A 124,529-nucleotide genomic window follows, 5' to 3' on the forward strand; every position below is an offset into this window, starting at 1 on the left:
TAAAACTACATCAGATTTTCACACAAGTCCTAAAAGTAGATAAAGAGAACCCAGTTAAACAAATGAGACAAAAATATTATACTTGGTCATTTATTTATTGAGGAAAATGATCCAATATTACATATCTGTGAGTGGCAAAAGTATGTGAACCTTTGCTTTCAGTATCTGGTGTGACCCCCTTGTGCAGCAATAACTGCAACCAAACATTTCCGGTAACTGTTGATCAGTCCTGCACACCGGCTTGGAGGAATTTTAGCCCATTCCTCCGTACAGAACAGCTTCAACTCTGGGATGTTGGTGGGTTTCCTCACATGAACTGCTTGCTTCAGGTCCTTCCACAACATTTCGATTGTATTAAGGTCAGGACTTTGACTTGGCCATTCAAAAACATTCACTTTATTCTTCTTTAACCATTCTTTGGTAGAACAACTTGTGTGCTTAGGGTCGTTGTCTTGCTGTATGACCCACCTTCTCTTGAGATTCAGTTCCTGGACAGATGTCCTGACAGTTTCCTTTAGAATTCACTGGTATAATTCAGAATTCATTGCTCCATCAATGATGGCAAGCCGTCCTGGCCCAGATGCACCAAAACAGGCCCAAACCATGATACTACCACCACCATGTTTCACAGATGGGATAAGGTTCTTATGCTGGAATGCAGTGTTTGTCTTTCTCCAAACATAACGCTTCTCATTTAAACCAAAAAGTTCTATTTTGGTCTCATCCATCCACAAAACATTTTTCTAATAGCCTTCTGGCTTGTCCACGTGATCTTTAGCAAACTGCAGACGAGCAGCAATGTTCTTTTTGGAGAGCAGTGGCTTTCTCCTTGCAACCCTGCCATACACACCATTGTTGTTCAGTGTTCTCCTCATGGTGGACTCATGAACATTAGTCAATGTGAGAGAGGCCTTCAGTTGCTTAGAAGTTACCCTGGGGTCCTTTGTGATCTCGCCGACTATTACACGCCTTGCTCTTAGAGTGATCTTTGTTGGTCGACCACTCCTGGGGAGGGTAACAATGGTCTTGAATTTCCTCCATTTGTACACAATCTGTCTGACTGTGGATTAGTGGAGTCCAAACTCTTTAGAGATGGTTTTGTAACTTTTTCCAGCCTGAAGAGCATCAACAACGCTTTTTCTGAGGTCCTCAGAAATCTCCTTTGTTTGTGCCATGATACACTTCCACAAACATGTGTTGTGAAGATCAGACTTTGATAGATCCCTGTTCTTTAAATAAAACAGGGTGCCCACTCACACCTGATTGTCATCCCATTGATTGAAAACAGCTTACTCTGATTTCACCTTCAAATTAACTGCTAATCCTAGAGGTTCACATACTTTTGCCACTCACAGATATGTAATATTGGATCATTTTCCTCAATAAATAAATGACCAAGTATAATATTTTTGTCTCATTTGTTTAACTGGGTTCTCTTTATCTACTTTTAGGACTTGTGTGAAAATCTGATGTTGTTTTAGGTCATATTTATGCAGAAATATAGAAAATTCTAAAGGGTTCACAAACTTTCAAGCACCACTGTATATACACACTAATGCAATTCAAACAATTAGAATATTGTGAAAGTTCATTTTTTCATAATTTATTTTAAAAAAGGTAAACTTTCACATATTCCCCATTCATTTCATGTAAAGTGAAATATGTCAAGCCTTTTTGTATTAATTTTGATGATTATGGCTTATAGCTCATGAAAATCTGAAATCCATTATCTCAGAATATTAGAATATTTCCTAAGATCAATCAAAAAATGATTTACTTTTGAAAAGTATGTCCATTTATACATTCAATACTTGGTTGGGGATCCTTTACCACGAATTACTGCATCAATGCAGCATGGCATGGAGGCGATCAGCCTGTGGCACTGCTGAGGTGTTACTGAAGCCCAGGTTGCTTTCAGCTCGTCTGTATTTTTGGGTAAGGTGTTTCTCATCTTCGTCTTGACAATAGCCCATAGATTCTCTCTGGGGTTCAGGTCAAGTGAGTTGGCTGGCCAGTCAAGCACAGTAACAGCATAGGTAGCAAACCATTTGGTCATAGTTTTTGCCCTGTGGGCAGGTGCTCAGTCCTGCTGGAAAAGGAAATCAGTATCTCCATAAAGCTTGTCAGCAGATGGGAAGCATGAATCGCTCTAAAATCTCCTGGTAGATGGCTGCATTGACTTTGTACTTGATAAAACACAGTGGACCAACAGGAGCAGATGACATGGTAGCCCAAATCATCACAGACTGCGCAAAGTGCACACTGGACTTCAAACACCTTGGATTGTGTGCCTCTCCAGTCTCTAGGACCTTGATTTCCAAATGAAATGCAAAATTTACTTTCATCTGAAAAGAGGACTTTGGACCACTGAGCAACAGTCCAGTTCTTTCTGTCCTTGGCCCTGGTAAGATGCTTCTGACCTTGTCATGGGTTCAGGAGTGACTTGATATCAGGAATGTGACAGTTGTAACCCCTTTCCTGAAGACATCTGTTCATAGTGGCTCTTGATGCACTGACACCAGCCTCAGTCCACTCCTTGTGACGTTCTCCCAAGTTCTTGAATTGACTTTTCTTGACAATCCTCTCAAGGCTGCAGTCATCCCTATTGCTTGTGCACCTTTTCCAGCCAGCCTTTTCAGCAATGATCTTCTGTGGTTTACTCTCCTTGTGCAGGGTGTTGATGATCGTCTTCTGGATGACTGTCAGGTCAGCAGTCTTCCCCATGATTGTGGTTGTGTGTACTGAATTAGACAGAGATACACCGTATTTATACTGTTTTACTCAAACTCAAAACGAACTACTCTAATATTTTGAGATTTTTTTTTGCGCTGTAGGCCATAATTATCAAAATTAAAATAGAAAAATGCTTGAAACATTTTAGTTTACATGTAATGAGTCGAGAATGTATTAAATTTTTACTTTCTTAAACAACTGATGGAAAATATTGAACTTTTTCATGATATTCTAATCGTTTGAGATACACTTGTGTGTTCGTGTGTGTGTGTGTTAGAGCTGAGCATCTGTATATGGCTTTTGACCAGAAATGGTCTTTACATTTTAATTACTGACATGAAAGGAAAAGAAAACACATCAATGAATTAATCTGCTCAAGTAGGAGCACAACATACTTACGGCACGGTGGTGTAGTGGTTAGCACGGTTGTCATGAGACTGAAGCTTGTGAAAAGTTAATTTCATCTCAAGCCACTTTATCCTGTTCTACAGGGTCGCAGGCAAGCTGGAGCCTATCCCAGCTGACTACGGGCGAAAGGCAGGGTACACCCTGGACAAGTCGCCAGGTCATCACAGGGCTGACACAGAGACACAGACAACCATTCACACTCACATTCACACCTACGGTCAATTTAGAGTCACCAGTTAACCTAACCTGCATGTCTTTGGACTGTGGGGGAAACCGGAGCACCCGGAGGAAACCCACGCAGACACAGGGAGAACATGCAAACTCCGCACAGAAAGGCCCTCGCCGGCCACGGGGCTCGAACCCAGACCTTCTTGCTTTGAGGCGACAGCGCTAACCACTACACCACCGTGCCGCCGCAATATATTATTATTATGTGAAAAGTTATTCTGGATAAATTTGATGTCCCACAAATCGAAAATAACCACTAAACACTAACTGCATATACAGCTTTCCCATCCTGTGTCCTTTCCACTTCAGTGAATTGACTTTTCAGACCTGTTCATAATTGTAGATTGGTCTGACTGTTGCTTTAGTTGAGAAAACGGAAGGGGTTTTTTTTTTTTTTTTTTTATGATGGCCAAAGCAACAGGTCAAAAAAAGGTAAATGCTAAACCAGAAATGCAACTAGGTAACAAATTAAAGGTAAAATCTGAATAAATGCTCAGATGCTTTGAGGCATCTGCATCCACTTCAAGAGAAGTCACTGAAAATAAATCAAAAGTTCTTCTGACTGATCACTGTGATCTGATGGGAGTAGTCTCTTCCAGGATGACTATGCCCCCATCCACAGGGCATGAAAGAGCGCTCTTCACCACAATCATCAAAACACAATCTGGGGAAAATACATTTTATAAGAATGGTGTTTAGCGCTCCAGTACACTTCCAGCATATTGCAGAATCTGTGCTAATTTCAGGCTTTTGGGGTTTTTTTGTCACGTCTGTCCATCCATCCATAACCGTTTATCCTGTGCAGGGTCATGGGCAAGCTGGAGCCTATCCCAGCTGACTACGGGCGAAAGGCGGGGTACACCCTGGACAAGTCACCAGGTCATCACAGGGCTGACACATAGACACAGACAACCATTCACACTCACATTCACACCTACGGTCAATTTAGAGCCACTAATTAACCTAACCTGTATATCTTTGGACTGTGAGGGAAACCGGAGCACCCGGAGGAAACCCACGCGGACACGGGGAGAACATGCAAACTCCACACAGAAAGGCCCCCGTCGGCCACTGGGCTCGAACCCAGAACCTTCTTGCTGTGCGGCAACAGTGCTAAACATTACACCACCGTGCCGCCTCTTCACATGTCTGTGCTCTAATAAAAAAAGTAGTCTCATATCTGAAAGGCTATCTGGACTGTTCAGATGAAGAGCACTGCTACTGACTGAAGCATTCTTGAGTGTTCTACAACATATTTATTGACTGCCCTTATCATGGCCTTTATATAAGCAGATTTCAAGTAAGCAGGTTTCTGTTAAGAATTTCTCTGGCAATCACACCTACACTACAGATTAGTTATATAGGGTTGGGGGGAAAAATGCAAAGCTTTTCCTTCAGTAATATCATCCAGGACATGTCAAGACATCAGGACAAAAACTAAGGACATTATTTAATCAAATGCAGACTGAGTGAAGTGATAAAGTGGTTCAGCTCAGTCTAACTCCGGTCATACAGCTCTAGAGTTTGTCATTTCATCATCCTCTTCACGACTACAGTGATCTGAACAGTACTAACCGTAATCTGCATATAGATTTATAACTCAGCTTTGAAGCTTGCTTGGTTAGAAGCCCGCTGTCAAAGTAACAGGCCGTGGGGTCGAGACAAAAGGCGAACAGAGTGATTGAAACGCGAGGCGTGTGAGTTATGGCAGCGCTGTTGTGTTGTTTCAAGGAACCCCAGGGAGGGGCTATGACATTGAAGACGGGTTAAGTCCTGTTTTACATTCAAGTGGCAGGCCCCAGTTCATTAGTGTGAGGATCATTCCCTCCTGACGACTAAAGGAATTGCATACTAAAGAAGTAGAGTTGTTGGGTAGAAAAGGCGAACGACGTGTCACTGTGCGCGCGTGCGTTTGCGCATACAATAGCCAGTGCCAGTGAATTCCTTTAGAAGAACATCCTCTTCGCTCACCCTGTGACAATACACAGCTGTCTTAATCAATAGGGTAAAGATGTCTTTGCTGTGCTTTTGTCTTCCTTTTGTCCTTTCAAAGTGAGCCTTAATTTCTCTTTTCATGAGACGCTCAGGTTTTACTGGGCTCCAGCTGCAGCCCCTCGTCTTTTATGAACTCCAGTCAGGTACAGCTGGGAGTGTGAGGTCTGGCCAGAGCGTGTGTTTGGGTGCTTTGCCCTTTAGCCATGTGGAGGCCCCCGCAGACACTCTGCATGTCAAACAGAGCTGCGCAGTCAGATGCAGCCAAGGGAGGGGTGGAAAGAGAGAGGGAGATATAAGAAGACAAGGCTGCAGGCCCAATGCTGCACTGAGACACTCCCAGAATCAGTAACGAACCAACTGCACCAAAAGCAAGAAGTGAGACTTACAGGAGTCTTAAAATGAGAAAGAAGCAAGACGTGCAGAGGATTGAGATGTTGCTTATGTGCTTAATTGAAGTCTGGTAAGCAGAAATGAGGCTACGGTAACACTACACATCATAGCGTGATAGGGTTCAGAAGATCTCAACAGCATCTTAGAGATGAGGTTTACAGCGTTGTCTTTGCCAAGCAAAGAGGAGTTTCACCATTGTCTTAAAAAAAAAAATGAAAATGCTTGTGAGGTCGCAGTGGTGTGACGATCAACACCGGATATCTCTGGGTAGGCTGAAGGAGAAAAGGAAGCAGAGAATTTGCGTAAGGCCAAGGCTCAATCCTTAATACTTTCGTATGAAACAACCCATCAACAAGGTTTTCTCTCATCCTAACCATCGGTCATTTCCACTTTAACATGTCATCAGAAATGATGAGACAATCACTTGCTCTGTTCACTCTATAGTCTCATTTATGTACATATTCATAGCCTCATTATGTACAGCAAATAGCACTGAAGGTCATGCATCAACAGTTTGTAATCCCATGATAACCACAACACCCCCACCACACACACACTGTCATTTAGTAACCTGGTGTTTAAAAATAAGAACTGAATTCTTTTATTCTTTTACATTCTGCTGTGAATGAACTGTTCCACAAAAGTCACAGAAAGTTTTCTTCAGTGATCGATGGTGAAGTGAAGAATCAATAACTAAGAACTGTTCACTGCTCTGTCTATGAACTTTCTCTACATGACCAGCAAAATAAATAAATACATAAACACACAGACCTGTTTCAGAAACAATAGAACAACAGATCGGGCACACAAACATGCAGTCGGACACAGAGGTTAATCATCATCTAGTGACAAATGTCAAAATATCAGACAATTATTTAACCGTGAGGAACTCTCGGCATCACGGTGTACATGCCAGCAGGAACGTTTTTACACATTTCGCTACTTGCAGTATTAGATATTCTTAACTCGTGCAGGAGTCTTAAAGTGCCATTCCACCATTGGATGTATTTTTTGGCATAAAATACAATATATTTTATGACATGACTAGACAGAGAAATCTTTTAGCTTCAAAATGATATATCAAACAATTTTTTGACAGCGACAAGTATATTAATTTTGCGACCAAAGTCACCTACCCTTTTAATTTCCGCGCGGTAGTGAAACGTGATGTCATCGGCAGGTTCCCCTTCTTGTGTACCACGTCACGTGGCACAGATTATCAGCAATGGCGGATAGAACGCGATTGTCAGCTTCGGAAAAGAAGCGAAGGAAAATAGCAAGTGATGCCCAAAGGAGACGGTCGATGGTGAATATCGGCACAGCAATCGACAAGTGGAAATCGCGTTCTATCCGCCATTGCTGATAATCTGTGCCACGTGACGTGGTACACAAGAAGGGGAACCTGCCGATGACATCATGTTTCACTACCGCGCGGAAATTAAAAGGGTAGGTGACTTTGGTCGCAAAATTAATATACTTGTCGTTGTCAAAAAATTGTGTTTGATATATCATTTTGAAGCTAAAAGATTTCTCTGTCTAGTCATGTTGTCATAAAATATATTGTATTTTATGCCAAAAAAAAAATACATCCAATGGTGGAATGGCACTTTAATATAATAATAGCAAGCTGTCTAAAATGCTTGAGTTAAATATCTATTTAAAGCTATTTTTATATCTGACTGAACTTGGCATGGTTTTGTTGCGTGTAACCACACAAGTAAACAACTTAACAGTTTGTAAAAATGTTAATTTACAAAGACTTTGGATCAAGAGAACATCCTTAAAATGACCACTGATGTTTACTGAGCAGCAGGACGTACACCAACCATCAACAAAATGGAAAAAGTGTGATTTAATATGATCTCTACAACATGCACTAGAGAACATTAAGTAAACATACTCTGGAGTAAACCATACACATGGTCTGCAGTAAGTGTTACTAGGCCAAAAAAAAGACTTAAAACTCTACTGTCCTTCCAGCATCAAGGCAATAAAGCTACTTACACAAAGTGCACAGACTGACTGTAAAAGAAAGGAGGTACAACATTGTGGTCATGTATTATATACAAAGATTGATTCGAAGCCCACGCTCAGAAAGAACCAGCAAAAGGTCCGACCACTGTATTTTGTCAGAGCAGGTTGTCTCACCTCCATTAATATAGAGCTAATTTAATTAAATACATTCAGCTCAGAGGAATTAAATTAACAGATTGAAAGAGAGTATAAATGTATAGGCAAGCGTCAAACACGAGGTCAACTTCACCTGAAACTGGCTGCTTAAACACCACAATAGAGCTTTGGATTGAAACAGTAGCGTTTCATTTCTCTCCATCGGTGTTGTGTTTTAATGACGTTATAAGAAGTTAATTAAAACACTCAGGAGAAGTACAGTCAAAGCAAGATACATTAACGAAAGCTTGCACACACACAATAAATCTGAATAAAACTCTAGATGTCTCCATCCCCATAAACCGATGCTTACTTGGATATCCCTTTATAAAAACTTTGTTTTTCCTGAAAAGGAAAATCCTGAATCAAACTTAAGATTCAATTCCAATTCCACTGAAAGACGACCCAACGTTTATAACCTCATCTACTGATGAAAACACCATTACTTCCACATTGTGAAGAATGATTTACATTCAAGCTTCCAACAGTAAATGAGTTCTCACTTGATCAGCATCATTCATGTTAGTCCCTGTCTCACCACTTGAGGAGGGGGAAAAAAAAAAAAAAAAACCACTCAATCACGGCTTTCAGACATGAGCTTCATCTCTTCACTTGACTGATCTCCGTTCAGGTCAACATCGGTGGGGAAATAATCATTGATTAATCCAGTCAGTCCTGTAGCCTAAATTATTTTTTATTGTGTTAAATGTGAAGGCGCGTTGATCTTTTGATGCAAGAGGATCACAACATAACACTACGATCAGACTCCTGTCCATTTCACCATGGTATATAGCTATAGAACAACTTGATCAAATCGTGCTATTCACTGTGTCAGGAATATTCACTGCGTCACCTCACACTTAGCTAGCAAGGTTTCAGAATTTATTTGATCTTTATGCAGGATGACAATTCACCACCAGTTTGTTAAACTGACTTTATCGGGTATGACCTGATCTTTGCAAAAAAAGAGACAAAACGTCAAGACAAGGTTATAAAGACGCCTAAATAAAAATCAGTGTCATTTTGGTAAAAATATATTGCTTTCTTAAATTAGAGATCTCATCTCATCATCTGTAGCCGCTTTATCCTGGTCTACAAGGTCGCAGGCAAGCTGGAGCCCATCCCAGCTGACTACGGGCGAAAGGCGGGGTACACCCTGGACAAGTCACCAGGTCATCACAGGGCTGACACAGACACAGACAACCATTCACACTCACATTCACACCTACGGTCAATTTAGAGTCACCAGTTAACCTAACCTGCATGTCTCTGGACTGTGGGGGAAACCGGAGCATCCGGAGGAAACCCACGCGGACACAGGGAGAACATGCAAACTCCACACAGAAAGGCCCTCGCCAGCCACGGGGCTCGAACCCGGACCTTCTTGCTGTGAGGTGACAGCGCTAACCACTACACCACCGTGCCGCCTAAATTAGAGATATTAAAATATATTACTGGCAGATAAGACAATTTTGGTCACAAGCCAATTTTTTTTTTTTTAAATCATTTTGGTTGTTTTTGAAAATAAATCTGGAAAAATTTACTCAGAGATACCGCTTTACTTCCAAACCGTAAAGGCCAGACAGCAACAATAAAAATTCTACAGACTAAAGCAGGCAGCTGTGCGTGCATATACGTATATATCATCTCATTATCTCTAGCCGCTTTATCCTTCTACAGGGTCGCAGGCAAGCTGGAGCCTATCCCAGCTGACTACGGGCGAAAGGCGGGGTACACCCTGGACAAGTCGCCAGGTCATCACAGGGCCGACACATAGACACAGACAACCATTCACACTCACATTCACACCTACGGTCAATTTAGAGTCACCAGTTAACCTAACCTGCATGTCTTTGGACTGTGGGGGAAACCGGAGCACCCGGAGGAAACCCACGCAGAGAACATGCAAACTCCGCACAGAAAGGCCCTCGCCAGCCCCAGGGCTCGAACCCAGGACCTTCTTGCTGTGAGGCGACAGCGCTAACCACTACACCACCGTGCCGCCCATATTTTATTTATATATATATATATATATATATATAAATAAAATGGGGGGGGGGGTTGTCGTCCCTAAAAGGTTCCCCCCCCTTTTTCTTTTTGACAGTTACATGTTCTGAAAGGGAGACACTGTTTTATATAAAACATGAGTTTCTGCAGACAAACAAGCCAGGAAACCTTCAGGGATCTAGATTTAACCTTATTTTCCCCCCAGAGAGAGTGTCTGAGAGTGTGTGTATATTTTTATATTTATATATATATATATATATATATATATATATATATATATATATATATATAAAATAAATAAACCACCACCAGTGCTTACTTCTTATAAGGAAATCCTTTGTCATTGTAATACACCTTTCCTGAGTTGCAGAAACACTGGGTACTTTTAGCATTAATTCTAGCACTCCAACAAATCTAATAGACTTCAAACGACAGTAATGGAAGACGTGCAAATGTTTTGAATCTCAAGTTCTTTTAAAGCTGCTGTCTGTAATTTTAAGTGTTTCTATACACACGACCATGCAATGTATCTGGTTAGTTTCTTCACATCAGGCTTCAATCTACATCTCTTCAGCACAGATATTAGCTCCGCCTCCTGAGACGGGCACCGTCAGTGCCACACCTTTTCCTTAAAAGGCAACTCGCAAAGTATACACTGAACACATGGGTGGGATCAGACAAGGGGAAGCTGGAAGCCTCGTCAGCGTTATCACTAACTGCAATACCTAATATAGACCGTAGAGGGCTCTAAAAATTACAAACTGCCCCTTTAAAAGGTAGGCCGCCTCTCATCCAAACCCTGCAGAAAACCTAGAGCTTTTTTTTTTTAATTTAAACCAATTCAGCAACTGGAACTACAATGAAATGATGGAACATTTCTTTAAGTGGAATATTTCCTGATATGTTTTAAGTGCTTCAAATAGATAGAAAAAACACCTTACAATATTTATATACACTCACACGTACACACAATTTATCCATACTGAAAGAATAGAGGACTCATGACCTTGATCCTTGTACACGAAGACCAGGACAAAGACCAGTTTATAGTATAACCACCAAAACATCCCCATCCTCTCCAACACAAAAATAAACTCTATTGCCACTTAAGTTATGTTTTGTCTTTCGATATTTATGTTCAGGACCAAAACTCTGATCCTAGTACAGATATCCAGAGTGTAGGAGTCTCTTCATTATTTCTCCTGGCCTCCCTCACTTGCGTGGCCTCCGTCTCGCCGAGCCTTACATTCTGCACACTCGCCTCCATCGTCACCACCTTCCTCCTCCTCGTCCTCATCGTGGATGATTTCTACCTCGAGGCGGCCGATGTAGAGAGACACAGCACACAGCCAGAAGAGGGCAGCGCTGGACACCACGGCTGTGTGGAGCAGCACGGAAGGCAGAGAGAGCAGCAAGAGTCTCCTCAGAGAAAGCAAACTGGCTACGTAGGACCCTCCGCCGAATGACACGCACACTCCACCCAGGATGAAAAATACTTAAAAAAAAAAAAAAAAGCATATAATAAAAGCTACAAAATTACTGATATAATGCTTTAGGAGAAAGAAGCAAGCAATATAATTACATAAACTGAAAATCTTTTTTAGGACCCAGCCCTGTTAGATTTTTAAATATTTACAGCTACTCATGTGAAGGACACTCAATGTTTCAACGTGATTTATGAAAAAAATTATAATTGTTGGTATGAAGCAGCTTTCTATAAAGACATTTATTTAACAGTTATGGAAGGAGTCTCCAGTGTCAGCACTTTGCAACACTCAGCAAGTTTTCCTCAGACACTCAGTAAGTAAAGAGACAGGCTTTTCATTTCCTCTATAACATCACAAGCTGTATTTCTTGTCTTATTAACTTCAAGGGAGAGATAGAAAAATTTAACAGTAGAAGAGAAAAGGAAATAAGAGGAAAGCGGGAACTAATAAGGAATCTGTACCATATCCTGCTTCTCTTCCTACATCACTCTGCACAAAGGCAATAACTCCGATCCCAGTGGCAAGCAAACCATTTCGGAACCATGACAGGAATCCTGAAACACACACACACACACACACACACACAAAATGCCCTTAACAGTGCACACTACTCCAATGGCTAATTTTTTTGAGGTGAGACAAAGCTAAAACAACTGGACTAAAGAACAAATTAATAATAATAATAATAATAATAGGGCGGCATGGTGGTGTAGTGGTTAGCGCTGTCGCCTCACAGCAAGAAGGTCCGGGTTCGAGCCCCGTGCCCGGCGAGGGCCTTTCTGTGTGGAGTTTGCATGTTCTCCCCGTGTCCGCGTGGGTTTCCTCCGGGTGCTCCGGTTTCCCCCACAGTCCAAAGACATGCAGGTTAGGTTAACTGGTGACTCTAAATTGAGCGTAGGTGTGAATGTGAGTGTGAATGGTTGTCTGTGTCTATGTGTCAGCCCTGTGATGACCTGGCGACTTGTCCAGGGTGTACCCCGCCTTTCGCCCGTAGTCAGCTGGGATAGGCTCCAGCTTGCCTGCGACCCTGTAGAACAGGATAAAGCGGCTACAGATAATGAGATGAGATAATAATAATAATAATAATAATAATAAAAAAACACCAACACTGAAAAAATTAAAGCAGAGGCCTTCTGCTCACTGTATTTGAGATTAGCACTAATCAAGATTTTTTTTTCCCCCCTGTTGCAGTTATAATATGCTGTTAGAGTAAACGTTGTGGTTTTGGATAGAGAATTTCCACATTGGAAGCCTGTTTAAAAATAAATAAAATAAATAAATAAAATCCACAACCAATCAAGCAGAATAATGTTGAGAAACAGCACGTGTCACATGTACACTTAAGCACAGACTTAAAGCTAGACAGCCTTCTGATTTCATAAAAATCAGTGAAATTTAGTTCCCTCTGAAGTTCGGTCATGGCGATGCGTTTATTTCTGTAATATCTCGGGGGAAACCATTCTGTGGCTGGGAAGTTATTTAATTTGAGGGGATTCCCTAGCAAATAACGTGCATGAAATTGCTCGCTTCGTGCAGTCAAGTAGACAGAGGAAGTCCGTGTGCACATGCACAGGTTTACCTTGGCTGTGCACTGACGGTTACATCATTCTGTTGCTAAACGAACAGCTGATCACACCGAGGTGCTCGCTGACCGCCGATATTTATTAGTTTGGTCCTGCGTTTCCTTTCCTCCGCAACATAACGTCTTTTTTCGCTTTCTGTTACTGTAGTCAGTCTTTCACGTTTCATTCGCACACTCACGTCCTCCATTTTTCTCTCCCGTTTCAAATTTGTATCCCATAATGCCTTGCACAAACGGGGAAAGCCCACCACATGATGCATAACGCAGTAGCTTGTATTGCATCAAGGTGAAGCAAGAAAAAGGGGGGGGAAAAAAAGCAGCAGAGAATTTAGTACCACGTGGCCCTAAATTCATTAATTGTTCAATTTTTTTAAAAAAATAATAAAATTAGAAGTCTGTGATTTGAATTCAGTAGTTTCCAGTCCATTAAACAAAAATAATTGGTGTCAGGGAAAATTCTTATGACCCAAATTTAAAAATCTGAAAGGCAGTCTGCATTTAACCCATCTGAAGCCGTGAAAACACACAAGTGAGTAATGAGCACACACACGTACGGTATATACCCAAAGCAATGGGCAGCTATGCTACAGTGCCTGGGGAACAGTTGGGGATTTAGGTGCCTTGCTCAAGGGCGCTTCAGCCCAAGGCTGCCCCATGTTAACCTAACCGCATGTCTTTGGACTGTGGGGGAAACCAGAGCACCCAGAGGAAACCCACGCAGACACGGGGAGAACATGCAAACTCCACACAGAAAGGGCCCCATCAGCCGCTGGACTCGAACCTAGAACTTTCTTGCTATGAGGTGACAGTGCAAACCACTACACCGTCGTGCCGTCCTTATAGACGACTTGTAGGCTTATATCTAACAGCAGGCAAAACACCAAAACCAGGGTCCACAAACTAGTTCAACTGCTGATCCAGTCAGTAGAAAAGCAGATTAAAACTGACAGGAGTCTGAGGACATGGGTGGAATCTTTACATGGCAGGACTGGTGCATAACCAAGTATCAAGCACAATTTAAAAAAATAAATAAATAAAAAAGGCAAATTAAGAATATTTCATTTGTTGATGCACTTAACATTACAAGGTGTACGGTTAATATAAATATTCGTTATGAGACTGATCAGCGCTCGTGTTCGACAGGCAAAGATCACTCACCTGTTTCATGTGACTTCCTCAGCATCTGTCAAAAATCATAGTGAAGAAAAAGAAGTTAGACAAGTGCAATCCAGGTATTAAAGAGGAGTGCGTTAGTGAAGTTTACCATGACAAACACAGCTTCCTCACGACTGTACACATTTTTGTTCTCCATGAAACAGATGACACACATTCACCTCTATTTACACTTTGCCCCTTTTATAAGTGCCTTTGGGAGTTTATAGTAACACACCTTTTAAATTTTAGGCAAGTTACATACATTTCAGTAATAAATTCCCCCCCCCCCAAAAAAACATGCCTTCAAACCTACGAGCCCATGTTCCTCCAAATATCTAAAGTAACATACGCACACATCTGACTCAGACTGCTCCTGGGTGACACGGTGGCCACCTCAAGGCTCCCATTTTCATCCTAACCTCAGGTTACTGTGCGTGTGGAATTTTTCATGCTCTCCCAGTATCCATGTTTCATCCAGCTTTTTCCAGTTTCTTCACAAAAACATGCCAGTGGGTGGATTGGCTAAAGTTTGTGCTTGGATGTGAAAATAAATTAAAAAAAAAAAAAAATATATATATATATATATATAGGGCGGCACGGTGGTGTAGTGGTTAGCGCTGTCGCCTCACAGCAAGAAGGTCCGGGTTCGAGCCCCGGGGCCGGCGAGGGCCTTTCTGTGTGGAGTTTGCATGTTCTCCCCGTGTCCGCGTGGGTTTCCTCCGGGTGCTCCGGTTTCCCCCACAGTCCAAAGACATGCAGGTTAGGTTAACTGGTGACTCTAAATTGACTGTAGGTGTGAATGTGAATGGTTGTCTGTGTCTATGTGTCAGCCCTGTGATGACCTGGCGACTTGTCCAGGGTGTACCCCGCCTTTCGCCCGTAGTCAGCTGGGATAGGCTCCAGCTTGCCTGCGACCCTGTAGAACAGGATAAAGCGGCTAGAGATAATGATATATATATATATATATATGACCCTGTAGAAGGATAAAGCGGCTAGAGATAATGATATATATATATATATATATATATATATATATATATATATATATTGCTCTGTAACAAACTACTGTCCAATTCAGAGTTTGTCCACGGCTCACATCAAATACACAGGCTCTGCTCCACCATGAAAAAAGCATTTACTGAAGATAAAATCAATCATAATATTGCCACTTACTTACATGGATTCTGGTTGCTGAATATGAATGCAACCAGAGTCTAAATAAAGACAAATGTATAAAACAAGGCATGATAGTATACCAAGTTTAATGCATATGAACGAGGAGGATTTTAATTAATGTACCAATCAATAAATAAATACACAAGACTAGTCATGAGTTTGTACATGCCTACTCATTCATAGGTTTTTCTGTATTTTGACCATTTTCTAGATTGTAGAACAATACTGAAGACATCAAAACTATTAAGGAGCATATCTGGAATTATGTGGCAAACAAAACTAGTTTAGATTTTACAAAGTAGCCACCGTTTACACACTATAGAGATCTTGCAGTCACGTGACCGGAAAGTACACAACCGCCATCTTGTCAGTCAAAAACACCACTGAATACTGCTGCACTCGTGTACAGAATGGATCAATTTCAACCAACAGACTACACGGCTCATTTTTCTAATGAACAGATAACTAGCTATATGTCTAAAATAAACGATCTACAGATTTGTGACCCTTATGGCTTACCGGACGGAGTTTTCACGACCGGATTTTGAACTGCCAGCGGAATACCCGGACGTGTATAATTACCTCATTAACTTTCCCTCGCTGTTCAGTGGTGAAGCACTGCGTGCTTATAAATCTCTGGACAGTTTTCTTTACAGAAATTCAGGATTTGTCAGCGACTCAGATGTGGCATCTTGTAAACAAGAATCCTCATTGGATGGGTAAGTCACTTAAGTATTGAGTATAGCACTGACCAGCCGATTATAGAATAGAATAAGGTAATTCCAGCTGTAATTCCAAATCGTCCGTCTTGTTTACATGGATCTGGCGTTGGAGAGGTAGAGGCTTAGCAGTGGAGATTTGAGTGGCTGTTTTCTGAGCTTAGTCAACAGGCCGGCTCTGCCTGCAGCCTCGCTTTTGCTTCCGCTCCCGGCGCCGCCTCCTTCGCTTTGCTTCCGATAACAATCCACGGAGACCCCGCTGGTCTCGCTATCTCGTCCGGAATGTTTTTTTTTTTTCTCGTCCGGAATGTTGTGCATGCGATGGAAATCGCTACAAACCGTCATTTTCTGCTGGAAACCAATGTCCAGTAAGTCCATACGGTTGTAGTGGATATTGAAGTCCGGTACAGACGAACAACACGCAAAAATACACACAAAAAACATAAAAAAACGTGCACAGGTAGGGAGAGCTTGTAGCCGCAGCCGTTGTAGTAGAACTGTATATAGTAGGGTTTTCCAGAAGAAAAGGTAGAAGTAGAACTAGAAGTAGAAGGCGGAATATGGCGTTTGACCGACAAGATGGCATATGTCACAATCTGGATCGGCTGTGAAGTCACATGCAAGTGCTCCATTGGCATTATCTGAAGAAGGCTTTGTCACAATTGTGAAATTCATTCTCTCCATTTACCCATCTGAAGCAGTGAACACAGGCACACAAGTGAGTGCACGCACACATACCCAGAACAGTGGGCAGCCATATTACAATGCTGGAAGAGCAGTTAGGGATTAGGTACCTTGCTCAAGGGCACTTCAGCCCAAGGCCACCCCATGTTAACCTAACCACGTCTTTGGATTGTAGGGGAAACCCATGCAGACACAGGGAGAACATGCAAACTCCATACAGAAAGGCCCTTGCCAGCCACTGGGCTCGAACCCAGAACCTTTTGCTAATCGCAACACCACCGTGCCACCCATTGTGGGTGGCACAGTGGTGTAGTGGTTAGCACGGTCACCTCACAGCAAGAAGGTTCCGCGTTCGAACCCAGCGGCTGGCGAGGGCCTTTCTGTGTGGAGTCTGCGTGGCTTTCCCCCACAATCCAAAGACATGCAGTTAGGTTGACGTGGGGTGGCCTTGAGCAAGGTACCTGACCCCTGACTGCTCCCCGGGCGCTCTGGTGCGGCTGCCCACTGCTCTGAGTGTGTGCGTGTGTTCGCTGCTTCAGATGGGTTAAATTTCACTGTGCTTGAAGTGTGCATGTGACAAATAAAGGTTTCTTCTTAACCAGCTTCATGAGGCAGTCACCTGGAATGCTTTTCAATTAACAGGTGCCTTGCCAAAAGTTCATTAGTGCAATTTCTTGCCTTCTTAATGTATTTGAGATCAAACAGTAAATAATAATAATAATAATAATAAAAGATACAGTAAATATCCCTGTAACACAACTGTAGTAATCCGTTATGTCAAGAACCGCTCAGCTAAGTAAAGAGGAACGACATTCATCATTACTTTAAGACATGAAGTAACTTAATTGATAAAAATAAATTAAAACTAGTGAATTAGAAGGGGTGTCCAAACTTTTGACTGATACGGTAGATTGGTATCACAAACACGCAGGTGTATAGACTCCTTCGCAGTAAACGTCATTCATACGCAAGAGGAAATTGCGCGTGCAGCCTGGACCCAAAAAAGACTCAGCGATGCCTAGTTGTTGTGTTGTCGGGTGTCAGAATCGTAGCAGTGATGGGGTTAAAATGTTCAGAATTCCAGCAGGATCTCACCCATTCCAAAAAAATCGCCGACGTCTATGGCTACAAGCCATCAAACGTGTAGACTGGGATGAAAGCACCATCAAAAATGCGTGGGTTTGCAGCGCCCACTTCATCACAGGTAAGATCAGGCTATTTATTAAATCTTTTTTATTCTTTCTAGTCTTCGTTTATTGATGTAGCAAAATACTTTGGTAACGTTTGTCTGATTAGCTGGGTCATAGTTACACAATGTAATGAATATTGTTAGCATGTTAACTTAGCTTTGCATGCAGTTTTGTTTGTAGGAGAGGTCTCGCTTGACTCAAGCAGTCCAGATTTTGTGCCATCGTTATTTGTGTATGCCGAAAATCACAATTTTAAAGCAAGGATGGAAAGGTAAAATTCTGTGCCCTCACTCTAAATGCCAACTTACGCTGACCGCTCTAACCTAGCTCCCGCCCCGTTCAGTTTCATTTCTGCTCTCTGCCTCTCGCTTTTTACGCAGCTCTGATTTCTCTTAGCTGCACTCTTTACACTATCATTCCTTTCATGCCATTACCTCCTGCAAATTGCTGTTTAGTGTTGGTATTTGCTGTTGTAGCTAAAGCCACATTGCCATCACATCACTGGCATAATTTGATTAAAACAAAATGAATATGAATGTCCCATTGTTAATCAACTTGTACATGCCCGCACATAATCATATGCGTCTAAAGACTTGTAGGTAGGGCTGTGCGATATATCGAATATACTCGATATAATCGCAAAAATTCTGTGTGTGATACATAAAATTATTATATCGTAACTATCGAGTATTTTATGGTCATCTTATGACTTGCGTTTGTTTCGTGTTTGTTTAAAACTTTTTCCGGTGGTTTTCTCCCTGTCCCTCAGGCAGTAACGTGAGAGGCTGCCTAAGAGTAAAGAAAACAATAACGTCACGCACTCGCCAACCAATCCCGGGCGACATCTCGGTGCTGAAAGGAACTTCCGGGAAGATTTTCTAGTTTCGGTTGTGTTGCCAGATTGGGCGGTTTTAAGTGCATTTTGGCGGGTTTTGAACATATTTTGAGCTGGAAAACGTCAGCAGTATCTGGCAACACTGCCGGCGGGAAGATTTCCTGGTTCCGGTTTACAGCGCTGACTCAGTTCGTGCAATCGCTGGTGCTGCGTAGGCTACCATGTAAGCTCTGGCAATTTCAGCGACAAATTACTTCCTAAAAGAACTAGTAAGGGGTCAGTCAACTGGCATTTTTTGGATATCGCGAGGAGGGCGTGGAACAGCAAATGCCAGTTTGTAAAGTGTGCAAAAAAAAAACCTGTCATCACAAAAGGCAGCAGCACTACAAATATGTTCCATCACCTGAAACTCACCCGGTACAGTATGAAGAGTCTCTTAGGCCAAGTTTACATTAGACTGTATCTGTCTCGTTTTCTTCGCGGATGCACTGTCCGTTTACATTAAACCGCCTGGAAACGCCGGGAAACGGGAATCCGCCAGCGTCCACGTATTCAATCCAGATCGTGTCTGGTCCGGTGCTGTGTAAACATTGAGAATACGCGGATACGCTGTGCTGAGCTCTAGCTGGCGTCGTCATTGGACAACGTCACTGTGACATCCACCTTCCTGATTCGCTGGCGTTGGTCATGTGACGCGACTGCTGAAAAACGGCGCGGACTTCCGCCTTGTATCACCTTTCATTAAAGAGTATAAAAGTATGAAAATACTGCAAATACTGATGCAAATACTGCCCATTGTGTAGTTATGATGGTCTTTAGGCTTGCCATCCTTCCACTTGCAAGTGGTAAGTGACTTGCGCACAGAGGCTCAGTCCCGAATCACTGCTCGTGCGCTTCACTCGCGCGCTCTGTGAGCTGCACAGGGCCGGAGTGCGCACCCTCCAGAGGGCACTCGCTGTTCAGGGCGGAGTGATTTGGAGCGCAGCCGCTGAGGAGGAAGCGATGAGCCGCACTGACACATTTCAACTTACGTGCCGAATTAGTCATGTGATTAGCGTATCCGTGTATTGGCGTTGCTGTGTGCACGCGAATCGTGCATTGGCGTTGCTGTGTGCACGCTAATCGTTTTTAAAAACGTTAATCTGATGATCTGCTGATACGGTCTAATGTAAACCCCACCTTAAACTCCTAACTACTTGCCCACAAGCTAAAACCCCCCACAAGCTAAACAAACGACCATAGCGGCCTCGTTCTCCAAAGCCACCCCATATGAGAAAACGAGTCAGAGATGGAGAGCTATAACGGATGCAATCACTAACATCATTGCCGAAGACATGATCCCAATTAGTATAGTGGAAAAACCAGGCTTCCAAAAATTACTAAACACTCTCGATCCCAAATATGAGTTGCCTGGTCACAGACATTTTACAGAGAAGGCAATACCGGAATTCTACACATCTGAGAGGCAGAGCCAGAAAACATTCAGTTCAAAAGTGTGCAAAGAGAAAAATTATGTTTTGCAGATCACTCTCTTCTCTCCCTCAATCTCTCTCTCTATTGTGAATGTTCCAGTGGTTCTCAGTAGTCAGGTTAATAGCTTGGAGATCTATTTTTTAAAATAATTTAATGAAAGAGCACTTTTCTTATTTAGGCTAAATGTCTTTCTCAGTGTTGAGCTTGCACTTTATTGGTTTGAGCTCTGAGCAGCTCTGTATTGTATTGCCCCTTTGTTGCAATTTTCAAGATTGTTTTTGCAGTTTGTGCCACATCTTTGTTGAATAAAAATAGTCTTATTTCAATTCGTGATTAATCACTAACATGAAAATTTAAAATGTGTTGTTGAAAACCACCTGTAAAGTTAACCAAGAATGTTATTTAATCTGCAGGGATTGTAGTGAAAACAGTAGAGTAAAAGTTAGATTTCATGGGGTCCTTTAGAGGAGATTTAAATACATCGAGATATATATCGTATATCGTGAAATGGAGAAAATGTATCGGGATATTCATTTTTTCCCATATCGCACAGCCCTACTTGTAGGCACGAAGTTTTTCGTGGGTGTACACTAAAGTCTTGTCAATAAGGTACGAGTATATATCTGGCCATTGTATAGAGTGCTTCGAGATCAGCGCGAATCCGGCGGCGGCCATATTGGAAGTCAAACGTCGCTGTGTCAGTGCATTGTTGTTGCTCAGCGAAGCAAAATGCCGAATACGTGTGTCATTGTTGGCTGTAGTAGCCGGGGGAAAAGGGTGGCAAAAGCTTCCACAGACTCCCTAAAGTCGTGACAAACTCCGGGAATTGCAGCACAGGAGAAAAGCGAGCGGAGGAGACGACAGTGGCTGGCTGCCATTAACCGCTCAAATTTAGGACAACTTGACTGTATCCGGATTTGTTCTGATCACTTTGTGACCGGTAGGTTAAATTGTCTTGAATTTCATAGTTACTAAAATAAATGTGATATAAACTATTATCTTTTCTATGTACTTTCAGCAATGATTAATGGATATATTCGTCACATTAGGTAGCTTATGTCTACTGCAGTGCATTGTTGCATCAAATGGCATTTAAGATCAAGGCCTAGTAATGTTTAATGTACACATGCTGTTAGTGCAAGTTACATACTAGGCCTACATTTTATTCACTGACTAAAATAATTGATAATTATGCGGCAACAAGCTGGGGTCAGCTTTCCATTCCTTCTCACTAACAGTGTATGGATCTACATTCCCAATGAAACGTACCTTCTCAGCATAACGCTCCCATGCCTGCTTATCCAAACTATCACAGTAGTGCTCCATCACTTCAGATGTCTAAATTCTTAAAAAATCCAAGCTTCTAAGCCCTCTAACGCGGAAACGAATCGGTGAATGTGTACTCTATGATGTGTACTCTTGCTGCGTTCATGTGCTATGGGAAGATGATATTTTCCAGTTGGGAAGTGGTATTTACCAGTGTGTTGTGTTCACATGCTTTTGTTGTTGTTGACAAATTAAAAGATGGTGGACCAGATTCAAGTTAGCAATAGTTAGTTAGCTATCGTTAGCAATAGCGTCAGCTCTGGATAGGTAAAAACAAACCATAACACATTTTTAAAGGAAACGGATTTCTAACGTATTATTAACTACACTTGTTAATGACACAACATTGCATAGACACAAAAAACTACCCACTAGTAAAAAAAAAAAAAAACTTTAGTAGCGTACAATGCTTAACATTCAAGTGTCTTGTACCACTCGCCGCCATGTTGAAAAGGTTAAAGTTCATCTCATCTCGGCAACTCGTGTATCAAAATTTTCTACGAGTTGCCCAGTGGAAAATACCACAAGAGGGGGCGTTCATGTGTGCTTCCCATGTCGGCGTTTGGTATTTACCATAATTCCCATAGCACATGAAAGCAGCATCTATGCGCGCTCTGGAGCGAGTGACTTCCAAGATGGCCGCGCCGACGGCATGGTTACTATTTTTAGCATCATCTCGGGGCACTCTATACCAGGGAACTTACTAACATCGTCTGTCCACTCTTTAATTAAATACGGATCCGGTAGGCGATGTCCACTTATTAGAGTTAGCTTATTTATGTAGCATTCTCGATCTTGTAACGACAGTTGTTTTGCATAATCTGACAGCTCATAATGCCGGTCTATGGGCACATGCTACTCTACTAGCAGTAGAAGTCCCAGAGAGGGGCCATTTGGCCTTTTTACCTAGAAAACCCACAAGAGGGCCAATTGGCCCCGAGTCCCTCCTGTGGACACTCATTTTGTTATGGAAATGTTGGCCCCAAGTCCCTCCTGTGGACACTCATTTTGTTATGGAAATGTGGCTGTTATGGCCCTTTTCCACTACCCTTTTTCAGCTCACTTCAGCCCGACACGGCTCGCGTTTCGACTACCAAAAACCAGCACGACTCGGCCCGCTTCAGCCCTGCTTAGCCCCTAAAACTCGCACCGTTTTGGAGTGGGGCTGAAGCGAGCCAAAGCGAGCCGAGTGGGGCTGGGGGCGTGAGCAGACACTCCCCTGTGCACTGATTGGTGAGGAGGAGTGTCCTCACATGCCCACACACGCCCCGCGAGCGCGCTGGGATCTGTAAACACCGCAAACCCGGAAGGAGAATAATTACGAATTACGAGAATTTCTGAAGCCTTATGCGCCTCGCCTCATCTATACGCTCTTGCCAGTATCTGTTGGCGTTGTCGGTGACAACAAGCCACAGCACCAAGACCAGCAACACTAACGACTCCATGTCCTCCATGTTTATTGTTTACTATTCGGGTCGTGAGACTACCGCTTAAAAGATCACTGATGTCACTGTTTGCGCTGCTTAACGACATCACCTGACGTCCACCCACTTTCGCTAACTCCACCCAATGTGTCCACCCACTTCCAGCCAGCACGGTTCAGCGCGGTTGTAGTCGAAATGCAACTCCAACAGCCCCACTCAGCTCGACTCAGCACGGCACGGCTCAGCCGCGTTTGTAGTGGAAAAGCGGCATTAGTGTGAGTCTGAATCCACCTGAAGGTTGATGTCTTCTCCATCCGAGTCGCAAGGGTTTGCTCCATCCAGGATCATTTCCAATGCCTGTTGAATGTTGAATCTCTGCATCTTCGTTCCTTGGAGAGGAGCTTCTTTCACCACAAAATTCTTGAGGGAACTGAAGCGATAGTCCCTGTGCACTGAGGTATTTATCCATCAAACAATTGTCTGGTTGCAGTCACATGAGTCGTTATGGTCACATGGGACATTCACATGTTCACATTTTAGAATAGAATGTGTTTTTATTCCTCATTCTCACATTCACACAGAAGTAGCCAACATGACTTCACCACTGAAGTGTGAAGTGTGTGAAGTGTGACCCCCTCACCCCACACACTGCCACTAACAGCCTCATTACCATAACAAAATGAGTGATTAGTGTATTAGGGAAATGCGGTCGGGCCAAATGGCCCCTATGTGGGTCTTCTAGGTAGACAGAAAAATGCTGGGACTTCTAGTGCTAGATAGAGTGTGTCAAAACTGTAGCCATCATTACTACTGGCAACCATAAGACCTGCACTATTTTGACACAATTAATACAGGAGTGCAGCACAGACTGTGAAACCGGAAGTTGGTCACCAAACGCCTCCAGCCGGTGGAAAAAAAAAAAAAACAGGAGTCAATACGGAATTTTACAACCGTTTTTCATCTTACAGATACAAGAAGTAAAAATAATGACTTAATGTGAAACTGAATGTAAACTCGTGCAGTTTATTTATTATTCATGTATAAACTGCATATACCAGCGCATCCGCCTTGTCCAGTTCAGTCAGGTATTGTTGTTGTTGTTGTTGTTCCACAGCTCGTGTTTTCCCCCACGCTCCTTTCTCCGTCATCCAGCGGCTCGGTGCTCGGTGGATCCGCCGCCCGAGACCCAACACATACCGCGGGCTGGTGAGCCTCATGAGCGGAGACACACTCCGGTACAACCGGCCACACGACCACCATCTCAGAGACGCCATAACTGCGCAGCGCGCCACCTCTGACCTTCCTGCCTTCCAACGACTCCGTTCAAGAGGCGCGTCAGGAAGTCTGTGTAACACACCGGAAATACCCACAGCGCCATCTACAGGACCGGGGTTCAGGAAATACAATATAAACAAACTATACAGTTAGGTCCATAAATACACTGACAGTCAATGAAAATGTCCAGGTGACATTTATGAAAATAATTTTATTCATAAGCTATGAAATCATGTACTAGAAGCTTACAGATCAATATACTGACATTTAACTCGAGATGAATAAACAAAAAATCACAATTGTTGTGAGCTTTGATAATGTACAGTCCGAACAAAATGGATAATTGGAAAGTTGCAGCTTCAGTACCGAGTATTGTCCCCACCAACAGCAATACAAGCCGTCAGTCTGCGACGCATACTGCGTATCAAACGGTGAATCCTGTCTTGTGGAATGGCCTGCCACTCCTCTTGAAGAGCCTGGATCAGTTGACCTCAGTTCATGGGACGAGGAACACAGTTCTGGATCTGAACACCAAGGTGATCCCATAAATGCTCAATGGGATTGAGATCAGGTGAATACGCAGGCCATGGCAGGGTTTGGACATTCAATCGACGCCCAACTTCTGAAAAACTTAGGCCGGCTTGCACCATGCCGAGGGCCCGCCATCTGTCATCTGGATTTAACCGTGGCATCTTGGACATAAGGAATACAAAAGTTGGCTTTTTCATGGCCTTAATAAAGGCTATCCAACCCATCCTTTCAACCGTGTACAAATTTTTGTTTTTCTCCAAAACAGCACTTTGAGCTGATTCCTAAAGACCACTCCCTGAAGACTATTGAAAAATGTTTGGATTGAGGAGAACTCATTAATGACTTCTGTGCACGCTATTCAATAGAAACATCTCAAAACAAACATTTCCCCAACTCCGTATTGCATAATATGTTGAATTATTGACCTGGACTTTTTCATTGACTGCCAGTGTATTTGGACAGAGGCAACATTTTTCTAATTTTGGTTCTGTACATTACCACAATGAATTTTGAACAAAACAATTCAGATGCAGTTGAAGTTCAGACTTTCAGCTTTAATTCAGTGGGTTGAACAAAATGATTGCATAAAAATGTGAGGAACTAAAGCATTTTTTAAACACAATCCCTTCATTTCAGGGGCTCAAAAGTAATTGGACAAATTAAATAATTGTAAATAAAATGTTCATTTCTAATACTTGGTTGAAAAACCTTTGTTGGCAATGACTGCCTGAAGTCTTGAACTCATGGACATCACCAGACGCTGTGTTTCCTCCTTTTTAATGCTCTGCCAGGCCTTTACTGCAGCGGTTTTCAGTTGCTGTTTGTTTGTGGGCCTTTCTGTCTGAAGTTTAGTCTTTAACAAGTGAAATGCATGCTCAATTGGGTTCAGATCAGGTGACTGACTTGGCCATTCAAGAATATTCCACTTCTTTGCTTTAATAAACTCCTGGGTTGCTTTGGCTTTATGTTTTGGGTCATTGTCCATCTGTATTATGAAATGCCGACCAATCAGTTTGGCTGCATTTGGCTGGATTTGAGCACACAGTACGTCTCTGAATACCTCAGAATTCATCCGGCTGCTTCTGTCCTGTGTCACATCATCAATAAACACTAGTGACCCAGTGCCACTGGCAGCCATGCATGCCCAAGCCATCACACTGCCTCCGCCGTGTTTTACAGATGATGTGGTATGCTTTGGATCATGAGCTGTACCACGCCTTCGCCATACTTTTTTCTTTCCATCATTCTGGTAGAGGTTGATCTTGGTTTCATCTGTCCAAAGAATGTTCTTCCAGAACTGTGCTGGCTTTTTTAGATGTTTTTTTAGCAAAGTCCAATCTAGCCTTTTTATTCTTGAGGCTTATGAGTGGTTTGCACTGTGCAGTGAACCCTCTGTATTTACTTTCATGCAGTCTTCTCTTTATGGTAGATTTGGATATTGATACGCCTACCTCCTGGAGAGTGTTGTTCACTTGGTTGGCTGTTGTGAAGGGGTTTCTCTTCACCACGGAAATTATTCTGTGATCATCCACCACTGTTGTCTTCTGTGGGCGTCCAGGTCTTTTTGCATTGATGAGTTCACCAGTGCTTTCTTTCTTTCTCAGGATGTACCAAACTGTAGATTTTGCCACTCCTAATATTGTAGCAATTTCTCGGATGAGTTTTTTCCTGTTTTCGCAGCTTAAGGATGGCTTGTTTCACCTGCATGGAGAGCTCCTTTGACCGCATGTTTTCTTCACAGCAAAATCTTCCAAATGCAAGCACCACACCTCAAATCAACTCCAGGCCTTTTATCTGCTTAATTGAGAATGACATAACGAGGGAATTGCCCACACCTGCCCATGAAATAGCCTTTGAGTCAATTGTCCAATTACTTTTGGTCCCTTTAAAAACAGGGTGGCACATGTTAAGGAGCTGAAACTCCTAAACCCTTCATCCAATTTTAATGTGGATACCCTCAAATGAAAGCTGAAAGTCTGGACTTTATGTCCATGTCCATTATATAACTATAACTTGAATATATTTCAGTAAACAGGTAAAAAAATAAAATTTGTGTCAGTGTCCAAATATATATGGACCTAACTGTATATCTATATTGCCAAAAGTATTTGCTCACCCATCCAAATTATCGGAATCAGGTGTTCCAATCACTTCCATGGCCACAGGTGTATAAAATCAAGCACCTCGGCATGCAGACTGTTTTTACAGTTTGGAGCTGGCCCCTTCCTCTTCCAACATGACTGTGCACCAGTGCACAAAGCAAGGTCCATAAAGACATGGATGACAGAGTCTGGTGTGGATGAACTTGACTGGACTGCACAGAGTCCTGACCTCAACCCGATAGAACACCTTTGGGATGAATTAGAGCGGAGACTGAGAGCCAGGCCTTCTCGTCCAACATCAGTGTGTGACCTCACAAATGCGCTTCTGGAAGAATGGTCAAAAATTGTGGACAGCCTTCCCAGAAGAGTTGAAGCTGTTCTAGCTGCAAAGGGTGGACCGACGTCATATTGAACCCTATGGATTAGGAATGGGATGTCACTTAAGCTCATATGTGAGTCAAGGCAGATGAGCAAATACTTTTGGCAATATAGTGTAATATCTCGTCTCGTCTGGTCTCAGGCAAGCTGGAGCCTATCCCAGCTGACTACGGGCGAGAGGCGGGGTACACCCTGGACAAGTCACCAGGTCATCACAGGGCTGACACATAGACACAGACAACCATTCACATTATCTATTTGGAATTTCATTTCGCATCATGTATTCTCAAATTTAGGCGGCCTTAATTTCCTGCTGCTCTGCAATTACAGCATTGCAAAAATACCACTGAAACTTTCTCACTTCCATCAACAGGTTCTTCTTGCATGGACATTGATTTACAAACACAGTTTCTCTCCACAGAGTTGCTTCATTTAGAATAACCCTAATATTGTTTATAAAAACAAAACACTATTTTTGGATAAATGGTTTAACAACGGAATTGTTATGGTTAGTCAATTGTTCAAAAAAGATGGGTTGCTGTATAATTATTCTGAATTTCTTATGAGATATAATATACCAGGGCGGCACGGTGGTGTAGTGGTTAGCACTGTCGCCTCACAGCAAGAAGGTCCTGGGTTTGAGCCCCGGGGCCGGCGAGGGCCCTACTGTGTGGAGTTTGCATGTTCTCCCCGTGTCCGCGTGGGTTTCCTCCGGGTGCTCCGGTTTCCCCCACAGTCCAAAGACATGCAGGTTAGGTTAACTGGTGACTCTAAATTGACCGCAAGTGCGAATGGTTGTCTTTTTTTTTTTTACCGCCTCCTCCGCCATCTTTCTTATAATTATCTTTTTTTTTCTTTATTACGTACAATTAAACAGAGCTAAATCAAGAGCAAAATACAGATATGAACAAGACATTCAAGTGTGAGATATATATATATTTTTTTTTTCCATCAAAACTTACAGTGGTGCTTGAAAGTTTGTGAACCCTTTAGAATTTTCTATATTTCTGCATAAATATGGCCTAAAACATCATCAGATTTTCACACAAGTCCTAAAAGTAGATAAAGAGAACCCAGTTAAACAAATGAGACAAAAATATTATACTTGGTCATTTATTTATTGAGGAAAATGATCCAATATTACATATCTGTGAGTGGCAAAAGTATGTGAACCTTTGCTTTCAGTATCTGGTGTGACCCCCTTGTGCAGCAATAACTGCAACTAAACGTTTCCGGTAACTGTTGATCAGTCCTGCACACCGGCTTGGAGGAATTTTAGCCCATTCCTCCATACAGAACAGCTTCAACTCTGGGATGGTGGTGGGTTTCCTCACATGAACTACTCGCTTCAGGTCCTTCCACAACATTTCCATTGGATTAAGGTCAGGACTTTGACTTGGCCATTCCAAAACATTAACTTTACTCTTCTTTAACCATTCTTTGGCAGAACGACTTGTGTGCTTAGGGTTGTTGTCTTGCTGCATGACCCACCTTCTCTTGAGATCCAGTTCATGGACAGATGTCCTGACATTTTCCTTTAGAATTCACTGGTATAATTCAGAATTCATTGTTCCATCAATGATGGCAAGCTGTCCTGGCCCAGATGCACCAAAACAGGCCCAAACCATGATACTACCACCACCATGTTTCACAGATGGGATAAGGTTCTTATGCTGGAATGCAGTGTTTTCCTTTCTCCAAACATAACACTTCTCATTTAACCAAAAAGTCCTATTTTGGTCTCATCCGTCCACAAAACATTTTTCCAATAGCCTTCTGGCTTGTCGATGTGATCTTTAGCAAACTGCAGAAGAGCAGCAATGTTCTTTTTGGAGAGCAGTGGCTTTCTCCTTGCAACCCTGCCATGCATACCATTGTTGTTCAGTGTTCTCCTGATGGTGGACTCATGAACATTAACATTAGCCAATGTGAGAGAGGCCTTCAGTTGCTTAAAAGTTACCCTGGGGTCCTTTGTGACCTCGCCGACTATTACACGCCTTGCTCTTGGAGTGATCTTTGTTGGTCGACCACTCCTGGGGAGGGTAACAATGGTCTTGAATTTCCTCCATTTGTACACAATCTGTCTGACTGTGGATTGGTGGAGTCCAAACTCTTTAGAGATGGTTTTGTAACCTTTTCCAGCCTGATGAGCATCAACAACACTTTTTCTGAGGTCCTCAGAAATCTCCTTTGTTCGTGCCATGATACACTTCCATAAACATGTGTTGTGAAGATCAGACTTTGATAGATCCCTGTTCTTTAAATAAAACAGGGTGCCCACTCACACCTGATTGTCATCCCATTGATTGAAAACACCCGACTCTAATTTCACCTTCAAATTAACTGTTAATCCTAGAGGTTCACATACTTTTGCCACTCACAGATGTATAATATTGGATCATTTTCCTCAATAAATAAATGACCAAGTATAATATTTTTGTCTCATTTGTTTAACTGGGTTCTCTTTATCTACTTTTAGGACTTGTGTGAAAATCTGATGATGTTTTAGGTCATATTTATGCAGAAATATAGAAAATTCTAAAGGGTTCACAAACTTTCAAGCATCACTGTAAGTTTTGATGGAAAAAAATATATAAAAGTTTTGATGAAAAAAATCTCTCTCTCTCTCTCTCTCTCTCTCTCTCTCACACACACACACACACACACACACACACATATATAAAGTTTTGATGAAAAAAATGTTTTGATGAAAAAATAAAAATAGCTATATATATACATTTTTTTTTTCACCAAAACTTTTATTTAATGAAGGCTAAGCACAAGCTGTCAGGGTTTGTTTTTTTCAGGTTACTGGATTTCACATAATATATTTTTCATCAGCTTTCATACTGCTTCAGTATTCAGAGCTAAACTGCTTATTATTCATATAAATCATTTATTTTTATTCTTTTCTTCCAAATCCATTAACTACATATCATTAGGTCGACATTTGACATGGATTTCTCTTTATATTTCAAATCATAAGTTTGTTTCCTAAAAAAATGCAGATGTAGTTTCATCAGACTTTGTTGATTAATTTTGGCCTTCAAATAGGACCAATGATGTGTTTTATTTAATATATATTTACTTAGGGGCTGGCACGGTGGTGTAGTGGTTAGCGCTGTCGCCTCACAGCAAGAAGGTCCTGGGTTCGAGCCCCAGGGCCGGCGAGGGCCTTTCTGTGCGGAGTTTGCATGTTCTCCCCGTGTCCGCGTGGGTTTCCTCCGGGTGCTCCGGTTTCCCCCACAGTCCAAAGACATGCAGGTTAGGTTAACTGGTGACTCTAAATTGACCGTAGGTGTGAATGTGAGTGTGAATGGTTGTCTGTGTCTATGTGTCAGCCCTGTGATGACCTGGCGACTTGTCCAGGGTGTACCCCGCCTTTCGCCCATAGTCAGCTGGGATAGGCTCCAGCTTGCCTGCGACCCTGTAGAAGGATAAAGCGGTTAGAGATGATGAGATATATTTACTTATACTGACTGAGCAAAGGATTGAAATCTTATCTACATTCAAGGTGATTTTTTTTAACTTGTTTTGAGCTTTAAACTCATGCAATTCAAATTTTTTTTATTTTAATGGACACCAAGACCCACTGTCCACTGTAATGGACAATAATATTGACATTGGACCATGTTATTAGAATTTTAATTTTAGTGCATCATTTAAATTTGTTCTAAATATATATTTGAATGTTTAAAAGAAAAAAGTTTGTCCATAGTCTTCCTCTTTGGTTTGAGTTGCCATGCTGTATTCCAGTGTGCTGGATTTAGTCATTAGCTTCAGTAGGATGGATCATGATGCTATTTGTTTGCTTGTTAAATGTCCATTCTGATGGAAAACAGGTTTTGAATGGGTTTATGTCTTTCAAAACAACCTTTTTAAATAGTATGCACACTCACCATCATGTCAATAGGAACACCAGTTCAATCAGGCAAACATATGGCAGCAGCTCAATGTATGAAATCATGCAGAAACAGGTCAAGAGTTTTAGTTAATATTCACATCAAACATCAGAATGGGGTAGATGTGATCTCTGTGGTTGTCGGTTCCAGTCTGACTGGTTTGAGTATTTCAGAAAGTCCTGATCACCTGGGATTTTCAGGTGTTCCTATTAAAGTGGACGGTGAGTGTATGATACCATTCTAAGGGACACAGAACTTGCAGAAGTTTCAAAATTCATCAAGTTGTAATTAAACAGTATATCCACATGGTGGCGGTGTTTACCAGGTAAACAAATGAACACTGGCAAATAACTTTACAGTTGTGCAGAACCATATGCAGGAGCTTAACACGTTTAGGGGGGATTTCTATAGATATTTTCTGGTAAATAAACCAATCATGGAATAATACATGGTTAATACATGAATGGATGACTCAAGACAGCAAGACAGTTTTGTTTTAAATCAAAGTAAGAAGATCAGACCAAAAATCCTCCCTGTGGTACTCCACAAAATGTAAACTTATTTAAACATTTATCCATTCATCTTTTGCATTTTATTAGCCAAAAGTTATTTCAAGTATAAATCCATACTTTTTCCCCAAGGGATATTATCGTAGGCAACATCCATGCCAATGACACTACATAAGTCATGATCAAATTCAGATATTTAATTATTAGCACAGCAGCTATTTCCTCAGTCTTTGATTTCACGTTATTATACATTATTAATGGTCACTATTAGGCCAGTCTGCTTTCCCTGCACATTGTTCAGCATTTTATCTGCTACGATGTGATAATATCTCAAAGTAAACCTAACAAAATTAATAAACAATCAGCAAATTCCCAAAAGTATCATGTTTACTCAACATTGTAAAGAACCTTTTTTTTTTTAAAAATCAATGCCTATTTCTTTGAAAAATCATTCATGTCTGTTTTCCTTTGGTGACAAAGTTTTAGATCCTAAAAGCTTGAGGCCAGAAAAGTGTACAACACCCATGATTCACAGAGGACTACTGGGTAAAATAGATTTCTCTTCAGTTGTAGTCGTAAATATATCAAGACTCAACAGAAAGAAATGTTTATTCTGCAGTGGTTTTTGTTCACTTATGACCAATTAAATTTTGACGAAGCATTTAGCCTCTCTCACTTTAAAAAGTATTTTTCTCTATATATCAATTCACGGGGGCGGCACAGTGGTGTAGTGGTTAGCGCTGTCGCCTCACAGCAAGAAGGTCCGGGTTCGAGCCCCGTGGCCGGCGAGGGCCTTTCTGTGTGGAGTTTGCATGTTCTCCCTGTGTCCGCGTGGGTTTCTTCCGGGTGCTCCGGTTTCCCCCACAGTCCAAAGACATGCAGGTTAGGTTAACTGGTGACTCTAAATTGACCGTAGGTGTGAATGTGAGTGTGAATGGTTGTCTGTGTCTATGTGTCAGCCCTGTGATGACCTGGCGACTTGTCCAGGGTGTACCCCGCCTTTCACCTGTAGTCAGCTGGGATAGGCTCCAGCTTGCCTGTGACCCTGTAGAACAGGATAAAGCGGCTAGAGATAATGAGATGAGATATCAATTCACATATTATAATATACAGTTCATTTACAAACCTGGCTAATTCAAGTGGAGATGTATTAAACCATACTGTAATTTTAAAACCGTTTGTCTCCCAAACCCAAAATCTCTGTTGTAAGATGATCAGTACCTATTAAGAATGATATTACACAGGAATTTCCTGTGTGTGTGGATAGATAGATAGATAGATAGATAGATAGATAGATAGATAGATAGATAGATTCTATACTGAATTTTCTGTTAGATTTTTTGATTAAACAATAATGAAATTATCTCATTATCTGTAGCCGCTTTATCCTGTTCTACAGGGTCGCAGGCAAGCTGGAGCCTATCCCAGCTGACTACGGGCGAAAGGCGGGGTACACCCTGGACAAGTCGCCAGGTCGTCACAGGGCTGACACATAGACACAGACAACCATTCACATCTACGGTCAATTTAGAGTCACCAGTTAACCTAACCTGCATGTCTTTGGACTGTGGGGGAAACCGGAGCACCCGGAGGAAACCCACGCGGACACGGGGAGAACATGCAAACTCCACACAGAAAGGCCCTCGCCGGCCCCGGGGCTCAAACCCAGGACCTTCTTGCTGTGAGGCGACAGCGCTAACCACTACACCACCGTGCCCCACCAATGAAATTATATTTCAACAAATATTTCAATGCAAGTATTTTAATTGTCTTTAAAGTAAAATAACTATTTGAATTAACATCAAGAGACTAGATTGTTTTATTAAGTATGCTAATTTATGTGTATTTAATTATATGAAGCATGTACATTTTGAGGGGAAAAACAATTTCTCTCTGGTGTCTTGCCTTGAATCAGACACTGGTTTTGACCTTTTTTTGTACAGGGAGTACTCTCTCTCTCTCTCTCTCTATTTATTTAGAGTATAGACCAATCCAAAAATCACTAGTGATGCTTTATCACTGTTTCGGTATTGATTGTTCAGGTCATCCCCAGGTCACATTATTATCTGCACACTACATTTGACCCTGGATAAGGAAACACACAGATAAGGTAGTGGCTATTTTGGAGCAATATGTGTTTACATGTTGGTTGTTTTGTGTTACTGTTAACCTTTATATCTGTTTGTGAGATGCTGTATCTGTGCATGCTTAAAAAACATGATCGTGTGTGTGTGTGTGAGAGAGAGAGTTTGTTTGTTTGTTTGTTTATTTGTTTTTTAGGTAAGTGTGTGGCTCCTTCCTGCCCGCCTCTCTGTACTGGAGCCCTTTGTCTCTGCTTCTTGGCGCTCTTAGGCCACCACTTCTGACCTACCTGATGGTCCTTTGGCGTGAGGAGTGCAGGAAGTCAGGGAGTCATGGGAAAACAGCAAGTGTGTGTGTGCGCGCGTGTGTGAAGGAAAAGAATACACATCTTTGATGTGTAAAACTATGTAACTCCCAAGTTTTATTCCACATTGTCACGCCACAATGCAGGCCAATCACAGAGCACACAATGTATAATGTTTAGGTTCTTCTTTCTGTGGGTCAGTATTCTTATGCAAACAATTCCAAAAGAGACCGAAAAAAAACTTCTCAGACTTTTAAAACTTTCTTTATTATGGCCCTGATTGTGCTCATTTATTTTGATATACATTATACAATCACTGTTGCTCATTCTCTAAAGTCCAGAATGAACTGTTTTCTCTTAATCACAGCCAACTTGAGTTTGAGATCATGCAAACAGAACAACCTTTGTCCCATTACAGTGAAATTCTGTTTTTGCATGTCCCAGCTTGTTAGGAAGATGGGGTCTGTTGTGGTACAGCGGTATTCGGTTATTTAGCACAAAAGTCTTAGCACAAATCTAAAGTCTTTTAGCACAAATTATAAAGTCTCTTAGCACAACTCTATGTTCTTTAGCACAACTCTGGATTATGGTCACAATAATAATAATAATAATGCAGCACGGTGGTGTAGTGGTTAGCGCTGTCGCCTCACAGCAAGAAGGTCCGGGTTCAAGCCCCGGGGCCAGCGAGGGCCTTTCTGTGTGGAGTTTGCATGTTCTCCCCGTGTCCGCGTGGGTTTCCTCCGGGTGCTCCGGTTTCCCCCACAGTCCAAAGACATGCAGGTTAGGTTAACTGGTGACTCTAAATTGACCGTAGGTGTGAATGTGAGTGTGAATGGTTGTCTGTGTCTATGTGTCAGCCCTGTGATGACCTGGCGACTTGTCCAGGGTGTACCCCGCCTTTCGCCCGTAGTCAGCTGGGATAGGCTCCAGCTTGCCTGCGACCCTGTAGAACAGGATAAAGCGGCTAGAGATAATGAGATGAGATGAGATGAGATGAGATATATGAAGGGGTTTATTATGATTGCTTAGGGACTGGAAGCCGGAATTTCTGCTGCTGTCCATGTTAACGATCAGTTGTTGATCCCTGAAACGTGGACTGAAAATCCGATTCTTTGGTGTCTTTGGATATTTGTAGTTAAGCCATAACAAACCTTGAATTGTGGACACCTTCATAGATAACTTCAGTCACTTCTGATCATATCACAAATTCAACTGACTGTCAATAATTATGTGTTTGCCAAATTAATTAACCGGGGGATTATGTCTCTTGCCCTGCTTGACAACATTTGTTTTGCCGACTAAGAGCAGAATCTATTCCTAAAAACTTACTCAAATGATTAAAAGTCCATTTGATATCACACATTACTGTTTTTATATGTATTTCACTAATAAATACATATGGCGGCACGGTGGTGTAGTGGTTAGCGCTGTCGCCTCACAGCAAGAAGGTTCTGGGTTCGAGCCCCGTGGCCGGCGAGGGCCTTTCTGTGTGGAGTTTGCATGTTCTCCCCGTGTCCGCGTGGGTTTCCTCCGGGTGCTCCGGTTTCCCCCACAGTCCAAAGACATGTGGTTAGGTTAATATGGGACGGCCTTGGGCTGAGATGCCCTTGAGCGAGGCACCTAACTCCCAACTGATCCCTGGGCGCTGTTAGCATGGCTGCTCACTGCTCTGTGTGCGCTCATTGCTCACGTGTGTGTTCACTGCTTCTGATGGGTTAAATGCAGAGAGGAATTTCACACATGTGTGTGATGAATAAAGTTGTTGTTCTTCTTCTTATAAAGCTGCAAAATCTTTAACTGAAAAAAGACCAATTTCAATGAGAAAAATGAGAATCATGTCTCCTTAGTAACCAACAGTTGCGATATGTGAACAAACGAAAGAAACTTCCAGTAACGTCTCCTAGAACGAATGGCACTTAAATAAAAGTGCAATATAAATTTTCAGGAATGACAACCAAATTGAATGTATCAAGTATTTATAATACGTCAATCATGAAGCAAGAAGATGAAGAAGAAGAGATTACGCTAAGATGTAAGGATTGTTTGATCATCAAGACAAGTCTCAAAGCTGTGGTGAACAGGGAAATTCACTTTGTTGCAGCGTGTTTATATTTGATTTCAATATTTCTTTTTTTGTTCAGTGCTATCAGCCGCTAAAAAATGTTATCTCATCTCATTATCTCTAGCTGCTTTATCCTGTTCTACAGGGTCGCAGGCAAGCTGGAGCCTATCCCAGCTGACTACGGGCGAAAGGCGGGGTACACCCTGGACAAGTCGCCAGGTCATCACAGGGCTGACACATAGACACAGACAACCATTCACACTCACATTCACACCTACGGTCAATTTAGAGTCACCAGTTAACCTAACCTGCATGTCTTTGGACTGTGGGGGAAACCGGAGCACCCGGAGGAAACCCACGCGGACACGGGGAGAACATGCAAACTCCACACAGAAAGGCCCTCGCCGGCCCCGGGGCTCGAACCCAGGACCTTTTTGCTGTGAGGCGACAGCGCTAACCACTACACCACCATGCCGCCCACACTAAATTATCAAATCAATAAATCACAAGCACTCATTTGTAGATTGTGCAAAAAACCACAGTGCACAGATTACAGACATTTTGCACAAGTCGATCAGATCTTGCACTTTATTTGAATAATAATAAAGTCTATTGTGTTTTTGCGTCATTCTTTAAACCTGTCGTTGAAAAAACACTGGGATAGATGGCAAAAATTTTCACCTCTCTAATCCTATTGTTTTCTTTTAATTGAGCACTCGGTGAACAGAAATGGATGTATATACTATGATATCCATCATAGTGTAGAAATAAGTGTTCTTGGATTTTGTGCTAAAGAACTTAGAGTTGTGCTAAGAGACTTTAGAACTTGTGTGAAAAGACTTTTGAGCTAAATAACCATAAACCAGTCCAGCACCCTGCAGCAGATAGGGTTAAGGGCCTTGCAGAGGCAGTTTGGCAGTACTGAAGCTTGAACCCCAATCTTCTAGACAGAGCCAGAGCCTTAAAGGGGAACTGAAGTCATTTTTAAACTTGCTTTATTTCTTAGTTAACATGTAATTCAATTACGTTTTCGGTTTTATTAACCTTATATCATGACTCGTTTTGGCATATTACATTACACTTATCAGCCTTTTCGGGTTTTAGGCATGTTGAATGTAGTTCGTTTGGTCCACGGCAGGCATCACTTATCCGTGTGATCTTCACGAGGTTTGTGCGAGACTTCAAACGTGAAGTGTCAGTGCCGCCATTTTGAAAACTGTTTACACAGCGGCCAGATCGCCATATCATCCCATCTCATTATCTCTAGCCGCTTTATCCTGTTCTACAGGGTCGCAGGCAAGCTGGAGCCTATCCCAGCTGACTACGGGCAAAAGGCGGGGTACACCCTGGACAAGTCGCCAGGTCATCACAGGGCTGACACATAGACACAGACAACCATTCACACTCACATTCACACCTACGCTCAATTTAGAGTCACCAGTTAACCTAACCTGCATGTCTTTGGACTGTGGGGGAAACCGGAGCACCCGGAGGAAACCCACACGGACACGGGGAGAACATGCAAACTCTGCGCAGAAAGGTCCTCGCCGGCCACAGGGCTCAAACCTTCTTGCTGTGAGGCGACAGCGCTAACCACTACACCACCGTGCCGCCCCCAGATCGCCATATCATTCCAATTTAGATTAATTTTGAAATTTGCCAGCTTCATCAGTGATGGAGTGTCAGTCCTGCACACTGTGGCGCGCGCACCTGAAGGGGTGCCTCGGGCTGCGCGCGCCGTGAACAAGGTGCACCTGAGCTCAATTAAGGAGCTATGAGTTTCCCTATTTAAGGACTGTGCTGATGCATTTGCATTACAAAGTATTACGATACGTAGGTACGCATTACCGAGCCTTTCTACCCGTTTTCTTGATTTCCTGTTTCACAATCCTTGTGCCCGTTTCTTGTTCTTGTCCTTGCTTAGCCTTTGATGTACTGTTTGCGCCTCGACTGACCGTTTTGCCTGTATTCTCGTTTTTGATCTAGCCTGCCGTTTTGGATTGTTCGCCTGTATATATATTCTGCACTTCATTAAACTGTATACTTCCGCACATACATCCGCCTCCCTCGCGTACGTGACATGGAGATTATTCCATACAACTTCAAACCAATGTGGAGTAGAGAAGAGTTGGAAAGACAACAGGATAAGGACAAGTCTTTCGCGCTGGTATTTACTGTACGTCATTATTGTCGCACAATTAAAACGTGCAGATCAGGCGGCTGCTGGGTTTTCAAAATAATAAATACATGCATGTATTTTTATGATAAATACATATTATACTGAGCGCATTTCCCACATAATCCTCACTAAGGTTTCGGACAGCACTACAAAATGGCGTCCGTACTATATAGTGAGGAGTGATTTCGGACACTGAAAACGTCCGGCTTGATTACATCAGCATTCGAAAGAGGGCGCGCGCATCTTTTGACAACGTTGGCAGATGTTGGTCACTTTGATTTCCGCTGTATGTTTTACTTCCGTCCTACGATGTCTCGCACAGGCCTCAGCGAATCTCGTTCACCGCCATTGCTTTGACATATGGACTGATATATTACAGAGCATATTTCAAACACTCCTAACTTGCTAGAGAAATGCATTCCTACATATTCTAAAATGAGAAATCGAATTTTGCTAATAAAAAAATTTGCCTTCAGTTCCCCTTTAAACCCTGAGCCACTGTACTAACAAGTCGATTCTCCAAGCTGATCCTCTTCTGACTGAGCCATCTCGGCTGAAAGAAAACCAGGATCATGTTTGACAGTAAAAGTGTGAAATTTCAGCCTACAATCTTTTATTAATGTGGATATTGGAGCAGTAGGGATGGTGTGGAGGGAAGAGGCGGATGTTGAAGGACGTTTGTGGGTGTTGTAAGTGACCACATGGGGTTTATTCTTGTTTTAAGAACAGCTTGTGACTGCAGTCGTAACACGTCATTAGCTGCTCTCTTCCTTTCCCTCTTTAACTTCTCTCCAGTTTCTCAGGGTCTGCACATACCCTTGCTCTTTCTTAATCATCATAGCGCTGGTGTATTAGGGGAAAAAACATGGATATTATACTAATTCAACACAATCAACTGTAAGGTCTATTGAATGTTATGAACATTATAACATTACTGAAGCCACTGCTGATTTGCAGAGTGTGCTGTTTTTATCCAGCCTACGTGTTCACCCGGTCCTTCTCATGCATATTCAACATGTTTGAGGGCAACGTTGAATAACATCCCAGTTAAAATCTGGGAAAGTACCTCGAGTGAACAGGCAAAGCCAACACACACACAGTCAGCACGATGAAGGACCAGGAAATTTCCACTCAATCCGGTGCTCAGAGCGGATAAGGAAAAACACTTCCTGTTTGTTGACACATTCCAGAAGCCGAACCTCCTGCTGCACACTGTGCGTCTTTCTGCGAATCAACATTCAAATCCAAACTGCTGGAGTACGGAGCCAAATGATATTGTTACTGCTCAGCTACCTATACACTGTCCTGTAGCCATAACAACTGTGCAAAACTTTTCAAAACACTCACACTGATAAAAGAAATATTGTTCACTCAGTCCAAAGACTTTTCATTTACATCTTCTCAGTTCCTTCCCATTTCCTTCTCCAAGACACGATTTGACATGGTTTCTTTTTTTATCAATAGGAATGAGATTTTATCACTTTTTTTTCACATTTGGACCAAAAAAAAATTGCTCCTGAAAAACAATCAGTGGATTGTCTCACTCTGATGAAAACACTAGCTCTTAAATTCCTCAGGTTTTATCTCAAGTTCATCTCGTCTATGCCTATCATCTGAAAAAATGAGGTAAACAACACTACATGGGCAGCACGGTGGTGTAGTGGTTAGCGCTGTCGCCTCACAGCAAGAAGGTCCTGGGTTCGAGCCCCGGGGCCGGCGAGGGCCTTTCTGTGTGGAGTTTGCATGTTCTCCCCGTGTCCGCGTGGGTTTCCTCCGGGTGCTCCGGTTTCCCCCACAGTCCAAAGACATGCAGGTTAGGTTAACTGGTGACTCTAAATTGAGCGTAGGTGTGAATGTGAGTGTGAATGGTTGTCTGTGTCTATGTGTCAGCCCTGTGATGACCTGGCGACTTGTCCAGGGTGTACCCCGCCTTTCGCCCGTAGTCAGCTGGGGTAGGCTCCAGCTTGCCTGCGACCCTGTAGAACAGGATAAAGCGGCTAGAGATAATGAGATGAGATGAGACTACACTACATTTGAACAGATTTCATTCCTGTCACCAGCTCCTCTAACCCAAGTCTTCACTGAATAAAAATGAATATGAATTATGTCGAATCATCTTTTTTTTCTAAGTTGTAGTCCATCTTTTGGCTCAGAATGTCCCATTCATCTTATTTTGAAATTTCTGCTAGTACATTATACTCCTTCGAGCATTGTTCATTCAATTTCTTCTGTCTGAATATGAACTTCTTTTGCTCAAACTCGTAAACCGTCAATTAAAAAGAAACAAAACTTTCAGCAATCTGTTAGTGTCGAGTAAAATTTTCCTCTTTATATAAAATCATGCAATCGTGAACGTTTGTCTTTTTAAAAATAAATGTTCAGGTTAAAGCACTGGCGCTCATAAAGGGATTTAAGAGAACATTTAGAGCAGAGTTCTCTAAAGAGACGTTTATCTTCAGTAAGGTTTAAGTACTTTTTTTTTTAGAAAGGTTAACAATGGAAATGCTTCCTCTTTCAGAATTCTTGCAAATGAATGCCCACTTATACAGTAAACAGATTTCCTTATTCACACATGCATTCATGATTTACAAAAAAAAAAAAACAGAACAAAAAAACCCACCTGTTTAAATGAAATCAAAATTGTTGAAGCACTGTGACAGTTTTAAACAGCATCGTACAATATAAGGCACAGAAGTTATAATGTACAAAATCAGACGTTTTAATTAAATACTGCAAACTGAGAAAAAAATTAAGCAAATACTTTTTTGTTGTGTATTATTTTAAAATTGTATATTGCATTTTACTCATCATTTTCAACAGCAATCATATTTGAAGATGACATTATCTACAATAAAGTGCTTTGTTAATGATTTCTCTTACCATCTGATGAACACAGTAAAGCCCACTCCCTCTCCCACACCATCATAATGAGTATAGTTTTGCAATATGATCCAATTCAGGATTAAGAAGAATTCACTTTATTCCTCCAGATAATAACCATAGTTATTTTACCCCCCCCCCCCCCCCCCCCCCCCTTCCTCACAATGACACTCAATTTCTTCACCTGGAACCTTCTTTTTAAATGTCCATAACAGGAATGTGATTTATTTTATAGTGATAATGATACAATGCATATGAGCCATTCCACCGAATCGGTGCCATTTCCGTCCCTAGAAAATTATATGTATAAATGCTCATAAAAATGTACTTTAAAATACATTTCCTTATTACGCAGAATGTCCTGCACATTGATCTGATTTCAAATTTAAGATATATAATTGTAAGGATTAATAAAAACTACCTAAAACACTGAAAAATAGCATGTGTTACCTGTCCCCGCACTTTAACTTTATACTTAACTATGAAATATTATGATTAAAATCCTTCAGGAACAGTATTTCTTTTGCACTGTTGTGTGACTCCATATCCTATCCATGGTTTAAATATATTTTTTCATAAGAAATCCACAATATCTTAGTTAAAATACACATTTTAGTCGTGTCCCTGGGTTTTCACTCAGTCGTGTTACCCAAACATATTACCCCATCTGACAAATTTGGAACATTACATAAATCACATGCTCAACAGGAAGTTACATCAGTTGTGTCTTCTGAAGGCCATGGGAAGACCAAAAGTTAGTTCTCTCATTAATTTTCCTGTATATTTGATTTTTTAACTTTTGACTGATAAGGTCAATGTCAACACACTGTCCTGTTACTTAAATTATTTCTTAGATGATATTTATTTTAAAAATACAGATTTTTGGTAAATCACTAGAATGTGCCAAGTGTGGTCATGCTATTAGCGATGACGCCATGTGGCTTAATTCCATGTATTAGCTAATCCTAGGCTAAAAACTCAGTCCTGTTACTCATATAAAGAGTATGCAGCCATCTTTGACTTCCAAACCTTGTAAAAAAAAATAAATAACGTAGCCTGAGGTTGACCAATACACATTTTGAATAGTTTAATATATGTGTGTTATTATAATGTGTTGAAAAGATATAACAAATTAAGTTTAATTTGGGAGTGACACAACAAGCAAATGGCACCCATTCGGTGGAATGTCCCATATGCACTATAGGTGAAAGACTAAACCTGTTTGATCATGGGACCCTGTTTTTTTTTTTTTAAGTTTACGATACTAAAATCAAATCACAAAGACTGTATCGTGGGACCTGTTTCAGTTTGTTCTCTCATTTTCTCACTTGGACTCCAGTGATTATGCAGGAAAAAATCTCCAGTTAGAAAAAGACCATTTTTGGTCTGTTATTACCATTGTACTGTTTCAGTATGATTACAATTTGCCTGTAATTCCATTGATTTTGCATTTTGGGAAATGTAAGCTTTAAACAGACAGACTACCCTAGATGAAGACGTACTCCGTGGTCTGAGTTAGTTGTTTGACTCATTTAATAAGAGATTGTCAGCTCCCTATTTTTAAAGGTGACTCGGTCAAGTGCATCGCCATTAAAAGAGTTTTAAAATCATGCTCGAACACTTCACTTTGTCTGTGCTTTCTAAAAAGAGAAGGCTGTTTAGTTTAGAAAAACGTTGCCGGCGTAGCCATGAAATCATAGTTAACATTCTCACTATAAAACACATCCACACACGTAGAAATCAGTCAGTGAACCCTGTATTGACCCTCCTGCTGTACAGCCTTAAATATGTTCTGCAGATTATACACCAGTGTGGATCAGACAAGACATGTCTGAGTGTGAAGGCTAATCCTCTATGCTGAGGAACTGACCAAGCTTGGTACCAGCAGTCATAAGGTTCTGGAGTGTAAAGTTCCACTGTGTTATTTGGGTGTAGTTCAGCAGGGGACAAGAACCCTGCTCAACATGACCACTGCTCGACTTCACTTATGATATGGTCAGGACCGCATCGGCCAGTCACTTATCACTTCCTCTTCTCCTTCCAAACCCAAACAGTCTGAACCAGACTACTGAAATGGGTATCTTCTCCAACAGTATGTGCTCATTAATATAAGGGGCAAAGAGAATCTGATTTATTACTATTCCAAAAAAAAAAAACCACAACAGATAAGGGCAAAAGTACAGTAGTGATCATTTTGTAATACATTTTGGCAATTTTATTCGTGTAATATTCTCAAGTTTGAGCTTTTCAGTAGGTGCCAAGCTGATTCTGACTGAAAGAGTCACTGCGCCTCCATTCAGTAGACGTCTTCGGCGTGTAATCAGCCTGAACCTTTCCTCATCCAACGTTTCCATCCACACTTGTTCAGTCTCAGGCCAACAGGAGGAGGGAGTTTTTTTTTTTTTTTCCCGGTATTGGCTTTCCTGCTTGTCCTGCTCCTTGCATCTTCCCATGAAAACAGTTGCTCAGATAGCAGCATGGGGAGGCACATGCATGGAAAGACACACTGGGATGCCTGAGCTGATGAGGACTTATTTATTTTCTTCTCGACTGACCGGCACTTCAATCCCCTTCTGTCCCATAGCTGGAAAGGGAAGAGACATGAATATGGTTAGCACAGCAAAAAGAAAAACTGATTGTGTGCCGAGGGTCTGGAACTTTCTAGTGGAAGTTTAAAAAAAAAAAAAATTGTTCCTGAACTCTCTGAATCGGATCGACACTTCCTGGCTGAGTTTCTGGTTTGCATTTCCACCATAGAGCAGGTATGGGTAAAAATACATACATATAAAAATAGTTGCAATACATTTTATTTTTAATAAAAAATTAGTTCAACAAACAGATCACATCAAAGTTTTCATCTTTTCGATGCTTCTACACTATGCACTTGGAGCTTCAACTGAAGGCATCTACACACATACTCATAGGTGACGACAGCTTATTCAATCTTGCTCGCCTTCGCTCGAAGGCCAAATTGGGCCAAGTGGTCATTCGAGAACTTCTCTTTGCTGAAAACGCAGCTCTTGTTGCGGACACTGAAGACCATCTTTAGCACCTTAATCAATTTTCAAACACTTGTAAGGAGTTCAGCCTAGAAATCAGCCTGAAGACAACCAAAGTCTTAAGGCAGGACACTGTATCTCCACCACATATTCTTGTGGATGGTCAAACACTAAAATCAGTGGATTCCTTTATCCATCTCGGGGCCACTGAAACAGCAAACCTGGCCCTAGACGCTGAGATTAGTAACAGGATCTCTAAGACATTCGCAGCTATGTCGCATCTAAAGAAGAGAGTATGGGATAACAGCAAATTAACTTCTAATACCAAGGTCATCGTGTACAACGCCTGCGTCCTGAGTACTCTCCTACACGGTAGTGACTCCTGGGCTTCACACCAAGAGAAGAGACTAAACTCATTTCACCTACTTTGTTGCCACCGCATCCTCGGAATATCATGGACAGTCAGAGTTACCAACACAGCAGTGATTCACAGCATCTACAGCATTCTGGCCGAGAGGCGTCTATGCTGGTTGGGTCACCTGCACCACATGGACGATGGGAGAATCCCAAATGACCTGCTGGATGGTCAACTTGTCCACGGGGCTCACTCAGTGGGTCGCTCTCGTCTTCGTTTCAAGGACGTGTGTAAGCAAGGTCTGAAATCATGTGGCATAAATCCTGACAGCTGGTACCAAATTGCAAACAATCACCTGTCCTGGAAGGCTAAATTGTTATCAGGAGTGGCCGTGCTGGAGGAACAACACGTTACAGACACTGAGGCTTGCCGAGAAAGAAGAAACAAACAAACAAAAACAAAAACAGGGCAACTGCTCCAGTGATATCTTCTTTCTTGTGTCCAAACTGCGGCAGAGAGCGTCATGCTGCCATCGGCCTACACAGCCATCAAAAGGCCTGTCCTTGCTGAAGGTCTAAACCCTCCTTGTCTGACAAGACCATGGGGCTCACACACATCAAAGTTCCTGTCAGCGGTTATGGCAGTAAACACTAAACACTGGTGTTAAAAGCATTTCCAAATAGATAGGGTTTAAAATAAATGATGCAGACTGTGTAACAGATGATGACACTTCAGGATTCGGCAAAAATGCAGCAACATGGAGAAAGACTGAATTCATTAGTGCTTTTGCTTTGCTGTATTTCTTTTATGAAATGCACTTTATTACTTGTTTATTAGATAAATACAGGCCTATCTTTAAAATTCTAAGTAGATTTAGTTGTTTGTGAAATCTGATTAAATCAGCAATGTTCAGTTTTGCTCTGCAGAAAAAAGAAATACCTACTATGCAGCAAGAAAAAGACATTTTATAACTAATATTGATATTAAAGACCAGGCAATATTTATTTCCAGTCTTAAACTGTCCAGATTCATTGAGCCTATGCCTCCTGTAGTCTCATACCCCTTTTTCACCAAAGCAGTTCCAGGGCTGGTTCGGGGCCAGTGCTTAGTTTGGAACCGGGTTTTCTGTTTCCACTGACAAAGAACTGGCTCTGGGGCCAGAAAAAACAGTTCCAGGCTAGCACCAACTCTCTGCTGGGCCACAGGAAAGAACCGCTTACGTCAGCCGGGGGGGTTGTTAAGACCAACAACAATAACAAGACCGCGGAAGATCGCCATTTTTAAGCGACGAGAAGCAGCAGCTGTACAAACGCGAAGTCATCCATTATTATTGTTGTTGCTGCTGCTTCTTCCGTGTTTTTTTTGCTTCGATATTCGCGCCAAGGTTTATGCAAACGTAGCGACGTAACTGACGTATACAGCGACGTAATGACGTGGCTTCCCTTAGCACCGTGAGCTATGGAAAAGCAAACTGGTTCTCAGCTGGCTCGCAAGTTGAACGAGTTGTGTACCAGCACCAGCACTGGAACTGAACCAGCCCTGGAACTGATTTGGTGGGGTATCAGAGTCCTGTTCTTGGCTGACAGGAGTGAAACCTGGTGTGGCCTTCTGCTGCTGTAGTCCATTCACCTCAAGGTTCAGCATGCTGGGCATTCAGAGATGCTTTCCAACTCACCATAGTCGTACAGAGTGGTTATATGGACAGTTGAAAGGTCACACTTGGAAGACGCTCTGGACACTTACAGTAATGCTTTTATGGCTGAAGACTACAGTCGACTTGCTAACTTTAGAACTGCAGTTGTCATGAACAGTTTTGCACTCAAGTTTCCATCAAAGAAGAGTTTATAACATCAACGAAACACACTTCATGTTAAAACTGTTCATGTTATAGTCATGTTGTCTGTTGTTGCCCAAATGAGGATGGGTTCCCTTCTGAGTCTGGTTCCTCTCAAGGTTTTTTCCTCATGTCGTCTGAGGGATTTTTTCCTTGCCACTGTCGTAGTCTTGCTGTCAGCTCAAACCCATCTGGCCATTCGGCTCTGATCTCTCTCAACACCACCACAGAACTGCTGCTCACTGGATGCTTTTTGTTTTTCGCACCATTCTGTATAAACCCTAGGAGAGTGTTGTGTGTGAAAACCCCAGCAGATCAGTAGCTTTTGAAATACTCAAACCAGTCCATCTGGGACAGACAACCATGCCACACATCATCACAGAGATCACACTTTTTCCCCCATTCTGATGTCTGAAGTGAACATTAAGTGAAACTCTGAAGACCTGTATCTGCATGGTGTTACGCATTGTGTTGCTGTTACATGATTGGCTGTTTGGATAACTGTATAATGAAACAGCTATTAGTATACAGTGGTGCTTGAAAGTTAGTGAACCCTTTAGAATTTTCTATATTTCTGCATAAATATGACCTGAAACATCATCAGATTTTCACACAAGTCCTAAAAGTAGATAAAGAGAACCCAGTTAAACAAATGAGACAAAAATATAATACTTGGTCATTTATTTATTGAGGAAAATGATCCAATATTACATATCTGTGAGTGGCAAAAGTATGTGAACCTTTGCTTTCAGTATCTGGTGCGACCCCCTTGTGCAGCAATAACTGCAACTAAACATTTCCGGTAACTGTTGATCAGTCCTGCACACCGGCTTGGAGGAATTTTAGCCCATTCCTCCGTACAGAACAGCTTCAACTCTGAGATGTTGGTGGGTTTTCACATGAACTGCTTGCTTCAGGTCCTTCCACAACATTTCGATTGGATTAAGGTCAGGACTTTGACTTGGCCATTCCAAAACATTAACTTTTATTCTTCTTTAACCATTCTTTGGTAGAACGACTTGTGTGCTTAGGGTCGTTGTCTTGCTGCATGACCCACCTTCTCTTGAGATTCAGTTCATGGACAGATGTCCTGACATTTTCCTTTAGAAATTGCTGGTATAATGTAATTCAGAATTCATTGTTCCATCAATTATGCCAAGCCATCCTGGCCCAGATGCAGCAAAACAGGCCCAAACCATGATACTACCACCATCATGTTTCACAGATGGGATAAGGTTCTTATGCTGGAATGCAGTGTTTTCCTTTCTCCAAATATAATGCTTCTCATTTAAACCAAAAAGTTCTATTTTGGTCTCATCCGTCCACAAAACATTTTTCCAATAGCCTTCTGGCTTGTCCACGTGATCTTTAGCAAAGTGCAGACAAGCAGCAATGTTCTTTTTGGAGAGCAGTGGCTTTCTCCTTGCAACCCTGGTATGCACACCATTGTTGTTCAGTGTTCTCCTGATGGTGGACTCATGAACATTAGCCAATGTGAGAGAGGCCTTCAGTTGCTTAGAAGTTACCCTGGGGTCCTTTGTGACCTCGCCGACTATTACACACCTTGCTCTTGGAGTGATCTTTGTTGGTTGACCACGCCTGGGGAGGGTAACAATGGTCTTGAATTTCCTCCATTTGTACACAATCTGTCTGACTGTGGATTGGTGGAGTCGAAACTCTTTAGAGATGGTTTTGTAACCTTTTCCAGCCTGACGAGCATCAACAACACTTTTTTTGAGGTCCTCAGAAATCTCCTTTGTTCGTGCCATGATACACTTCCATAAACATGTGTTGTGAAGATCAGACTTTGATAGATCCCTGTTCTTGAAATAAAACAGGGTGCCCACTCGCACCTGATTGTCATCCCATTGATTGAAAACACCTGACTCTAATTTCACCTTCAAATTAACTGCTAATCCTAGAGGTTCACATACTTTTGCCACTCACAGATATGTAATATTGGATCATTTTCCTCAATAAATAAATGACCAAGTATAATATTTTTGTCTCATTTGTTTAACTGGGTTCTCTTTATCTACTTTTAGGACTTGTGTGAAAATCGGATGATGTTTTAGGCCATATTTATGCAGAAATATAGAAAATTATTAAGAGTTCACAAACTTTCAAGCACCACTGTAAATACGGAGGCGATTACAGGAAATTGCGCACGCTGATTGGTCGAGAGAGTCGGATTATTTCTTGATAATCACTTAGAGCAACTCGGCGGCCAATCGCTTTGTGACCATAAGTGAGGAAGAATTACAAATTATGAAAGAAAATGCTGTTCCTAAAAGCACTAAAGATGTTACGAAGTTTGATCTAAAAACCATTCAAAGGTAAGATGAAATTGATTTATTTTATATATTTCAAAACAAAAGTATTTTTTTTATGTGACTCGGTGTAGATAAGTGATGCATTTCTGTGTGCACTATGTTTGCATGCTGCTTTTGAAGACTGAAATAAATTTTTTTAATATGATTTTTTTTTTAAATAATCACCTGTGTATTTGTACTAAAACAATTATCCGCCTCAGGCTCAGTGAATATCTGTGAATATAACCTCGACTTCGTCTGTTATTCTTCACTGATATTCACTTCACCTTCAGCGAATAATTGTTAATTAAAATGAAAGGTGAGTGGATAATATATACAGAACTAATGCAGTTAAAATATCTCTAAAGTTCCTGAAAAGGTTCCTGCAGTGAACCTGCACAGATATACGGTCACATTATCCTTTAGACACCGATATAAAGAGTGGCCTGGTGGCATTTCCCTTATGAAATTAAGCACTGTCTAAAAGAAGGCTCTTGGGTTTTTAGTTTCAGTCAAGAAATGTCTGGCACTCACCTAGTCTGTACTTTTCCTTGGCTTTGGCTCGCTCTTTCGCGTCGAAGTACCAAACTGTGATGGCGTATCTGTGACATGAACAAACAAAAAAGGTGAGTCCTGCAATCAAATACGCCTGCTTACCAGTGCGTGAACGTGCATGCAAAAATATCACAAACTGCTGGGCCATGCCACAAACATTTCAGAATAAATTTAGAATGTAGTTTGACTAACCTTCTTTTCATATATTGCAACAATGTATTTTCGACACCGCCTTTGTATGTATTTTCTGCACGGGATATCCGACTGGATGTAAACTAGACTGCTTGTGTAGTAAACAGTCTGATGTGATAAAGGCAGACAGGAGGTTCAGGCAAAACTAGCCAAAGTATGCATACAGAGAGCTACACTGTGAAGTAGGCTCATTTGTTTATTCCACACTCTCGCTCTCTGCTGTATGAGCTCTCTGCTCACTCAGGAAAAGCGTACTTCCTGTGCCCTGCCTCATCCCCCGGCTGTCACTGTTTCATACACACGAGACACCTACCTTACTTTCAGCCCCTTCACTGTAGTGTTACTGTATTTACAAAACCTTACAGAATATTACACAGCTAAAATAAAAAAAAAATTAATTAAAAAAAAAAAAATATATATATATATATAAAAGCTCAGAAACTGGGTACTGTGGGGGTACCCCACTAAATATACTCAGTCAATAAACTATACGGTTTTGAATTGTGATGTTGGTTTCAATTTGAAATAAAATGATGAAAGAAATAATACAGATAAAACTAAAGTCTTTGACGTGAATACTCTATGCAGAATTTGGCAAAAATTCTGCAGATTTGTGGAAAAATGGCGGCTTGATCTGGGACATGATAAATGGTTGACTACATCGCGTTCCCTTAAAAAGGTTGTAGTCCACTGAAAAGTCTACAGTTATCACTAATTGTATTTTAAGTTGTAACTTTATACACCTAAGGATTGGTGCGCTCACAGAATAATCATAACCGTAATAAAACATCATGCAAAATATTTGATCACTGTTGTAACTCCATTTTCCGCATACCCAAAACCAATACGATCGTGTGTTTTGATCTAAATGGAAAGCCTCAGGGTCAAGGTCACTACCTCACCAAAAGTAGGAACTTAAAATCACTGCGCCATATAAAAATTTAGTTATAAATCTGCGATTTTGTTTTTTAAAACAAAAACTGAAAGTTAGGTATAGAATATGTTTCTTACAGAATATGTTACGATGGTAGCTGGTCTTGTATGAATTTCTGAGCTATAAAATGAGTTGTGGTCTATTTTTTACCGTAGCGTGTTATTTGTGTGCGGGGAAGGACACACATTAACAATTTGCATGTGTAGAATGGAATTTTCCACTCCAACAGTTAGAAGTTGATCGTGCTTCCATTTGCAGTCTTTGTTACGCGGATGATCTGTTCGGACGTTATCACTGAAAAGGCGAGTTTTGACAGTTTTATTTTGTTTTAGTCTTGCAGTACAAGGCAATAGAATCTTTCTTTTTCATCTTACTTTCATATTTTGTAGTGTTTGCGTATTTTTGGCCAATATTTTGCAATCATGGTCAATTTAGATCGAACTTTTGATAGAATCTAGGGCCAGTCATTTTGCCTCACCCCCGCCTCGCGCTCCATCCGGTGCAGTAGTGATGCCCCGTTGCGTGCGCACCGCAGCAGAGACCCGCGCAACCTTCAGCCGGTACAGTCGCTGTTCTTTTACCACCGCCGTTATTCTCATCTTTCCCGTGTGTTCTTGATTTTTCCATCGTGTCCTATTTCACCATATCAAATACCCAAAATGTATCATATTATTCATATTTAAGTGAATAATCAATTCAGTCATCAGTGCTTGGGTTAAAAATGCCAAGTTATCAAAAAGAAGAAATTTATTCAATATTTTCACTCGTCTGTGAAGGAGGGGCTTTAATTCTTCATGATGGAGTTATTTTATATGTAAATCAATTTTACAAAAGCATTTGAATTGTAATCAAAAAAACTTTTCCACAGTGGAGGCCAGATAAAGCAAGATACTATCTTTATTCTTATTAAACATGACAAAAGAAACAGTGTTAGGTACAGTGGTGCTTGAAAGTTTGTGAACCCTTTAGAATTTTCTATATTTCTGCATAAATATGACCTAAAACAACATCAGATTTTCACACAAGTCCTAAAAGTAGATAAAGAGAACCCAGTTAAACAAATGATACAAAAATATTATACGTGGTCATTTATTTATTGAGGAAAATGATCCAATATTACATATCTGTGAGTGGCAAAAGTATGTGAACCTTTGCTTTCAGTATCTGGTGTGACCCCCTTGTGCAGCAATAACTGCAACTAAACGTTTCCGGTAACTGTTGATCAGTCCTGCACACCGGCTTGGAGGAATTTTAGCCCATTCCTCCATACAGAATAGATGCAGCAACTCTGGGATGTTGGTGGGTTTCCTCACATGAACTGCTCGCTTCAGGTCCTTCCACAACATTTCGATTGGATTAAGGTCAGGACTTTGACTTGGCCATTCCAAAACATTAACTTTATTCTTCTTTAACCATTCTTTGGTAGAACAACTTGTGTGCTTAGGGTCGTTGTTTTGCTGCATGACCCACCTTCTCTTGAGATTCAATTCATGGATAGATGTCCTGACATTTTCCTTTAGAATTCGCTGGTATAATTCACAATTCATTGTTCCATCAATGATGGCAAGCCCTCCTGGCCCAGATGCAGCAAAACAGGCCCAAACCATGATACTACCATCACCATGTTTCACAGATGGGATAAAGTTCTTATGCTGGAATGCAGTGTTTTCCTTTCTCCAAACATAACGCTTCTCATTTAAACCAAAAAGTTCTATTTTGGTCTCATCCGTCCACCAAACATCTTTCCAATAGCCTTTTGGCTTGTCCACATGTACTTTAGCAAACTGCAGATGAGCAGCAATGTTCTTTTTGGAGAGCAGTGGCTTTCTCCTTGCAACCCTGGTATGCACACCATTGTTGTTCAGTGTTCTCCTGATGGTGGACTCATGAACATTAGCCAATGTGAGAGAGGCCTTCAGTTGCTTAGAAGTTACCCTGGGGTCCTTTGTGACCTCGCCAACTATTACACACCTTGCTCTTGGAGTGATCTTTGTTGGTTGACCACTCCTGGGGAGAGTAACAGTGGTCTTGAATTTCCTCCATTTGTACACAATCTATCTGACTGTGGATTGGTGGAGTCCAAACTCTTTAGAGATGGTTTTGTAACCTTTTCCAGCCTGATGAGCATCAACAGCGCTTTTTCTGAGGTCCTCAGAAATCTCCTTTGTTCATGCCATGATACACTTCCATAAACATGTGCTGTGAAGATCAGACTTTGCTAGATCCCTGTTCTTTAAATAAAACAGGGTGCCCACTCACACCTGATTGTCATCCCACTGACTGAAAACACCCGACTCTAATTTCACCTTCAAATTAACTGCTAATCCTAGAGGTTCACATACTTTTGCCACTCACAGATATGTAATATTGGATCATTTTCCTCAATAAATAAATGACCAAGTATAATATTGTTGTCTCGTTTGTTTAACTGGGTTCTCTTTATCTACTTTTAGGACTTGTGTGAAAATCTGATGTTGTTTTAGGTCATATTTATGCAGAAATATAGAAAATTCTAAAGGGTTCACAAACTTTCAAGCACCACTGTAAATGCAAAAAAAAAAAAAAAATAGTAAAATTAGAAAATTTATTTTTTGACCATAATGTCCCAAATGAGAGACCAGTTTCTGAGACGGACCCATACACACACACACACACAGTTAATCAAAATTATGTTAACACTAATGGATTATTTATTTATATTTTATTATTTTTCTCCTGCAGATAGACGTACGCCATGGGTGACAGATTAAATGGTACTGCTGCTCGCTGGGTTTTGTGTGTTGAACACGATGGCGAACAGGTTGAGACCGTCCTGTAAATCATCTTGCACATATGATGTATGTTTTGTGAATAAATGGTTTCTACCATTTAAGTGTTAACATAATTTTGACCAACCCCCCAGTCAAAAGTTTGGAAACACCTTCAAATTCGATGCTTAATTTTTTTCCTACATTGTAAATTAATACTGAAGTCATCCAGACTATGCAGCAACACGTAAGGAATCATTTAGTAAACTTTAAAATGTAAATCAAACCAAAATATGTTTTAGATTTTAGATTCTTCAAAGTAGGCACCTTTTGCTTTGATTACAGCTTTGCACACTCTTGACATTCTCTCAATCAGCTTCATGAGGTAATCACTCAAAATGGTTTTCCAACAGTCTTGAAGGAGTTCCCAGAGGTGCTGAGCACTCGTTGGCTGCTTTGCCTTCACTCTGCAGTCCAACTCATCCCAAACTTTTTCGGACTGACTGACCTTCATTTCTTAAAGTAATGATGGACTGTCATTTTTCTTTACTTAGTTGAGTAGTTCTTGCCATAATATGGATTAGAACAGTACTCACATAGGGCCATTCACTGTATACCAACTCTACCTCTTCACAACACAACTGATGGTTTCAAACACATTAAGAGGTCAAGAAATTCAAGAAATTAACTCTTGACAAGGCACAGCTGTAAACTGAAAGCCATTCCAGGTGACTACCTCGTAAAGCTGACTGACAAAATGCCAAGATGTGCAAAGCTGTCTTCGAAGCAAAAGGTGCCTACTTTGAAGAATCTAAAATATAAAACATATTTTGGTTTGATTAACACTTTTTTGTTTACCAAATAATTCCATATATATTTCTTCATAATCTCGATGACTTTAGTATTAATCTACAATTCAGAAAATTTCAAAATAATGAAAAACCACTGAATTAGAGGGCGTTTCCAAACTTTTGACTGGTACCACACACACACGCACACACACACACACACACACACGCACACACACACACACACACACACACACCATATTAAAAAAGATGACTACATAAAAACTAGAAATAATGCCTTCAAAATTACCTGAAATAAAATGATGAAAGTTAAATCAAGTTACAATATTTTTGCCCGACTCCAAGGATATTAAACCAACAATGCGTATAGCACAATATTAAATTTCTCTATAAAGATCAAATACGGCGGCACGGTGGTGTAGTGGTTAGCTCTGTTGCCTCACAGCAAGAAGGTCCTGGGTTCGAGCCCCGTGGCCGGCGAGGGCCTTTCTGTGCGGAGTTTGCATGTTCTCCCTGTGTCCACGTGGGTTTCCTCCGGGTGCTCCGGTTTCCCCCACAGTCCAAAGACATGCAGGTTAGGTTAACTGGTGACTCTAAATTGACCGTAGGTGTGAATGTGAGTGTGAATGGTTGTCTGTGTCTATGTGTCAGCCCTGTGATGACCTGGCGACTTGTCCAGGGTGTACCCCGCCTTTCGCCCGTAGTCAGCTGGGATAGGCTCCAGCTTGCCTGCGACCCTGTAGAAGGATAAAGCGGCTACAGATAATGAGATGAGAATGAGATCAAATACAAAACAGCTCCATAATATTTTATAGCACGTTAAGTATACAGTACTTTCGATCTGAAACTAAAATTACTCTTAAAAATGAAAATAAAAAACATAAGCACAACTAAATAGCTACAAAGTCAAACTCTGAAGTGAAAACAGCTTCGTCCACAAAATTTAGCGACTTCACCCCTAAACGCCAAATAAATTCCGATGTGCATGTGTAACAGAATGAACTTGTCTCAATTTTGCATTATTATCAAAACTAAACAAACTAAACATGGGCTAAGGTTGCCAGGTAAGTTGTTTGCTTAGCAAATATTAGCTTTACAACAGGAGCTATATGACTTCAGTTGCCAGTAAAGTTCACTAATAAACCTGAAAATGTTGGGCTCAGTATTACATCATGTATTTGAAACCGTAAGGAAAGCACTGGGCTAGCTAACATGAGGATAACTACTAGTGTGTAAACCAATAGCCAAGATTGCTATCAAACTAACTCATGTTGTGCTAACTATTACATAATTCAAACCAGGAGCCAAGGTCACTAGCCAGCTAGCTAATGTTAATTAAATTAACTAACCTATTTCAAATGAAAACAGAAGACTATATATGAAGACAATTTATTAAAAAACAAAAAAACAGCACGTGCACACACTGCTGTAGTCATGCCAAAACCCAAAACAAAGGGTTTTTACTGGGTCAGTGGAAAACCAAACATTTAACGGGACAAAATTAGACTTTTTAAAATGAGAAAACACATCTAGAGGAGGACTTGCTACAAATTTTTAAAACTCATTTAATTTTTTTTCTTTTTGAAAAGTGAACAGCACAGTGGAGAGATCTTGAATTCAATAAATGTGTGTGTGTGTGTGTGTGTGTGTGTGTGTGTGTGTGTGTATTAGTATGTTATGGTTGGCTAGGTACAAGGTTAGGAAGGACTAGTGTCAAGAGGAAGCACGTGCGCGCGCGGGTGCGTGCGTGTGTACACAGAACAAATCTGCAGCCAGTCACAGGTCATAAGGAAGTAAGAGGTTTAATTGTGTGTGATGTGTGTGAGAGACGTCAAGCAGCCTTGATGGCGCTTCCTTCTGTTACGGCTCCACAGTATGTTCACTGTAAAGTCCCAACACCTAACTCACCGAGTAGAGTAGGCCGGCTTCACTTCGTGAGGGTTTCGTCTGTCTGACCAGAAAATGAGCAGACGGTCAAAGAACGGCTCGATGTTCGCGACAACGTTTCGGCCCTCGGGGTAGATCTGCAGTAATCCACCATGAACCTGAACACACAGATGCATGCCAGACAAATGCACACAAACCAATCACACATGCTGAAAAGACCCAGAAATCAGCAGAGGATTACAATCATCTTTATAAGACATGTGCTGTTACTGTAGGTTTGAGGATCAGCAGATAAAGGAACGGAACATATCAAACTGCACCTTCACATCCCAATTCTTATTCAGATAGTAGATGCAGGTAATGCAGCGTCCATCTCCGTTTGGATTATCCACGTGACGCACGTATTTCGTGCCGTTGCCAGGGTAACATGCCACCATAGCCTGAGGAGGAAAGCAGAAAGGTCATTCTGAGTAACAGTAGCAGAATTACTGTAGGTGAACAAAACACTAACAGCCTTATTATAAACTAATCTTTTCAAATCCTGTATTACAGTTTTAGACATACTGTATATCCTGTATTCTAGTCTACTGGACAAAAACGTGTGTTTCTATTAACTATACATAATGTAGCATGTCAATAGAAAGGCTTGGGGGGGGGGGGGAAATAGCCCATTTTAGATACATTACTGTTCTCTTTTGAAGGATACTTCATTAAAAACATACCAAGCATTTCTAAAAAAAATTTTTAAAAATATTTTTAGAAATACTTGGTATTTTTAATGAAGTATTAATGAAGCATCCTTCAAAAGAGAACAGAAATGCATCTAAAATGTTTTTTTTTTCCAAGCCTTTCTATTGACATGCTACATTATGTATAGTTAATAGAAACACACGTTTATGTCCAGTAGACTAGAATACAGGATATATGTCTAAAACTATAATACAGGACTTGAAAAGATTAGTTAATAATAATAATAAAAAATATATTAATCTCATCATCTCCAGCCACTTTATCCTGTTCAACAGGGTCGCAGGCAAGCTGGAGCCTATCCCAGCTGACTATGGGCGAAAGGCAGGGTACACCCTGGACAAGTCGCCAGGTCATCACAGGGCTGATACATAGACACAGACAACCATTCACACTCACACCTACGCTCAATTTAGAGTCACCAGTTAACCTAACCTGCATGTCTTTGGACTGTGGGGGAAACCGGAGCACCCGGAGGAAACCCACACGGACACGGGGAGAACATGCAAACTCCACACAGAAAGGCCCTCGCCGGCCACGGAGCTCAAACCCGGACCTTCTTGCTGTGAGGCGACAGCGCTAACCACTACACCACCGTGCCGCCGCAATATATTATTATTATTATTATTATTATTATTAATAATAATAATAATAATAATAATAATAATAAAACTGTGATTACCTTCAAAATGTTTCTGTGAATGTCAATTTAGTACTCAAACATTTATTTTCCTATAATTTTAGACTCATACAGACAGTACATTATTAAACATTTATGAGAAAACCACTTCAGCATACTGTTAAATTTCAGCTTTTGGAATGCATTTGATTATTAAACAGGACAGTAAACAGACTAAAACTTGATGTTTTTAGATTAAAAAAAAAAAAAAAGTGCATTTACTCAGTCCTAAGTTCATCAGGTGAAAAGGGAAAAGGCCAAGAACACACATTTTGATTAACTTGCTCTATATCTCATCTCATTATCTCTAGCCGCTTTATCCTTCTACAGGGTCGCAGGCAAGCTGGAGCCTATCCCAGCTGACTACGGGCGAAAGGCGGGGTACACTCTGGACAAGTCGCCAGGTCATCACAGGGCTTTGCTCTATATCATGCTACTAAAATGATGACATGGGATCTTAAAATATTAAGACTTTTTATTGTACTTTCAAATAAATGGATATTAAGAAAAGTGCAAATAGGATTCAATCAATAAAATTAATTCTCTCGGCTCTAAAAGGCACTAACAAAAAACAATCTATATTGAAAAATACATAAAATTACAGACATTATTTAAGGGTACAGGCATCAAGAAAACACAACAGCATGTTATAATGTGTAGTTTCCTTGTCCAGGCCAGACACTGAGGCTACATCCACACGACAACGGCAACGAGATTTTATTTAAAAAAAATATCGCGCCCACATGGGCAACGGATCAGTAAAATATCAGGTACACATGGCAACGCAACGCTTGCTGAAAACGATGCAATACACATGCCACACCTCTACGTGCGCTGTAAGACGGTCCCATCGGAGACACCAGAACAATAGAAGAAGTAGGACGCATGCGCATAAACCCCTTCTTCTACCCGGCGTGAAGCACTCACAGGAACAAGCACACAACAACAAGAAGAAGATGGCTGCGACTACGCGAGGAAATTGTGCCTTCTGTGTGTACAAATTAGTTTTATTAGTGTGCATAGTTTTATATAACTTAATTTTCTTATTGTGTGTGAACATTTTGAAAAGCATTTTTATATAATTTATATAACTTTTTATATTGTGTGTGAACATTTTGAAAAGCTGTCTTATCCAATAAAAAAAAAAAAAGAAATTCAAGAAATGGTTCAGTTACTTGTTTATTTAAAAGAAAAGCTGTATACAAAAGTGAATGCAATGCAGTGGTTCATACAAAACAGCGAGAGTGCTGCTTGTTCTAGTCACGTGGTTGTGACGTCATTGTAAACAAATCCGTTCTACTCATCCAGACGACTTCGCAACGGCGCCGTTGCCAGATTTTTCCACTCTGGAACCCGTTCTCAAAAAATATCATTTTGGGGCACCCAAAGCGCCGGTGCCATGTGGACGCCAGGCCAAAACGATAAACAATTTTATCAGATTCACCTGAATCCTTTGCCGTGTGGACAGGGCCTGAGTGCCTAGAGAATGAAGCTTAATTTCTCCGTCGAATCCCAACCCAGACACACAGGACTGCCACGGTATAGAGGGATCCCGCATGACGTCACCGCGCCGCGAGATTTCGGTAGTCGCCATATTGGAAGACCAAGTACACATCTATGCAAGTACATACATACATAAAACAAACTACACCTGAAATGTAGCCAGGGCCGGTTCTGCCCTAATCTGGACCCGGGTGCAACATCACGCAACCCCCCCCCAAAAAAACAAAAAAAAACAAAAACACACACCAGTCTAAATCAGGACAGCCAGTGTTCGAACTACGGGGGTACTCGGGGGATCCGAGATACCCTGAAACAGACATGAGATCCCTTGAAAACATGATTTGGGAAATGTTGGGGGGTCTCTAAAATACTGGCAAAATGATGTTTATTGACATAGCAATCGTGTGTAACGGGAAGCATTTGCATATCCGAAGTGTTGTGCTTACATCAAAGATAAAATAAACCGATATGACAACGACTGCTGCTACCAGGTTGGTTGTTGAGTAGCCTGACTGTTTTTTTTCCTTGCGTGTGGTATCATTGTTGACGCGAGGTTGTTTTTTGAACATGCCAATGCGGACACGATTTCCCCTGATGAGTTATGACTTCAGACGCGATGCGTGTGTGGAGTCCGCGTGATGTGTGCGTAAGATAGGCTTCTCATGTGTTTGGAGATCCGCGCTCCGAGACAAGCGCAAGCACCCCCCAGGGAAAAAAAGGGACCCCCCGAAAATATCGGCATAGTTTGAACACTGAGGACAACCATCACATAACTATAAACATTTTATATCAACTATTTTAACTTAATGGGCTATAATAAATAAGCCTGCAGGCAGCCACGGCGGGCTGCCTCAGAAAAGTAACCATTTGTCCTACCTTAACTCGTTTTGCATTTTCTGCCTCCTTTTTTGTATTTTCGACCCTGCGTTTATTTTCTTTCCTTTTCTGAAAACCCGATTTGTGTCCAGACATTTTGTTCTGCTACCAACGAACTAACTCGTCAGGTCTCGTCTCTCGAGCCCGCGATGAAGGGCAACAATTGCTACATTTTTATAAACAGCCAATAGAGAGGTTCCAACGTTCAGGCTCTCCTTTGCTCACAGACGCTCAGTAATGCACTTATTCTCTGTCTCCTGGCAGAAAGCTCCTTAGTTTGCTCCCCTTGTGTCTCAATCACAGCTGGTATTCTGTAGAAAGACTTCTTTTCACCTTTCCCATCAGCTTTGTTGGAACACCCTAACACAGCACAAAAGTTTACCATTGTAGGTTTATGATGAATCAAGTGCCTCGTGGGTTTAAATTCCGCGCGCTGCCGTTATTTCCCCCTGATCACGAGTTTGTTGGTCTTCCAATATGGCGCAGGGTCTGTTTACTTCCGGTTTCCGGTGACGTCAGTGGGAAGGGTCTATAGCTGTTAAACTATCGGGAAAACTGGAGGTTTAGATATGGCTAATGTGAACAGAAGAGATTAGCAAACAGACTGGTGCAATGGGCCATCCTGCCCTCTAATCCCAAACTCGCGCGCTCTCTCTCTCTCTCTCTCTCTCTCACACACACGCTCACTTTTTTTCCCCCATTCCTGTAAAAGGTCAAATGTAATTTTCAATTCTATTTTTTAGTGGGCGGCACAGATATTTAAAAAAAAAAAAAACCCACACAACTAAGCACTATTTTGCTATAGACGATGCCGTTATTGTTCACACCCAACTCAGTGAAACCTTCTTTCTCTCAACAGTAAATGGAGACCTCTCTTTCATGACATGCCACCACCACTGAGAAACTCGGGGTAATCTCAACTCCAAGTTCCTTCTCAGTTTACAGAGTGATGTCAAATCAAGATGGCTATGCACTTTTATGCTATCCACAGTCACTGGATATATGAGCGATCGTGCGCTCTGATTGGCTACTGTACGCCTAGGCTATCAGCTCATACAGTGCTGAGCGTAAATGAGTACACCGCCTTTGAAAAGTAACATTTTAAATAATCTCAATAAACACAAACAATTTCCAAAATGTTGACAAGACAAAGTTTAATATAACATCTGTTTAACTTATAACGTGAAAGTAAGGTTAATAATATAACTTAGATTACACATTTTTCAGTTTTACTCAAATTAGGGTGGTGCAAAAATGAGTACACCCCACAACAAAAACTACTACATCTAGTACTTTGTATGGCCTCCATGATTTTTAATGACAGCACCAAGTCTTCTAGGCATGGAATGAACAAGTTGGCGACATTTTGCAACATCAATCTTTTTCCATTCTTCAACAATGACCTCTTTTAGTGACTGGATGCTGGATGGAGAGTGATGCTCAACTTGTCTCTTCAGAATTCCCCAAAGAAAATAATTTCTTTCCACCACAAAGGTGAAGGCTACAAGAAGATCAGCAATGCTTTAATTATCAGTCAGAATACTGTAGCAAAAGTGGTGCAAAAATTTACAACCCCGATTCAAAAAAGTTGGGACAAAGTACAAATTGTAAATAAAAACGGAATGCAATAATTTACAAATCTCAAAAACTGATATTGTATTCACAATAGAACATAGACAACATATCAAATGTCAAAAGTGAGACATTTTGAAATTTCATGCCAAATATTGGCTCATTTGAAATTTCATGACAGCAACACATCTCAAAAAAGTTGGGACAGGGGCAATAAGAGGCTGGAAAAGTTAAAAGGTACAAAAAGGAACAGCTGGAGGACCAAATTGCAACTCATTAGGTCAATTGGCAATAGGTCATTAACATGACTGGGTATAAAAAGAGCATCTTGGAGTGGCAGCGGCTCTCAGAAGTAAAGATGGGAAGAGGATCACCAATCCCCCCAATTCTGCGCCGACAAATAGTGGAGCAATATCAAAGGAGTTCGACAGTGTAAAATTGCAAAGAGTTTGAACATATCATCATCTACAGTGCATAATATCATCAAAAGATTCAGAGAATCTGGAAGAATCTCTGCGCGTAAGGGTCAAGGCCGGAAAACCATACTGGGTGCCCGTGATCTTCGGGCCCTTAGACGGCACTGCATCACATACAGGCATGCTTCTGTATTGGAAATCACAAAATGGGCTCAGGAATATTTCCAGAGAACATTATCTGTGAACACAATTCACCGTGCCATCCGCCATTGCCAGCTAAAACTCTATAGTTCAAAGAAGAAGCCGTATCTAAACACAATCCAGAAGCACAGACGTCTTCTCTGGGCCAAGGCTCATTTAAAATGGACTGTGGCAAAGTGGAAAACTTCTGTGGTCAGACGAATCAAAATTTGAAGTTCTTTATGGAAATCAGGGACGCCGTGTCATTCGGACTAAAGAGGAGAAGGACGACCCAAGTTATCAGCGCTCAGTTCAGAAGCCTGCATCTCTGATGGTATGGGGTTGCATTAGTGTGTGTGGCATGGGCAGCTTACACATCTGGAAAGACACCATCAATGCTGAAAGGTATATCCAGGTTTTAGAGCAACATATGCTCCCATCCAGACGACGTCTCTTTCAGGGAAGACCTTGCATTTTCCAACATGACAATGCCAAACCACATACTGCATCAATTACAGCATCATGGCTGCGTAGAAGAAGGGTCCGGGTACTGAACTGGCCAGCCTGCAGTCCAGATCTTTCACCCATAGAAAACATTTGGCGCATCATAAAACGGAAGATACGACAAAAAAGACCCAAGACAGTTGAGCAACTAGAATCCTACATTAGACAAGAATGGGTTAACATTCCTATCCCTAAACTTGAGCAACTTGTCTCCTCAGTCCCCAGACGTTTACAGCCTGTTGTAAAGAGAAAAGGGGATGTCTCACAGTGGGAAACATGGCCTTGTCCCAACTTTGAGATGATTTATCATGAAATTTAAAAAAAAAACAAAACCTAATTTTTCTCTTTAAATGATACATTTTCTCAGTTTAAACATTTGATATGTCATCTATGTTCCATGCTGAATAAAATATGGAATTTTGAAACTTCCACATCATTGCATTCCATTTTTATTTACAATTTGTACTTTGTCCCAACTTTTTTGGAATCGGGGTTGTAAGAAAGATGGAACTGCAACCATCTCACAGAGACGTCCAGGTCATCCACGGAAGTTAACACCTCGACAGGAGCATCTTCTGATGAGAAGGGCTGAAGAAAATCGGCATGCAAGTTCACTGCAGTTATCTAAAGAAGTAGAAAGCCAAACTGGGGTGACTATTTCCCGTGACAATATGGCGTACACTGCAGAGGAATGGCATGCATGGATGCCGTCCACGAAAGAAGCCTCTCCTAAAGCCCAGGCACAAAAAAGCCCGCCTAAAGTTTGCCAGGGCCCATGCTGACAAAGATGAAGACTACTGGGATTCTATACTCTGAGATCAAGATAAATGTTTTTGGAACCGATGGCTTCAAAACTGTATGCCGTCGCAAAGGTGAGGAATACAAAGAAAAATGCATGGTGCCTACAGTGAAACATGGTGGTGGCAGTGTCCTTATGTGGGGCTGCATGAGTGCTGCTGGTGTCGGGGAGCTGCATTTCATTGATGGCATCATGAATTCACAGACGCATCGCTCTATGCTGAAAGAGAAGATGCTACCATCACTCCGTGCCCTTGGTCGTCGTGCACTTTTCCAGCATGACTAAACACGCATCTAAGGCCACTGTTGGATTTCTGAAGAAGAACAGGGTGAAAGTGATTCAGTGGCCAAGTATGTCTCCTGATCTGAACCCAATCGAACACCTATGGGGAATTCTGAAGAGACAAGTTGAGCATCACGTCACTAAAAGAGGTCATTGCTGAAGAATGGAAAAAGATTGATGTTGCAAAATGTCGCCAACTTGTTCATTCCATGCCTAGAAGACTTGGTGTTGTCATTAAAAATCATGGAGGCCATACAAAGTACTAGATGTAGTTTTTGTTGTGGGGTGTACTCATTTTTGCACCACCCTAATTTGAGTAAAACTGAAAAATGTGCAATCTAAGTTATATTATTAACCTTACTTTCCCGTTATAAGTTAAACAGATGTTATATTAAACTTTGTCTTGTCCACATTTTGGAAATTGTTTGTGTTCATTGAGAACACAATGTTCTTTAAAATTGTTTAAAATGTTACTTTTCAAAGGGGGTGCACTCATTTACGCTCAGCACTGTATACTGTGAGTAGAGAAAAACAAAATGGCGGAGCATGTTGCTGAACCAACCAAGGACGAAATAAAAACTCTACTTGAAAACAAAACCCCGGAAAATACAAAAAAAAAAAAAAGGCAACAAATTATGGAATGAAAGTATTTGATGGTAAGAACATCTCTTATCTTTCAAGGATTATTATAGCATTTTTCCACAAATTGCTAACATCATTTCGCCAGTTTGTTTACATTCTAAGCGAAAATAATTTTGTTGGACATTCTGTATAACGTTTTTATTTATACAATTTGCAAAAAATAAAAATGCTCAGTTTCTTAAAATCCAGTGAACGGGGATAGAATAAAACCGCTATTCCACTCAGTCTCGTCGTACATGGCTTATAGCTATCAGCTCATATACGACTCGATTTTGTGTAATAACTTAAGTATATATGGTATAACTCACTTTAAGCGAGTTATACTATATAGAGTATATACACAAGTATTGATTTTACACAACATGCACATATACTCACTTGTTAAATCGATAACACTGACTATACCTTTCAATGTTCGAGTAGGAAAATATGCATCACAGTTAGCTGCCTGGCATGTTGTTAACAAAAACCCAGCATGGGACGTCCATGTTTCACACTTCATCAGTCGAATATGACATAATTCCAACCGGTGAACGACCACTTCGGGGGGGGGGGAGGGGGGGAGTCAAATGTAGCGTTATATTTTATATAAACCGGTTCATCTGACTTGTCAAATCTGTATCAATTCCATATCTCTGGAGTGGTATTTCAACCTTTCTTCATTACAAGCTCATTCTTTAATTAAAAAACAAACAAAAACTTTAAATGTATAGTTAGATAGATATGTACACTCAATTAGAACATCCTGAAAATTGTGTCTAAACATTACATTTTTATTAGTATAAATACAGAGGTGGGCAGCACAGTGGTGTAGTGGTTAGCGCTGTTGCTTCACAGCAAGAAGGTCCTGGGTTCGAGCCCCGTGGCCGGCGAGGGCCTTTCTGTGCGGAGTTTGCATGTTCTCCCCGTGTCCGCGTGGGTTTCCTCCGGGTGCTCCGGTTTCCCCCACAGTCCAAAGACATGCAGGTTAGATTAACTGGTGACTCTAAATTGACCGTAGGTGTGAATGTGAGTGTGAATGGTTGTCTGTGTCTATGTGTCAGCTCTGTAATGACCTGGCGACTTGTCCAGGGTGTACCCCGCCTTTCGCCCGTAGTCAGCTGGGATAGGCTCCAGCTTGCCTGCGACCCTGTAGAACAAGATAAAACGGCTAGAGATAATGAGATGAGATGAAATACAGAGGTGATTATAGAAAAAAAAAAAAAAAAAGGTCACACGGTGACTGGTCAAGAAATTCATACAATTTCTTGATAATCACTTCGAGCGACTTGGCAAAACGGTGCCCAACTGCTGTGTCACCGCAAGGAAGAATTACAAATTATGAAAGAAAATGCTGTTCCTATAAACACTGAAGATGCGATGAAGTTGATCAAACTATTCAAAGGTAAGATGGAATTGTGATTTATTTTGTCCATTTAAAAAAAAAAGTATTTTATGTGACTTGCATAAATAAAGTGACAAGTCTGTGTGCGCCGTCATTACATTTGCATGCTGCTTTTGAAGTTTGAAATAAATGATTTTTTAAATACAAATTTTTTCATTTTTTTAAATCATCACCTGCATATTTATACATAAACAATTATCTGCCTCAGGCTCAGTGAATATTGGTGAATAATCACCGAGATGAAGTCTCAGTTATTATTGAATCTATATTCACGTCGCCTTCGGCAAATAATTCTTAAATAACGGAATTAATCAGGAAAATCGCCCAGCACTAACGCAAACAGAAGCAGCTTTAGGCTACGTTTACACTAGACCGTATCTGTCTCGTTTTCTTCGCGGATGCACTGTCCGTTTACATTAAACCCCCTGAAAAAGCGGGGAAACGGGAATCCGCCAGCGTCCACGTATTCAATCTAGATCGTATCAGCTCCGGTGCTGTGTAAACATTGAGAATACGCGAATACGCTGGCATCTCATTGGACAACGTCACTGTGACATCCATCTTCCTGATTCGCTGGCGTTGGTCATGTGACGCGACTGCTGAAAAACGGCGCAGACTTCCGCCTTGTATCACCTTTCATTAAAGAGTATAAAAGTATGAAAATACTGCAAATACTGATGCAAATACTGCCCATTGTGTAGTTATGATTGTCTTTAGGCTTGCCATCCTTCCACTTGCAAGTAATAAGTGATATGCGCTGGGATCTCACACACAGCGGCTCAGTCCCGAATCGTGGCTTGTTCACTTCACTCGCGCGCTCTGTGAGCTGCGCAGGGCCGGAGTGCACACCCTCCAGAGGGCACTTGCTGTTCAGGGCGGAGTGATTTGGAGCGCAGGATGCCTGCGGAGCCGAGCGTATCCGCGTATTGGTGTTGCTGTGTGCACGGCTAACGGTTTTAGTGTAAACGCGAATCATTTTAAGAACATTAATCTGATGATCCGCTGATTCGACGTAATGTAAACGTAGCCTTAGATGATTGAGTCTTTAAGAAAAAGTCCCTGCTCTCTGGTTGAATGCAATCTCCATATCAAAAGAATGAATAATTGGTATGATCGCCGCACGCCGTCTGAGCTAATACTGCCTGAATGTTTCTCCTGCTGCAGGTGTGCTGCTTTATTTGCTAGTAGAAGCATGTAAATGGCAGAAAGAGGAGTCTTTTAGGAGTGTTTTTCATTTAACAGCCTTCCAACATTTTGCATTTTTACTCTTAATGAGCAGAAATGAAATAAGACGGATTACCTGTGTCAAGTTTGTAAACTATTTGAACGCCGCCAAATTGGTCCATCACTTAGCCATTAAAGACACGGTCTGTGATTTTTACCTCCGCCAAGGAGGTTATGTTTTCGGTAGCGTTGGTTTGTCTGTTAGCAACATTACGGAAAAAGTAATGAACGGATTGCTCTGAAATTTTTTCCAGGAGGTGTGACTGGGCACAAGTAACAATCCATTAAATTTTGGCGGTGATCCGGATCACCTTCTGGATCCCGGATTTTTTTAAAGGATTCTTGGCAGAGGTCTGCGCTCTCTGAGTGCTTTTCTAGTTATACTTTGTAATATCTACATGGAGAACAAACTCTGACAGGAATAAATATAAAAATGACCAGTAACATCCAACCAATCAGGAGAAGGCGGCATCCTGTCAAGTCTGTTTTACGCTACCATACATGTAGCTTGTGTGTTTGAGTGCATGCTGTATTTGTTTGAATTTTCAAAACCACTTTTTGCAAAACTTGACTGAAATAGCAAATTATACAGCACCAGTTAAAAGTTTGGATACACCTAATTTAATGGTTTCTCTTTAATTTTATTAATTAAAAGACACTTCTTCACGTCTTAAAGTAATGATGGATGTCGTTTCTCTTTACTTAGTCGAGCGGTTCTTGACATAATATGGATTACTACAGTTGTGTTACAGGGCTGTTTACTGTATGTTTATTATTCACTGTTTGATCTCAAAACACATTAAAGGGCATATTCTGGACCAATTTCATTTTTTTTTTTTTTAATATGAAAGTATGTCCCTTTACACACTCATCCAGAAGGGTAATTTTGCACAAGGCCATCTGTCTACAGCAGAAAAAAAAAAAAAATGCGCCTGGAAAAATCCCAAGGGAGTCTGGAGCCAGATTCGTGACGTCACCTGCGGAAGCGCCAGCAGGCTGCACGAGTTTTGCACGGTTTCAGTGCACAGCCTGTGTAGACCAAGCGCTCCCATTTCTCTCTCATTGTCCGGTCTTTTGGGAAACGATGAGTACTAATCCTATCAAGATTGGTGTTGCTACACCCTCCTACGATACATCTGTTAACCATTTTAATAATTACGTGATAACGTTGAAGAAATTTGCAGAAAACCACCAGGTCGTTTTCTCATAAACAAACCAGCGCTGATGTATGATTCAGAGGGAGGCATCCCGCACGTGACGTCACGAAATTCAATGTTTGCCGGGAAATCCAAATGGCAAGTTTTTTCAGAGGCGGACCAATTCGCCTCAAATGGCTTGATTTCAACTGAATTTTTCTGGTATTGCACAAGGTAAAAAAAATTGCACAAAATGTAAAACGTGACATCTCATCTCATTATCTCTAGCCGCTTTATCCTGTTCTACAGGGTCGCAGGCAAGCTGGAGCCTATCCCAGCTGACTACGGACGAAAGGCGGGGTACACCCTGGACAAGTCGCCAGGTCATCACAGGGCTGACACATAGACACAGACAACCATTCACACTCACATTCACACCTACGGTCAATTTAGAGTCACCAGTTAACCTAACCTGCATGTCTTTGGACTGTGGGGGAAACCAGAGCACCCGGAGGAAACCCATGCGGACACGGGGAGAACATGCAAACTCCGCACAGAAAGGCCTTCGCCGGCCACGGGGCTCGAACCCGGACCTTCTTGCTGTGAGGCGACAGCGCTAACCACTACACCACCGTGCCGCCAAAACGTGGCATATTTGACCAAAGTTTTTTTTTTTTAAGATATTTTTTTGGGCTTTTTGCACCTTTATTGGATAGGACAGTGTAGAGACAGGAAATGAGCGGGAGAGAGAGAGACGGGAAGGGATCGGGAAATGACCTCGGGCCGGAATCGAACCCGGGTCGCCCGCATTCATGGTATGGCGCCTTAACCACCTGAGCCACGACGCCCCCATGTATTGCATCACTCTACCCAATGGAGAATGAGCATTGAATATGGTTTACGTTATTGCATGGTTGTCAAGACATGACGTCACACGCCAGAGACGTAAAACTTCCGCGTTAGTGAGCGACTGTGACAATTTGTAAACAATTGTTTTGTGTGCAGCACAGTGGTGTAGTGTTTAGTACAGTCACCTCAAGGTTCTGGATTCGAGCCCAGCAGCCGGTGGAGGTTTTTCTGTGTGGAGTTTGCATGTTCTCCGTGTCTGCGTGGGTTTCCTCTGGGTGCTCCGGTTTCCCCCACAGTCCAAAGACACGCGGTTAGGTTAACACGGTGCAGCCTTGGGCTGAAGTGCCCTTGAGCAAGGTACCTAATCCCTAACTGCTCCCTGGGCACTGTAGTATGGCTGCCCACTGCTCTCTCTGTGTGTGTGTGTGTGTGTGTGTGTGTGTACACTGCTCCAGATAGTTTAAATGCAGAGGATAAATCTCACTGTGCTTGAAGTGTGCACGTGACAAATAGAGGTTAATTTTTTTCTTCTAAAAACAAACATGGCTGCCACGTTTGCTTTGTTAAATCTGGAAGTTTTTGAGAGAATTTTGAAAGACACGTTGAACACCCAAAAGGAATAATAATAATAATAATAATAAAATATTGGCTGGCTTTTTTTCGTGGTATATCAGATATATTCCATTCAGCTAGCATGATACTGAACTCGTCTTCAACTCATTCAGTATCATGCTAGCTGAATGGAATACATCTGATATACCACGAAAAAAGCCAGCCAATATTATTTGTGGTTTTTTGTTCTTTTTCTTTTTTAATTGGGGGAATTAAATAATTCTTTTTAGATATTGCCCAACCCTAGACAGGAGCACTAAAAATCTAATTAATAAATCCATTGAAAGAGAACAGACCACTGGAGTATTGCATGTGTACCCGCCACCAGATGAGGGTTTGGGTCCCACTGGTGTGCTTTAAAGGGGAACTGAAGTCATTTTTAAACTTGCTTTATTTCTTAATTAATACATGTTATTCAATTACGTTTTCAGTTTTATTAACCTTATATCGTGACTCGTATTGGCATATTATATTACACTTATCGGCCTTTTAGCCATGTTGAATGTAGTTCGTTTGGTCCACGTCAGGCGTCGCTTATCCGCGCGATCTTCACGAGACTTGTGCGCGACTTCAAAACGTGAAGCATCAGCACCGCCATTTTGAAAATTGTTTACACAGCGGCCAGATCGCCAGATCATTCCAATTTAGATTAATTTCGAGATTTGCCAGCTTCATCAGTGATGATTATTCCATACGACTTCAAACCAACGTGGAGTAGAGAAGAGTTGGAAAGACGACAGGATAAGGACTAATCCGTCGCGCTGGTATTTACGTCATTACTGTCGCACAATTAAAATGTGCCCGGGGGCGTCGTGGCTCAGGTGGTTAAGGCGCCATACCATGAATGCGGGCGACCCGGGTTCGATTCCGGCCCGAGGTCATTTCCCGATCCCTTCCCGTCTCTCTCTCCCGCTCATTTCCTGTCTCTACACTGTCCTATCCAATAAAGGTGCAAAAAGCCCAAAAAAATATCTTTAAAAAAAAATAAATAAAATGTGCCCGATCAGGCAGCTGCTGGGTGTTCAAAATAATAAATACATGCATGTATTTTTGTAATAAATACATATTATACTGAGCACATTTCCCACATAATCCTCATTAAGGTTTCGGACAGCACTACAAAATGGTATTTCCACTATATAGTGCCCTATATAGTGAGTAGGGAGCGATTTCGGACACAGGGAAAACTTCTGGCTTGATTACGTCAGCATTCGAAGGAGGGCATGCGCGTCTTTTGACAATGTTGGCAGATGTTGGTCACTTTGATTTCCGCTGTACGTTTTACTTCTGTCCTATGATGTCTCATACAGGTCTCAGCGAATCTCATTTACAGCCACTGCTTTGACATATGGACTGATATATTACAGAGCATATTTCACTCATAACTTGCTATAGCAGTGACGAAATAGCTGTCAGAAATGCATTCCTACATTTTATAAAAATGAGATAGAATTTTGATAATTAAAAAAAAAAAAAATTTGCCTTCAGTTCCCCTTTAATCACCCAAGAGAATTCAGGGAAGCTCGTTGATCGTTTCCTGGATCGCCGACCCTCAACTATGAGGACAGCAACAGACACTGGAGTGTCGAAACCCTTATCCTACATAAAATTTGAACCATTAGCAAATGAGCTATGGTTTCACAGACATACAGCGACATGTAGAATCACTGACAACACTGAGGAAACACAATACAGCATGAGGAATATTATACAACTCTGCTATTAACAAAGTGCTCCATTAAAAGCTACCACAGTGTGATGCTAGCACAGAGAGAAACCCAGCTAATAACCAAAATGTTAGCCAAATCTGTCCTTTTCCCTGAAAATTCAAGTACTTAAACTGTCAAAAAGCATGCATCAGGACATAGAATCAGGACAGCTGAGACAATCTCTACTGACCCTCCATTCTGTTTGCGCTCCCTTTTATCCTCATCATTCCTGCCGGTTATTTTTCTACAGTAGAAGTAGTTTTCCTTTTGCCAAGATTGTTTCACCTGTTGCTTTTTACTCCCGTTTCATTCAGCTTTTTTGAACGCTCCATATTTCCTTGCGTGTTAATCAGGGGAGATCACGTGGTACACAGATTTCGAGGGGTGCTCATTTCTTCCTTGTCGTATTCGTGCTTCTCTGGCGTTTACGTTTGGCCTGCCGGTCTGGACTCTGATTATAGACGTGCTCTCAATGTGCTCTCTGTGTGCCTGCATTTTGACCTCTGTCTGGTGTACAGACTATGCGTACTGCGTTAGCACAAATAAATATGCGTTGAGTACACACGTTTGTCAGCAGCTCTCCATTATATATGAGGCAGGCATGTCCAACACTAACAGGAGAATTTGCTTTAAATGACTCCAATTAAAAAAAAAAAAAAAAAGGTACTGACTGCAAAGCCACCTGAAAGTTTAATTATTTTTTTTTTTTTAATTGTGCACGGCATTTTCCTGCGTCTCGCAAGAACAAGATCATGTGGACGAGATGTGATCATTTCCATGTGCTGAGGGTTGCTTTTCTCCGTTTCGGGACCCGAATATCCTACCTCTTGAGGTAAACAGTATGGGCCTACGGAAACGCGAGGAGCTTTAACTAATTAGCATAACTATGGAACTGCGCCACACCAAGATGGCGACACACAGAAAACATCGTGACTCTGCATCGACCTCAGAGAGTTTTGAGTTGCAGGGATGTAATTTGTGGTTGACATTTGTGAATAGATTCATGAAACAAACGACGAAAATATCTTGGTTAAAAGTAGGTCAAACACGCCCCACGGTGGTCACGTGATCTTGTTGCTCACTTGCTTCGGCAATCTTCGGAATCATAAAATGCGGCAAAACGTTTATCTTGGCAAAACATTCACGCAAGACGCACAGTGTGCGCGCAGCAGCGCAACATCTTCAAACTCTAACAGTAATAGAAATGGAACATTTTGCCCAGAATTCAACTTTACAGTCAAAACCTGTAACACAAAAACAAGTCACAGCAGTCTCAACCTTCACTTCTAGCATTGACCCATTTACGTCATTATTGTCGCACAATTAAAACGTGCAGATCAGGCAGCTGCTGGGTTTTCAAAATAATAAATAAATACTAGGGCTGTAACGATACACCCAACTCACGATTCGATACGCCCACGATTTTTTTAAAATGTTTTTTTAAAGTAGTAAATTTGACTTATTAACATTTACTTACTTACATTAACTATTTAATAACAAATAATTCAGACCACTGCAGAGAATGAGTAATATGTATGCAAAAATGAACAAATGTATATCCAAAGATTGTTTTATTTCTCAAAATAATACTGTTGAGCCGGAAGCTCTGTTTTTTTCGGTTCTGAAAAAGTCATTTTTCCAAATCGTGTAAATCTGTTAAGATTTTTTTTTTGGGGGGTGGCTCTCTCACTGTCTCGCTCTCTCACTGTCTCACTCTCATAGGGCCAATGATTTTCTGTGATCGCGGAAAACAGATGGAAATTACGGAATTTTTATGGTGAAACATTGCTCGCGTGTCAAAATGTAACTGCCGCAGAAGGCTTCCGCCCAAGCAGACATGCCTTCAGTGTTGCCAGATATTGCTAACGTTTTCCACATCAAAATATGTTCAAAACCAGCCAAAAAGCACCTAAACCCGCCCAATCTGGCAACACTGCATGCCTTTCCGGTCAAGTGATTGTGATTGGCTTGTGGCACACCTAGCCAGCCAATGAGCTGCTTGTTTACAGATTCGCTCCCCGCGTCGCAACCAGAATGGCGACCGCTTAAAAGAAATGAATGCTCTGCCAGTGGCGAGTGTGGACGTTGCGTGACTCGCAGAAGATTGTCGCAGGTCGGCGAAAAAACGACTTACTAATAGATATAAAAAAATAAAAGTAATTTAAGTAAGTTTAAAATGTAATTTAAATAAAAAGTAAAGTATTCATAAATTGAAGTTTGGAAGCGCCTCTGTTTTTGGGCTGAGGAGAAGTTTGAAAGGGTGTACCGCGATTCTGCCTTCTTGTATCGCGATACAGATCGTGGCTCTGCGTATCGCGATTTCGATTTTGATACGTATTTCGTTACAGCCCTAATAAATACATGCATGTATTTTTGTGATAAATACATACATTATACTGCACGCATTTCCCACATAATCCTCATTAAGGTTTCGGACAACACTACAAAATGGCGTCCATACTATATAGTACCCTATATAGTGAGTAGGGAGCGATTTTGGACGCAGGGAAAACTTCCGGCTTGATTACTTCAGCATTCAAAGGACGGCACGTGCGTCTTTTGACAACACTGGCAGATGTTGGTCACTTCAATTTCCGCTGTATGTTTTACTTCCGTCCTACGATGTCTCGCACAGGCCTCAGCGAATCTCGTTTACGGCCATTGCTTTGACATATGGACTGATATATTACATAGCATATTTCAAAACGCTCATAACTTGCTATAGCAGCGACAAAATAGCTGTCAGCAATGAATTCCTACATTTTATAAAATGAGATTAACAGAATTTTGATAAAAAAAAAATTTGCCTTCAGTTCCCCTTTAAAAGACGTGAGTATTGGTGAAGCAGGATGGAGACGTTATCACGGCTCACTGTAACTGCATGGCCGGGGAAGCAGTTTCATGCCGTTAACTTGTGAGCTGTGCTTTTGTGTTTCCGTGGATCGTCTTGATTAGCTTATCTCTCTAGTTCAGTGTAGGAGCCCAATCTACATCATCGTCCTTGTAAAGATTGCTAGGACATCCTGATAAATAAAGTGAAAACATACGTGTTAGTTTACAATATGGCGATTACGATCAAACAGTAAACAAAAACACATCTGAAGACTTGAGCGCCTCCTGAACTTCAAAACATCACAAAATAAAGTGGCGAGAAAAATCCTTTGCAAATCCAAACAAAACAGAGGAATTTACAAACCTCTCACGAAGTGACCACTGCAAACTCGAGCATTCTTTGACTCAATTATCTTCCATCACAGCAAAAGGTTCAAGAGCCTCCTTTCTCCTTGTCTTTTGGTAAAATCCTTTGCTCTTTCACCCTTTATCATCACTACCCAGAGAACCCGGAAGAAACTTTTATCAGTTTCACGATTTGTTTGATTCAAGCAGCCGAAAACAACGCAGGCGTCAGGCATTTTAACAACTAGCAAGGCGCCCCAGCGATAGTAATGCTTTGTGAGCAGTAACCTTAGCTGACCACCACTTCATGTCTTGCATATCTAATGAGACAGATGTGACATCAGATGCAACCTGCCCAGGGTGTACCCCGCCTCTCGCCCAAAGTCAGCTGGGATTGGATCCAGCTTCCTCATGACCCTGATGGATAAGCAGTATAGCTAATGGATGGATGGATGGATGGATGGATGGATAATTGGAAATAATAAAAGTACGAATATAATATAATGATTTTTGTGTGAAAGAATGAAGTACTTCAGTTTAAAAAAAAAAAGGTTAGTAGGGTTTTTTTTAAAGAAAATAATATCAGAGGAGTATCCATTCTGGCTGAAACTCAAGGTTTCAGTATCAGAAACGCAAAAGTGGTATCATGCCATTTCTGTTTAAAATAGATGTTCAATCAAGAGGTCATATAACCAAAAGGTCTGACCTCATATAAAGCCTGCATCACAGAAAGGTACATTTTCATTACTAAGAACGGAAAAATAATTACGTTTCCATAAGTAGTCATTACATTGAATGCACTTTAGATTAAACTACAAAACTTCTGCATGCGAGACTTCTGTTTGAGATACTGGTGAACAAGGGCATTATCTCTTGCTAGAAATTACTCCACTATCATCATCATGAAAGAACTTGACTGCCTGTTCGAACACTTTCAAAGAATTGAACGGCTTAACAATCCTAACTACAACAGGATCTACCATCCTGTTTACCAAATTTATCTTTTACATTCTTGCCTACTACAAGATGTTGAACAAGATGTTCTTAAACAGAGAGATAAAAGGAGTAGTACCTGGGGCACACTAGAGGACTTTCAAATCTTTACTAATTTTAAAAAGTGGGAGACCACAGACATACTGTTGCAGTCAGGGCTTTGAACCAGAATTTTTTTCCTATAGAGATCTTGCATGTGACGTCATAGCCGATCCAGATTGTGACAGACGCCATCTTGTAGGTCAAACGCCATATTCCGCCTTCTACTTCTGCTTTTACTTCTACCTTTTCTTCTGGAAAATCCTACTATATACAATTCTACTACAACGGCTGCGGCTACAAGCTCTCCCTACCTGTGCACGGTTTTTATGTTTTTTGTGTGTATTTTTGCGTGTTGTTCGTCTGTACCGGACTTCAATATCCACTACAACCGTATGGACTTACTGGACATTGGTTTCCAGCAGAAAATGACAGTTTGTAGCAATTTCCATCGCACGCACAACATTCCGGACGAGAGAAAAAAAAACATTCCGGACGAGACCAGATTGCGAGACCAGCGGGGTCTCCGTGGATTGTTATTGGAAGCAAAGCGAAGGAGGCAGCGCCGGGAGCCGAAGCAAAAGCGAGGCTACAGGCAGAGCCGGCCTGTTGACTAAGCTCAGAAAACAGCTACTCAAATCTCCACTGCCAAGCCTCTACCTCTCCAACGCCAGATCCATGTAAACAACACGGACGATTTGGAATTACCTTATTCTATTCTATAATCGGCTGGTCAGTGCTATACTCAATACTTAAGTGACTTACCCATCCAGTGAGGATCATTTTCTTGTTTACAAGATGCCACATCTGAGTCGCTGACAAATCCTGAATTTCTGTAAAGAAAACTGTCCAGAGATTTATAAGCACGCAGTGCTTCACCACTGAACAGCGAGGGAAAGTTAATGAGGTAATCATACACGTCCGGGTATTCCGCTGGCAGTTCAAAATCCGGTCGTGAAAACTCCGTCCGGAAAGCCATAAGGGTCACAAATCTGTAGATCGTTTATTTTAGACATATATCTAGTTATCTGTTCATTAGAAAAATGAGCCGTGTAGTCCGTCGGTTGAAATTGATCCATTCTGTACACGAGTGCAGCAGTATTCAGCGGTGTTTTTGACCGACACGATGGCAGTTGTGTACTTTCCGGTCACGTGACTGCAAGATCTCTATTGGTTCGTTCCGAACAGAAACAGAATTTTAACGTTTCCGGTTTTGGGTTCCACCATTAAATAGACATTCCCGAACCGGTTAGAACAAAAAAAAAAAATTTCGTTCCCGAACGGTTAATTACGTTCCCTGTCAGCTGTTTAACAAATGGCTATAAAATTATGTCTCTGTCTCATCCAGCTTAAGCCAAATGTAGGCCAATTCTATTACAACCTTCATTAAATAAGACAAGAAATAATTCAAAACAATTATTATTTCAAATGTTGGCGATTTGGATTCTCAGTATGTCTTCCCATCTACACAAACAGAAAAAGTGCCAAAAATGAAAGCTAATTCGTTTAGTGTGTTACCAAAGGCTAGTCAGGCCCTATGCATTGATAGGCTAACAGAGGTTAACGTCATTTAATGTTCGCGAGCCTCTCATTAACGTGGACAAATATATTGATATTGTGTTTGAAATTGACGTTTTTGAATAACGATAGACTGCAATATTTACCTCTTATTTAAGATGTGGAGACGTGATAGTAGTCCACCCTCCCGCTCTCTCCATTCAGTCAGCAAACGTCACACAGGAAGTGAACCCCAGCGGGTCATAGAAACTTGCGCAGGAGAAGAATGACTTTTTTGTTTGTAGGCTACGGAAACTTTGAGGAACGAAATAAAAACTGATATTAACTGGTTACCATTATTTTTAATAAGCGTTTCTGTTCCGGAGCATAAAAAATAATAAAGTTTCTGGTTTCGTTTCTGTTCCATGTGAAATAGAAAAAGTTCCCGGTTTTCGTTCCTTGAACCGGTTCAAAGCCCTGGTTGCAGTCAGAAGTTTACATACACTGACATGAATGTTATGGTAATACTGGTAAGACGTTCCTGAGTTGTGTAAAATCTACTACCCTCGATCTGCACTGAGCTCCTTGGAGTTTCCTATTGTACTGTGTTGTCGTCAAATCCAACGAGTGTTGTCAAACACTTTTTATGCTTTTTGGTACAGAGGAGCTATGACTTATAGTCAACCATGATCACCAACAAGGAGTTAAGAGGCCTTCACTAGTTAAAAGACATTTTGGAACGTTCAGCAGCACTGAATAAAAAGTAGACAGCCTTTTGATTTCATAAAATCGGTGAAATTTAGTTCCCTCTGAAATTTGGTCATTGTGATACATGTTTATTCCTGTAATATCTTAAAAAATAAATAAATAAATAAAGGCGGCACGGTGGTGTAGTGGTTAGCGCTGTCGACTCACAGCAAGAAGGTCCTGGGTTCGAGCCCCGGGGCCGGCGAGGGCCTTTCTGTGTGGAGTTTGCATGTTCTCCCCGTGTCCGCGTGGGTTTCCTCCGGGTGCTCCGGTTTCTCCCACAGTCCAAAGACATGCAGGTTAGGTTAACTGGTGACTCTAAATTGAGCGTAGGTGTGAATGTGAGTGTGAATGGTTGTCTGTGTCTATGTGTCAGCCCTGTGATGACCTGGCGACTTGTCCAGGGTGTACCCCGCCTTTCGCCCGTAGTCAGCTGGGATAGGCTCCAGCTTGCCTGCGACCCTGTAGAAGGATAAAGCGGCTAGAGATAATGAGATGAGATGAGATGAGATAAATAAATAAACACACCAGACCATTCTGTAGCTGGGATGTTGTTTAATTTGAAGAGATTCCCTAGCAAATAATGTGCATGAAATCACTCGCTTCATGCAGTCAAGCAAACAGAGGAAGTCCATGTGCACATGCGCACGCTTACCTTTGACCATGCACTGACAGTTATATCATTGTCGCCAAACGAACAGCTGATCACACCGAGGTGCTCGCTGACCGCCGCTATTTATTAGTTTGGTCCTGCGTTTCCTTTCCTTCGCAACATAACGTCTTTTTTTATTGCTTTCCATTACTGTAGTCTGTCTTTCACGTTTCATTCACACACTCGCGTCCTCCTTTTCCTGTTTCAAATTTGTATTCCACAATGCCTTGCGCGAACGGGGAAAGCCTACCACGTGATACATGACGTAGCCCCTTGTATTGAGTCAAAAAAAAAAACAGCGGAGAATTTAGGGCCACGTGGCCTTAAATTCATTAATTGTTCTTTTTTTTTTAAAAACCTAATGAAATTGGATGTCTGTGATTCGAATTCAGTGGTTTTTGGTCCACTAAACAAAAATAATTGGGTGTCAGGGAAAATTCTTATGACTTAAACTTGAAAAATCCGAAAGGCAGTACAGCTTTAACAATCTAAGTGGGCGTATGTATATTTTTGACCCTGTGTTGATTTCAGACCCCCCCCCCAAAAAAAGGACACCAATTTCTTGGTTTTTTTTTCTCTCCTTATAATAAATGCATGTTGTACAATCAATCATTCTGCCACAGGAAAAAGAACAGTTCAAAGAAACCACTGAATTAACAATTATTTGCCGAAGGCGAGGTGAATATCGGTGAATAATAACCAAGACGAAGTTGAGGTTATTATACACCGATATTCACTCAGCCTGAGGTGGATAACTGTTTAAGTATAAATACACAGGTGTTTATTAAAAATAATAAATCATTTTAAAAAAAATCATTTATTTCAATCTTCAAAAGCTGCATGCCAATGTAATGCATGCAGACTCGCGTCACTTATCTATGCGAGTCACATAAAATACTTTGAGATAGATAAAATAAAATCACAATTCCACCTTACCTTTGAATAGTTTCAGACCACACTTCGTAGCATCTTTAGCACCTTTAGGAACAGCATTTTCTTTCATAATTTGTAATTCTTCCTCACTTGCGGTGACTAAGCGATGGGCCGCAGTTTTGCCAAGTCGCTTGAGGTGATTATCGAGAAATAGTCCTAATCTCTTGACCAATCAGCACACACAATTTCCTATAATCACCTCCGTATTTATACTCAAGCCTAACATTACCATAACATTCATGTCCATGACATTCATGCCTGTGTACATAAACTTCTGAATGTTTTGCACAGATGGGATCTTAAATCATTTGAATGCGTTTAATATATAAAATATTATGATTCAATTAGTATTAAAAAAACAACAACAGTGAGACAGCTAAAATTACACTTTAAAATGCATATCACGGCTAAATTCAGGAGCAAGATCAATGCAATTCTCCTATTTTATATTAAACTTTGGTCAAATATCTGTAAAATTCTGCATTCTCTGCAATTTTTTTTTACCTTGCGCAATACCAGAAAAATTCAGTTGAAATCAAGCCATTTGAGGCGAATTGGTCCGCCTCTGAAAAAACTTGGCATTTGGATTTCCCGGCAAACACTGATTTTCGTGACGTCACGTGTGGGACGCCTCCCTCTGAATCCTACGTCAGCGCTGGTTTGTTTATGAGAAAATGACCTGGTGGTTTTCTGCAAATTTCTTCGTTATCACGTAATTATTAAAATGGTTAACAGATGTATCGTAGGAGGGTGTTGCAACAACAATCTTGATGGGATTAGTATTCATCGTTTCCCAAAAGACCGGACAATGAGAGAGAAATGGGAGCGCTTGGTCTACACAGGCTGTGCACTGAAACCGTGCAAAGCTCTCGCAGCCTGCTGGCGCTTCCGCAGGTGACGTCACGAATCTGGCTCCAGACTCCCTTGGGATTTTTCCAGACGCGTTTTGTTATTTTATCTTTTTCTGCTGTAGACAGATGGCCTTGTGCAAAATTACCTTTCTGGATGAGTGTGTAAAGGGACATACTTTCATATTTAAAAACAAAAAAACAAAAAAAAAAACACGAAATTGGTCCAGAATATGCCCTTTAAAACCAGCATGTAGTCATACTAAACTAAACAATGTGGACTATAGTAAAAGTTTTAAAATCAATTTGAGTTGCTTAGGCCAAAAAAAAAAAAAAAGTGTGTTTCCGGTAACCCGACCGATCGAGAATTTCCGTGTTGAAATTGCCGACCGTAAAGTTTTTATTACAAATTTCCCTCGATATTTTAGTGTAAGCGGCGTTAGTTTGTCAATTTTTTGTTTCAACGCATTCAAGTTGTGAAAGAAACGATAAAAAGTAAAATGTTTCGACACTTCTATCAGCCCTCCTGCATAAACATGGAAGTGCACTTGTATACTGAAGGAGGAAGGAAAAACTGAGCCGAGCCGCCATTTTGAATCCTCATTCAAGGCTGTAATGCAAATTGCTTCCTCTTCAGTATACAAGTGCACTTCCATGGCAGGGAAAAACACTACGTTTTGCCGCCTATGTAGTCCCCTATTTATACAAATAGGAGTCATTCAGGATTCAGCCATGTTTTTGCTCGGTGTTTTTGCTCGACCCAAGTTCTACAGTGGGCTAGGCTAGGCCGTCTGCTTTTAATGGAAGTAGCCTAGCCTAGGACGTTATTTTCACGTTATTTCTTGATAAGGTGTTTTCACGTTATTACATGAAAATATCATGAAATAACGTGATAATTTCGTATCATGAAATTACGTGATGTTATTACATGATAAATATATTGTAAAAACGTGATAACTTCGTTAACAATATCTTTTCACGTAATTACTTGATTCTAAGCCAATTTTTTTTTTTTGAGTGTGGCAGCAATACGCTTCCGTAGATCATAACTCGAACTCTCGCGATATTTTTTTTTTATTCGTTTAAAGATTTAAAACACTTTTATTTTATTATGATGTGTGGTATAAAGGATTCTGTGCCAAAATACTATTTTGTAAGATGTTTACTTGTGTCAATTTTTTCGAACAAAATTAAAAAAAAATTAAGGAAAAAAAACAAAAAAACTTTTTCCTACCTACCGACCTTATTTTAGTATTTCATGTTACCGGAAACACACTTTTTTTTTTTTTTGGCCTTAGTGATTCCCACACCTACAAGTCATAGTGTTGTCTATAGATAATCAATTATACCAGCCTGATCTAAGGATGTACCATCTGGGAAGCCCATTCTATAGGTGTGTATAAAGTTCTCATCTCATCTTATTATCTGTAGCCACTTTATCCTGTTCTACAGGGTCGCAGGCAAGCTGGAGCCTATCCCAGCTGACTACGGGCGAAAGGCGGGGTACACCCTGGACAAGTCGCCAGGTCATCACAGGGCTGACACAGACACAGACAACCATTCACACTTACAGTCAATTTAGAGTCACCAGTTAACCTAACCTGCATGTCTTTGGACTGTGGGGGAAACCGGAGCACCCGGAGGAAACCCACGCGGACACGGGGAGAACATGCAAACTCCGCACAGAAAGGCCCTCGCCGGCCACGGGGCTCGAACCCGGACCTTCTTGCTGCGAGACGACAGCGCTAACCACTACACCACCGTGCCACCCCATGTATAAAGTTAGGCATGAAATAACAACTAGAATATATAAATCAGGATATCATGCCTCTGAAACCTGCACACTGTATATTCACTTTATTTGCTTGAAACACAAACACCAGCACAGATGTGTAACAGTATGTAGAATAATCAGAATTTAAAAACTCTTCCATCTCAGTTAGAACAGGGTGATCTTGTAAAATGAGAATAATCCTGACTGCGCATATTTTGTGCTACGATAAGAACAGAGGAGCAGCTAAGGATGGGGGCAAAAGATAACACCATACAAATACAGGGACACCAGGACTGCAGCCCAGCGCACAATAAAACAACAGCCCATTGAACGGCTCTATATTCTCAGAAGAGGCAGTACAGTCAACAGTAAAGCATGAATCAGTAATAAGTCACAGGGTTCGTTAAAGGCTACTCCTGATCTCATGATTGGTGCTCTGAGTGAGTCACCATTTTTATTATGTACTAAAATGTCATGCTTTTTCTTTTGGGCCCTTTTGTTTCTACTGTGTTAATTTAACACACAGGACAGTTTTGATCTAGGAGTCGTACCTTAGCTCATTTCATCTTAATAAATCATAAAGGAGTCCCAAAATGGTACATTTTTGTTGTAAGATTCCTCCGTTATTCATTTTGTTTGTTTGTTTGTTTGTTTTTTTAAAGATGAAATGAGACAAGATCTCACTGTCAAATGCGTCAAGTATTCAATTAGCAAGGTACTGCTTTATTGTCATTGTGTAAGATACACACACAAGTTTATATAAATTTCCTTAACTGACTTTATCTTTGGTGTCTTTATTGAGTCTCTAACACCCTCCTTGCCCGGTCTGTGAATTTAGTGGGCGGCCTTCTGTTGTCAGGTTTGTAGTGGTACCATATTCCATTTCAACCGCTATAATGGTTTTAATGGTTCTCCATGGGATGTCCAAAGTTTGGGATATTTTTTGTAACCCAACCCTAATCTATACTTGTCCACAGCTTTTGTCTCTAGCCTGTTTGAAGAGCTCCTTGAGCTTCATGTTGACAGATCATGCGTCACTTTGACTGCATATAGCTGGACCATAAAATCAGCCAATTATGTGACTTCTCAAGTTAATTGATGGGACCAGATCTTATTTAGGGGTTTCATAGCAATATACTGTATATGCACTCAACTTTTCGGTTTTAAATGTATCATTTAAACAAATGTCAGTTAATCTAATACACGTCAGCTTACTATGTTAATATTATTTATGGTGTATTAATGCTGTAGTTTGACATTTCTTAAACAAATATTAGTCAGCGCAGTAAATAACGTTAGCTTGGGGAACCTTAATGTAAGCATTTCATAAAGCGTTATCAAGACATTTAATTGAATGAATGGTATTTAAATCAGTATGTAATACAATTCTTCATTTCCTTTATGACAGAACAGACTGCCTGCAACCCTGCACAGGATAAGCGGTTACAGATAATGGATGGATAGAACAAACCGTGCTGGTTCTAAAATCTGATGGTGATCTAATGTACCGATAAAACTGTTACACTTAAACTACCACTTCATCCATCCATCATCTGCAGCCACTTTATCCTGTTCTACAGGGTCACAAGCAAGCTGGATCCTATCCCAGCTGACTATGGGCGGAAGGCGGGGTACACCCTGGACAAGTCGCCAGGTCATTGCAGGGCTGACACATATACCCCTTTTCCACCAAATCAGTTCCAGGGCTGGTTCGGGGCCAGTGCTGGTGCTGGTTCACAACTCGTTCAACTTGCAAGACAGCTGAGAACCAGTTTGCTTTTCCATAGCTTGGGGTGCTACGGGAAGCCACGTCATTACGTCGTTGTATACGTCAGTTACGTCGCTACGTTTGCATAAACCTTGGCGCGAATATCGAAGCAAAAACAACACGGAAGAAGCAGCAGCAGCAACAACAAAAATAATGATGATGACTTTGCGTTTGTACAGCTGCTGCTTCTCGTCGCTTAAAAATGGCGATCTTTCGCAGTCTTGTTATTGTTGTTGGTCTTAACAACTCCGCCCCCCCACTGACATAAGCAGTTCTTTCCTCTGGCCCAGCAGAGAGTTGGTGCTAGCCTGGAATAGGTTTTTCTGGCCCCAGAGCCAGTTCTTTGTCAGTGGAAACAGAAAATCCGGTTCCAAACTAAGCACTGGCCCCGAACCAGCCCTGGAACTGCTTTGGTGGAAAAGGGGCAATAGACACAACCATTCACACCTATGGTCAATTTTTGGCCCTTTTCCACTACCCTTTTTCAGCTCACTTCAGCCCGACACGGCTCGCGTTTCGACTATCTAAGAACAGCACGACTCAGCTCGCTTCAGCCCTGCTCAGCCCCCAAAACTCGCACGGTTTTGGAGTGGGGCTGAAGTGAGCCAAACCGAGCTGAGTGAGGCTAGGGGCGTGAGGAGACACTCCCCTGTGCACTGATTGGTGAGGAGGAGTGTCCTCACATGCCCACACACGCCCCACGAGCACGCTGGGATCTGTAAACACCGTAAACCCGGAAGAAGGAGAATTACGAATTACGAGAATTATGAAGCCTTATGCGCCTCACCTCATCTATACGCTCTTGCCAGTATCTGTTGGCGTTGTCGGTGACAACAAGCCACAGCACCAAGACCAGCAACACTAACAACTCCATGTCCTCCATGTTTCTTGTTTACTATCCGGGTCGTGAGACTACCGCTTAAAAGATCACTGATGTCACTGTTTGCGCCGCCTAACGACATCACCTGACGTCCACCCACTTTCGCTAACTCCACCCAATGTGTCCACCCACTTCCAGCCAGCACGGTTCAGCGTGGTTGTAGTCGAAATGCAACTCCAACAGCCCCGCTCAGCTCGACTCAGCCCAACTCAGCACGGCACGGCTCAGCCCAACTCAGCCGCGTTGGTAGTGGAAAAGCGGCATTAGAGTCACCAGTTAACCTAACCTGCATGTCTTTGGACTGTGGGGGAAACCGGAGCACCCGGAGGAAACCCAGGCGGACACGGGGAGAACATGCAAACTCCACAAAGAAAGGCCCTCACCAGCCGCTGGGCTCGAACCCAGAACCTTCTTGCTGTGAGGCCACAGCTACCACTGTATTTTACACTTAAATAGCTTCATCTTTGTCTGTTGCCATGGCTTACTGTTAACAGACTACATCATCTGTTGAAAAAAAAAAAAAAACTTTTATAGTGAAAGTTCATCTCATCTCATCATCTGTAGCCGCTTTATCCTTCTACAGGGTCGCAGGCGAGCTGGAGCCTATCCCAGCTGACTACGGGCGAAAGGCGGGGTACACCCTGGACAAGTCGCCAGGTCATCACAGGGCTGACACATAGACACAGACAACCATTCACACTCACATTCACACCTACGGTCAATTTAGAGTCACCAGTTAACCTAACCTGCATGTCTTTGGACTGTGGGGGAAACCGGAGCACCCGGAGGAAACCCACGCGGACACGGGGAGAACATGCAAACTCCACACAGAAAGGCCCTTGCCGGCCCCGGGGCTCGAACCCAGGACCTTCTTGCTGTGAGGCGACAGCGCTAACCACTACACCACCGTGCCGCCGTATAGTGAAAGTTAAGAAATTAAATTATTTATTGAACAGTGGGGGCGGCACGGTGGTGTAGTGGTTAGCGTGTAGTGGTTAGCACTGTTGCCTCACAGCAAGAAGGTCCGGGTTCGAGCCCTGTGGCTGGCGAGGACCTTTTTGTGTGGAGTTTGCATGTTCTCCCCGTGTCCGCGTGGGTTTCCTCCGGGTGCTCCGGTTTCCCTCACAGTCCAAAGACATGCAGGTTAGGTTAACTGGTGACTCCAAATTGACCGTAGGTGTGAATGGTTGTCTGTGTCTATGTGTCAGCCCTGTGATGACCTGGCGACTTGTCCAGGGTGTACCCCGCCTTTCGCCCGTAGTCAGCTGGGACAGGCTCTGGCTTGCCTGCGACCCTGTAACAGGATAAAGCGGCTACAGATAATGAGATGAGATGGAACAGTGGGTTTTATAATATTATTTATCAGATCGTAATATAATGCACGGTGTATAACGTGTCTGTGACAGTGAAGCTGGTTGAAATTCGGAACAGCGTGTACCATATCTGGCCTTGTGTCAGTCTGTGCCACACACTGCTCACAACCCTACACGCACTACAGCCTCCAAGGAAATTTCACCATTCGTTACTTTTCATTTTTACACAATAACGCATCTTAGTCAGTTGTTGGTTATGAGTTCACGGATGAGGCCGTGGTGTAGTTGTGTTTGTCAGAAGAAGAATCCCAGTGACTCATTGGGCCCAAACTGCTATATAATCAATCACTCAGCTGCTCTGCTTTTTCTACCCAAACATCACACGACTGACTCACTCTCATTTCAGAGTCATTGCCTAACACTTAATGCTGAAACCCGAGTTTTGTTCTGAAAGTCACTGCAAGCTTTAAACTTTGGCATAGATTCAAAACCAAAAGTCTGCTGATGTTTTAACGGTTTCCAGCCGAATACTACTGGACTAATGACGTCATCTCTGTTCTTGTTGTTTCAAAGGCGTGTATACTTGTGTTGGTTTGTGCGTAGCGGACAGCGTGATACGTGATGTAATTGTCAGTCTGAAGCACTCCGTGAGGATGAGAAACCCATTCAGGCGGGTTTTCTTAAACACAAACTCCCTCTGTCTCTTTCCTTCTCCCACTCCCCAGCATCCAGCCATCCCATTCCTCTGCTGTTTTACACTTGCATAGACAGGAGGAAAATGTCATTTAATAGTGCCTTTGTGCTAAAGGTTTGGCGTAGGCAGAATGTGGGACGTGGCTTAGGCATTATTCAGGGTATGGCTACCCTCACCTTCTGCATGTCTTGTTGCCAGGGAAACACAGACGAAATATTTTCACCAACTAGCATGAAAGGGCTTGATAAGCCACCTGAGTGAGCAAAACAGGAGAGAGAGAAAGCGAGAGAATATCCTGGAAGCAAGAAGGCAACTGCTTGCAAGGACCAGCAATTCTGATGCATTGATATTAAGGATTAAGCATAAACACCACTACATTTTCTCATTTTGGAACATGTTCTTGTCCTCCATTTCCTCTCTCTTAAGGTCTTTACACATACAGCGCAATTTGTTTTTACGATTTTTTCCGGCCAAAAATATTTTTTTTCAACTATCCTGTAAATTAAGGGTGTTTTCACACTTGGTCCCTTTCAGCCATCTAACCGAACTCAGATCGATGACTCAGCATTTTTTGCGCATATGTGAACACTCCAACCGTACCCAGACCCCTTTAAAGCGAACCGAACTGAGACCACCTCAGGAGGTGGTCTCAGTACGGTTCGCTAAAAATCAACGGTACGGTTCGCCTAATCTGCGCATTGTGAACAAAAAGCGCACCGGGTTCACTTCGCCTTTTTCACTGTAGTTTAACCTTCTTCGTTTGCCGCAGTTGGTCACGTGACTGTAGCAGGGAAACTCAACTTCCTTTTGGAACTTACCACAGCCGCTTTACAGTTCTCTGAACTTACTGACTGACGAGTCGGCCACAATAATATAACTATATTATAAAAAAAAAAAAAAATTATTATATATATATATATATATATATATATATATGAATGAGTGATTCCATGCTTATGGGTACTGAAATGGGGACATGAACTTATTTTTAAAAATTCACCTAAAACCATTTCTTTTTTTACCATCAGGTCACAAAACATGTAATCTTTAATGAATGATATGTTAAAAGATAACTTTAGTTTTCTGAGATGTAATAAAAACATATTTATATGCCAAAGTCAGAGCGTAACAGAAGTGTTGTGGACATATATATTCTCAATTTTAACAATGTAGAATTACTTTTTGAAACATAGGAAGGTGATGTTTTAGCAAATATAATTAATAAACATGTGTAGTAGAATAAACATACACATTCTTTCAATAAGATTAACATGGTATATAGCTAGATTGTAATTAATTTGTAACAGATGCGAGATGGACAATCGTAACAGAAGTAATGTAACAGACATCATTCTGGAACTCATAGGCTTGACTTTGGCATATAAATATGTTTTTATTACATCTCAGAAAATTAAAGTTATCTTTTAACATATCATTCATTAAAGATTACATGTTTTGTGACCTGATGGTAAAAAAAGAAATGGTTTTAGGTGAATTTTTAAAAATAAGTTCATGTCCCCATTTCAGTACCCATAAGCGTGGAATCACTCATATATAAAATAAATTTATTTTCCTTAATCCGCACTATTTTGATCAAAGAATACAGCAGGGCAAGCATGGCAGCAGACATTTTGATTCAAGAGAAAATTACCCAGAATTCCGTGCACTAGGGGTCTGAGGGCTCTAGAGGACCTGGTGTGAACAGAAAGAGGACTGAGGCCCCATCAAAGCTTAACTGGACCAGAAAGGGAACCCAGTCCTCTTTGTAATAAATTCACAGTGTGAACACAAAAAGAACCAAGTTCTTTTTCTGTTGGTCCACTTTTTGATCCACTTAAAGAGGACTGAGTCTGGTTCCTTTAAAGGGGACCAGGTGTGAAAACACCCTAACACTTCGATATCAAAGGCAAATGCTCGTGTGCGAAAAAGCAAAGTTTATTTTTTCATAGCAGGTTCGATTTTTCTAATGTTTCCTCCGCAAAAGGAATGCATTCAACCAATCAGGGCACAGGGTGTGGAAACATCATCAAACTGCTGCAGGCTTGGCAAAGTCTTTCATTCAGTTTGGCTGCACCCGAAAATGCATACTTCCATACTATTAGTACAGAAATAGTAGTACGTAGGATATCCGAATACATAGTAGGCACTTAACAGCAGTCAAACAGTACTTTTGTGTGTCAGAACCATAGACTGTAAAAAATAAATGGACAAAGCCTCTGTGACGTGACTCACAGAATTTCTGAAGAGCTGGTTTGAAGCTCAAATAAGGAGGCTACGGGTGTCACCATCTTGGCAGCGCCTGACTCCGCCTAACTCCCGGAATGTCCATAAATGGAGAAAGGGGTGAGGATGGTGAAGCCTGGCCACTGGAACGGTATGGCTGGAGCACGTCGACTAACCTCGAAGCTAACAAGCTAGCTATGCAAGCTAGCCAACAAGCTACTGGCTAAACTAAAAGAAGCCGCACCATAAGATACAGACCATAACTACAACGGCTGGTTTACAGTATACAAAAAACACGTCTGATAACATATTTGATTAAGGGGTGTTGTCTTAGTTACTCAAACTGTCAAATTGTCAGTCTGAGCCTAATTTATTGAAGGAGAGACCATACCTGTCAACCCTCCCGTTTTTCCCGGGAAATCCCTTATTTTGACTTATTTCCCGCTGTCTTCCCGTTTTTTTATTTTCCCGAAAATATCCCGTATTTTCACATTATATAAAAAAGTCGGTAGGTCCAGAATTCATGACGCGCCTCTGACAGGAGTTTACAGCAGGAAGTCGGGCCATGAATTCACGTCCCCGCCCTCTCCAGTACAGCAGGTGGCAGTCTAGTAATTACACATTGATTTTAATTGCATGTCTGTGAAGAAGACTGTCAGAACCATAGTGCTAGTCTGACCCATAGATTTACATAGAAGACTAGATTCCTCACCGCGTATTCCAGAACGTCCGCACAGGGCGGCCATCTTACCACAGACAAGGGGTATGAAGACTTACGCAAGCACAGCCCAGCACTCACATTATGATTTACAGGAAATCAAAGTACTGACTTTGATGACAAGCTGATGCGTGTGTCTGTTTTAATTGTAGATGTTTATATCAGTATGTTTAGTTTCATTTTAACTGCACATTGGAGCCTAGTCAAATGAAATTTCAATCTTCTGTGCTAACATATATTGACTTTGACATGATAATCAGCTTTGAATGTTCTTTTTGTAAATGTAAAGATATCTTTTTATCCTTGGAAGTATAACCACATGTGATTAATTAAGTGCTTTTTTGTCACAAACTACCGTGAGTCGCTGTCACTGTTTTATACTATTACTTACTCGGGCAGTGCATTTGTTATTATGCTATGATGTGAGTTTACATTTGTTATTATGCTATGATGTGAGTTTACATTTGTTATTATGCTATGATGTGAGTTTACATTTGTTATTATGCTATGCTGTGAGTGCATTAGGTTTTTGAAGTGGATGAAGTATTTCTGAAGTTTCAGAAGTGAGTAAGCTGTTTATTTAACTTTAGCTTCCCCTACGGCCCTATCACATGTAAAAATATTTTCACTAAAAATTGGAAATAAATTGTATGGTTATTTGTCCTAAGGCCGCAGTTATCCATAAGTATGCAGTGTTCGGCTTCTCACAGCATAGGAATTTCAGCATGCATCCTGTCTTACAGTCTGTAGTATACTGAAATATTTTTGCCAAGCTATGCATATTTTTTTAAAACATAAAATGATTATTCATCATTAATATCATAAATACATACTTCCGTTTGTTTTTTTAATATAACAAACCAAACCGTTTGAATATTGATTGAAATTTGAGGAAGTTACGGTCATCTGAAAAGTACATATCACTACCAACACAATGTAATGGGTAAGCCAGCTGTCTGAGGTAAGATGGCCGCCATGTGCGGACGTTCGACTTCGTTGACGGGCAACGGGGACGAGGCATCTAGTCTTCTATGTAAATCTATGGTCTGACCAAGGTCACTGCTCGGAACTTCTCACAAAACTAAAAGATGGTCGTAATTCTTTCCTCAGGGAGCGAGTTTCAGTAGATGGCGAGACTAGAGACATGAATAAAGAAAGGAGTGAGGCAAAACCAAAAAAGGTGTATTGCCGCTAACTTGCCCAAATGGCAGGACGAATTTAATTTTGTGAAAAGTCAGTTCGATTACCGACTTTTTGAAATTTTCGGAAAGTTCGACTTTCCGAAATTTTCCCTTATTTTGAGTTAAAATCTGGGAAATATCCCTTTTTTTCAAACCTCAAAGTTGACAGGTATGGGAGAGACCCTGATAAACTTCATCAGCAGTGACTACATCAAAAATATTGAACTGTAAGTACAATCTAATAAAGCAAATTAAAGTAACTTACAGGTGTAGTCTCATCTCATCTCATTATCTGTAGCCACTTTATCCTTCTACAGGGTCGCAGGCAAGCTGGAGCCTATCCCAGCTGACTACGGGCGAAAGGCGGGGTACACCCTGGACAAGTCGCCAGGTCATCACAGGGCTGACACATAGACACAGACAACCATTCACACCTATGGTCAATTTACGCAGGGGTTCCCAAAGTGTGGTGCGCGCACCCCCGGGGGTGCGCGAGCTGCCACTAGGGGGTGCGCAAGATAAAAAATGTAATGGCGATTTTTAACTCTTCTTCTACGCCGTAACGGTTCTGCAGTAGTTTGTGGCTTCATTAATTCATTCATTCGCGATGCTCAACTGGTTGAAATCGGCAAAACTAAATGCCGATCGGCAACTAAACATCGGCAAAGACTGGGAGATGTTGAGAAAGATTTGAGGCTGAGACTGTCTTCAATTACCCCAAACGTCGGAGAGCTCTGTGCCAAGATGCAGGCCCATCCGTCGCATTAATATTGGTATGTATTTGGCCAAATGGCATTGATCTTGCTAAAAATATATACTGCTACTGAAAATAGGACCTATACAGCCTACTGACCCACCCACCGTCTGTCTGTCTGTCTGTCTCTCGCTGCAGACTGAGCCGCCAGCGCTGCACTTCACAATCAGATGGATCGTCTTCTTTATCTGTTCCTGATATGCTCCTTAATTGTTGTATCTCTTTAAAATGCATATGTTCATAATTATCATTGCTATTTTTACTGTTATTATATGTTAACTTTTTTGCAAATTAAATTCATTCTCAATTCATTTTCATAACCTTGTAATGACAGGGTTGTGTTGCTAGTGTTTTAAACACGGATGAAAATCATATATTTTCCCCATATCTGGCTGGTAGACTACATGCCTCGATGTGATCTCCCTTTGTAATGAATTTGCGCATTTACCGTGTTGCAACGTTTTAAAACTGTTACATTTCAATCAAATTCTATCTAATTCAAATACGAGAGCGCATAATATGTTAATGTGATTCGATGTTCTCATTTGAGCATGACGTGCTGCCTTTGTAAGAAAGCTTTGGTGTTTTTTTTCCCCACTTTTGTGGTTTCCTGCAGGTGTGGCAAACGATGTTTATTATCATTTAGCACGATTAAAGATGCTTCACTTATAAGAAAGCATGTGTTTTTTTGAAACTGGGGAACTGGGGGTGCGTCAACCTGGTTGGAGTATAGAAGGGGGTGCGCGGCCAAAAAAGTTTGGGAACTGCTGATTTAGAGTCACCAGTTAACCTAACCTGCATGTCTTTGGACTGTGGGGGAAACTGGAGCACCCGGAGGAAACCCACGCAGACATGGGGAGAACATGCAAACTCCGCACAGAAAGGCCCTCGCTAGCCACGGGGCTCGAACCCAGGACCTTCTTGCTGTGAGGCGACAGCGCCAACCACTACACCACCGTGCCGCCCGTGGAAAAACTCTTAGATGAAAATAGGCAAGGCTCCATAAATTTATTTTCTGGGGTAAGTTCTGAGGTAATGCCAGCTAGCGGCTAACAAGATGACACAAACCCAGCTGTCACTCAAATTGGCCCCACCCCTAATTATGCATAAATGTATGGCTCAATATATTTTAAACTGTTGAATTATATAAAAATTCACCCCCGTACAGTTGTCATGAAAGGGGAAACTAGCTAAAGAGACCGAAACTGGTTTTTGTACCAGGCTGTAAAAATTTTTGTTTTCGCTGTAAAGTTGGACACTTTAACATTGGGGTGTCGGGTGTCTATGGGAATTGACTCGCTTTTGGAGCCAGCCTCAAGTGGCCATTCGAGGAGATGCAGATTGCAGATTTTAGCACTGGCTTCACTTTTCAGGATTGGAGGTTGCTGCTTGGTCAAAACCCAGCACTATTTGACAAGGGAAACAAAAATTATAAAAAAGGTAATGACTTTAAAAACAATGCGTGGAAAAAAAAATAAAAATAGGAGAAGAGCTCGGCAATGAAATCTCAAACGATTAATGTGAATATTAATGCGGCATTAAATTAGTCAATGATTTTTTTTTTTTGCACATTTGCATCATTTATTGGCGTCGCACTGTATGTGTAAAGACCAGGCAGTAGAGATTGCACACCAAGGGTTCTTTTTTGAATCTGGGGATCATTTTAAATGTAAATTAAACTTTATGGAACCCATTAGAACTGATTTAATTGTAAGCATTATTTGATTTCTACATTATTTTATTTATGTTTTAAGTTACTGGGCTTTGTATTAAGCCCATTTAGTTCAAGTGACCAGTCAAACAGGCTAATAATTTAATTAATTATCAGAAATCAATTAACTGAGCTAGAAATTATTTTAACTGTGATTTACCACAATTTATAATACATAGGGCCAAATTACTCAATTCTGATTGGTCAGTCAAGGAGGGCTTTTTTCCTTAACACGGGGCCGTATTTCTGAAATGCTATTGGCTAGTTCGTTGCTTGGTTACGGTTACAAAAATTAGCAAATTTTGTCAACAAAATGGCTGACTCAGCAATGCCGTGTTTCACTATATTTGACGAAGAAATGATAAACCAATTGAAAGCTGCAAGCGAAAATGAAAATACCAAAAAAAAGTACGAATTTTTGGCTTTCCGTGTTTAAGAAATGGGCCGCAGAAAGACAAATAAACGACTCTCTAGTGGCGTATGAATGCTGTGAGTTAGACAAGGTGCTATAGCAGTTTTTTTGTGTCATGATGAAAGATGCTTTAGAAACTGATTCAAACGTGCAAGATATTCTTGCGCCCTGATTGGTTCAAAAAACATGAGTGACAAATGTTGTGAACTTGAATGGCTTCCAAAGTATGAATTTGGCCCTATATATTATAAACAAGTAATCGTATGGTTCCTCGTAAAATTAAGGATCAATTTCAAAGTTTTGAAATTGCCCTCATCGCACTGCGACTCAGGCAATTTTCAAAACTTAGAAGTCACTCGTGAAATTAACCCTTAATTTTACTCCAGGGTTTCCCATACATAGACCATTGTGTGGCGCAGCGCCACACAATGGATTCCTATCACCACACAATCAGACTCGCGATTTTGGGGGAAAAAAAAAAAAAAAATTCTGTTGCGCATCGTTCCGTTCATTCATAGTGCTCTTTCTTCTCGTTCACGCGCGCACACACACACACACACACAGAGAGAGAGAGGCGTGTACACAGGCCTGCCGTTGCACATATACCCGGACTGCAAGTGGCCTATTAGGCTAATTAAAAATAACGCAGCCTTCCCGATTCGCCTTCCGACCCCTTATTTTAAAAGGTAGCCTACGTCATGCTTGTGATGAGCTTCATCATAGCCTTCTTGGCTTACATGAAACGGACATCCCTGAGTCAGGCTATAAACCAATTTTGACGCATACAGTAGCAGCTTGACGCGAGGAACCGGCCTTATTGCATTATCCCGTTTATCCCGCTTCAGCATTCATGAAAGTTATTAATAATGGCTTGACATTCACAATAAATAAGGATTTCCCACTAGCCTAAATAAAATGTTATACTCACAGGGATGCCTAGTTGATGCTATCTGAAGCATAAAATCTGAATATTTCAAGAAACATCTTTATTAGCTTTATTGGTGAAGTAGATAAACCATCACTGCATCACTGATACACACTGGCAGCTGATTCGCCCACTCCTCTCCACGCATACTGCTCGAGGGCTATCAAGAGGAAAACCCAATGCTGCGTGATATTTAGCACAGAGAAGACGGTCAACGATATCTGGAGTCTACCAAAGGTTAGCATGATGTACTGTGCTCAAAACACACCTGCCCAGTATGTAACTCAGAAAAGGTAGCCTTATGCTAGCTTTATGAACTGCTAGCCTTATAACGTTATCAATATCGAACATCCAGCTGTCAGCCTATAACGTTGGAAACGCAGCAATGTGATAAAGATAAAATGCGGTAGTTGAGATAGGCTACTGTAGGATGCCCATAGGCTAATAATAACTTCGTATTTATTTGACACTTAGCTATAATTTCACTGACTCAATGTTTGCTGCTTTAACCCAGATGAGTATTGAAAAGTTTTCTGTGCCAAAAAAGGCCTCATCTAGAGGAGACAGAGCAGCTTGAGGAGGTATCAGTCTGAAATAAAAGTTGTACTGTCAAATGGCTATTGCTAGTAAATGTTATTGGAATATAATTTCGAATGTTATAGGCATCAAAAAGTGCTGAACAACTCCGTGCTGCTCTGGGCTGTTTAAGAGAGATGGGCCAGGAGGACAGCCAAAATGCTGCTGTAAGACAGGCAGCTACTGCTGAAACAGGTGAGGTGGAAACAGATAGACTTATAGCTAATTAAAAAAAAAAAAAGGGGGAAAGTAAATTCGATTCTATGTTTCTGTTTGAGGTTTTTTTTTTTTTTTTCAGGAAGCCACGCAGAATTAAATGTTCTGATAGGGCATGCAGGCTTTGCACCAATTAGGGTAATGCTTTTTCATTATTGTTAGTTGCCTTGGTGTTACCTTAAGTGGTTTCTTATATCTAATTATGATATTTTATTTTATTATTATTTTGTTGTTACATTATACTATTTATTTCATTTTAGTATTGGCTGAGGTAAGTGTTGAGTTCAATATTTAAAATAAAAACCTCCAGCTTGTTTTTTGCAATTTATTCCTTGAATGTCAACTAAAGAATGATTGCCACCAAAAAGGCAAAAAACTAAGGTAAAAACTAAACTTTAACTTCAATTTTGGTGAGTAATTTTCATAAATTTAAAAGACAGGTTTTCCACCAACATCAAGCCCAGCAAACTAATGGCCTGCCCTGTAATGTAAAGTTGGGTCGAGGAATGAAACCAGGCAGGGTTCTGGTAAAAATTGTTTTAGCTGTCTTCTCTTAAAGAACTTAAAAGAATTTAGATTGAACTGAATAATCTCAAATACTTCTTACAGCTTTAAAATAGTCCCAGCAGGTGACTGAAGAAAAATACTGCGTGTTTGAACACCGCCCACTGTAAACACTTTGCATACACCCCAATGACCGACTCCACCGACCCCCACGACACCACCGCACATGATTCCCTCATCGGCACAGTGGAGCACCACAAATTGCTACCTGGTCTGTGGGAAACACTGTACTCGTCCCCATACGATTACCTATACAAACACTTATTGGCCAAAATGATCAGATCTGCTGCAGCCCTTTTGTTCTATTTAATGCCAAGTGACAATGCTATGTATGCATTTATCTCTTAACTACATCCGAACCAGGGTACAGATGTATTAGTCACAGTATGAATATGTAATGCACTCAATTAGGTATTAATGGCTCACTTTTTTCTGAATGAAAGAAAGCAGTTACACACGTAGAGGCGTGTCGTTATTTCTTATGTCTAGTGGGTTTGTTGTGTAAAAACACATAAATGCATGGCATACGGAATGGGAAAATAATCCATTGTTAGACGCATTGTGTTTCTTTCCTGAATGAGTCAGGTTGATACAGAAATAGTTATAATCAAACTTTTGCATACGATCCAGTAAAACTTTGGGATGAAAAGGAACAACGATGGCTTGCAACGCTCCAAAATCTAATGGAATGCCTTCCCAGAAGAGTGGAGGTTATTATAAGAACAAAGGGGGCTAAATCTATAATGCCATTTTCAAAAAGAATGGGTGTGATTGCATAGGCGCCAACTTCAGGTCAACATTGGGGGGTCAGAATTATGTTCTTGCACCGTGACGTCATGACGTCGGCAGTGTATGTAGTTGAATATCAAAGACTCAGTTGTAAGTCATTTTCATTCATTACTATTCACCGTTGCAAGTGGGAAGCGCCCATTTTAACGATAACTTATGATGCATTAAAAAAAAATCTCACGACTTTAAACATTGTATGAAACACAATTTATTCAATAAACAAATTTAGTTTAATGCAATTTTCTTTGAGATGAATTCGGCAGACAACTGACAAGAATAGTGCAAAAAAAAAAAAAAACGTGCACCATACTCCATAAAAAGGCTTAAGCGCGTTAAACTCATATATCCGCATGTAAGGCTACCTCGTGGCCAACCATTCTTGGGTAGAAACGGCCAAGTACATGAATGTAGTTTCTGTTAAGAGTTAATGGATATGACAAAGTTAATTTTAATCTTACTTACAAACTTTAACAACACATCTCTTTCATGGCCTCGGAAATTAACAAGTAGGCAGTAAAACGAAATAAGCAATATAAGGACATGAAAAAAAATCATATTCACCCTAATAGCCCATCAGCCCTAAAACTTCGCAAAAACATCACTCCTTCTATCACAAGCGCTGATAAACTCATTGGTAATTTTTTTCAAATCAATGTGGTCTGTATGTTCCTTGTGTGTGTAAAGAACAGCCAAGTGATTCAGTCTCGGAGCAGTCATGGTGCTCCGCAGGTAGGTCTTAAGTCTGCGCAAAGCACTAAAGGACGTGTAAATTTTGCGGAGTGCAACCTGTCAATCACTCACTGCCAACCATTGGAATATTGCAAGCGGAAAAGGGGGCGGGTCATGTCCGATCATAACATTTTAGGTGACGTTTCTACAGATTACTTATTTTGCATTCAAAGCTAGGCTATTTTAGTTTAGTTGGTTTCAATCGTCAGTTAACATGAATTCATCTGTACTGTTTACTACTTTTTCACGTTTCATTATTGGGGTGTTTTTGCCCCCCCCCCCCCCCCCCAACTTTATCTTTGGGGGGTCAAAAAGGTCCGTGCCCCCCCCGCAGATGGCGCCAGTGTGTGATTGGTTAGGAATCAACATACTTTGGCAATGTAGTGTAGCTTGTACAGTTAGCTAATCTGCCAAATTAAAATATATATTTCACATAAAACCTAGCAAGCAATATACAAACTCAAACAATGCAGGTCTATGGTCGCAGTCTCTACACACCTGCAAGTGATAAATTACGAGCGACACGAGCAATTTGTCACCGGTCAGTAGGGTTGAATGTGGGGTTATAATTAACTACTGAGGTTATGTAAAAAGTACTTTAAAAAGAAGTATTTCTAATAACATTTTTTGTCCAAACAATGCCATCAGCTTATCAAACTAAGTGAAAAATGTGAATTATTGTGTGTAATATTTATGTCCATTTTTATGAAGGGTGCCAATAATTCTGCAACTGCATGACTGTATTACAGTCGTGTGTTGAAAGCAAGAGGCGTCACTGGACATCATGGAAGAAACAGTACACACTGGCATGACCCGACTAGCTCAAATAATCTGACCTGCGTCATTGGAGCAGCTCCACTCCTCCCCATCAATGTGGGCCGACGGGCATGGTGGAACACTCACACACTGCATCTGGGTTAAATACGTCATCGGACATAGCTCAACTTTTATTTTCTGAGTAAATGTGTTTACTATTTGGCACACAGAAAGTGTGTTAACCTTCAACTGCACTATGTTGCCAACATTAAGTCAGACTTTATAAGGTTACGACAATGAATGCAATACAATGCTTCTGTGTATTGAGCGTTATAGGTGTCTTTATTGTATTTCTTTTGCAGAACAGTAAGATAAACTAAGTATCTTCTACAAGTCAAGTTTTGATAAGCGCTCACTCAGACATAAATACACAAAAAGCAACATCAACGTAACGCTACACAACAAATACCAAAACACACACACACACACCCCTCTCTAGGCTGCAGAGGCAGTAAGAATGCATTGTTTTGTTACAGGGTTGCAGGTAGTTACTGAGAGAAATGTCTACAAACCTGAAGCTCTGATCCTGAAAACTGATAGGACAGCTGCTCTACAGAATGATAGTGAAGCTATATTCTGCTCCCTAAATAATGAAAAACATTCAAGGCACTAAAACACGAGGGGACTTTACATCATATCACTTTAGCCACAACTTCCTTCATACTTTACACAGTCAAGAGTAAACGCTCATGTCTGCCACGGTTTAAAATAATCTGTAGTAGTTGAACAAACACATAAATATAGGCTGTGTATGGGTTATGGACAAAAGCACTTGAGTACAATAAAACTCACAAAACCATCTGCACTAGGTTCATCGAGACAATATCCAGTACAGACATCAGGGTTCTAACCCAGCCCACTTCTCCAAATTAGCCTCAATGTAATATCAACATGCACGTACTTATTCATCCTCACAATTCAGGTAATGACAAGGAATGAAAAAAAAAAAAAAGTCATAAAGGAAGTGCAAGGAGACTCCCACTTCACAAACTAGTCACTACTGATCATTATAATTACCCACAAAATAACCAAGCACAGCTAGATCATCAATCAACAGGTTTTTATAATAATTAATACGTGCGCAGCACGGTGGTGTAGTGGTTAGAACTGTCGCCTCACAGCAAGAAGGTCCTGGGTTCAAGCCCAGCGGCCGGCAAGGGCCTTTCTGTGTGGAGTTTGCATGTTCTCCCCGTGGGTTTCCTCCGGGTGCTCCGGTTTCCCCCACAGTCCAAAGACATGCAGGTTAGGTTAACTGGTGACTCTAAATTGACCGTAGGTGTGAATGTGAGTGTGAATGGTTGTCTGTGTCTATGGTGGGGTTTACATTAGACCGTATCAGCGGATCATCAGATTAACGTTTTTAAAACGATTAGTGTGCACACAGCAATGCCAATACACGATTCGCGTGCACATAGCAACGCCAATACACGGATACGCTCGGCTCCGCAGGCATCCTGCGCTCCAAATCACTCCGCCCTGAACAGCGAGTGCCCTCTGGAGGGTGCGCACTCCGGCCCTGCGCAGCTCACAGAGCGCACGAGTATAGCGCACGAGCAGTGATTTGGGACTGAGCCGCTGTGTGTGTGATCTCAGTGCATGTCGGGCATGCGCGTCACTTACCACTTGCAAGTGGAAGGATGGCAAGCCTAAAGACAATCATAACTACACAATGGGCAGTATTTGCATCAGTATTTTCATACTTTTATACTCTTTAATGAAAGGTGATACAAGGCGGAAGTCCGCGCCGTTTTTCAGCAGTCGCGTCACATGACCAACGCCAGCGAATCAGGAAGGTGGATGTCACAGTGACGTTGTCCAATGAAGACGCCAGCTAGAGCTCAGCACAGCGTATCCGCGTATTCTCAATGTTTACACAGCACCGGACCAGACACGATCTGGATTGAATACGTGGACCCTGGGGGATTCCCGTTTCCCGGCGTTTTAATGTAAACGGACAGTGCATCCGCGAAGAAAACGAGACAGATACGGTCTAATGTAAACTTGGCCTAAGTGTCAGCCCTGTGAAGACCTGGCGACTTGTCCAGGGTGTACCCCGCCTTTCGCCCATAGTCAGCTGGGATAGGCTCCAGCTTGCCTGCGACCCTGTAGAACAGGATAAGCGGTTACGGTTAATGGATGGAGATATAGTAGGTGTGACAATTCAGTTTTTTCACGATTCAAATCACGATTTTGACCTTCTGATTCAATTCGATTTGAATCACGATTCACATTTTTTGTCCTGCATTTTATAACTGATGCAAATCATTGCCAATATTCTGTTAACTGTCAGGCTAGAAATATAGAGCAGTAAAAAAAAAAAAAAAAAAAAGTTATGTTGCCTTTGTAGTCTTTATTCAGACTCCGGTCACGCCATTGACTTTAAATGTATCAGTCATTTTTGGCATATTTTAATTTTCAAACTGCAAAATACTAAGAAACAAACAAACAAAAAAAAAAAAAGCAATGAAAACTTCATGGCTTGTGTCTCAATCTTTTAAAAACACAAAACTACAGTCACTTGGGTTAAAGTGAACACCACCTCTTGAAACACAACATAAGGCACTGAGATTGTAAGAAATGCTGCCAAATTGGGCTTTAAAAAGCCGGTGGCTTCAGGAATTCTGAATTATCCGTCATGCTGTTCACAAAGCAATGTGTGATCTCACAAGATTGCTATAGCAACCACAAATATGGCTGCGCTGCTCCAGATACCAGATTGAATTTTTAAATAATCAAAATTATTCAGTTTGTTGAAATTTGTTATGCATCTACGGTTATCGGGATGAAATTAGGTATTGGTAGTGAATCGTGATTCGTTAAATTGGATCGACAGATCAGGGATTGATTAATTGTCTCCCCTCTAATACATACACGTGTGGATTATCTCATCTCATCTCATTATCTCTAGCCGCTTTATCCTTCTACAGGGTCGCAAGCAAGCTGGAGCCTATCCCAGCTGACTACGGGCGAAAGGCGGGGTACACCCTGGACAAGTCGCCAGGTCATCACAGGGCTGACACATAGACACAGACAACCATTCACACTCACATTCACACCTACGGTCAATTTAGAGTCACCAGTTAACCTAACCTGCATGTCTTTGGACTGTGGGGGAAACCGGAGCACCCGGAGGAAACCCACGCGGACACGGGGAGAACATGCAAACTCCGCACAGAAAGGCCCTCGCCGGCCCCGGGGCTTGAACCCAGGACCTTCTTGCTGTGAGGCGACAGCGCTAACCACTACACCACCGTGCCGCCCCACGTGTGGATTAATCGCAAAAAATAAATAAATAAATAAAATATCCCCACCCCGTGTGTAAAGGCCTTAACACGTTCACAAACAGTGGTAGTGATACCACATATTCAAACTGAAACAAAACTATGTACATCTCATTTGATATTAAAGTGTGTTGGTCTCTCAAAGAGTAAAAGCACAAGAAACTGTTTGTTTTCATGACAATACGTTCAATATACACTGTAATGGCATTTACACACTGGATATTACACGAAATTGTGATGTGAAAAAAGAAAGTGTGCACACCAAGTCTGATGCGAATTTAATATTCTGTGTACTGTTTCATGCTTGTTTTTTGATGCTGGTTTTGTGCTTGAATTATCAGAAGTGTCCTGAGTGGATGAGGGAGCCATCTACCAGTCATGACAATAAGTATAGATAGTTTTCACAGAGTCGGGGATTCCCTAGTGGTGGCCATCTTGCAGGTCAAGCTTACCGTACGGGTGACTGAGCACACATTGTAACGCGCGAGTACAAAGTCTTCAAAAGAACCCAAGCCAGCTATTTAAAAGCTAGCAATGGTGCACACCTGCTGTATTCACGGCTGTCGTAATAGGTCAGATGATGAAGTCAAACGGAGCTTTTATGGAATTCCCACTGTACGGGAGCACGAAGGCGAGCAAACAAAGAAACTCAGCATACAAAGGAGAAATCTATGGCTCGCAAGAATCAACCGCAAGGATTATCAGCCTTCCAAACACAAAGTCTGCTCTGATCATTTTATAAGTGGTAAGTTGTTTAAATAAACAATCAATCGTATTTAAGTTTGTTTTTGGAAACCAAAACATCATGTGAACAATCTCTGGAGAATGCCTAACTGGAACCGCTGAGTGTACGTTTACATTGTAATGTACACTTAATATCGCTCGTTTGTCACGTTTCTATTTGAAACTTGTCACTTCACTCACGCAAGGGTCATTTTTGAAAAACATTTTAGGTCTATTCTGTATGATTTGATTTGTGTTTGGGATGCAAACAGTGCGCCTTTTGGCAGATGCCACCTGAATCGCGCAGATCCGATTTTTTTTTTTTGGGGGGGGGGGGGGCGTTGGAGTGTCTGATTATAATTTCAAAGTAAATTCTGTATTAAAATTACTAAATAAGCAAATCCATTACAGTCCATGAAACAGGAAGTATAAGGATGAGAAAAAAACAGTTTAAATCAGAAAGCTGCGCACATTTGCGCAGCCCGAGCGGTGTGCAGGACTGCGCAAATGTGCGCAGCTTAACGATTTAAACTGTTTTTTTCTCATCCTTATATTTCCTGTTTCATGGACTGTAACGGATTTGCTTATTTAGTAATTTTAATACAGAATTTACTTTGAAATTATAATCAGACACTCCAACGCCCCCCCCCCAAAAAAAAAATCGGATCTGCGCGATCCAGCCGTGAAAAAGGCGGCATCCGCCAAAAGGCGCGCTGTAGAATATATAAAGTTGTATATATCAGACAGCCTTTAAAGTTTGATGAAGTCAGTTTCAGGCTTTGGCAGACCTGCATAGTCACTTGAAAATGCATCTTTGTCCACTTCGTAGGGGTCAATTCCCCCAATCAAGGCCAGTTTGGCTGCATACCGTTATCGTGAGATGTCGTCTAATGTATCTATATACTTCTGTTTGCTTGATTTTGCGGACATTGATCTTTATTTTAGAAGACTGACTATATAACTTCATAAATTCGTCCGAGATAACGTAGCCGGTAATGGGATGGTCCATTTTGTTTGCCCCACAAGATAGCGGCTGGAGGGCGTTCCCCGGAATGCCGTGACGTCAGTGAAAACTATCTATAGGCATGCTCTCGAGAAAGAGAAAGTTTTGGGTACAAACAACAACAACGAGAGTTTCATAATCTCATTAAAAAGAGCTGACAGACAGGATGTTGGACAAGAAGAAAGAAAGGAATGCTCATTTGATATTAAAGTCTGTTGCTTTCTCATATAGTGAAAGTAAGCACAAGACACTGCATTTGTTGTCATGGCAATAAAAATATGACATGGAAAATAAAGTAGAGAAAGAGAGTTAGGAAATAACTGAAGTTTGGAAGAAAGACCATGCTAGAAACTTCACCTTCTCGCTAGTTAACAAACTTCATAGGAAGTCCATCCTCTCGGTCTTTCTCCACAACTGAGGAGGTTTCAGCATGACAGTGGCCATGCCAAATGCAAGCATTTCAGTTTGTAGCAAACATCTCATTTACTTCAAAACTCAACATATCAGACAAAAAGCTTGTCACGTGTTGATTTCTCCATTTGATGCATCTTTGCGTACAACCCCAATTCCAAAAAAAGTTGGTACACTGTATAAAACATGAATGAAAACAGAATGTGAAGATTTGCAAATCATAGAAACCATACATTTCATTGAAAATGGTACAAAGACAACATATCAAATGTTGAAACTGAGAAATTGTATTGTTTTTGAAAAATATACATACTTTGAATTTGATGTCAGCAACACGTTTCAGAAAAGTTGGGACGGGGCAACAAAAGACTGAAAAAGTTGTGTAATGCTAAAAAAAAAAAAAAAAACTAATTTGGTTAACTGGCAACAGGTCAGTAAGATGATTGAGTATAAAAAAGTAGCATCCCAGAGAAGCAGAGTCTCTTATGGCCCTTTTCCACTACCCTTTTTCAGCTCACTTCAGCTCGCTTCAGCCCGCTTCAGCTCACTTCAGCCCGACACGGCTCGCGTTTCGACTACCAAAGAACGGCACGACTCAGCTCGCTTCAGCCCTGCTTAGCCCCTAAAACTCGCACGGTTTTGGAGTGGGGCTGAAGCGAGCCAAACCGAGCCGCGTGAGGCTGGGGGCGTGAGCAGACACTCCCCTGTGCACTGATTGGTGAGGAGGAGTGTCCTCACATGCCCACACATGCCCCGCGAGCACGCTGGGATCTGTAAACACCGTAAACCCGGAAGAAGAAGAATTACGAATTACGAGAATTTCTGAAGCCTTATGCGCCTCGCCTCATCTATACGCTCTTGCCAGTATCTGTTGGCGTTGTCGGTGACAACAAGCCACAGCACCAAGACCAGCAACACTAACGACTCCATGTCCTCCATGTTTATTGTTTACTATTCGGGTCGTGAGACTACCGCTTAAAAGCTCACTGATGTCACTGTTTGCGCTGCTTAACGACATCACGTGACGTCCACCCACTTTCGCTAACTCCACCCAATGTGTCCACCCACTTCCAGCCAGCACGGTTCAGCGCGGTTGTAGTCGAAATGCAACTCCAACAGCCCCGCTCAGCTCGACTCAGCCGCGTTTGTAGTGGAAAAGTGGCATTAGAAATAAAGATAGCGAGGGGTTCACCACTCTGTGAAAGACTGCATGAGCAAACAATGCAACAATTTAAGAATAACGTTCCTCAATGTAAAACTGCAAAGAATTTGTGGGTCACGTCATTTATGGTACATAATATCATTAAAAGATTCAGAGAATCTGAAGAAATCTCTGTATGCAAGAAACAAGGCTGAAAACTGACATTGGATGCCTGTGATCTTCAGGCCCTCAGGAGACACTGCATTAAAAGCAGACGCGTGTCTGGAGTGGAAATCACTGTATGGGCTCAGGAACACTTCAGAAAACCATCGTCTGTGCAAACAGTTCATTACTGCATCCACAAATGCAAGTTAAAACCAGATATAAACAAACAATCTCCAGAAACACCGCCACCTTCTCTGGGCCCGAGCTCCTTTACGATGGACTGAGGCAAAGTGGAAAATTGTCCCGAGGTCTGACGAACCAAAAGTAGAAATTCTTTTTAGAAATTATGGATGCAACATCCTCCAGACTAAAGAGGAGAGGGACCATCTGGCTTGTTGTCAGTGCACAGTTCAAAAGCCAGCATCTGTGATGGTATGAGGGGGCATTAGGGCACATGACATGGGGAGCTTGTACATCTGGGAAGGCATCATTAATGCTGAATGATATATATACACACACACATTTCAAAGCAATATGCTGCCATCCAGACAAAATCTTTTTTCAGGGAAGGCCTTCCTTCTTTCAGCAAGACAATGCCACACCACTTTCTGCACATATTAAAACTGCATGGCTCTGTAGTAGGAGTCCAGGTGCTAAACTGGCCTGCCTGTAGTCCAGACCTGTCTTGAAGCACAAAATATGACAAAGAAGACCCCAAACTGTTGAGCAACTGAAATTGTATATCCAGCAAGAATGGGACAACATTTCTCTTTCAAAACTACAGTAATTGGTCTCCTCAGTTCCTAAACGTTTACAGTGTTGTTAAAAGTAGAGGTGATGCAACACAGTGGTAAACATGCCCCTGTCCTAACGTTTTTGAAACGTGTTGCGGACATCAAATTTAAAATGAGCATATATTTTTCCAAAAAAAACACAATTTCTCAGTTTCAATATTTGATATGTTGTCTTTGTACCATTTTCAATGAAATGTAGGGTTTCCATGATTTGTAAATCTTCACATTCTGTTTTCATTCATGTTTTAGACAGTGTCCAAACTTTTTTGGAATTGGGGTTGTAGTTCTGCGTTTCAGCCTGCAATAAACAGCTACTGCTCTTCCCAGCTTCAGACACCTGGGCTGTGTCCGAATATTCAATATATACTAACGTCAGTTAAGTACCTACTACCCAACCATTACTGTAGTATGTTCTAGATGCATGCATGCATGCATGCATGCGAGTGAGTGAGTGCTAAGGATACAATTTGGACATACTCCATCATCTTACTTGTCCTAACCTGGATGTTTAAAAAAAAAAAAAAAAAAAAGACAATTTATTCATATCATGAAGCTTGTAAAAACTTATTTCTACAAACAGCAGAAATGTTTAAACTATTCCTGATACTTACATTTGTACACTGCCAGAGACCCCACTTGGATGCTACAGTAACCAGCTTTGCCTTGGTCCACCATTATCTTTCTATTTTCCCTGGGGGAATTCTTCTTCCTCAGTTATTTGGAAGCTCCAGCTAAATTACGAGATTGCAAAGGTACCACGCTACACTTACTACGGATGTAGTAGATTGTCCAGATACCATTTGACTACTATTAAATGCCTACTCAGTATTTGGACATCCTCTGAACTGCTTTTTGTGTACTAATAGTATAGAACTATGCATAATCGGATACAGCCCAAGTTGAGCAACCAGACTCTAGAAAGCAGCACCTCTGGTGCATTCAGGCCCTGTCCACACGGCAACGGATTCAGGTGAATCTGATAAAATTGTTTATCGTTTCGGCCTGGCGTCCACACGGCACCGGTGTTTTGGGTGCCCCAAAACGAAATCTTTTGGGAACGGGTTCCAGAGTGAAAAAAATCTGGCAACGGAGCCACTGCGAAGTCGTCTGGATGAGTAGAACGGATTTGTTTACAATGACGTCACAACCACATGACTGTCAGTGCTTCACGCCGGGTAGAAGTGTAATGAACTCAATGCGAGTTGTCAACAAATCCTATAACTTGGTTCATGAAACGCGCTTACAAAATATTTTCACTGTGAATATTTATTGTGTAATGGTGCAAAGTGAGAGAGAGAGAGAGAGAGAGAGAGAGAGAGAGAGAAAAAAATACCCCTTAGGGCAGAGTCAATCCCGCCAGCAAAAATAGGGAAAAAAAAAAAAAAAGGAGCGATCTCACCTCTTCAGATGTTGGTTTAAGTCCAACAATACATTCCTCAAAAAGGGCGTAGAAGAACAAAGTAATCCATCAACGTATAGCATTCAATTCATTCCGGACCATTAAAGAATTCTGGAGGATATCAGAATGTTGGTGTACCGGCTTCCATCTACCCCCGTTCATTCCTCTTTCCGCGTCTCCATTCAAAAAACGAGCACGTGATTTAAAGGGACTATATCCATAGGATAGGGAGTGAGAAAGTGTGTACGTGTGACAGTGACAGTCACTGTGTGCATGCGCAGTTATGCGCATGCGTCTACTTCTATTGTTCTGGGGTCTCCGATGGGATTGTCTTACAGCGCACGTAGTGGTGTGGCATGTGTATTGCATCGTTTTCAGCAAGCGTTGCGTTGCCATATGAACCTGATATTTTACTGATCCGTTGCCCATGTGGACGCAATATTTTTTAAAAAAAAATCTCGTTGCTGTGTAGATGTAGCCTCACTCTCTTCCTGCATTTAAACTTGAGCACTGCAGAAAGTTTAAAAAGCTCCTGCACTATGAGCCACTAACATCTCTCCCAATAGAAGGACAGAGATATCCACAAGCGCTGGCGACTGGCGGTTTTCTCCGCCTACACACATGGTCTGCGCCGGCTACTTGATCCCGGAAAAAATAAAAACTTGCCTTTCAATGTTCAAGAAATTTATATTGTTTCCGCTGCCCATAATTTGCTGCAAATTCAATTATTTCACCACGAAATTGTCTTCGATTCAGGTCTAGCATACTGGAAGCAACACCATATTTGTCGATCGATTCTCATACTCCGATTGGCTGAGCTGGACCACGCCGTAGTGCATGTAGTGATGTGACACTATGTAGTTATGTTACAGAGCCAGGCAGTATACTACAGAGGGTAACTGAGAAAGCAAAGCACGCACACGCCTGGAGGAAAATTTCATACATACAGTGGTGCTTGAAAGTTTGTGAACCCTTTAGAATTGTCTATATTTATGCATAAATATGACCTAAAACATCATCAGATTTTCACACAAGTCCTAAAAATAGATAAAGAGAACCCAGTTAAACAAATGATCCAATATTATACTTGGTCATTTATTTATTGAGGAAAATGATCCAATATTACATATCTGTGAGTGGCAAAAGTATGTGAACCTTTGCTTTCAGTATCTGGTGTGACCCCCTTGTGCAGCAATAACTGCAACTAAACGTTTCCGGTAACTGTTGATCAGTCCTGCACACCGGCTTGGAGGAATTTTAGCCCATTCCTCTGTACAGAACAGCTTCAACTCTGGGATGTTGGTGGGTTTCCTCACATGAACTGCTCGCTTCAGGTCCTTCCACAACATTTCGATTGGATTAAGGTCAGGACTTTGACTTGGCCATTCCAAAACATTAACTTTATTCTTCTTTAACCATTCTTTGGTAGAACGACTTGTGTGCTTAGGGTCGTTGTCTTGCTGCATGACCCACCTTCTCTTGAGATTCAGTTCATGGACAGATGTCCTGACATTTTCCTTTAGAATTCGCTGGTATAATTCAGAATTCATTGTTCCATCAATGATGGCAAGCCGTCCTGGCCCAGATGCAGCAAAACAGGCCCAAACCCAGGGCTCGAAATTAACTTTTTTTCTTTGTGTCCCCCAGTGGTCCCGAATTCTGTGTTGTATTGTCCCGAATGGAAGCAATAGTGTCCCCATTTTTTTCCTCTCTGAAATAACCAGTGGTTAATATTATCATATGAAGTTACTATTATATTTGTAACTATGCGATTTTGAACCCTTTATATCATTTTTACAATAAGTCACAAGACACAAGCGACACATGTCCTATACATCATCTACTTCAAAATTACAGTTATTGCATTTTCAGTTTATTAAACTTTGGCGATCTCACTGTATGAATAGATACCCGTTTATTTAAAGGGGCCAACTAGCTCATTCAGAAAATGTTTCAACTCCCGACATCTGCAGTACACTTTAGTTGAAAATAAGACCCCTTTTATGTTCATTTCATCTACTTATACCTTGAATATCTGTTGGCACTTATAAGGCCAACTTATAATTTTCACCATTACCGTTATCCATTTTCATGAACTTTCCGTTATCCATTTTATGAACTTTCGCTGCTGAAACGTGGGTGCAAATGTTAGCAACATCAGCATAGTGCCAGCAGGTCCTAGCCTAGTTGTGCTGCTGACTGACTAAACTTTCTGAACTAGAAAGACACCAAGAAAACTCACTTATTCTGTTGAACGGTATCTTCCATCAATATCATCCACATCATTCCTGTTGTATTTTATAACGTGTCTAACAGTGTTCATTAAGTTCATTCAGTTGCTAGCGTTGCCTGCAGACCAGGCGATGACACTTTGGATTCTGAAGGTCCCGGAGACTAGGGTATTAGGCAGAAAAAGAAATTTACCAGTCAAAAATAATATTTTATATAATCCTGATAAGCGCCGCAGGTGCGAAGACGAGCGCCGCAGGCGCGAAGTCCCTCTAGGGGGGTCTGGGGGCATGCCCCCCCAGAAAATTTTTGAAATTTAGACTTCATTTCCTGCATTCTAGGACATTTTCAGGGTGAAATGGCGTGTAATTTTTGATCAGAAATATTGCATATTTTTACTTTGTATTTTTTTCAGTTTCACTCCTGAATGTATCAGATGTATGTATGGTGTTTGATTTGGTAACAAAAGTGAAAAGAAAATAAACAACAATGAATTGTATATAATCTTTTGATCTAGTTACAGTATTTAATAAAAAAAAAAAACCAACAGTATTCTATTTTACCATACCCCAATGAACCCCCCTTGTTAATCAATGTATCACACATACCTTTTCTGTCTTTTTGTGGAAAAACGAATCAGTTTTTGTCACATTCAATTTGGGGCGTTTGTTGGGATTCATCTTGATCCAGAAGAGTGAGTCAGCAAAAAAAAATGCGGTTCTCCCGCCAAGAAAGAGGAAACTACAACGCAGGGTGTTTGGCAATTTTCGACCAATCAGAATTCGCGATTTATTCAGTCCGCATGTTACAAGATTCAGTGCGGGCCAAAATGGCGGAAACGATGAAATATTCTGATTTTTCATTTCAAGTTTTCAGTATTTTTCGTATTAAACTGTGTTTCTTACGATTTGTAAATGATGGCGGAACCACACACGGACTGGCCATCGGGAGTAGCGGGAGTTTTCCCAGTGGGCCGGTGGTTCAGTGTGGGCCAGCGGAGAAAAAAAAAAAAAAAACAGTTGCGCGCTGGCCTTTAATATGATAAGCAATGTTAACAGTTTCTTTAACAAACTGTTAACATTGCTTATCATATTAAAGGCCAGCGCGCAACTGTAATAAGCAATGTTAACAGTTTGTTAAAGAAACTGTTAACATTGCTTATCATATTAAAGGCCAGCGCGCAACTGTTTTTTTTTTTTTTTCTCCGCCGGCCCACGCTGAACCACCAGCCCACCGGGAAAACTCCCGCTACTCCCGATGGCCAGTCCGTGTGTGGGCGGAACATAACTGGATTTATCGGATGACATGTGGGAGTATTCATGTGCGAAAATTTTCGGCATTATCGTCCGTTTCAGTATCCGTCTGTGTGTATACTTGCCCGTTGAAATCGGCAATCGCCCGTCAAATTTACGGGTGGACGGGTCTCTGCCTAATACCTTACCGGAGACGTTATGTCTGGGCTTTCAGTTTCTTCCCCGCGGTCGGTCCGCTTCAACCACTTAAGCATTTTTGTTCTGGCAAGAGTCGGCGCAGCGTGTGCGGTAGCAATTCCATTCCAAGTCCATATAATGCGGACACCGGCCGAAGATTCTAGAACAGAATGCGCTGCTCTGTAGCCTACGGATGCAGGTGCATCGAAAGTGTAGCTACTATGTATTTTTCGCTGTTAACGTTTTAAAATTAAAATTGACAAATTAGGTGAATGTCTACGTATGTGTTACGGCTTTGTAAATAATATTAATGTAGAACTTTTTTTTCTAGATCTATTTTTTTCCATTGTCCCGGGATTGTCCCAGATATGATAATTTTGTGTCCCGATGACATTTTTTATGGTCCCCGGGACATCGGGACACCGTTAGTTTCGAGCGCTGCCCAAACCATGACACTACCACCACCATGTTTCACAGATTGGATAAGGTTCTTATGCTGGAATGCAGTGTTTTCCTTTCTCCAAACATAACGCTTCTCATTTAAACCAAAAAGTTCTATTTTGGTTTCATCCATCCACAAAACATTTTTCCAATAGCCTTCTGGCTTGTCCACATGATCTTTAGCAAACTGCAGACAAGCAGCAATGTTCTTTTTGGAGGGCAGAGGCTTTCTTCTTGCAACCCCACCATGCACACCATTGTTGTTCAGTGTTCTCCTGATGGTGGACTCATGAACATTAACATTAGCCAATGTGAGAGAGGCCTTCAGTTGCTTAGAAGTTACCCTGGGGTCCTTTGTGACCTCGCAGACTATTACACGCCTTGCTCTTGGAGTGATCTTTGTTGTTCGACCACTCCTGGGGAGGGTAACAATGGTCTTGAATTTCCTCCATTTGTACACAATCTGTCTGACTGTGGACTGGTGGAGTCTAAACTCTTTAGCGATGGTTTTGTAACCTTTTCCAGCCTGATGAGCATCAACAGCGCTTTTTCTGAGGTCCTCAGAAATCTCCTTTGTTCGTGCCATGATACACTTCCACAAACGTGTTGTGAAGATCAGATTTGATAGATCCCTGTTCTTGAAATAAAACAGGGTGCCCACTCACACCTGATTGTCATCCCATTGATTGAAAACACCTGACTCTAATTTCACCTTCAAATTAACTGCTAATCCTAGAGGTTCACATACTTTTGCCACTCACAGATATGTAATATTGGATCATTTTCCTCAATAAATAAATGACCAAGTATAATATTTTTGTCTCATTTGTTTAACTGGGTTCTTTTTATCTACTTTTAGGACTTGTGTGAAAATCTGATGATGTTTTAGGTCATATTTATGCAGAAATATAGAAAATTCTAAAGGGTTCAGAAACTTTCAAGCACCACTGTATTTTGCAAGTATTTTACAGGGAAATGGTGAGTAAATTAGCGAGCTGAGAATGCACCAGAAGGCATGAAAATTTCAAAATTTTCGGGGTTGGGATGGCATGCCCCCGGACCCCCTGAGCATTAGCGCACCATGGCGGCTTAGCCACCAGAAATTGCAGGGCTGCCTACTACCTTTTTTTTTTTAGTCGGTTACTTCAAATTTTCTGGAGAACCCTGAAGGATGTCAAATATACACCACTGCTGAAGTTTACACCCTGATCCCGCAACAGCAACCTTCATGTCTACAGGTTCATAATCCTGTGTTTGCACCTACCATCCAGAATCCTGCCAAGATCCTGATTCAACTTCATCAACAGACTATCCAGCATGACCAACCTTCCTCTCTACCCCTACTCAAAAGGTGCCATACCAGCAGTTAAACCTATACTAATCCCACCCACAGCTAGAACTTATCCTTACTAACCACTTACCCCTCACAGTTAAGAGTACCAGACTCCAAGGATTCTCCCTACTAGCTCTGTTTTTCCTTTCCAATATCATTAGGCTTGCCCTTCCCAGGACAATTCTGATACACAAGACTAAGAAGTAACTCTGCTTCCTCATTTGGCCATGTTCACTCCCCCTTCTCATCCAAACTTCGTCAGCTCATTCTTCTAGCCAGATGAGGTCATCTAATACAAGGAACCATCATAGAAATAGGGTTCTGACATTCCAGACAACTCCAGCACTGCCTCTCTTTCTGTCTTGCTAAAATCACTGTCTTGAGTAACCCCTTTGGACACAAGGAAAAATGCTATGGAACTTCATGTGTAAAACTGTACACATTATAGCTGTGTTCACATATATACACCGGTACGATAGTGGTATAACTGTATCGATACAAAGTATACCGGTACAGTTTAGTGCATCTGTCCACACTAGCGAGAAATATTTGCGGTTTTCTTTCACGGTAGTTGAAATGCGCGTGCGCGAAATGTTTCCGTGGTTACCAAGTAACTTCCTTCCGAGAATATGGCGGATGAAACAACGTGTGTGTGCTTTTTGTTGTCAATGTACAGTCTGTATTTCTGGTGGTCATTTATTCAGTCGAATCGTATAAAACGCGCGAGGCAGTTGAGAAAGAAACAAACGAATCTCCGTTCTTCACTATTTTATTCAGTGAAGACATCGATTGAGGTGTGTGACTTTGCGCATGCGCATTATATTTGTATCGATACAGAGCCGCTTCATCTGTCCACACTACACGAAGCGCTACAGTACCGATACTGTACCAGTACGAAACCCATACATTTGTGGGTTTCGTACCAATACAGTTATACCGCTACAGTACCGGTATAGTTGCTAGTGTGGACAGGTGTTGCGGTACGAAAGTAGTATCATATCGGTACAAAATCCCTAGTGTGGACAGGGTATATGTCCGAAGGGGGTAAGGCAAGTCTTCAACTTGGGGGAGTCAATCCTTTCTGGTTGAACGGATATGCAGTATCATTCTAATACACTGATAATTTATTGCATCTTCATAGTCAACAAGAACTTCCCACTTCGTGACCCATAATGTCATCGTGTCTAATGGTGGCACAGTGGTGTAGTGGTTAGCACTGTCGCCTCACAGCAAGAAGGTTCTGGGTTCGAGCCCAGTGGCTGACAAGGGCCTTTCTGTGTGGAGTTTGCAAGTTCTCCCTGTGTCTGCGTGGGTTTCCTCCGGTTTCCCAAACGGTTCAAGAGACATGCAGATTAAGTACAACGGGGCTGCTGTAATTGGCGCAAGCTGTGGTGGTTGTCCAGCCATAATGTACATATATAATCTTGCTATGGCAAAGCTAATAAAATTTCAAATTACCACACTACCTCAAGTCTCAGCTTTCACCCCACCACTCTACAAGTTCATCTGGCTGCCATTAACCTCAAGAAGGTCTTTAACTGGATCTCTTCATGCCTCTTCAAAGGACTTTTGGGTCACATTTCCAGAATGTAACATCACCAGGTGTTTATCTTCTAGGCACACTACAGCTCCATCCAGAACAAGATACAGAGCCTCGCAAAAGACTTTCAAGATACAGCATGCATAAATTTAACCTGGAGCTCTTCAGGAGCCTGGCTATCTAGCTAAACATAGAAGCTGCCCAAAACTGCAGCCCAAATTCTTGGATCCTTCCACACATTTTATAGTTCTGCAATCATTCATCATTTAATTTGGTGGAGGACAGGCTCTGCACTTTCAAACATACACTGAATCGCTGCCCAGGTTCCCGAACACAACCAAGTATGGCAGTACTATAATATTTAGTGAAGTCTGAGTGCAATCCTAACTAGGCAACATAAAAAAAAATGGGAAAAAAAAAAAAAACTGCAGTTGTACATGTACTGAAGCTGAACCTCAAATGTCTCATTGAGCTCAAAGTACAGAGCAATAGGAAAAATATGTTACCATGTAAACAAATAAATAAATAAATTTAAAAAGCCCTGAAACATTAAATTGCTCTTGAAAACTACTTGACTGTCTGGCCTCTTAAATCTGCTCGAAAAATATCTTTTGAAAAGAGTGAGAAACTTTGGCAGACACCACATTGGCCTACTGCAGAAGATTTTTGGGCCGTTAGAGAAGTGATTCCAGTCAGAGACATTAATCAGGATGTCTGTGTAATCAATCTCTTGGTTACAACCATAGAAAAGGTACTGTAAGTGAGTACTGACTTGCAATCATTTATCAGATATTGACAAACATTTTCCTGTAAATTATGTGACAGAACCAAAGACATTTTAGAGCAGAACATTGCATTAGGATTAGAAAAATGAAATCTCAACTCATCTCATTATCTCTAGCCGCTTTATCCTGTTCTACAGGGTCACAGGCAAGCTGGCGCCTATCCCAGCTGACTACGGGCGAAAGGCGGGGTACACCCTGGACAAGTTACCAGGTCATCACAGGGCTGACACATAGACACAGACAACCATTCACACTCACATTCACACCTACGGTCAATTTAGAGTCACCAGTTAACCTAACCTGCATGTCTTTGGACTGTGGGGGAAACCGGAGCACCCGGAGGAAACCCACGCGGACACGGGGAGAACATGCAAACTCCACACAGAAAGGCCCTCGCCAGCCACGGGGCTCGAACCCGGACCTTCTTGCTGTGAGGTGACAGCACTAACCACTACACCACCGTGCCACCCTAGAAAAATGAAATGTTTCAAAAAAAAAAATCTCATCTCATTATCTCTAGCCGCTTTATCCTTCTACAGGGTCGCAGGCAAGCTGGAGCCTATCCCAGCTGACTACGGGCGAAAGGCGGGGTACACCCTGGACAAGTCGCCAGGTCATCACAGGGCTGACACATAGACACAGACAACCATTCACACTCACATTCACACCTACGGTCAATTTAGAGTCACCAGTTAACCTAACCTGCATGTCTTTGGACTGTGGGGGAAACCGGAGCACCCGGAGGAAACCCACGCGGACACGGGGAGAACATGCAAACTCCACACAGAAAGGCCCTCGCCGGCCCCGGGGCTCGAACTCAGGACCTTCTTGCTGTGAGGTGACAGCGCTAACCACTACACCACCGTGCCACCCTAGAAAAATGTTTCAAAAAAAAAAAAATCCTTTATCCATAATATACAGGGTGTCCGAAAAGTCAGGAACCAACGGAAATATGTTGAGCAAATAGATCAATCCTAATATATTGACCAAAATCTGCAAAAGCATGATACAGTAGCTGAGGAAATGTGTAGAGCATATGTTCTAAATAATAAATACTAAAATTAATAAACGGAGGCAAAAAAGAAAGTAAGTATACATAGTTTTACCCTCACTGGTGCCTGACTTTTAGGACACCCTGTAGAGTGAAGTGACTTATACGACCGAGCCGCCTTATTTGCCTAACTGAGCAATGTCCAAAAAAAAAAATTTTACATAAAATATTATTATTATTATTATTATTATTATTAATAAAAAAAACTCAAGAAAACACAGCGGACTAATATTTACAGAGAAAACTTGCTAGCTAGCATAGCAACCTAGCTAGCATAGATTCCTAGTTAACATATATTCCTAGTTAACATATATTAATTCTTTGAGTAACCACACGACGTGCAAAAACTACTGTGTATATTTATGGTTCAATAATAGAACAACATTAGCAGTTGCTGCACTAACTAATATTTGGTGGTTTCTGATCATGGCTTTCAAAAGGACACTTATAATATTAATGCAACATGAAATATTATAGAATTAACGCTAGCTAAAACCTATGATGGTTTATCAGCGAGGGCTTTTCATCACTCGTGATTCTAATGCTAGGCAGTTTTGTTCCTTCTGCCTCTGCTCTTATGTTTGTGTGACTTTCAGGATGAAAATCAGATGACTGATATTAGAGATCATACATAGCTGACTAATATTTCCAAATTTTAAATATTCTCCACAAAACAAAACTAGAAAAGAGCATTGTTTCCATTAAAATTAGTCATCATCTATATTTCATGTGCGTGTGTCAAGTTGAAAGGGCCTGCAAGTATAACAGAACAGGCTGATGATTTATTCATATAAAATAGAAAATCACAAGGCTAACACCAGGTTTGCACGGACTGCAACGCAGGCAGCGTCTCCCATCACTGCAGTAGATCTGCTGCCGCATTGAACATTTTACTGTCATACTATAATCTCTGTGCTTTGAGACTCTGAGGAAATATGTCTTGATCAGAGCACCAAGATGTAACACGTATACAAGTTACATCTTGCAAGATCAACAAATTTGATGATGCCTTTCTACACAAACACGTATATTAGCATTATGTTTATCTGCATGATCTCTCCAATTACAGCTTGTTTTAACTTGAAATGCCATGATCGGATTTTAAACTCGCTGAAGGAATAGTTCAGCATTTCAACCTTATGGCCATCTACTGCATATGTAGCACGTGATCACCACAGACAAAAATTTCAACACATGATACAGAGAAAACAGAATAAATCAATAAATAAATAAATTTAAAAAAAAAAAAAAGCTGTTCATTCACAACTCACTTATAATGGAAGTCTAAGGGTAAGTTTGGGGACTTTTTCAATAAATATCTGCGCAATTTATCCACTCAGAAATGGGACTTTCTTCAGAGGAAAGAATTTATACCAGTATAGTCAAAGTAGCTTTAAAGTAAACCACAACCCTTACTGTAAGTAATCAGAATTACTCTATACTGCTATGGTAAATCAACTAAAATGATATAATTTTAGATAAAACTACGTCTTCAGTAAGGCATTTGCTTATGGCTGTTTCATCCTCAGACCTTAGAATATAACAGATATAGTATTTTTGTTGACTTTTTTTTTTTTGCATTATACACTGATCAGCCATAACATTATGACCACTGACAGGTGACGTGAAGAACATGGATTCTCTCATTACAATGGCAACGTTTTGGAGATGCTCAGACCCAGTCATCTCGCCATCACAATTTGGCCCTTGTCAAAGTCGCTCAGATTTACACTTGCCCATTTTTCCGGCTTCCAACACATCAACTTCAAGAACTCACTGTTCTCTTGCTGCCCAATATATCCCATCCCTTGACAGGTGCCACTGTAATGAGATAATCAAAGTTCTTCCCTTCATAATGTTATGGCTGATCTGTGTATAGTCACAAATTTTAAATCAACTTTTTGACAAAAAAAAAAAAAAATCACCAACTATTATCAACGAGTTCTGAATAAACAGATTTCTGATCTTCCCTCAGTTCAGGGGAACGTGTTAAACATTTATGTCTCTGATAAACATGCTACAGATGTAGTAGATGTAGAATAGGTTGAAAGCCATTGACACATCTCTAAGAAATGTGGTGTAAATGCACACATCATGCGCTATGATAAGATTAGTCATAGTACATCACCGATCTCAGGCAAGTGACCTAGTGTGAATCCAGCCGACGTCCCAAATGCTTCATACCAAAAAGTGGTTTATTCGCATACCGAACAGGAAAAATGAGATGCACTCACTAAGCACATTAAATGCAGACAGTAAACGTAAGGGACTGGATTGCTCTGTATCCAGACACTGATATACACACACAGGCCTATATCTTACCTTAGTACGGCCATTAATAACATATTCCCCAAGCTGTCCATTTGCTGAACTGTGCATGATGGCTTCATCAACATGAGCCATAAGCATGCCAATGGCCTCACAGCCAGGTTCTCCACCCTCCACCCAGGCTATCTGATCTCCTCGGATGTTCTTAGACGGGATGCTCCTCTGGCTCACCAACTGTCCTCCACAAAACTTCCCACTGCGATTCAGTATCTCCACTTCCTGCAGCACCCGGTCACCAAGTTGTGGGCCCAGGAAGTTATCCTTAACACAGATGCCATAGTATTTCATACAAGGCACTATATAAAGTTGGGCAATACTCTCCATGGACCAGCTGGCCACAACTCCCCCTGCTGGTGGGACAGAGGGCACCCCTTCTGACATCATGCTGCCTGGTACTGAGTTCTGGGTCATGACACTACGTCCATTTTGGTGGCCTCGTCCAGGAGAGGACACAACATGCGAGCTGCTACAGTGATTCAGATGCTGGCTGTTGCCTGCAAAAGGCCTTGCGTATTGTGTGCTTTTCACGGTTTCTGTTTTGGAGTCATTTTCTAGCCGTCTCCTTTTGCAATCAGGAGAAGGACCGAGGTCTTCAAGGTGCTTCGGCGACCCCAAATCCACTTGGACTTCAACTAAATCCCCAGAGACAATCTCATCATTTCTGAATTGCTGACTTCTGCATTTCAGATCTCCGTTTGATCGCTTGAGGAGGAGGGGGCCATTGTCAGTTGGCCGCAGAGTGCAGACGGTTGGGCCATTGGGGATGTCACTTGGTTCATCCTTGTGCCTGGAGAAACCTGCTTGTAAAGGAAATCCGTTGTAATTCCCACCTCGAACTGCCAGCGATGATGATGGTGAGGAGGAGGAGGAGGATGGCGATGATGATAGCACCTCACCATTGGTTTTGGGCTCTTGCTGCAGAGCTGAGACTCCAGGTTTGGGCGGTAGACCCCCCAGGAGCTCGGTGGCTGTGGACGGGCTGCAGTAGGTGGTCAGGCCCATGATGGCTGCTGCAGAGCCACAGCGGGCCGCTTCCTTCCGTTCGGCACAAGCGCCGTGAGACGACAAGCTTTTTTTTAACAAGTCCCTACTGTCAGAGTTCTCCATTTCATCTCGTCTGCTCCAGGATGCGCGTGCAACTCACGTCCGATCCTCATTTTCTGCCCAGGGCTTCATGCACATAGCCGCTCACTGCTGCACAAGCGGCGGCACCGTTAGTTCGCGACCACACGGGGCTACGGGATCAAAACTTCTCTTCACGCTGAAGGAGGAAGCACACACAGAGAGAGAGAGAACTGATTTATCACCTTGAGATCTGTATCCGTTAAAGTGAAAATTATGTTTTGGATTAAAAAAAAAAAAAAAAACAACCACAGTAAAACCCTCACACGCACCTAAACTCACTTCCTTCCACCTTTAATTAAACATCCAGCTGCTCAGGTATGAAAGTCAGGCTCATGATACTTCCTTCTTCTATGAACTTCATGCATCTAATGCGCATAATAATAATAATAATTATTATTAGACTGTTTAATGTGCAATAACTGCTTCAGTCCTTTTATCCACACGCTCTCAGATTTTAAACCCTCTATTTATTTATGTATTAAATTTTGCCATTGTTTTAGACTTAGACATACAGCCAGCACTTTTATGCTCATTGTTGACGCACCTTTTTTTTTTTTTAGCACTATGTCTGTGTTTATGTAATATGGACTCTGTGTATGCATGTGGGACTGATTCTTAAAATGTTTGTGTCTTTGCTGTTGTAACAATCTAATTTCCTGCAAAGGATCATTAAAGTATGTTATTAATAATAATAATAATAATAATAATAATAATAATAATAGGGCGGCACAGTGGTGTAGTGGTTAGCGCTGTCGCCTCACAGCAAGAAGGTCCTGGGTTCGAGCCCTGGGGCCGGCGAGGGCCTTTCTGTGTGGAGTTTGCATGTTCTCCCCATGTCCGCATGGGTTTCCTCCGGGTGCTCCGGTTTCCCCCACAGTCCAAAGACATGCAGGTTAGGTTAACTGGTGACTCTAAATTGACCGTAGGTGTGAATGTGAGTGTGAATGGTTGTCTGTGTCTATGTGTCAGCCCTGTGATGACCTGGCGACTTGTCCAGGGTGTACCCCGCCTTTCGCCCATAGTCAGCTGGGATAGGCTCCAGCTTGCCTGCGACCCTGTAGAAGGATAAAGCGGCTAGAGATAATGAGATGAGATGAATAATAATAATAGGGGCGGCACAGTGGTGTAGTGGTTAGCACTGTTGCCTCACAGCAAGAAGGTCCGGATTCGAGCCCCGTGGCCGGCGAGGGCCCTTTCTGTGCGGAGTTTGCATGTTCTCCCCGTGGGTTTCCTCCGGGTGCTCCGGTTTCCCCCACAGTCCAAAGACATGCAGGTTAGGTTAACTGGTGACTCTAAATTGACCGTAGGTGTGAATGTGAGTGTGAATGGTTGTCTGTGTCTATGTGTCAGCCCTGTGATGACCTGGCGACTTGTCCAGGGTGTACCCCGCCTCTCGCCCGTAGTCAGCTGGGATAGGCTCCAGCTTGCCTGCGACCCTGTAATAATAAGACTGTTTAATGTGCAATAACTGCTTCAGTCCTTTTATCCACACGCTCTCAGTTTTTAAACCCTCTATTTATTTACGTATTAAATTTTGCCATTGTTTTAGACTTAGACATACAGCCAGCACTTTTATGCTCATTGATGCACTTTTTTTTTTTAAGCACTATGTTTGTGTTTATGTAATATGGACTTGTAACAATCTAATTTCCTGCAAAGGATCATTAAAGTATGTCTTAATAATAATAATAATAATAATAATAATAATAATAATAAATCTCTCTATGGTCTTACTGAGACATGTTTCAGTACAGTCCTGGAGGTATAAATAAATAACTAATTACTCATAAACACAGTCAGTAACCAAACCCCAAACCCATACAATACACACACTAATATATATATATATAAATAAAAGAGAGAGAGAGAGAGAGAGAGAGAGAGAGAGAGAGAGAGAGAGAAGCAGTATTTATACAGGAGCAGGTTTAACTCTATGTATAATCTCAAAAGCTGAGCAGAAACCCCTTTGAGACACGGAATTGTATTTACAGCGGAACCGCGGTAGTATCTGAAGGAACCCAGAGCGATTATTTGCGATAATCGGGACTAATATGTACCGGTCTATCCAGCAGCTCTCGGAGCTACAGAGAAGTCGCACTCGGACCTGTCAAACAACAAACGAGGAGAAATAATATATCCGCTTACCTGCGCACACACACACACACACCCGCGCATACACACACACACACACACACACTGCTGCGGAACCCCAGCGGCTCTCAGCCCTGCCCTGCCCAGCGCGCGCGGCTCCGCTCCGGCACTCTGTTACCCCGCAGCGCGCGCGTCCAGCCGCTTGTTTCACGCCCTGCGTAGCGCGCGCACACACAACTACCGAGGAGCCGTTAAAGATAGAGCCTGCGCGCGCGCGCGAGTCCCTCTCGCTCGGCCCCGCCCTCTTTCTCTCTCCATCAGCGCCTCTGCAACTCACACGTGCGCACTGATCACGTGACGCGGGCCCGCGCGGCACCACAACAACAAATGGCTCTCAATCATCGCCCTCATCATGGCTCTTAGAATAAACAGTCAGCTTTATTCATTACACTTATTCAGTACCGCGTGTAAATGTAGTAACAGTGTCAAAACGTTTTCAAAGGGAAAGACATACAATAACTCATGGCAGGCTGGAATTAATACCTTGTTAAAGCACATTTTGCTTTTTTTTTTTTTTCAGAACTTTTATTCATGTGAAATTCCTCTCTGCATTTAACCCATCTGAAGCAGTGAACACACGTGAGCAATGAGCACACACACATACCCAGGCAGCCATGCTAACAGCGGCCGGGGAGCAGTTGGGAGTTCGCTCAAGGGCGCTTCAGCCCAAGGCCGTCCCATATTAACCTAACCGCATGTCTTTGAACCCGGAGGAAACCCGTGCAGAGAACATGCAAACTCCACACAGAAAGGCCTGTATTGGTCACTGGGCTTGAACCCGGAACCTTCTTGCTGTGAGGCAACAGCGCTAACCACTCCACCACCATGCTGCCTGCATATTATTATTATTATTATTACCACCGGGCGGCACGGTGGTGTAGTGGTTAGCGCTGTTGCCTCACAGCAAGAAGGTCCTGGGTTCGAGCCCCGGGGCCGGCGAGGGCCTTTCTGTGTGGAGTTTGCATGTTCTCCTCGTGTCCGCGTGGGTTTCCTCCGGGTGCTCCGGTTTCCCCCACAGTCCAAAGACATGCAGGTTAGGTTAACTGGTGACTCTAAATTGACCGTAGGTGTGAATGTGAGTGTGAATGGTTGTCTGTGTCTATGTGTCAGCCCTGTGATGACCTGGCGACTTGTCCAGGGTGTACCCCGCCTTTCGCCCGTAGTCAGCTGGGATAGGCTCCAGCTTGCCTGCGACCCTGTAGAAGGATAAAGCGGCTAGAGATAATGAGATGAGATGAGATTATTACCACCACCAGTAGTAGTATTTCACGTGGGTTTATGTTGTGATTATATATGATCGCTTCCATTATATAACCACTGATTTGAAATGAATTATTACTCAGCAAGAATCATGACTCGGGGAGAACATGCAAACTCCGCACAGAAAGGCCCCCACCAGTCGCTGGGCTCAAACCCAGAACCTTCTTGCTGTGAGGTGACCGTGCTAACCACTTACACCACTATGTCGCCCACAGTGCTTCTAATACAGCACTCAGTCATTTTGGGTACGAGTCTACCAATTCTTAGTCAATTCTTGCAAAAATGCTCCTGATCTATCAAATTACCAGAGGATCTCCTTCCTCAAGTCATTCCACAGCTTGATAGGATTTAGATCTGAGCTCTGACTGGGCCAATCCAAAATCTTCTTCTTCTTCTTCTTCTTCTTCTGGAGCCATTCCTTTGTTGACTTGAATTTATGCTTTGGGTCATTATCATGTTTCTTCATCTTCAACTGTCTAACTGTGAGTTTTGTGCCAAAAGAGACCAGCATTTGGAGCAATAGAGTTCCAGTCCCAGCTGAAGAGAAGTAGCATAGCCCCACAGCATGATGCTGCCACCACCATGCTTCGTCTGAATCATATCTTGGTTATCTTAGTAACTATATAAATATAATTCTTTTGTTATATAAACATAATTTGTTATCAATCAAACAAACATAGAAAATATTTTAAGAACAACCCAAACCAACAGACCTGGTCTGAAGAAGGCAGTGCCTGGGACACTTGTGGCAAACTGTGGCATCTGTGTTTAATGGATATTTCATGAAGAATATAGGGTAAACATAACAGCTCAAAGGATCCAAAAGCTGCTCACAAAATAAGTTATAAAGGCATAAAGTGAGCACACAATATATGTAATTACATTCGGTAAGAGCAAAAGCAAACTTTTGAACTGATCAAAAAAATTTACTTTTTGAACTATTTAATGTCCTCGCCTTGTTAATTGAAATAATCAGAGAACATATGTGAACATGATAGATGTCCTGTTGGTTAAAATAAATGTGGCTTCATTATTAGTCTGAAAGGTTGGAAATCCCAAACTGTCGTAAACACACCCATTAAAATAACAGCTAGGTGCACTGGGATCAGGGCTGACACTAAAAATATCCAGAGCAGAGAGACTCCAGGAGCAGGATTAAGAAAATACTCATGCAGGTCAAATATTAGTCTCTCTCTCTCTCTCTCTCTCTCTCTCTCGCACAGACACAGACACCACACTAACCACATCATATTCAATAGGCTATTTGTGTGTTAACAATCACACACACCCTATGCCTAGCAGCATGTGGCTTCCTCTCTGTCCTTTTTCCTCTATTGTGCAAAATAATTCCACAGAACAGAGAAAATGGTGTGAGATTTTGGGCTCCCCTGCACATATAAATCATATAAAAACATGTAAATCATATTTGTATACAGTCATATAAATTTAGACTTGTTTATCATTTACTTACTGACTGATTATTAACAAAAAAGTAACTTCTCTGTTATATTAATGTACAACCATCATGGCCACACAAAGGTTTCCAAATATATTATCTTTATGAGTTTATAAAAGGAGGAATGTGCTTTGGAGTGATGTACTGTAAATGAATCAGCAGAAATTTGCCTGCAAAACAGTATACACCTCACCATTTCCGGTATGGGTGTTTCCTCTACACATAAATCTGAGTGCTCAGCAAAAAAAAAAAAAAGTGAGTCAATTTCATACTCTGTTTCTAAGAATTATTCTGTTCCTTCAAAGAGAAAGTGCGGGGGGGGGGGGGGGTCAGAGAGAGAGAGAGAGAGATTCATAAGGTCAGTTCAAAGGCCAACGGTCTGTATTGATAAGTATTGATGTGAGCTGTAGGAAAGGAGATATGATGATCATAAACCTTCTCATAAAAACTAATACAATTTTAGTTCGATAGAAATTGGTTTTATAAATGTTTATACTAAATAAATATGCTTTAATACCAACACAATGGGGCGGCGCGGTGGTGTAGTGGTTAGCGCTGTCGCCTCACAGCAAGAAGGTCCGGGTTCGAGCCCCGGGGCCGGTGAGGGCCTTTCTGTGCGGAGTTTGCATGT

At 41.6% G+C, this 124,529-nt stretch overlaps 2 protein-coding genes across 3 annotated transcripts; both read right to left on the bottom strand.

Annotated features, from left to right (window-relative positions):
* Positions 1 to 7,588: 7,588 nt before the first annotated feature.
* tmem160 (transmembrane protein 160) lies at positions 7,589 to 24,297 on the bottom strand. The gene is made up of 4 exons (XM_060944211.1): positions 24,037 to 24,297; positions 14,158 to 14,182; positions 11,879 to 11,971; positions 7,589 to 11,425 (listed from the first exon to the last, which is right to left on the bottom strand). The coding sequence occupies exons 1-4, from the start codon at positions 24,253 to 24,255 to the stop codon at positions 11,124 to 11,126; spliced, it is 639 nt and encodes a 212-aa protein (XP_060800194.1). The 5' UTR covers positions 24,256 to 24,297; the 3' UTR covers positions 7,589 to 11,123.
* Positions 24,298 to 43,294: 18,997 nt separating this feature from the next.
* egln2 (egl-9 family hypoxia-inducible factor 2) lies at positions 43,295 to 121,398 on the bottom strand. 2 transcript variants are annotated; one of them, XM_060944213.1, is made up of 7 exons: positions 121,177 to 121,398; positions 119,301 to 119,396; positions 117,901 to 119,167; positions 56,130 to 56,249; positions 55,831 to 55,967; positions 49,220 to 49,287; positions 43,295 to 43,769 (listed from the first exon to the last, which is right to left on the bottom strand). In XM_060944213.1, the coding sequence occupies exons 3-7, from the start codon at positions 119,011 to 119,013 to the stop codon at positions 43,717 to 43,719; spliced, it is 1,491 nt and encodes a 496-aa protein (XP_060800196.1). In that variant the 5' UTR covers positions 119,014 to 119,167; positions 119,301 to 119,396; positions 121,177 to 121,398; the 3' UTR covers positions 43,295 to 43,716. The 2 variants fall into 2 exon arrangements, with proteins under 2 accessions (XP_060800196.1, XP_060800195.1); XM_060944212.1 differs by lacking the exon at positions 119,301 to 119,396.
* Between the last annotated feature and the right edge of the window lie 3,131 nt (positions 121,399 to 124,529).

Source organism: Neoarius graeffei, chromosome 17, assembly GCF_027579695.1.
Source record: "Neoarius graeffei isolate fNeoGra1 chromosome 17, fNeoGra1.pri, whole genome shotgun sequence".
NCBI lineage: Eukaryota > Metazoa > Chordata > Actinopteri > Siluriformes > Ariidae > Neoarius > Neoarius graeffei.

Coding starts and splice junctions, on each gene's coding strand:
- egln2 (XM_060944212.1), bottom strand. CDS start 119,013: ATGGAGAACTCTGACAGTAGGGACTTGTTAAAAAAAAGCTTGTCGTCT. Junction 56,250..117,900: donor TTATTAATGGCCGTACTAAG/GTAAGATATAGG, acceptor TTTCCTCCTCAG/GCTATGGTGGCATGTTACCC. Junction 55,968..56,129: donor ATAAGAATTGGGATGTGAAG/GTGCAGTTTGAT, acceptor CTGTGTGTTCAG/GTTCATGGTGGATTACTGCA.
- tmem160 (XM_060944211.1), bottom strand. CDS start 24,255: ATGGCGTCTCTGAGATGGTGGTCGTGTGGCCGGTTGTACCGGAGTGTG. Junction 11,972..14,157: donor GAGGAAGTCACATGAAACAG/GTGAGTGATCTT, acceptor TGTGTGTTTCAG/GATTCCTGTCATGGTTCCGA. Junction 11,426..11,878: donor AGGAAGAGAAGCAGGATATG/GTACAGATTCCT, acceptor TTTTTTTTTAAG/TATTTTTCATCCTGGGTGGA.